This window comes from Mytilus galloprovincialis, chromosome 7 (genome assembly GCF_965363235.1).
Source record: "Mytilus galloprovincialis chromosome 7, xbMytGall1.hap1.1, whole genome shotgun sequence".
In the NCBI taxonomy this organism is placed as follows: domain Eukaryota; kingdom Metazoa; phylum Mollusca; class Bivalvia; order Mytilida; family Mytilidae; genus Mytilus; species Mytilus galloprovincialis.
In genome coordinates this window covers 81,024,716-81,146,611 of record NC_134844.1, presented here as the reverse complement: position 1 = coordinate 81,146,611, position 121,896 = coordinate 81,024,716, and the positions used below count along the sequence as shown (strand labels likewise).

Below are 121,896 nucleotides of genomic sequence, written 5' to 3'. Positions count from 1 at the left end.
TAATCTTCTAAAGGGTAGACAAAAATCATTGTATATATCTCAATGAGGTAGATATGATGTAAAAGTAAAACATTATGCAACATAACTGTTGTTTTTATAAACTTGATATAATGCAAATAAACAAGCACCAAATCACAGAACATATCACCAGCACAGAACATTCTCTTGCAGCAGATGTTTACTCATCATGTTATAATTTATTAAGCTTTAGAAATGAGAGACAAAACATTTCAATAAATGCTTTAACATGCATTTAATATTGCAACATAATAATGATTCATGAAAATACATGTGACATGGAATTTGATAAATAACACCATCTTTGAAAAATCTAAATTTAACACAATAAACTATCATACAGCAATATCAAAATATCATTATGTTTTATATTAAAAATACTATTAGTAACATAGTGTGCTAGTGACCTAATACGGTATATATGGGGTCAGTAAATTCCATATGGAGTGAGAGTGAAGTTTGAATCCCCATATGGAATTTACTGAACCCATATATACCGGATTAGGTCACTAGCACACTATGTAACAAATTTATCTTACAGACTATCTTAAGGTGTAAAATTTAGACTAGTGACCTGTCAAAATGAGCAAGTCTTCAATACAGTTAGCATTAACATGATTAAGAAACTACTTCCTTTGATCCTACAAAAACAGATGCCAACAATGACAACTTGTTAGATTTAAATGTGTTTTATGAATTTATTTCACTTTATCATCACTTTCTTCGTCTGTTGAAACCCTTAAGATTTTTTCTCAGTACTGTTTTGTTTTTCTAAAGGGACATAATACCACTACTAACCGTGTATGAAATAAGCCCCGCCTCCCAACTAACCTAATATTAAATATACACGGTTTCCACGAGGACACTTTTCACCAATCATATTCCTAGAAATGTATAGGAGGTAAGATAATATACTTTAAACCCACTGCCCTATGAATCTTAAGGTGATATTCTTGTCAAAAGAGGCTAAAAAATTTTTTAATCAAAATATAAAACTAAAGGAATTTTTAATCATATATAAGTAGTGAAGGAAAATACTAATTTCATTCAGTAAAATATGCAACAATTATTGGATATAAATCTTAATAAAATGAAAGCATCAACATAAAAGTTGTCTTGCAAAACAATAATTATACCATAAATAAGTAGCTTCACTTATTAACCTGATAAGTCAAGAATATAATAATATAAACTTTGAATCAAAAGTGGGACAAGTGGGTCATACAGAAAAGTCAAATATATTTCAATAACCACTATGATAATTTCCAATTTGAAGTATATATCATGTGCACTTTAAAAGTAATCAGAAATCTATTTTACCAATGGTGAAAATTATTGTACTTTTTGGAATTCTTAATCCTCATTGTTTTTTTCTAGCTAATTCTATAATAAAATGAGTTTATCAAAACAAAAAAAGAAAAGATATCAACATATGTTCATTACCAAAACAAACAAAAAATACACCTCAGTAAATTGTTTTTACTATTAAAGAACAAAAACATGAATAACTAAATTAGAATTAAAATACTCAGCATTTCAATCATTCAAAACAAACAACTTAATAAGATCATGAAGATGTCTTCTCCAGTAGAAAAGTGGTAATATAAGCACTAGTTGCTTGTTTCTAAATACAGTCTGTTTTATGTGTACCACATTTTACAATATGTATTTCTAAAAATAATAACTACTGTTTATGTACTTTTTTCGGGAGTACTTTTTTTCACAATCTTGGTATTGTTGATGAATTCGTGTGTATTTCATTTCACCGTATTTCCAAAGATACCTGAACCTAAATAGCTGCTTTGTAATTCTTAAAATTTTCATTAATTGGATCTTCATTTGTTTAACAATCTTTAAATAAAATAGACAAAGATTATTCAATCTTTACATCAACCTTCTGTTTTGATAGATGTTTAATAAGTCTTTATATACTTCAATAGTAGTCAGGCTATTATTTTTCACCTTTTGTTTTTTTATTCCAAATTTAATTTCTATAATGTTAACTGGCGTTGTTCGAACAGTTTCACAAAGTCAATTGAGGTTATCTAAGGACAACATGGTAAACACCCATGAATACTTGTTAACTCCAGTAATATCGATTAAATGGTTGTTACATTCATCAATATCTGGATTCAATTCACATATATTCTTTTTTTTTTTTAAATAAATCTACCGTTAAAATTTCTGGAAAATAAGTACATTTGCAGTACTTGTTATACAAATGGTCTACCCCTTGAAGGATGCTTTTCTATTGTTTTGAGTTTTAACACCAATAGGAGATTTTAACATGGATGTGTGATTATTCTACTATAAAAATAATACTAATGAATATGTAATACATTGATATGGTGTCTGTCTATATGCACTTTATATGTTTCTATACAGGTAATTAGTATTCCATATAATTGCACATTGTCTTTATCAGAACACATTTAAACATTCACCACTACTCTGCAAACTGGACATGTAGCATTTACCTAAAAAAAAAAAGCAAAATTTAAATGTTTTTAATAAATCTATTGTTCACAACAGATGTATATATCTATATTTTTTTCCACAAATAAAAACAAGAGAGCCATGCTAAAATGTTCACCATGCTTTTATTATGATTGGATTATTTTTGAACCAGATGCTCCGCAGGGCGCAGCTTTATACGACCGCAGAGGTTGAACCCTGAAGGGTTGGGGCAAGTATGGACACAACATTCAAGCTGGATTCAGCTCTAAATTTGGATTGTGATTAAATAGTTGACACAGCATAGGTTTTGGACACAGAATGAATGTGGTCTAATGAACTTAAAATAATTTTTTTGTCTTTGAGCAATAACTATGCTGTTGAATATTAATCCTCTCAAAAAAATGTTTGAAGAAATTTTCTTTTTATTTATGAAATCTGAAATGAGAAAAATTTAACCCCCCCCCCCTCCCCCACCATTTTTTTTTCACATCCCCGTTTCCCTTTTTTCAAAACTGATCTCAATTCAAATTTCTAATGGAGTTTGCAACAATAACTACTCATTTAAATACATCATAAAATATTAAAATGTAACAAAGTTATCACTGAATGGTAAAGATTGTTTTAATTTATCAGTTGGTAGTAAAAGTGAATATACATTGTGTATTGTATAAAACAATGATTTAAGTTGATTCAACTATTATTCTGGACAAAGAAAGATAACTCCAATCAAATGAAAATTTCTTGCTGTTGCACAATATTGTGCAATTAGATATTTCTTGCTATTGCGCAATACTGTGCAATTTAAAATTTCTTGTTATTGCACAATACTGTGCAATTGAAGATTTCTTGCTATTGCTGAATACTGTGCAATTGAAAATTTCTTGCTATTGCACAATACTTAATATAATAATTTTGGATCCTGATTTGAACAACTTGAAAACTGGGCCCATAATCAAAAATCTAAGTACATGATTAAATTCAGCATATCAAAAAAGACAAAGCATTCAATTTTTATTAAAATCAAACTTAGTTTAATTTTGGACCCTTTGGTATTTAATGTAGACCAATTTGAAAACGGGACTAAAAATTAAGTATCTACATACACAGTTAGATTTGGCATATCAAAGAACCCCAATTACTCAATTTTTGATCAAATCAAACAAAGTTTAATTTTGGACCCCGATTTGGACCAACTTGAAAACTGGGCCAAAAATCAAAAATCTAAGTACATTTTTAGATTCAGCATATCAAAGAACCCCAAGGATTCAATTTTTGTTAAAATCAAACTAAGTTTAATTTTGGACCCTTTGGACCTTAATGTAGACCAATTGGAAAACAGGACCAAAAATTAAAAATCTACATACACAGTTAGATCCGGCATATCAAAGAACCCCAATTATTCAATTTTTTATGAAATCAAACAAAGTTCAATTTTGAACCCAATTTTTTATTCGTAAAAACCTGTTGGGACCAAAACTCCCAAAATCAAACCCAACCTTCCTTTTATGGTCATAAACCTTGTGTTTAAATTTCATTGATTTCTATTTACTTAAACTAAAGTTATTGTGCGAAAACCAAGAATAATGCTTATTTGAGCCCTTTTTTGGCCCCTAATTCCTAAACTGTGAACTAAAACTCCCAAAATCAATCCCAACCTTCCTTTTGCGGTCATAAACCTTGTGTCAAAATTTCATAGATTTCTATTTACTTAAACTAAAGTTATAGTGCGAAAACCAAGAAAATGCTTATTTGGGCCCTTTTTGGCCCCTAATTCCCAACCTTCCTTTTGTGGTTATAAACCTTGTTAAATAGATTTCTATTCACTTTTACTAAAGTTAGAGTGCGAAAACTAAAAGTATTCGGACGACGACGACGACGCAAGACGACGCAGGACAACAACGACGACGCCAACGTGATAGCAATATACGACGAAAAATTAAAATTTTTGCGGTCGTATAAAAACTGTAAACTTAAGTTTTAATTACAAGTATAACATACACTTATGATTACCAATGATCCATAAAAATGTGGTTTAAGATCAGATGAACAAGGGTTTCAGGAAATGGTCATATTTGCCAGACAAGTCCAAAACTGAAAGCTATTTCTCGTAAACGACAGATTTGGATTTCTGACAAAAGTCATATCATTGAGATAGCCATTTTTAAAGACATTTTGCAAATATGTCTTTGTTTTCTTATCCCTTTTCTGTAATAAAACTCCCACTCCAGTACATACCTGTCAACCTGTGACGATGAAAATGCAGGTCATGACCTGCATTGAAGAATCAAATCTCAGGTCATAACGCGTACAAACTTTTTCGAGCTGAATTTCAGTATTTATGGTACATTTTCTTATAAGGTATATCAAAGATACCAAAACATCAATGCATATTCACTTTGTTAAGTCATTTTAAATCTTATTAAATATTATTTCATTGCACTTTTAAAGATTTTTATAAATTTGTGTAACTCAGTCTTATGTGCTTTACTTTTTGAGAAAAATACTACAATCATCAAACACTAGAATTTAATGTAATTCTTAAATGTTTGAGACTATTGACTATGTAACCTTATACCTAAATATTATTCATTTAACAAGGAAATTAGACTATGATAAAATATAGTAATACAGTTAAAGGAAGTATAAATGTAAAAAATAATTTTCAACTTTTTAAAAAAAATTGTATAAAGGTATAAAAATAATGAAAAGTTATTTTTCAATATGTATTTGAATTTTATATTTTTATGATTTAATCTTTTTCACCCATAAAACGTAAATATAAGGAATAATTTTGAATGGTGACAAATAAGGGGAAGTAACTCTAGTTCAATTTGTAAACCAATGATGCAATTTATTTACGACCTAAAGCTAAGGTAATTGGTGTTAATCAACAGTGTGTTTGACACCAAAGCTGTCAAGTGATGCCATGCACATAATGGGTCACTTAATTTGACAGTTTACATAGCTAGATGAACTTCCTCTTCATGGAAGAATTACGAATTTGCCGGTATTTCAAAAGAATATTACTTATGAAATCAATCTCATTGCTAAGAAATACGGGTGAAATCGGGTCATTTTCGGAATTCCCGGGTTATTTCAATGACCCGGCGGGTGTTCCGGGTGATCCCTCAGAATTGTGAAAATCTTGGGTCACACCCGCAGAATACGGGTCAGTTGACAGGTATGCAGTATAGTATGATAATCCTGAAGGCCCTCCTAATAGCTATATTAATGCCTCCAGGAAATATTTGCTAAGATTGTTTATCAATTTTAACTGCAGTTTAAATTCACTCCTGACTGATCACAATCTCAGAACATTTTTAATATTATAAAGAAATTCAAATTAAATGACATCTTTCTTCATTATTTAAATAATTTTCAGAAGGCAATCCTGACATGATATAGTGGACCTGTTTTGTTCATCATAACATTTGAGATACAGACTTCACAAGGAAAACTTCACCTTGGTGCTATAAGTAATAGTCCATTATATTTGGTGTATGGAATGATTGTAAGGTGTACATGTCTGTCTGTAGTGTCTTAGAAATAGACACAACCATAAAAACTAAACATTTTCAATGACCATTAAATATGTCAGAAAAGACCTTTGGGTCGGACAAGTACACCTTACAATCATTCCATACCCCAAATATAGTTTACCTATTGGTACAGTATACAATGTAGCATCTGAGATACAGACTTGACAACGAAAACTTAACATTGATCACTAAGCTATGATATGAGGTCAAGGCCATGTCTGATTTTGGTCTAGGTTTTCATGTCTTCTTCATCCTTATTTTTTCAGTGGTGGAGACTAGTACTGAGATTTATATCCAGTTTGGTATTCGTTTGTATGACAAAAAGATTTTTGTAAAATTTAATGACACATAAAATATATCAAGTGACATTTACAGCTGGTTTTGAGCCAATGAAATAAACTTACACCAATCCATTTATCTATAAACTTACACCAATCCATTTATCTATAAACTTACACCAATCCATTTATCTATAAACTTACACCAATCCATTTATCTATAAACTTACACCAATCCATTTATCTATAAACTTACACCAATCCATTTATCTATAAACTTACACCAATCCATTTATCTATAAACTTACACCAATCCATTTATCTATGCATGGAGTATGGAAATAAACTTACACCAATTTATTTATCTATGCATGGAGTATGGAAATAAACTTACACCAATCCATTTATCTATACATGGAGTATGGAATTCATGAAAGCAAGGCAGGATTCTAAGCTGATCCTTGTCCTCAAATTCACACATACAGACAAGACATTCCTTTACTTCCTCTCCAGGACACACCTGGTACTTCCTCTCAGGTAGTTTGGTTACTTGCTGTTTAGTCAAACCTCGTTGTTTTACATCACCCAACATTTCCGCCAGATTCAGCAACTCCTGCATAAACATAAACAATTACCTTTTAAAAAGAATAAAAATCTCAATCATTGGAATTTTGACTACATAGGTACAAATAATCATAACAGCCTAGAATAAACCAGCATTGATGACCAGTCAAGGATATAACTCTATAATGTTATTAGAGAAAAATAACATACATTTGATATTGTGGACTAAAAAATCAAAGAACTGTGATAACATTACATATTTCGAAGGGACAATATATTTAATTAGTTTTTTTTTAAAATGTATACAAGTTCTATTGAAATTATCATTGTCTTTATGTATACTTAACTATAGAAAGATATAGAAGTTCATAGTTTGCCAATCATGCATAGTACACCTATGTTATTACAGAAACAAGAATGTGTCCATTGTACAGGGATACCCCACTTCAATCTCTCATAACTTTTAAATCATTTTAAATAGGGGATGTGTTTTTAAAATTACTGTACAAGAAGACAATATTTTTCTCATAACTTTAATAGAGGGGATGAGAAGTCAACCAAATATCTTTTTTTACTTTATACTTTTTAAATGTGGAACAAACAAAACAAATGATAATTGTAACCTCGTAGTCCTGTCCTTCAGATGCAGAAACATTGAATGCTGGGAAGAAACGGCGTCCTCGTCTGTTCTGACCCCTGACCTGAAAAGTATAAACGAAATGCACAAACTTACTTATATTCTATGACATATATAGCTATCAATTGACATCATCAAAAATACATTTCTGCTAAATCTACAATTCTGCTCTAAAAAAAATAAAAAGCAAAAATTCTAATACATTTTCAACAGACAGATCAGGATTACAACTCAGATTGGTGTTTGCATTGCTGTTACAGCTGAAAATATGTTCAACCTACAAACTTTGTTGATTTCAATTCATTTTAAAAAGTGGTCCTCAATTAACCACATGACAACTAGGATCATGTTAGTTAGGGGAGGGTCAGATGCTTGTTTAACAAAACCACATTATGCATGTAAGGAGCATGTAATCCAGTGGATGTCAGTTGTTGCTGTATATCATATATTTGGTATTCATTTATTGTTTTATCCGGCTGTTAATTTTCTCATTTAAATACTTTGTCATTTCAAGGCCTTTATAAATAAAAGCTTGCTGTGTGGTTTTGGGTTGATCATGTTGATGTTCATTGTTGAATAGTTATCAAAGGTACCAGGATTATTGAAGACTGTGCAGTGTCAATAGTTGATAATTCCTACATCATTTGTCAGTTGGAAAGTTGGCAAACATAATACACCTTCTTTTTTTATATATATAAACAGACATGTGCACTGTGCTTAAACGGCTGTGGGTAACTTAAGTTACCCACAGCCCAAGATGGAGCCGCCTTGCGTCGGTTAGATACTTTTCTTCTATAGAATAACAATACCACGAATGCATCAATTAAACAATTGAATTTAAAAGTTGTATTAATCGTTTAGGGAAACCCCTAAACTGGAAAGGTGATTAAATTCTACAAAATAAACGATCACAGCACAATTTAAAAAAACACTTAGGCTGTCCGTAACTTCAAAACAACTTGTCCGTAACTTTTTTCATCATACCAATAGAGATGTCCGTAACTTTCAAAGAATCGACATACGCGGATGTAATGTTGAAACTGATGATAGAGATTGCATCGAATACATATTCACAAAACGAAGTAGATGTCTAGTATGATATAATTCATTGTATTGATGGAAGACAAAATTGGGGAAAATATGAAAAAAATCACGATAAATCCGCAAAACTCGGGTCTCATTTTGTATAACGTCGGGGTACCCGAATCGCCTAGTTCGGAGGGTTGTTTTCGATCATAGCAGATAAACTGTTGAAACATCATTATTCGTTTTTATTTTTGAACAAGTAGACAACACAAGTATTTTTTACACATACATGTAGCATGTATACACTTACTGATTTTCTGCCAGCAACGACAAGGGTAACGTGAATCCGGGATTTTGGAGAGGAACCCAAATTGCCCAGGCATGCAGTGGATAGACTATACGAGACTTAAGTGCGCAAACTTTTTCCGTCATTTTGAAAAAGCCAAAACACTTTTCTCTCATCCCCACAAAAACAAATCCCATCAGCATTGACAGTAAAATAAAAGGGGTGTCAATCTGGACACACTGGGACGTTGCGCACGGTGATATTGCGGCACCCTGGCCAAGATTTACAGTAAATGGGAAAACTTTAAAAAAGGACATTTTGTATAAATGAATAAACCTAGTTTTACAGCTAGCTGCATATTTCATTTGTATGCAAGTTGCATTAAATCTCATTAAACTGAATAAAACTTAAAGACACAATAGGTAAAAGTCAGTGACAATAAAAGGAAAAGAGCAGTCAACATAGTGTAACAATTCGACATAGTATATAAAAATATAAATAACTACGTAGGACAACAGGGTAATTTAATAGTCTAACAACCCCTGATAACATACGAAGAGAGAAAAAAAACATACTAGGAAACATATTCAAAAAATCATAACACTATAACTAACTGGTGGGATGTATAAATACCGAGCCTCGTCAAAGAGTATTCATCAAAATACACATAGAAAGAAACAGAGTTGAAGGTAAACCGCAAACATATAATTAAACTCAAAACATTAAAGAGTATGGAAAAGCCTTGGTCTGACAAGCGAAAAACGTCGATAAGACGCACATCAGTAAATAAAAGTTCAAACCATAACCAGGATGGAGTACCACAAACCCCACATAAAACTTCTGTGGTGTAAGTATGATGCGTTCATAAAATCACATTTGGTGGTGAATGAGTAGTATAAACGGCCGCGAAGGTTACAAATATGATGTTAATTGTCTTCTAATTGTTGAAATTATAATTCTTAAAATTTTAAATCAAAAGTTACCCACATCTAAAAATAAAGTTACGGACAGTCTGCTTAGTTTCGATCAAAAAGTTACGGACATCTTATGCATTTTTTAAAGTTGACCTTGCGCTTTAGTGAACTCTATATTAACAAATTTATGGTATTTGTTAGTCATTTCTTTATTCAATAATCCTATAAATATTTACATTCTGCATGAAAAACGTCGCAAAAGGTACATTTTGTATGAATTAAATATCAACGAGTTTAGAGTCCGCCATCTTGGGCTGTGGGTAACTTAAGTTACCCACAGCCGTTTAAGCACAGTGATGTGCATCACTATACACACATAAAGTAAGACCTCCCACTCATATAAGAAGGTATATACAGGTAAACTTACAGGAGATGTACCGTAGTCATCAAGAATAGACATCAAGTGTGCTTCCATTCTACCTGCAAACATAAAAACATTTAATATAGAATTAATATACCATACCTATATGTGTGACAACAGAAAACATTTACAAAGAAAAGTTATTATGCAATTTTATAGACTGTATGATTACTATGATGACACCTGCATCTTTATTTGTATCAAAGTATACAGGAAAACATTTTGCAAAGGTGGAAATCAAAAGACTTCAATCCTACCTTAACCTTAATAGTGATTTATTGTCAACTTTTAAGTGTCTTACTAATTGAGTCATAAACAAGAATGTGTCCATAGTACACGAATGCCTCATCCACACTATCATTTTCTATGTTCAGTGGACCGTGAAAATGGGGTAAAATCTCTAATTTGGCATTAAAAACTAGAAAGATCATGTCATAGGGAACATGTGTACTAAGTTTCAAGTTGACTGGACTTCAACTTCATCAAAAACTGCCTTAACCAAAAACTTTAACCTGAAGCAGGACGAATGACCGGACGGACAGACCAGAAAACATAATGCCCATAAATGGGTCATAAAAATAAGTTTGGTAAGATTATATGCATGATAAGTGAACAATTTTATGTAAAGCAAGCTTTATGTGACTTTCTCCAAAGTGTTTTTTTAGACAATCCTTGGAACACAGGTTTTCTTTTTGGCTGTGTTGAAGACCATGGGCTGTTTGTTTTCTTTTTGGTTGGGATGCATTATATATTAACACTAATCTTATATGTGCAACACAAAAACGTTGCGAATTTTTTTCAAGAGAAAATTGGTATTTTCCGCTGCAGTTCTCTATTATGGTAGAAAAGTGTTATTTCCATTCATAGATAAAAAAAACCCCAAAAAAAAACGATTTTGTTGATGAATCAAACTGTCGTCAGATCCATACAGAATACTCTCAATTCAGGGGTGTTCATTACACTACTGTGAATTCATTATCATCAAATGGATTCCAATTTTTGTGAAATTCATGGGTACAGATAAAACACAAATTCAATGTTTTAACGAATTACAAATTTTCTTTAGACTTGTATGCACATTTTGGCAAACCATGAAATTATATAACCCAGGAAAAAGCAAGTTTTCCTCAATCCACAATAAATAATTAGCAACATTAAGCTGAACCAATGCAACTTAACCACCTATGGAAAGGGAAACATATATACTTAGAGCTTCAAGACTGTTAGAGTTTCTTTGTCGTCTGCTTCCTCTCTGTCTGGTCCTTGTTCGAGGTGGAGTTGTACTTCTGGTAGCTCGTATCATTTGCTAAATATGTAAAAATAAATCAATTTTGAAAATAAAGATTCCTCTTCAAGTGCCAGTTAATTATCCTTCTCAACTCTAGAATTTTAAATTTCAACACAAAACTTCAACATGATAATAAATGAGCAACAAATTACAGCAACAGATAGTTCAGGTTTATATTGTACAAAACAGCAACAGATAGTTCAGATTTATATTGTACAAAACAGCAACAGATAGTTCAGATTTATATTGTACAAGACAGCATAAATTACTTTTTTCAAACTTTGCCAGGCTTGAATCAAAACCAGCCATCAATGAGAAAAGTAAGTAAATGTTTTACAACATAAATGGAAAAAATATTGATATGAATAAGGGATAGCTGTATTTTGAGTTTTGATGTTATTGCAGTAACATGAAGCTATTCATATCCTGGTCCTTTAATCTTCTATTGACTGATGTCTAAATGCAAGAACCTTTTCACATCTCTTTATCTAATCATTGATAATGTTGTAGGACTTCTGTTGCTACTTTTAAGTCAAAGGCTTATGTGTAATTTTATCAAGCATTAATGATATTAAAAATATAAATTAACTTAAATTCTCTCTTCAAGTAAAAAGGATTGTATACAATTTATATATATTTTTAATTTTTTTTAAACATGACACTAGTCATGTGACATGGGGCCCTTATAACTTGCTGTTTGGTGTTAGCTATGCTATCTTACCTCTATATTTGGTGAAACCTCATCAGGAAGATTAATAAAAGTCTCAATATCTGTAACAATAAAAACAAAAAGTCAAAGATATAAAAAATGTTCAATGTTTACGGATTGATTTTTAGTACGGGTATGTGAAACTCTTTTTTCCAGTGGTTGATTTAAAAATGTTCGATGTTTACGGATTGATTTTTAGTACCGGTATGTGAAACTCTTTTTTCCAGTGGTTGATTTTAAAATGTAGTCTGTCACAGGTTTTGCAAAAATAAAAACAAGGCAAAAAATAATGTATAAGAAATTTTGATAAACTTTATAAAGCACACAAATTACACCCATAAGACAGTCAAATGCATAATAACCATTACATGTAACGATTATATAATCATGACATTTACATAAACAAACAATAAAATAAATACAAGAAGAATGTGTCAGACAGGAATGGCTAAAACTTTGAAATTTAAAAAAGTTAAAAAAGTTTCATAACACTAGAATTGTACATTACTCACTGCCTAATTTAGTTTTGATTTTTTGCATTGAATATGAGTTTCAAAAAATATCCATGAAGCAAACTGAAATTTAAGTGTGGAAACTAGATGGAACTGACAAACAGTATTTCTATGTCCCCCTGCAACAAGTTGTGTGTGGGACAATAATTCAATAGGAAATATTCAAAATCAATTATTGATTTTAAATGTCTGGAATGGGGAACAAATGAGTAAAGCATTAAATCATTTGATTCTTGCCAGATAATGAGTAAGATACAGATTCCACCACTAAAACAAGCCAGTTAATATTTTAGTATTTAAAGCGCTCAGCTTGCTAAGCTTAAAAGGAGCGGGTACAAAAATTTCAGTCATATTTTGAACATTTTTTTTTCATTACCAATTTTAATTATTACACAGTTAGTTGTTACTCCATGATATGGAACAATAATCAACCAAAAAAATCAATTCATTTTGGCCACAGATGACTTTTAAAATGTTATATCATTGAAAAAGCTCTAAATTATCTCCCTTTGGTGCAAAAATGGCATTTTTTTTTAACTTGTTGGTGACCTATATTTTTTATAATTTTTTGAAATAAGCTGTACTTATATAGACTAAACAAAGTCTGTAAAATCTAAGCGATTTCTGTAATTTAGTTCTTTTTTTATTTTGATATAACCTCTATTTCTCTTATTACAATGTGTATTAGTTCAACAGAAGTATCTTAATAAAAATGCATGCTTCTTTCGATGGCTGATTTTGAGCTTAAAGGAACGGTGACCACATTTTCTTATTTTATTTTTCTATTAAGTATATGATGAAGTTCATTTATACAAAAAAATCCTATATTAAAAAAAAGGGATTTATACCCTCGAGCCCCCTTAAAATGTTAAAATCTAACTGGTGAGATTGGAGAAATATCGTGATACATGAATAATAGTGATAGAATCTGTTTCTCTTATGATATTTTTTTAGCTTTTGTTTCAAAATGAGAAAGAACTAAGCTGTGTTCATACCTTCCAGTCCATACAGCCTTGTTCTATTTTGATGTGTTCTGTTATCAGACTCATCATCTGTTGTAGGTGTTGTACCACTGCTAGTACTAGTGATGGTAGGGACAGCTTGGGGACCACTCTCAAGGTTTTGTAATGACATGGCAAACTCCATGTCCATTTCTTCCTGAAATAAATACATTGATGTTGTAAAATAAATCTGTGTTCTGTCTGCCCAAAATAGTCCAAAACCTTTAAACCAGCCCTTCTACCCTTCAAAGCTAAAAAATATTCTCACTATGCCTTTTTTTAAATAAAACTTCAAATTGTATGTATTTTAGTGCTTCCTATAAATTGAAACCTACTTGGGTCATCACTCTAAATAACTGACACTGACATACTTAATTTGTTTATTACAATTTTAAACTTGATCTCACAGCTCGACTATTTAAAATTGTTTCAATTTTCAGTATAGAACGTCTGTGTACCAATTCATTTGGCCATTGAACACAAAACGATTTTCAGCAGAGTTATTAGAAATATACCTTTGTAGTAACAGTTTGAAATGTTATCAGAGTTGAAGATGACATGATTTATCAAGTTATGTCAGATTGCAATCAATATGAGCATGCATGGATATAATATTAGTTGGAATATGTATTATTTGCATGAACCTGTGTTCCTTTGTGTATCATTTTTTCAGAAATAATTTTAACTTGTATTTATTGTATGCTAGGTACATAGTCTTAACTTGTATTTATGTATGCTATGTGCATAGTCTTTAACTTGTATTTATGTATGCATAACCTTAACTTTAACTTGTATTTATGTATGCATAACCTTAACTTGTATTTATGTATGCTATATGCATAGTCTTAACTTGTATTTACTGTATGCTTTGTGCACAATCTTAATTTGTATTTATATTGTTTGTACATGTTCATTTATACATGGTCTAAACTTTTCAAATTCTGTTTATTGTTGATCAAGTCATGTCAGTGCTTGGTCTTAAATTGTATTTTATGTACATTCAGTGCTTGATCTAAAGTTGTATTAATGGTGTGTGCAGTGCTAGTTCTTAACTTGTATTTTTAATGTGTTCATTGTCTATCACTATCAGCCTGACAGTCATTTAAAGTACCTGCAAACGTCTTGCAAAATCTTCGTCATTTTGGTGCTGTTGGACTCGCTGCACTGCATCATTTGTCCTTGGTGTCAACAGACGTGATGCCAACATGAAATCAGAACCATGGCTTGATACACTATCCCGACTTAAATTCCTTGTTCTGGACAATCTCCCTTTAAGATTAATAGATGGATAGATGCATAATACAAATAAACTCAAACAACTTGAAAGTTGTCTTTAAAGTGAGTTATAATTATGATATATAATATTTCAATCAGAGAGAACATTTACACTACAAATAAAGAGAAGCTTACACTGTTGTTTGGTGTCAACTGCTGTGTACTATATTAAATTGTCTTATCCTTTCCATGTTAAGATTAATGTTCTTTTTTAATTTATGGACTGTTCTATCATCAAATTTTGCAAGATATGTACCGGTACAAAAAATATACCTTATTTAAAACCTTAACCATTCACTTACAGGTATATGTATATGCATAAAATTCTATTTACTGTAATATATACATGATATACAACATTGTACTTTGTTTGTGTTTTTGTCATTCTTCAAAGGTCTTAAATTTTTACTTGAAGATGAAACATTGTGAAAAAAAAGCAAACCCCAAAATTTTATGCATTCTGGGACAATTAAATACATTGTCTAAAACATTGCAAAAGTTTTGATTGCTTACAAACCTTTGTGACTTCTGGCCCATCTTGATCTATTCATTGGAGATAATAATCTATGATCTCTTGATGGAGGGGAATTACTAGCAGACGGTTGGACTTGGTCAGACATTAGTTCTGCAGGTGATGGATCAAAGTCATCCATTATCCTTTCTGGGCGAAATCTTCTGTCTGCATGTCTCCCTCTACGTATGGAAATTGGCACAGGCAATCTTGGACTGGAAAAAGTTGGATGGAAACCATTTGTGAAATTTGATTGTGCTAATGGAGAAAAATGATCTTCTGTATGGAAAATGACATTGTCAATATCTCGTGGAGGAGTTTCGTGGCTTTCAGCACTTGATATAGATATAGCTGACATATTCTGTTCATTTGAGGTAGAAGTTTGTACAATTTGGCCAATTCTTGATGTTTGCCGGTGCATTTTATCATTTCCTGTACCTGAGACTTTTGAGTTTTGTGAATCAGAAGTTTGTGTGCTTCTTTTCACACCATTTTTACTTTCAAGTCTAGGTGAGCAGAAATATTTCTCCTTTAAATCTCTTTTTGGAACAAAATGTTTAAGGCCTTTTGAATCAAGCTCTTTTTTTTCATACATGAGAATTCTTTCACAACAATTTTTGTTATTAATTTTTTCTACTGTCATAACTGTATCCTTGCAATTCTTTTTCTTATCAGACAAATTTCGACTAATAAGTTCACGTAAAGGAACTGTGTCTGAATTATCTAAATTGGTGTCTGAATCCGAGTCTGATGGCCAGCCACAATGACTTAACTGGAATTTCCGCTGAGGTATTTTTTGTTTGTTATATGATGAAGGCAGTTCTGGTGACAAACTATCAGAACTATCAAGTAATCTGTCAATTCGTTCTTTCTCCTGTCTGTCCATTTTAAGTCTAGAAAATTTGTGATTAATACGATCGGAATTCTCCCCGTTTTTTGTAAACATTGAACCATTTTTTTGTCTATCTGGGGTAAATTCAAGAGAATTGTTTTGATCTTTGTGTAAATGAGCAGCACTGTCAGCATCCAGAGCAAGCCTTTTCTTTCTAGGTTCGCAGAAACTCTCATTTCTCTTTTGAATTACAGTTTCATTTCTTTTTTTCAACAGTGCAGACAGATGATCTTCACTTTCTTTCACAAGAACCTCAAAATCAGAATTTATATCTTTCTGCTTTTTCCTCTTCTGAGTTGGTGACATACTAGTTACAGAGCCAGTAGGATTATCAATATTGCTCTCAATGTAATCAGTCCACAAATCCTGAAAATATTTATCAGTTTCCATTGTGTGTTTCTTCTTTGTTCCTTCATTTTCATATTGACTTAAAATGCAGGAGTCCATTTTTTTTCTTGAAGCTGCTATAGCACTTCCTTCATGCTTTGTTTCATTAGTACGATCTGATTGAAAATATCGACCTATATTTTCTGTTGGTTCTAGAGATTTCCTAGCTTTCTTTGTAACACATTCAGGTTGAGATTTTCCGTGCTCAAAAAGTCTGTCTCTTTTACCAGAGAATCTTGAAAATACTGGACTATAAATGGAAATATAAATCATAATATATTTCAAAATAATGCATAATGGGGATCACAAAACAAGTATAAAAATTTCTCTTAAATTTACTAGCATCCATGAAGACCCTTTATATCAACCATTGTGTCAACCAGTATCATAACCTATGAACCCAACCAATGGTTATTGACATTTAAACATGTTTAACCGTGAACAGGGCCTTCCATTGAAATTGAAGTAGAGGCTCAATTAAAATTATAGGTGGCTATAACATGCATTCAGCAAAGCCAGATGCCCACCAAGCTGTAAGCATGGTGCCTTACGGCAGGGGGTCTGGAAGCTCTGGCATAAATAGAGCAAAATCTTGCATTCTCGCAATCTCCTGGCACCTAATTTAATCTTTCAAATGACCATTTTTTTATGTATGAAATTAAAGAAAGAAAAAAAAAACTCAAAAGAATTTTTTTTTATGTTAGTTTTTTATTTTCATTACCTTATGCTTAAAATTCATTTACTTTTAAAGGAGTTTTATTTAACAAATTTGTAAGGGTTCCACGGAACCCAGTGTCTCGCCAACTTTTGCTGTAAATTGCAGGATCAACAAAAATGAGGAAAAAAATCGATAAAAATGTTTCGCTTGATACCATGTTTGGATTGTAGGAAGCTTCTGTCCAAGTTTGGTAAAAAATCCTGGATGGTTTATGAATCTAATAAATGTTTTAAAAACTTTTAACTGCAGACTGGATGTAATGTTAACTGAAAGAAAAACTAAGTCCATTGATAAGTAAAATACAGATACACAGGTACAAAATATTAACAAAATTTTATTCTAGATACTAGCTTTTGATCATAAACAAGCTTCTGTCTTAGTTTGGTACAAATAAAAAATAGTATAAGAAAGTTATCAAAATTTTAAAAAATTTAACCACAGAGTAAATGCGTTGTTTCCTGGCAGAAAAAAAGTCCATTTAAAGTAAAATATGGAAAAAATGGATTTGTCATTTTACGAAATTTACTTCTGGATACTATCTTATGATCATAAACAAGCTTCTGTCCAAGTTTTGTACAAAACAAGGATAGTTTAAGAAAGTTATTAAAATTTAAAAAACTACAACCACAGAGTGATTTAATGTTTCCCCGCAGAAAAACTAAGTGCATTTATAAGTAAAATACGGAAAAAATAGAATTTTATTTTCACAAAATTTACTTCTGGATACTATCTTATGATCATAAACAAGCTTCTGTCCAAGTTTGGTAGAAATCCAGTATGGTTTAAGAAAGTTAATAAAATTTCAAAAACTTTAACCACAGAGTGAATATTTGTGGACGCCGCCGCCGACGACACCGACGACGACGGAATGTAGGATGGCTTAGTCTCGCTTTTTCGACTAAAGTCTAAGGCTGGACAATAATCATCCGGTTTGTTAGAAATCTTGATCGATTTATTTTGCATAAAACTTCAAAAGATACTGTTTTCCAGATTCTGAACAATATGATCTACTACACTTTCTTTAATTTGACTAATATTATTCCATAACATAAGTTTGTCATCCTATCTGATTGTCTTCCCGTTTTAAAAGCCAAAAAAAGCCAACGAGTTAATGACCATCAGAACGTCTCTATTGCTATCGTTCAATGACCACCGGAACTTCTCTTTTGTTATCTTTGAAAAGAAACGATGCATTCTGACTTTAAATAGACAACCAATCAGTGACCTGAATTCATGTGAACTATATTTAGCTCAAGGTAAACACTGACTTTTCATCCTTGTTTATCATGACCACGACTTTGCGACAATATACGTCTCTTGGCTGCCTGTAAATATTTGAAAAAGATATTTTTTTTTCTTTTTGAATTTATATTTTTGTCAGTGAAGTAGCCGGCACTTGAAGCCACCATAAGCGGCGGATTTCCGCCGGCTACCGGCTTCAATGGAAAGCCCTGGTTTAATTGAATTTACATGATGTAAGAATGAATCATTTACATGTACAATCATTTTGTTGTGAAAAAAAAAAATTAAGTATCTGAAGCCTTGTTTCTGTTTTCATGTATATTTATATTGACGTTATGTTTCTCTTTATATGTATATTTACCGTCAATATAAAAAATCTTTCTAAATTTAGATTAATGACGTCATGACTTCACACATAACAACCAAAGAGGAAGCGCCACAGTAGACAAAAAGAAAAGTTTACAAGGAATTTTATGTTAATTGCAGACGCTACAAAGTATACAAGAAAGCTATGAAGTTGTTCAAAAATATTGATATCTTCCATAACATGTTCAAATTCTGGCAAAATACAATTTAAAAATACACATATTTAAAAGAAACATTCAATGACATTTTCCTAATACGTTATTTTCATATGTAATATATCAATGATGGACTTTCACTCAGTTAATATATATATATATGCCAAAATATGGACCTGTTCAGATTATATTGACCAAGGACGAAGTTGATAATTGATAACTATTTGTTGATTGGCAGAGGTAGGAGTGTAATGAAATGTCAGGGTGAGTGGTATGTCATTTTCTCCTATTATATGTTGTAGGTTAGCATTAACTATATTATAGATCTAATTCCTGAGCTGCCAACATGACAAACAGGGAAAAAGATAAGGTACCATCATTACCATCATTAGACATTTAGAGAAGAGAAAAAAAATTAAATCCACAATGTTCATGATGTTAGTTAAACTACATACATGTATCACATGTATCAGAAACTCTTGGAAAATCATGGCCAGGTTAAAATTCTCACAAAGTGATAAGAAGTTGTGCATGTTATTGCACAAATAATACCCCCTTGGGAATTCCCCCTCACACCACCAACTCCCTAGAGTAATATTCAACCAAATTTATGGATGAACCAATCAATGGACAAGAATACTATTGGTTACCAACCACTCCTTGAATGTAGAATATAATACAATGTTGTTCTGACATACCTTGGAGTGTCTGGTATTATGATAGCACCATTGTTATGTTGTGTTTCAGCAGCCCTATTACATTCTGGTTTTGTGACAGTAAAGGTCCTGTTAAATTTCTTTGCTTGGAACCTCTGTACTACATCTTGTTTTTCTTGGTCTTCCATTCTGTAAATACATGTAAACGTTACTATTTGCGACATATAAATTTATTAATTTTACTCTTTGCAAGTACATGTATTTGAATAACAAAAATAAGCAGTAATATTTTTTCACACTATACAACATGTACAATATCAAAAACTTTATTGGAACTGATGTTTTGAATGTGATTACATTATACAAATAACACATAGCTGAGAAGGTGGTAGAGCATATAGTTTCCCCGAGAAAACATTGTCAACCAATCTGCTCTATCACCCTCTCAGCTACATGTATGTGTTATTTAATTTATTATACTGAATGTCCTATCATTATTATATCTTTTACAGACAATGACAGATTAATCTTATTATTAAAGTATTTTCTATGACGTCACGTATAACACCGTTACTGGTATTAGTAAAAACAACAAAAGGTGTTTATTTTTATTGTGACAATCAAATAATAAAATCTGAGCCAAAAAGTAGATCTTAAGCAATGTGTTTAATTACTTGAAATAATGATGTAAATTCATTTCATTTCATTTGATTTGTTTTATTGTAATATAATAAGAATATACAATGGATATGGTTTAGGCTGGGGATCTGACTGTTTAAGTTCTCAAACATGAGGGGTTGGGTGGGGTGACACCATGGACTCAACCTTAATTTAATTAATTTGATTTGTTTTATGGTCCTGTGATCATTTCTGAAAACCATGTGTGTCTGTCACTTACTGTTTTTAAGTTATAAAATTATTGTTATTGAAAATTTTTTAAAAAATCCCATAGGGTTCTATAGTAAATTCCTCCCTTCTGTTGGCCCCTCACAATACACCTAAATGACTAAATAGACCCCAAGAAGAAAAATAATATGGGGGCGTAGTCCCCAATAACAGTAGAAAATTCAATAAAAAAAATAAATTCAGGAAAATTTCCAAAATTTTTCATTGTACTAATGAACTCAAAATCATTCAATTTTTTTTATGTCATGTTTTGAAATCCCGCATCTGCGCAGAAATCTACAATGTACTTCCTTTTACTGGTCTCGTTTGTATGAAACTTTGAGTAAAATATATATTTTTCAGTATAGTATCAAATAGGAAGGAACGCAATACCAATTTCATTTTTAATAATTCCTTGATATGAAAAAATGCTACCTGATGATAGCGTTTCTTTTGTTTACATTGAACATGACGTCATAAATTAAATAACGTCACAAGTAAAATCCCTAACAACAGAATCAAAATCGAAAACGTTACAGTATTTCCGTTTCTTTTTTTTAACAAATATAATAGTTACAAAAAGAATCATTCATACAGACTTTGTTCCCATTCATAGGTTATGCCTGCCTCATATTAAGAACTGAGCAAAAACTTTGTTTAGGAGTCTTAATAGCAATTAGTATAATTACGAATTTTGTTATAGTCTGATTTCTAATGCCGAATATGTAAAAGGCCGAGTTTATTATAGTCCAAGTTTGTTGTGGGCCGAGATGAGATGAGATATCATGATACTCCGATACTCTCGGGCTTTTACCTATTGCATAAACATTTGTAAAAATCGTAGTAAGCAACGAAAAATGTTCATTAATGAAAATTTTAAACACGGTTCTATTTTTGTCTTCAACTGGAGGAAGGAAGGAAACCTTTGAAACCAGGATTATAGTACTCCTGTTTGGACAAAATGTTGGAGGCACACATATATGGATCCGACACGTCTGGAGAATACCGATAAAATCATAACGTAGAAACTGCTGTCTCGTGTGTGTAGAATAGATTTTACTTTCCGCGTAGCGCAGATCCGCGAAGTAGTGTTTGTTCGTCATTTTCAAATGAAGTTGAATTATTTGATTTATCGATGAAAATTCAGTACATAATTTTTAATTCAAGCTGTATGCTATTAAAATAGAAGAGCTCAAAATTTCAAAAGCATCTTACTATTTTTGTTTTCAAACACCAGTACTAAATTATCTAGAAGTAGGACACACTTCCTGAAGTAAGATAGCCTGTCTCTTTTCCGGTTAGACAGTTAGAGTCCGATGCCTTAAGAAAGTTTATTGCTATATAGCAAACTTTCTAAAAAAAACAATTTAATTGCTTGGGAAAAGAGAACAGATTAATTACTGTTCAAGTAGTGGACATGCTTTGAAAGAATGCCTGTATTACCCAAATCAGTCAAAGGAGTAAATTTATCTGCTCACAATATTTTTTTGTCATTTTGGTCATGAATGAACTTGAAGATGATCGATTCAAATAATGGGACGAAAACGTCTGGATGACTTCGACTATTAACCTGACAATTACTTCCGGTTTACTAAACCCGTACGCAGTTAAGGATATAAAGTACTAAATGGTGGCCCCATTGCCGGCAATGCTATTTTTAGCAATTATCTCCTTAAAAGGCGCTTTTAATAAACTAATTATGGAAAAACTGCTGTTGTCTAATTGAAGCTCGATATCTATTTGCGATTTTACCGCACTCAAATATATATGGTCCCATGGCTTTTCTTGGTGAATTTTGGGGTTTTTCACGATACCTGACGATTTCGCAGAAAAATTTCCCTAATTTTGAGCAACACAAAAAAAATATTTCCGGCCCTTCATACTATACATTTAAGGACAAATTTGTGCTTGCATGAAACTTCATTCATAATGCTTTCCAGAAGAAAAATATATAAAAGATATAACAACCAATCACAGAGAGCCATCTATTTTTATCTCTATTGTTCCCTTCATAAAATGGCTGCGCCCATGTAATTTTATTTGGTACATTGTAACCTTAAAGCTGTAACATACAAATTTTCCCTTCCAACCTTTAAAACTCACATCAAAATATATCCCTTCAATACATGTAAAAAAAAAATGCCTTTTCTGTATTTATCAAAACTCAAATGTTATTGCGTGTGTCCGTAAACCAGGACACTTTTGACTGTATCAACTGTCAACAGACAACAGGTCAACAGTGACGAAGAGAGACATTGAAATTGATGAACAATTAACATTTTAAAAGATTTAAATATGTTAAATTCTAATGCACGTTCTAATAATGGTTCTCTCCTTTCTGTGTTGCATTAATCGAGAGTTATTTGAATCCGAGCGCCTTCAATGATTGACATTCAAGATACGCCTCTTCGACCTTCTTCCTGGATACAAGTCAACAAACTTTATAATTGCCTCTTTCATTGTAGATAAAGCGTGTATCCTGCTATGGTGATATGAATTTGAATGGGTAAATCCAACATAGCAACTTGAAAAGGGTCCTTCCTGTCACCCCTGGGAAATTAAGCCTGAGCTTTGATAATTAGGTAAGTAATCCTATCATGAACTGACAACATATTATCTAACAGATAATCACTGAAGATTAATTAAGAAAGTAATAGCCTGTTTTGCTCTATTTGATTGTATCCATTCAAATGAACTTCTATAATTAATGGGGTCATTGATGATTTAAATGGCAGCTCACCTAAACGATAAAGATCTGCATGTTTTCAAGGTGTTTCAGACCTGAATGATGATGTCAGAAGTTTTTCGATAGAGTGTCTAATTGTACAAAGATGACCAATGGACATGTCTGAATTCACATGGCATATTTCAATGCATTTTGAAGGACTTAAATATGAAACAGAATAAAATCAAACAGGAAGCAAAACATCACCTTCTGTACCACCACTGGCACCATATCGCAGACAATCATAATTGATTGAAATTCAGAGTTGCTAAATTCACATTGTATATCATGTATTATCAGATGTTGAAGATTGATTTATTTTGAAGTGAACTGTAATTTTTTTATTTTTATGTTTTTTTGTTTTGTTTACATGCATGAAATCGTTGACTACTATTCAGATATATATATATATATATATATGCTTGTTCCAATAATGATCAGTTCAGGGGCGTATCCAGCCATTTTGAGATAGGGGGAGGGTGTCCCAACCCAGGACAAATGGGGGTTCCAACCACATGTCCCCTTTCAAATGCATTGATCGTCCAAAAAAAGGGGGATTACAACCCCCCCCCCTGGAACCCCCCCTCCTTGATCCGACACTGCAGTTTTAACTGTTTAGATATATATTTCTGTATCTTTTAATATATACTAATTAACAGTATAACAACATACATGTAGTTGAATTAATTGAAGTTATTAACATTGCTCAATACACATGAAACAGTAGAAAAAGTACTATTTAGTTTATATATAGTAGTACCTATATATATGTTGATGATGAGTATTCAGCAAAATTTTCTGATTATTGGGAATTCACTTTGAAATTATATATAAACATGATAGGCGTTTACATAATTTATTTATTGTGTACATGTATCGTTACTCGTAACGATCCAGCACCCTCGTGGGGAAAATCGTTGACTACTATTCAGATATATATGCTTGTTCCAATAATGATTGAATACTAATAAAAGACTTAATTTTTCTATGTTGTGATGTTACACTATTGTTTCAGATAAGGGAAAAGCTTAAGGTTTGGTACCATTTAAAAGTTTAATCTCGCTGCAATTGTTTGCCTCTGTCCTAAATCAGGAATCTCATGTTTAGTAGCTATAGTTGTCTTTTTTTGATGTAGTCCATTTCCATTCTCAATTTTATTCATAAATGTTTCTCGTTTCTCAAAAAAAAATTATAGATTAGACGTATGGTTTTCCTGTTTGAATGGTTTTACACTACAAAAATGTAGTAATTTTTTGGAAACCTTTATTATTTATAGCTTGCTGTTCGATGTGAGCCAAGACTCTGTTGTGAAGACTGTACCTTACTCTTTAAAGGTTTACTTTTATAAATTGTGACTAAATGGATTGAGAGTTGTCTTATTGACACCACACCTTCCTATATGTGGGGTGCTTGAACAATAAATGGGAAAATCTTTTACCAACACAATCTATTGTACAATTAATTGATACTCCTACCCGTATCACATCAACATCAAGTACTATCATTGATCATGTGTATACTAACCACCCTGAAAATATAGTTGAAACAAATGTCCATAAAAATAGCCCTTAGAGATCACTATCCAGTATGTATTAGGAGAAAAATAAACCAAAAAGATGTTCCAAGCTTACAGCATAAACAAATTAGGTATCGATTTTTCAAAAACTTTAATGAAAACGAGTTTTTGGAGGATTTAAATAAGACAAATTTTGCTCAAATTAAACAAATAAGTGATATTCAATCTGCCACTGACATGTGGTATAAACTATTTCTGTCAGTTATTAACAGGCACGCTCCTGTCAAAGTAAAAAGAATTAAACATATACGCCAACCAGATTGGCTTACAGATGAGATAAAAGACGCTCAAAAGAAAAGAAGCTATTATCAAAGCAAGAGGGATTGGGGAAAATTCCGTTATTGGCGCAACAAATGTACTAAATTAATAGAAAAATCTAAACAGTCCTTTTTCAAGCAAGCAATAGAAAATAACAAAAAACCTAAAGAAATTTGGGCTTTACTCAAAGATTTAAAACCCAAAATGAAATTCCATCTACCATGAATTTTGACAATAAAGAGTATGATAATGTGCAAGATATAGTAAATCATTTCAACACTCACTTTACAACAATAGGTGATAAATATGTTACAAATAGCACGCAATATCAAACAAATAAATTAAATGATTATGTTCAAGATAAAATACCCGCTGGTGTTAGATTTACGATTCCGTTTATTAAACTAGACGAAACTAAGAAATTACTTTCTAAACTAGAAACATCAAAAGCAACTGGACTTGATGAAGTTGGTCCTTTTTTAATTAAACTGTCATTGAAAGCTTTAGCCCCAAGTATAACGTATTTAATAAACTTAAGTATACTAGAGGGTGTTTTCCCAGAAAATCTTAAATTAGCTAAAGTAACTCCAATATTTAAAAATGGTCATAAACATATGCCAGAAAACTACAGACCTATATATATTAATACTTCCTACATTATCAAAAATATTTGAAAAACATGTCGCAAAACATTTTTATCTATATCTGTCAAAATATAAAGTATTACATGAGGCACAATCTGGATTTCGATCTAACCACTCATGTCAGACAGCCCTTACCAAATTAATTGACACCTGGCTCAAATGTATTGATAACGGTAATGTTGTAGGAACAGTCTTTCTAGATTTAAAAAAGGCATTTGATCTCGTTAATCACACCATTCTCTGCCATAAATTACATTTATACAAAGTCTCTTATCATTCAATAAAATGGTTCGAGTCGTACCTGTCTAATAGAAAACAAAAAGTGTGCTCTGGTAATACAGCCTCAGAATCTAAATGTATCAAATATGGGGTTCCCCAAGGGTCCATTTTAGGTCCTCTTTTGTTTGTCTTATTCATAAATGACATGACTTTAGAAGCCACTCATACAGCCGTTGATATGTATGCTGATGATACAACACTTCATACATATCGAACAAATAAGGAAGAGATAGAAAGGAACCTAAATTACGATGCCAACACCATAAATAATTGGTGTCTGAACAATAGGATATATAAATCCCTTAAAAACTACTTCTATGTTGATTGGAACAAATAAGAAACGGACTTTGCTAGGAAATGATATGAATATATGTATACAAGATAGCCCAATCACACCTGTTGAAATACAGAAACTTTTGGGTGTATATATTGACAAAAATTTGGACTGGAAATTTCAAATTGACTATATATGTAAAAACTTAAGTTCTCGTATCGCACTGCTATCTAGAATTAAGAAATTTTTGGATATAAGTAGTAGAAAGCTGTTTTATAATGCTTATATTCTGCCCATATTTGATTTTTGTTGCTCAATATGGGGAAATTACTATGAGGATGGATATAAAAAAAAATCTTAAAATGCAGAAAAGAGCTGCAAGGATTACTTGATGCACCAATACTAACACTCAGTATAAATTCATTTAAAGAGCTAAAGTGGTTGAATTTCAAATCTCGAATTTCATATCATAAACTTATTCTTGTTCATAAAATTCTAAACGATAAAGCACCTGATTACTTAAAGGAACTCTGTTGTCCAATTGTTAACCTACATAGTAGAAATCTAAGGTCATCTGCAAATAATAATTTAGCTGTTGTACGACCGAACACAAATTCAATGAAGAAATCTTTTGCATATAGCTCATCTATACTTTGGAATAAACTACCAAATGAAATAAAATGTTGTGAAAACCTGGACACTTTTAAACAAAAATGTGTTGATTTCTTGTCTATAAATGATTTATAACAACTTACTCAAATATTCTAATGATTTGTATGTTATGTATATATATATACATGTATATCAATGAATTTATTTTTCTCTTGTTCTACAGACAGTTTATAGTTAGTATGAATAGTGCATTTACATAATATGTTAGAAACTGTAAGCTTTGTAATATTTGTACTGTTTGTTCTTTGTGAGGGCCTCAAGGTAGATTAGCGAAAGCTAATTGAGTCACCCTCTTTAAATAAAGTCATTACTTACTTACTTACTTACTTACTTACTTATATCTAATTAAGCCAGATTTTGACTACAAAATAAGTTTGGGGGTATAACAATTAGCTTGGCCTGACTGTCTTTGTACCTTGTATGATTCACTTCAACTTCTGTTTAACCAGAATTGACTTTTTCATTGCAACTCCTCTATCTGAAGTCCTACATTTTTTATCCTGTTACCATGAATCTTAACTAAGTTCATTGTTAGATCCATAAAATACACATGTTCATGTGGATTATTGGTAGATTATTGTTCTGTTATATTAAGACTTGTTTTCAGTTATACCACTTGGCTAGGAATTTTTGAAGAACCAATCATTGTTTCTTCTCTAACATGGTTTACAGCATCTTCATGAAACTTTGTACATTTTTAGCTCACCTGGCCCATCACTTGGCGTCCGTCGTCTGTCGTCGTCCTGCGTCTGTCGTCGTTAACTTTTACAAAAATCTTCTCCTCTGAAACTACTGGGCCAAATTTTACCAAACTTGGCCACAATCATCATTGGGGTATCTAGTTTAAAAATGTGTCCGGTGACCCGGCCAACCAACCAAGATTGCCGCCATGGCTTAAAATAGAACATAGGGGTAAAATGCAGTTTTTGGCTTATAACTCAAAAACCAAAGCATTTAGAGCAAATCTGACATGGGGGTAAATTTGTTTATCAGGTCAAGATCTATCTGCCCTGATATTTTCAGATGAATCGGACAACCCGTTTTTGGGTTGCTGCCCCCTGAATTGGTAATTTTAAGGAAATTTTGCTGTTGTTGGTTATTATCTTGAATATTGCTGTTTAAATAATGTTCAGCAAAGTAAGATTTACAAATAAGTCAACATGACTGAAATGGTCAGTTGACCCCTTTACAGTTTAGGAGTTATTGCCCTTTATAGTCAATTTTTAACCATTTTTCGTAAATCTTAGTAATCTTTTACAAAAATCTTCTCCTCTGAAACTACTGGGCCAAATTAAACCAAACTTGGCCACAATCATCATTGGGGTATCTAGTTTAAAAAATATGTGGCGTAACCCGGCCAACCAACCAAGATGGCCACCACGGCTAAAAATAGAACATAGGGGTAAAATTCAGTTTTTGGCTTATAACTCAAAAACCAAAGCATTTAAAGTAAATCTAACATGGAGTAAAATTGTTTATCAGGTCAAGATCTATCTGCCCTGAAATTTTCAGATGAATTGGACAACCCGTTGTTGGGTTGCTGCCCCTGAATTGGTAATTTTAAGGAAATTTTGCTGTTTTTGGTTATTATCTTGAATATTATTATAGATAGAGATAAACTGTAAAAAGCAATAAATAAGTAAGATCTACAAAAAAAATAAGTCAACATGACTGAAATGGTCAGTTGACCCCTTTAGGAGTTATTGCCCTTTATAGTCAATTTTTAACTATTTTTCGTAAATCTCAAAAATCTTCTCCTCTGAAACTACTGGGCCAAGTTCATTATAGATAGAGATAATTGTAAGCAGCAAGAATGTTCAGTAAAGTAAGATGTACAAACACATCACCATCACCAAAACACAATTTTGTCATGAATCCATCTGCGTCCTTTGTTTAATACATGTACATAGACCAAGGTGAGCGACACAGGCTCTTTAGAGCCTCTAGTTAGATACTAATATGTAGATGTGCATTATGGTAGGATTTTCTAGTTCATTCAGTTTTTGTTAGTTTAATGCCCCTTTTAAATTACAAATTTTTAATATCATCTCAATATGAAACTAACTACAATACATTGTTATATCCTAATATCATGAATATTATACACATATGCTTAGGATTCTCCGGTTCATTCAGTTTTTGTAAGATATATGTTTCTTTGAATTTTGATTTTTCAGTTATCTCTCTTGATCTTTTCACATATATAAAGCTTTTCTGTACATTTCATGTATTACTGATCATTTGTAATGGCAGTAAAAATAATTTATCGGTAAGTTAATTACTGAGAAACAATCAATTTTTCCTCTTTTCATAATATCAGTAATTGTCATTTTATACAGACTGCTAAGTTTGATTTTCCTTAATGTACTTATAAACTACTGAACACACTTTTTTATGCCCCACCTACGATAGTAGAGGGGCATTATGTTTTCTGGTCTGTGGCTCCGTCCGTTTGTTTGTCTGTCTGTTCATCCTTCCGTTAGTCAGTTCGTTCCGCTACAGTTTAAAGTTTTTGGTCAAGGTAGTTTTTTGATGAAGTTGAAGTGCAATCAACTTGAAACTTAATACACATGTTCCCCATGATATGATCTTTCTAATTTTTATGCCAAATTAAAGTTTTGACCCCAATTTCATGGTCCACTGAACATAGAAAATGATAGTGCGAAGTTCAGGTTAAACTTTTTGGTCAAGGTAGTTTTTGATGAAGTTGAAGTCACATCAACTTGAAATTAGTACACATGTTCCCTATGATATGATCTTTCTAATTTTAATTCCAAATTAAAGTTTTGACTCCAATTTCACGGTCCACTGAACAAGGAAAATGATAGTGCGAGTGGGGCATCTGTGTACTATGGACACATTCTTGTTGTGGTGAATTTTCACTCTGATTGTGATAAAGATGGGTGATTCACTGTTGATACCACAGGTGCTGTTTTACATTTACTATGTTAACTACACCTTTTTTTTGTCCATATTGCTATTTTTGGTCTTGTATTTACATGGCGCATAACTCCTTTGTTTTGAGCTATTCTTGAACACTTATAATAAATAATGAACTATATCTTAAAGTTTTTAGGGATCCACATTTTTGTGAATGCGAAAAAGCTCCTAAAGTATGGGTAAAAACTAAATGAACAAAGTTATATGACAGTTTTGAATAATAAGCATTTTATACACCCATTTACGGGAGGTATCATAAAATTATAGCCTTTGTATGAGGTTGATACAAGGATATATTGACCTTAATGAAGTATATTGACTGAGGACGAAGTCATATCATGCGCTCATGTCCCAGCCGTTTATTCCTTGATGGCCATGGTATTCTATGAAAATTTGAAAATAAAGTTTTTGTAAAATCTGTAAACATTACCAAAAACACTGGACAAGTATATTTTCATAAATTTTGCAATTTCAAAGAACATCATTATTGTAAAAGTTGGTTAAACCTAAAAACTGATCTAAACACTACTCAGGTTGTAATTTGTAAGTCATCATTATGAACCAAAAAGTAGATCTTAATATATTTGTAGGCATAACGAAAAATAAGGGACTAATTTCTGAATGTCAAAAGAACAGAACTAATTTCAGTCAGGGTGTATTAACAAGACATACCTGTAACCATCAGTTTTGTGTTTTGGGTCCTCAATGCTTTTCAACTTTGAACTTCATTTGGCCTTTAATTGTTTTTGATTCAAGCATCGAACCCAAGATGAGTATTTTGTTGAAGAAACTTATCTGGCATACACTATTTTAATACTGGTATTAATGACAAGTTTATTTAATCCAAACTGGAATAAATAACAATCGTTATTATATTTAAACATAATTTCCTTTTAGCATGTTTAGCAAATACATTTTGTAACAATCAATCATTAATTAAGAAATTACAGGGATTGTGTTTACAACATGACATCACTACTATTAATTGTTCATGTAATGTAAATGTTTATATGCATACCTAAATTTAAAAGTTATAACTTGGATTTTTATGCCCCACCTACGATAGTAGAGGGGCATTATGTTTTCTGGTCTGTCCGTTCGTCCGTCCGTTTGTCCGTCCGTCCGTCCGTTCGTTCGTCCGTCCGTCTGTCCAGCTTCAGGTTAAAGTTTTTGGTCAAGGTAGTTTTTGATGAAGTTGAAGTCCAATCGACTTCAAACTTTGTACACATGTTCCCTATGAAATGATCTTTTAAATTTTAATGCCAAATTAGAGTTTTTACCCCAATTTCACGGTCCATTGAACATAGAAAATGATAGTGCGAGTGGGGCATTCGTGTACTGGGGACACATTCTTGTTTGATAATGTTTGGATCTGCATTTTGGATAACCAGAAGTTAGTGACCAGTTATTTTGACCAATTATACTGTGGCTTAATGTAGTCTTTAATTACTTTTATGCTGACAGTCTTTTTTATGACTAGTTTGGTCTCAGCAAGTCATTTAAAGGCCATCAGATATATAGGAGCAATCATGTTAGTTTAGCCTTTATTTGAGATAGATTTAGAAGCTATTGGAGCTTAATTGAAACCTAGGTGGCCAAATGGAGGGAAGAAGTTCAACAACCTCAACTACAAATGCAAAATATATATATGAACATGGTGTTAAAGTGTTCAACTCTGAAAAGTAATAAGAAATCTTGATTTTATCCTTTATTTTCCTCTGCAAAGGATAGAATTTTAGTTAATCTAACTGAATTGAACAAGAGCTGAAATCAGAATACCTGTATATTATATAGTTTATAATCAGGAGTGGACTAGGTTTGTATATTGATGTGTTATGTTAGAAAGTTCCCTTCAGTCATGTGTCTATTGTCCTTGACCTCATTTTCATTGTTCAGCATGTTCAGTGACTACTTGAATGTTAATTTCTTTATGGATCAGTGAACAATGTTAAGTTGTTGTGGTCTGAAGTCAATATATCAGATACTATAAACAATGTCTACTATAATTGGTGTATGGTATGACTGTAAGGTGTACATGTCCAACTGACAGGTGTCATCTGACCTTGACCTCATTTTCATGGTTCAGTGGTCAATGTTAAGTTTTTATACGACTGCAAAAATTTTAATTTTTCGTCGTATATTGCTATCACGTTGGCGTCGTCGTCGTCCTGCGTCATCGTCTTGTTGAGTTTTGGTCTTTTTTTTTTACTAATACGTACTGTATGCAATAGGTCAACTATATTTGGTGTATGTAAATATCTTATGATGTACATGTTAGTCTGGCATGTTTTATTTGACCTTGACCTCATTTATATGGTTCAACATGAACGTTATTTTTAAGTCTGTTTCTAAATTCTTAGAAACTATAAGCAATAGGTCAACTATATTTGGTGTATTGATGATTGTAAGGTGCACATATATTTATAGTTTGGTTAATCTGACCTAGACCTAATTTTCTTGGATCATATTCAGTTTATGTGATACTTGTAGTTAAGCTTTATATTTAGGACTATCAAAATAAAATCAATGGTTAGTAAGGAAGGTGAGACATTTCAGTGTGTGCACTCTTGTTTCAATCTAGACTGCTGTAAATGTAAGACCTTGTATATTGATGTACCATTTTGTAGGTTTTAAACCCTGGATTACCATTATGCTAAATAGATATATAAATATGTAGCATTTCAAGGCTGACCTCAAGATCTCAGTTTATAGAAATTAAAATTATACATATTAAATTTTCTTACAACTTGTCCAAACAATTTACGGTAATATTGAATTGATCATTTGATCTACATACACATAATAAAGCAACCATTTAAACAGAGATTTTCTGAAATCAATAGACTAGCGTAACAGTATATTATATATCCTGTATATTTGATTTGACAAACATTTAAATCACATATCCATTTTTACTAAGAATTTAATAGCCTTCTTGCTATGTATTTTTCCTTCAGTGTTTCAAAGTTTTTTAAAAAGATTTTTAACTAGAGATGATCTGTTAGACTTCGTGCCGATATGAATAATCTTGAATTTAAAATATCATCTGTGTGTCACAATACAATCTTTACAGTTGGTGAATAAATGATAATAAGATTTTTAATGATCCCAGATCAGAGCTGTTATTTTAAATGGTGGGATAGATACCCAAGTAGTTGACATTTGTTTACCATATGAAGTACCGTTACTACCATGCATTAATTGGCTGTTTTTAAAAGACTTCTTGACTTTAATCCTTTATCAGAAAGTGGATTTAATAGAATGTGGAGAATAAATGGAGAATTAATGTCTTACAATTTGATTTTGTGATTTAATGGAGTCACTGTCACAGTATGTAAGTCGTTGATGGATATAATTAGAAGAATCATTTCAGTATTTATAAACTAATTTAAAAATCTTCTTAAAGATTTTAAGCTTGAAAAAGTAATTAAATATCTGTTTAAGTTCAAACTTTTTTATGAAGTTTTCATTACATTGTTTCCAGATAAAGATATCAAATTAAAAATGACATGACTTTTCGGATTTTTAGATTCTAGATTTTTAGAATGGTTTAATGTGTGCAAATTGAAGTTGTTTAACCCCACCATATTGTATGCCTGAATCAAAAATTGAAGTTGTTTAACCCCACCATATTGTATGTCTGAATCAAGTCATATGAATAAAATAGTGTTAAGTTATATTTTTTGCTTTTCCCTCCGTACATTTATAACTATGGATGTAATTGCTTTTTTGACACCATGTCTTCAATGTATATATATTAATTACAATGTATATATAACACTGTGCCCCTTCTGTTTTTATGCAGTGACTTTTTTTCATTGATCAAAATTCTTGTTTTTTTTATATCATGTATATAGTGTTTTTATAAGTAACTTATAAATGATAGATGAATAGTATATTAAAAAAAATTATAAAAGATATATATTATGAAATGAAAGTTTTAAATGAGAGAATTTCAGAAAAAAAATATAGTGTTACATATTTCTTCACATTACATTGAAAATATTCTATCTTATACATTAATTGTTACAAATTTTTTTAAACTTTTTTTTTTCAAAAACCTCAGGCATAGAATGTGTAGGAGTAACTGTTTATAAGATTGGTTCTTACACTACTGCATGCCAGGTTGGTTAATGTTTGCAATCAAAAGTAAAATTTTCTGTCCATTATCCAAGAATTATTACTCAAAGAAGTGTCATTTTGTAAAATAATTGAGGGTCTTTAAGAGTCTGAGAGATCATTGTGTAATCTCAACCTCAGAGCCTCTAGTTACTAGCTAATACTTAATATCCATATCACAATAAAGTAGCATATCTTACAATCATTTAATATAGCATGTTCTGTTAATGGTCAAAAGTGGTCTATTTCAATAGAGCTTAATTAACACAAACATACCACTGTTAATGATATAAGAAACATTTCATGGACTTAAAAGTTTTAATTAATATATTGTTTTAAAATTTGTATAAAATACCTCTTTATTTTTCAAATTTGAATGTTATTTCATCTGAGGTTGAACAATTTAACTCTTTTGTGTTTTTGTAAATTGGATTTAAATCCAAATTCCATTGAAATTGATCTCATTATATATGTAACATTGTGTAATTTCATTTTATAGCTGATATAATAATCAGATTATAATGTTTTTATTTTTTCATTATTTACAATATTCATTTTGTTGTAAGTGATTGAAAATTTACCAGGTGAATAATGTTACCTGTGTCCATAAAGAATTTAGCAAGACCTTACTTGCATATATCACTAATTTTATAGAGAAGTCGTGGGACAAGCTCTATGATGTGCATGCTGTGAATTACATGTTCTTGTCATATTGTACCACATATTTTCAGGGATCAAAAACTTATTGGAAATTAGAGAAAGTGCAGTAAAATAAATTACATGGATTTGTTAGTTTCCAATAATGGGAACACACGTACTGCTTATAGAGAAAGGTGTATAATTGATAATCATCTCAGGCTATATATTATAATAGGATTGTAAATTGTAAAGTGGAATTTTGAAGATACCTGCATTAGAATTGATTAAATTGAAGAATTGTCACACAGCTGCATGTTAGGAATTGATTAAGTTTGTAAATTGGATACTTTTTGACAATCTTCTCTTTGGAGTTTTGAGACTCAGATTATTTATAAAGTGACAGCTATTGTTTAATCGAAGGATCAATTTAAAATATAAAAAGTATGTAAATTGAACAAAGAACTTTGAAGTATATTTTAAAGGGTAAAATGATTTGTTGACACACTACTTATTTGAAAAAAAGTTTAATTAAAGTTTAAAATGAGAAAATCTATGAAATGGTTGATAATGAAACATTATTTGAACTCATCATGCTTTTATGGATAGTTGGCTGTTAGCATGGTAATGCTTCCGTTTTTGTGAGTTAATTAAAGTGTTTTGAATTATTGAATATAAGAAATAGATAAAGGTTTTTCTTTGGAAGATATTTATATGTTTTAATTGCCAACAATACACTCAGTCACCAAAAGAACTCTTCAAGTAGATATTGGATTTAAAACAATATTGTCTCTAATGTAGAATTCAGTTGGGAGTACATCTAATGAAGTCAATTGTGTACACGTTTCTATGACAACACATGTCTTTAACAAATAGTTAGCATTGTAGAAATCATGTTGGAGAAAAAAAACTCTCCCTCAAAAAAATCTGTCAGGTAAGAATTTTAATTAAGTTCTATTGACATTTATTTTCATATAAAGATTGATATACTTTACAATGAAAATATATATGTATACCTGTACTTGATCTTTAATGTTAAAGTTTATGAGTGTAATTAAATAGCCCCAAAATCTAATTAACTTTTATTAAAATTCTGAAAATGCTCTAGACAACCAACTGTGTCACCACTAACAGTGGACAAATACATTTAGACTTACTAAGTATGGAGTGGGTTTTTTTTTAATTTCCTAGTGAGCAAATAAAACGATCATTTTTATCTTAGTGGTCATTTAAATTTAACTGATGTTGAAATTTTATTTGTGATACCTGGCACATTGCACCCCTGTTTTATTGAGCTTAGAACATTGCTATGTTAATTTTTAAACAAAAGAAGGGTGTCATATTTGAATTTTAGTTAGCCAATTTGACATGTTATAAACTTACTACAGGGAAAGACTGTTTTGAATTATGGAAAATGCTGTACTTGGAAGTCCAAAATTTGATTCTAAATAAAGAATCTTTTGAAAAAGACCAAAAATCGAATATAAAAAGTCACAATCTCTTCATAGCACTTTAACATACTTAAGCTTCAAACAGCTAGTGTTGATATGTATCCACTTATTTTAAGTAGCTTCCTTTTTCATATGCATATGTCCATAAACTTAATGAATGTGTGCTTCAAAAGGATCTCAACAGTCATTAAATTTTATATGATAACTACAACTAAAATTTCATAACAAATTATAAGCTTAAGTGAATATATGCTTAGGGCCTGGCTGAGTACCAGTAGTTAATATTTCTGAACTTAATTGTTTTTTAAGTAATAAGAGTCAGCACTACCATTTTATTTCTTGCAAAATAGCAAGAAGTTTATCATTCTTAAAATTATGGTTTAAAATAGTACCTCTACAGTTTAAGTGCATTCAAAATGTAAAAGAAAATATTGGGTAAACATCTAGAGCAATCAACCAAACAACAAAAAACACCGAAAATGTTTCATGCAGTATTCAACAATAGACATCTGTGTATTTTTATTTAAATCTAAAACGAGCTGAGTGTGTACAAACTGTGTAAAAAACTAACAGAAATAATCTACGATCTTCATCAACTCCATAATCTGCCAATTTTTCAAATTCTTCATGGGGGATTTTAAGTGCAAGAGGACTTAATGCTCCTTTTATATTGTAACAAGTTTTTTAAATACTGCTACTTTGTTTGAATGAGTATGCATGTGCTTAAATAATCTTAACTCATTTGAATACCTGTTTTGAGGTATTGAGTTTATATAATTTCAAAATGCATGTGAACACCTCTCTTTGGGGAAAGCGCCCATTATATTGTGTAAGTTGGCAAGTCTGTAACCCCAAAATCTTTAAATAACTAAAAAAAATCAAGATATGAATCTGATGTTATGGCAAGGTTCTTGAATGTATTTTAGTTTCACTTCATTCTACAGAAAAGCAATGACTGTAATGTTTTATTTCTCTTATGCCTTATATTTGTTACTGATTATGCTTATTATATGATTGAGACTTTTTTACAAGATATTAATTATTTAAATTAATTTCTCAATAAAACTGAAGAATTTCACACTGCAGATATATACCATGTTAACTTGGGAAATCAAATAATCTCCAATGTAGGAAAACGCAACACAGTGTGCTAACAAATCAAATTGACTATATGTATAGTATAATGATTAAGGGATAATTTGGTTTTTATTATTACTTTTAGTCTTTTTTGCAATTTAAAGGAGTTATGCAATGTTTTAATCAATTAATTTTTAATCTCTATAGATGAAATGTAGATGTTCATATGACGGGAAGGTAAATATAGAAAAGTCCTAGTTGTTTTATATATATGATTGTTGCTTGTTACATATTAACACAACCAATACTTAATGCTTTGTATGTGGTTTTCACTTTGTTTGTGTGGATACTTGAAATCTGGGTTTTTTTTCCACTGACAGGGAAATTGAATGGTAATGTGGTCTTTGTGAAGTCACATACAATACAGAATGTTTAACATATCCAAGCACATTAATTTATGGTGAAAGTGGTCATACATGTCATACTTGTTTTTATGCAAAGCTGTAAACACCCATTACTGGTTGATTTTAATTTTAACCATTGTAAATTGGATTTCAGTGTATTTAATTGATGTCATAACAAATTTTTAATGAGTCTTGTTTGCTCAATCTTAGATTTTTTATACGACCGCAAAATTTGAAAAATTTTTCGTCGTATATTGCTATCACGTTGGCGTCGTCGTCTGCATCGTCGTCGTCGTCCGAATACTTTTAGTTTTCGCACTCTAACTTTAGTAAAAGTGAATGGAAATCTATGAAATTTTAACACAAGGTTTATGACCACAAAAGGAAGGTTGGTATTGATTTTGGGAGTTTTGGTCCCAACATTTTAGGAATTAGGGGCCAAAAAGGGCCCAAATAAGCATTTTCTTGGTTTTCGCACTATAACTTTAGTTTAAGTTAATAGAAATCTATGAAATTTTGACACAAGGTTTATGACCACAAAAGAACGGTTGGGATTGATTTTGGGAGTTTTGGTTTCAACAGTTTAGGAATTAGGGGCCAAAAAAGGGTCCAAATAAGCATTATTCTTGGTTTTCGCACAATAACTTTAGTTTAAGTAAATAGAAATCTATGAAATTTAAACACAAGGTTTATGACCATAAAAGGAAGGTTGGTATTGATTTTGGGAGTTTTGGTCCCAACAGAATAAGGGGCCCAAAGGGTCCAAAATTAAACTTTGTTTGATTTCATCAAAATTGAATAATTGGGGTTCTTTGATATGCCGAATCTAACTGTCAAGACTGTGTATGTAGATTCTTAACTTTTGGTCCCGTTTTCAAATTGGTCTACATTAAGGTCCAAAGGGTCCAAAATTAAACTTAGTTTGATTTTGACAAAAAATGAATCAGTTAGGTTCTTTGATATGCTGAATCTAAAAATGTACTTAGATTCTTGATTAATGGCCCAGTTTTCAAGTTGGTCCAAATCGGGGTCCAAAATTAAACTTTGTTTGATTTCATCAAAAATTGAATAAATGGGGTTCTTTGATATACCAAATCTAACTGTGTATGTAGATTCTTCATTTTTGGTCCTGTTTTCAAATTGGTCTACACTAAAGTCCAAAGGGTCCAAAAATAAACTTAGTCTGATTTTAACAAAAATTGAAATCTTGGGGTTCTTTGATATGCTGAATCCAAAAATGTACTTATATTTTTTATTATGGGCCCAGTTTTCAAGTTGGTCCAAATCAGGATCTAAAATTATTATATTAAGTATTGTGCAATAGCAAGTCTTTTCAATTGCACAGTATTGCGCAATGGCAAGAAATATCTAATTGCACAATATTGTGAAATAGCAATTTTTTTTTAATTAGAGTTATCTTTCTTTGTCCAGAATAGTAAGCAAGAAATATCTAATTGCAAAATATTGTGCAATAGCAAGATTTTTTTTTAATTGGAGTTATCTTTCTTTGTCCAGAATCAACTTAAATCTTTGTTATATACAATATACAATGTATATTCACTTTTTACTACCAACTGATAAATTAAAATAATCTTTACCATTCAGTGATATTAACAAGCAGTTTTTTTACATCTTAATATTTTATGATGTATTTAAATGAGTAGTTATTGTTGCAAACTCCATTAGAAATTTTAATTGAGATAAATTTTGGAATAAGGGAAAGGGGGATGTGATTAAAAAAATTGGGTTCAATTTTTCTCATTTGAAATTTCATAAATAAAAAAGAAAATTTCTTCAAACATTTTTTTGAGAGGATTAATATTCAACAGCCTAGTGAATTGCTCTAAGAGAAAACAAAAATTTTAAGTTCATTAGAACACATTCATTCTGTGTCAGAAACCTATGCTGTGTCAACTATTTAATCACAATCCAAATTTAGAGCTGAATCCAGCTTGAATGTTGTGTCCATACTTGCCCCAACCGTTCAGGGTTCAACCTCTGCGGTCGTATAAAGCTACGCCCTGCGGAGCATCTGGTTATTGCTTGTTGTGTCAACTGTTGGTTGTCTCTTTGTTTTTACTGTGTTGCTAACGGAGAAAGCATGTTGACTAACCAATCAACTCAGTCAGTCTGTCTGAGGTAGAAAACGTAATTGTTTCAATTTGTTTTTTTACTTCTATGAAAGGGAATTGTTTTATATTTGGTCTGTAGCTTCATAATGTTGAATTGAAGTGTGTAAGCAATTTTTCCATCTTCCATGAAGCCACTTCTTGTTTGCCAATAGTTTAAGATTAAAAAAGTTGTAGGAGGGTAGTAATGCCCTTAACTGTTAGTTGTCAAACAGTCATTTTCAGCTTCTGTTAACATCAAAATCAAATTGGTGAAGATTTACTGTGACTTTTATATGGCATGATATGTGAAAGATGTTAAACAAATCATATTTATCTGGGAAAGTGTAGATAAAATTGAATGAAAGCAAAACAGACTTTGAATACATTTATTTTTCATACTTGGCTGACATATTTGACTGCCAGCAATGCACATTTATATATACTGCAACATTAGAATAAAAAAAACAACAGTATTCTGTCTTCACAATATAAAAAAAATGTGGTATGATTGCCAATGAGACATACTCTCAAAAAGAGACCAAAATGACACAGTAATTAATAACTATAGGTCACCTTACGACCTTCAACAATGAGCAAAGCCCATACTTTGTTTGATGTGACAATCATTAAAAAATAATGAGTAATATAATCAATTTTTCTACTTTCAGGTTTAATGATAGTTACCAGGAAGGTTTTGATGCACACAATATAAACACTGCACATTTGGGTGACGGGGATCCAGAGATTGAACGACTAGTTTTACATTCAACACCTGATAGTTCACTGCACGATATACAGCTTAACTTACCAGGATTTGATAAAGAAGATACAAATAAGGAGGACCAATTACTGACAGCTGATAAAGAATTATCTGACTCTGAGAGATCCTTAGTTGGAAGTGAATCAGAATATAAACATGTTAATAGTTTAAGAACAACACCATCGCCACCACCAATTGAAAATCAAACTAAACTTGTTGGAAAATCATTTGTCACATCAACTCATTATCTAAAGGATCAATTCCCTGGTCCTAGAGGTGCTTATAACCAAAATACCTATTTTGTCAAAACTAGTGGCAATCCTAATCAAAATATAAATAATCGCTATCGCACAAGTGCATTTTCTGGCACCAAAAAGTCATTGACTCCTTTTGAAAAGAAGTTCTCACATTTGGTTTCACCAAGAAACAACATACCCCAGCCAAAGGCATACAGTGCAAATAGTATACGCAAATTGGATAAAACTGGTTCTAGGACTAAGACCATGAGTAATTTCAATTACGGAGGAGATATGTACACACTGTCTTCAACATCTTTGTCAAGAGCTCAGGAAAAGGAAGAGCTACAAAGATTGAATGACAGATTTACTCAGTATATTTCAAAAGTTAGGCAACTTGGGCAACAAAGTGGACAATTAGATTCATCTTCGTTTCTGAAGTCTGCTAGAATTCTAGAAGAAGAAGTATCCCATCTTAAGAATTTATATGAAAGGGAACTAGAAAGTTTGAGGTAAGTAATTTCTCACATTGCATCTTGAAGCAATCTCATTTCCATATGTTTAAAAAGTGATAAACTCGGTGATCAGACTGGAAATGAGGTAATTAGTAACAAGGTCAGATAAAATAGAATTAACTAAAATACTGAATTCCAATGTTAATTCGAAAAGGGGAAGTCCACAAAAAAAAATCAACTAGATTATGTCAACCAACAGAAAACAACTGTCATGTTCTTGACTTTGTACAGGCATTTTCTAAAGAACAGGTGAATTAAAACAGCTAGCTCAACCTGCCACTTGTATGCTAGTTGTTCATAATTCCATTATAATGAATGAGCAACCTAAACAAAAGTTATTGGTAAATGTGACAATTATTGGGACCTAGCAGCTGTGTAAACATACATTGTACATCACAGACATACAAACACAACAGAATTGAACATGTCAACAAACATACACATAAATCTGACAAAAATGTCCAAAAAAGGACCTGCGGTTGATAATTAATAAAATGACAGCATCAAGAATCTATATCTCTATTGTTTTATAACAGACTTGGAAAACAAGTACATGTCTTAACTGATTTTCTTCATCTTGACATCTTGACTAAGTCCAAAAGAATGAACGAGCTAGCAGCAAAGTCAAAGACTTTAAATTGATTAAACAACAGGGCATGTGTGTCAATCAACATCAACCTAACAACACAAAAACACATAAAGGTTATGATTAAGTACTCACTCACTCAGTGTCTTCAACAAACTTTCTATACTATATGCCAATCTTTAAATCATCCTGTAAATCTATTTACAAGTTGTGAATGAAAAAAGGTCTACCAAAGATCTATCAACACCATAGAGAAAGTATGATAAAATATCAGATTATTATTTGATGATTTTCATTTCAAATGTATTACCAACCCTAGATCATTATATAAGCCAAAGAGGTGAATGTTAGTTAGACAAGTATTGTTTTCATTGAATCCTTTTTCAGATACCAGTTGGAAGATGTTTCAAAAGAAAAGATTATTTTACAACAGCACTGTGGTAAACATCAACAATCTGCCCAAGATCTGGAAGATAGGTAAATATCGGTAGAAAATCAAGAGAGGGGATTTAAAAAAAAACAACGTTTAAACGTAGCTTCGTTTCGTGTGTATTTTAGTCTAGACGTCATCTAATTAACTATCAATTTGACCTCTTAAGTCATCCAATGACCATATAAGCGACGAAAACATAAATATAGTCTTAGTGAGATATAAATAGATTAAGCAAACTCTTGCTGTTGGATTTTTCTGGGTCTATTTAATTTCATATTAAAGATGAAAAATAAATGCTTATCATCGTTTTTTTATGTATAAGAATGATTTTTTTCTGGATGGAATCAGTCAATCAAATAATTTACCTTTGTTTCACTTTCAATGTTGACATTCTTTTCCTTTAAATAACTTTACATATACAATTCATGTGTGATTCATCTGAAGCTTAGGGGTTAAATTGAAGTTCACATGAGTACAGATTCAATGAGGTCGAATTATTCACTTGCAAGTGAATAATTCATAATCAATGTTTTTTTGCTTATTTTGGCAAAATTGAACCATACTGACTTCTAAAAGCGAATTAGTATTTCACTATTTGCATTTCATTAATGATTGAGCAAAAAACATGATATATTAGATTTTTTATATATCTCGTAGCCAGTGCCCCTTTAATTTGTAGCCAATTTATACTTTCTCTGATAATTTTTTCCTTTTTAAAAATTAACATGTTGTTCCTTAAATCTCAGTTATTTATTTGTCAAAATTTAACAATACATTTCATCCCATCTAATGGACGTATTGTATTTTATGAAACTAAATCCTTGAAATAAACATTGATGTTTTTTTTCAATTTCTACAAACTGATAGTAATTAGCTTTTTCCTTTATTTTCAGATTATTAGTAGAAACAGATAGAAACAGAAAACTTGTAGACCAAATAAATAACTGCCAACAAAAAATAAATAATTTGGAACTGGAATTAATGCATGTGAGAACAGCACCCCGATCAATAGATGATGTACCACGCATGCAGAGAGATTTAGATAATTTAACAAGAGAAAACGAAAGTTTTAAAAGAAGGTATGCAAACTGTATTTGTATGGTTTATGTATCAAGCACAAGAATGTGTAAAAGTATTATTTTATAAACTCTTATTTAAATTACAACATGTTGAAGTTGTATGATGATGCACCAGGCAAAAACCTTACTGTTTTAAAACTTATTGTGTATTTTCTTATTACAGTGACTTGACTGTTAGTATTGCAACTCATTCAAAATTTTTACCAAATTGTAATTTGTTTTATTGAACCAAATTGTTCAACTGGTCAGAATATTGAACAAATTGTTCAGTCAAAATTTGAAAGTGCAAGGTGATAAAATAAAACATACTCACAATCCTATAAGACTTTAACTCCACTTTAATGATGTTGATACAAAATTAGTCTCAACAGTTTGTATAGGTATATTACAGTCATTACCATGCTTAAGGTGAACTTGTTATTTTGAATTGCTGTAAAAATGTCCAAACTAAGCTTTTACATAGTTTTTCTTTCTAAAAATTCTATATTCATAGGAACCAGATATCATTTCAAATAAAACATCATATATTCAGTAAAATATGTGTGAAATAACAATATGCTATTGATAAGTTTCCATGGGGAGATAACCTAAAATATTTTTTTTTTTGAATAATACTTTTTGAAAGAAAAAAATATTATCTCCCCATGGAAACTTCCTACAAACGTATTGCAATTTTACACATATTTTACAGAATATGAAATGTTTTAATTCACAAAATGTCTGATTCTTATAAATATAGAATACTTTTAGTAAGAAAAACTATATGAAAGCTTACTTTGGACATTTTTATAGCAATTCAAAATAATAAGTCAGTTTCTTCAGCATGGAAATGACTATAATTTACCTAATCAAACTGAAAGACCTGTGGTGGATCTAGAAATTTTCCTTAGTGGGGGCCCATTGACTGTCTAAGAGGGGGCCCGCTCCAGTCACACGTCAGTGATTCCCTATATCAGCAACCAAATTTTTTCCCAAAAAGAGTGGGGCCCAGGCCCCCCTAAATATGCCTCTGTAGACTGATTTTGTCACAACATCATTAAAGTTGAGTTAACATCTTATAGGATTGTATATATTGTAACAAACCTAGGGTTGCTATAATTCTGTTTAATAACTCATTCAGGAGGAGTGGAATCATCATTTAACTCAGCGGCAGTATGAAGAAACAGATTTGTAATACATAACAATAGTATTTATTTCAGTCGTATTTTGACTTCTTCTTTCAATATAATAAACATCAAAATGATACACATTTATCTTTCAGCAAATAAAACAATAAATCGGGTGGTCAATATAAAAGGTAGTTGACGGTTCAAGAGATTGATTCAGAAATGACATGTCTGTCTACAGGCTCCTATTTATGTGTTTTGGCACTTACTATGACGTTAGAGTAAACATCTAATCGTCCAATCAAAAGCAACGTTTCTTACGTCTTTTGGCTTGAAACGTTCAAGAAGACAATCCGATTTCGTTATTTCTAAATAAATACTCATTATTGAGTTGTCCTCATTTTGTCCTTCTTGTCCGAATTTTATTTAAAAGCGAATAAAACCAAAAGGACATTTCTACATAATGCTATATTTAAACGGACAGTAAATTCCTTTCTCGGTACGGCGTATGAACTTGGGTGTAATTTACATAACCTTACGCATTAGATATAATGCTTAAATAAGATCAATGAAAACCCTGTTCTATCATAAATAAAGACAATGTTAATGAAAAGGGAGGCACAAACATAATAAATACGCAATTTATCTGCATTGATAAAGTGTTAACTTAAACAAATAATAATATGAGATCGCAAAGTGAAAGTACAGAACGGTGTCATGGCAGATGTAAACAAGTTGAATCTCACGACGATATTTGTCAAAATAAACCACTATATGACGGGATAATCAAAGTATTACATAGGTAAACATTACCAAGATATACATATAAAACTGGCCCTTATCACTTGCAAAGTACAAATAGTTTAAATCATGAGTATGAAAGTCAATGCATTTATCAGTGTTTGTGCACACCCGAGAAGTTGACCACCCGGCAATATTCAAATAAATATATGTCATATACAATAAATAATACGCTAAATAATAACAATAATAAGTCCAGATTTGTCACAATTTCCCCCACCCAAGTCTTAAAATACTCCTGTATTTTCTGGAGGTAACAGTATACCAGTACTTTTATTCTTTACTCAGACTCTGGATTCTTTAATCTTTAATGGAATATATTCACACTGTTTAATTATATCATCCACACTTCTGTGTCTTCAGAGAATTCATCTTTCTGTCATCTGTAGATAATTTTCACTATTACACTCATAGCAATTTCTGATAAGACATCGGACACATTTTTCATTTTAAACTGAAACCATAGAGAAACACTAGAGCCATTCACGAATTTCTTCCACTTATCTACCAAAAACACAGTATCACTTTAACATCAAATAATAATTTCTGTTGACGCTGCAACTATAATTATTAACTACCTTGGAAATATCACAATATTCCACCAAATTTTCTAGAAAACCCCCTCTTTTCAACCAACTCTGGGGTGATCAGTCCCTATAGGCAAATCTGGGCTACGTTTCTAGAAATATCACATAACAACTGGATGCATTCACAACACTGCACCAATACTTCTTCATATACACTATATCTCAACACATGAATAATCTTATTCATAAAAAAAAATAAAAATAACGAGTGATACACATTTAAACACATAAGCACAATAAATTTTGAATGGCGTCTTGTCCTCTTCTTTGGTTTTAACTTCACTTCTTGCTAGATTATGAGACACTTTCTTTTATCACTTTAAACCATTTTGTGATATCGTTTCCATTATATTCTGCGAGTCTATCTATGTGAAATACTTTTCCTGCTTTCTTTGTCACATCAATATTCCGTAATTTACTGGTACTGCACGAATTTAAATAAGGAATCTTGTTCTAAAGTTTTATCAAGGTAATATCACAAATAATCACATTATTTTCCTAAAACATGTTTTGCCAAAGTTCTCTTATGTTTGTCCATAAACGGAACTATGCATATAAAATCCATTTTCTGTTATTTTTCTTGACCCCCTATTTGATTTATTCTGCTATTTATAATTTGAGTCTGAATTTCATTTCCAACATCTTAAAAATCATTTAATTAACATAAAATACGACTTCTGTAACCGTCAACTCCCGACCTATTGAATAAACGGACGGTTGTCTCCCTGAACCGTTTCCATAGTTGTATTTGGTCTGAAATTTCTAAAATTCTGTGAATTCGGGGGTTTATTCTCCCTAAATTCATGACCATTATACATAGAACATTGTCTATAAAAATGATCAGGCGAGTCACAAATGAAGCAGGTCCTTTGATTCTGTGTATTGCTCCCGTTTTGGTAATTTCTGTGGCCAAATCTAAAGTTGGATCGGTTGTTCGTATTCCGAATCTGATTTTCTAACTTATCCATTCTACTTAAAAGCATTTGAATGGTTCTGTCATTATTTGGCTGTTGGGAAATTAATCTGACATTTGGGTCATCATTATTTTGCCATTCCATATCTAATTTATTTTCACTATAATTTTCATAAGAAACAGACCGGACACTAGTTTTCTTTTGACTTGACTCCCCTAAAAGAGCCTCATATCTTTCAATTATATCTACAGCGTCAGCGACCGTTTTACATTCTCGATCTACACAACGACATTTCATTTCTATAGGAATCGACTTATATAACTGATTGAGCGCCAACACTTCTTGTGCCAATGAATCTAAATTACAATAAGCCTTTTGTACCATCTGACGGAGGTCATCACCAAGAGCAGCAACTGTTTCACCGGAATTTCTTGTTCTCATTTCAAAACGCGATAACCATCTGTTTTGTTGACGGGCACTTCCGAATCTTTCTTCTAAGCGTCGGACAAGAATACTATAAGGTCGGCGTTCATGTGTAGGAAGACTCATATAAAAAGTTCGTGCAGGGCCCTTTAAACTTGCAGCAAGTGTCAATACTCGATCTTCCGTACTCCATCTGCCGAGTTCTGCACAATCTTGAAAATGCGAAAAATATTCTTCCCAACCATCTGATCCACTATAAGCATCTGGACGAATTGTAGCAGGATGTCCAGCAATCGGCAACTGTTCACGGCAAAATCGTGGTGTATTTCCCCATTTTCGTTCATGAACGCTATTATTTTCAAAATACGAAACACCTTGTTCACCTTCAAAATTCCGTTCCGTCTCTACTGTATTTCTCTGTCTAGCTATGTCGTCTCGTACGTTGTTATTAAATTCACTGTCAATATCACCTTGTCCCTGTTTTGTTGTATTTAATGCAGAGTCTTCATTGTTTTTCTCGACCGTTTCACGTTTATCCATATTAAACTCGATTTCTGAATCAGATTCGTCAGACATTGAAAATTATTACTAGTTCACTATAAATATCGTTGAAAAATTAAGATTTCTATTCAAACTTAACAATCACAGGCGAGGTATTCGATCACTGGATGACAATTATTTTTTGTCATCCCACTTCTGACACCAAACTGTAACAAACCTAGGGTTGCTATAATTCTGTTTAATAACTCATTCAGGAGGAGTGGAATCATCATTTAACTCAGCGGCAGTATGAAGAAACAGATTTGTAATACATAACAATAGTATTTATTTCAGTCGTATTTTGACTTCTTCTTTCAATATAATAAACATCAAAATGATACACATTTATCTTTCAGCAAATAAAACAATAAATCGGGTGGTCAATATAAAAGGTAGTTGACGGTTCAAGAGATTGATTCAGAAATGACATGTCTGTCTACAGGCTCCTATTTATGTGTTTTGGCACTTACTATGACGTTAGAGTAAACATCTAATCGTCCAATCAAAAGCAACGTTTCTTACGTCTTTTGGCTTGAAACGTTCAAGAAGACAATCCGATTTCGTTATTTCTAAATAAATACTCATTATTGAGTTGTCCTCATTTTGTCCTTCTTGTCCGAATTTTATTTAAAAGCGAATAAAACCAAAAGGACATTTCTACATAATGCTATATTTAAACGGACAGTAAATTCCTTTCTCGGTACGGCGTATGAACTTGGGTGTAATTTACATAACCTTACGCATTAGATATAATGCTTAAATAAGATCAATGAAAACCCTGTTCTATCATAAATAAAGACAATGTTAATGAAAAGGGAGGCACAAACATAATAAATACGCAATTTATCTGCATTGATAAAGTGTTAACTTAAACAAATAATAATATGAGATCGCAAAGTGAAAGTACAGAACGGTGTCATGGCAGATGTAAACAAGTTGAATCTCACGACGATATTTGTCAAAATAAACCACTATATGACGGGATAATCAAAGTATTACATAGGTAAACATTACCAAGATATACATATAAAACTGGCCCTTATCACTTGCAAAGTACAAATAGTTTAAATCATGAGTATGAAAGTCAATGCATTTATCAGTGTTTGTGCACACCCGAGAAGTTGACCACCCGGCAATATTCAAATAAATATATGTCATATACAATAAATAATACGCTAAATAATAACAATAATAAGTCCAGATTTGTCACAATATGTTTTATTGTATCACCTTGCACTTTCATGACTTGTCTGTGGTTTTCTACAGAAGTTAGTTCAAAATTTCTAACCAGTTGAACAATTTGATTTTAAAAAACAAATTGCAATTTGGTCAGAATTTTGAATAAGTTGCAATTGGTGGAGAGCAACACTAACAGTGAAGTCACTGTAAAGTCATAGACAATAAAATTCAATTGTACAAAATTGTCAGGAAAAAACTCTGTACAGGGTTACTTGTCTAATCCGACACACTGGGGGACCAGAAAAAAATGTTGGATTAAGCAGGGTGTCAGAATTCTTAGATTTTTCCTGAAAGGATAGGCATATTATAGGACCATGAAAATATGTTGGTTAAAGTACCGGTAGGATGTTGGAATAGTCAGATGTTAGATTAGGCAGGTTACACTGTACAAGTTTATAGTTTCATTAACTATTTACTGTGCATTTGTATTTAACTATTTACCATGTTTCCTGGAAGCAAACATTTACCTGAAAAAAAGATTATTTACTGGAAGCAACCCAATAAAAAAATTATTTACTGGAAGCAACCCAATAAAAAGACTAATTACTGGAAGCAAACCAATAAAAAGATTATTTACTGGCAGTAAGGATTTTCTTGTACTTTCTGTATCATAAACGGACAATATCAAGTTTATTGTCCTCATAGCCAGTAAACAAGAGTATCATATTACATGAATTGACAGCATTCTCTGTATTTTTAATTCAAATTTTTACTTTTCAGATGGGAAAAGGAACAGTTACTTAGACAAGAACTAGAAGAAAAACTACATGCATGCTTTAAAAAATCAGAGTTTGATCACCAAGTGCAGAATGAACAACAATCGGAGCTCCGACAAAGATTGGAATCTGCCACTTCCACTATCTTTGGATTGGAGAATAGAGTTCGTGAACTTAGTAAAACTGACTCCAACATTCCTGACCTTATAAAACAAGTAAGAGAGGCTGCAGAGGAAGAATTACAAAAGTACCAGGCTGAATCAGAACAACAGTATACTAAAAATGTAAGGGTTTTGTCTTGACCAATTTAAGTACTGGTAGAATAAATACAAGTCAGTATGGAATTATAAAAATGTATTTATGTGTAAACTTTAACATTTTTGTTTCTGCTTTATAATGTTGATATTTAAATTATTCTTGTTTCATTAAAATTGACTCCAAACTATTTTATGGCATACCATGAATTGTGAGTTAAAAGTTATCAAAGGTACCAGGATTATAATTTAGAACCCCAGACGCGCATTCATCTACATAAGACTCATCAGTGACGCTCATATCAAAATATTTATAAAGCCAAACTTGTCATCACAATACATGGCTTATGATATTTTGATTATATTTTTACATGAATGTTTTGGCTTGACCTTTTTACATCTCTTGCTGTTATATAATTATTGTTCTTTGAGGGGTGGTAGGAGGGTGTGTTATCACAAATAAAACAATCTTCCCAGTCCCTTAAAAGTTGATTATTAATTCCTGTGCCCAGATTAGTGCAAGTCCTAACTTCCCTTAAAAAAAAGGGCCCAGTCTCAAATTCACTGCAAAAATAAAGGCCCAATCAGGACATCCCTTTTTCTTTCTGCCATCTTCTTTGAAAATTCATTATAAAAAAAAGAGTGACTACTTTTAAATAACAAATATTTACATTGTTATTTATCCTTCTAATGGTTGAACTATGTAACTAAGTTAGTTTGAATCTAGAACTTACAGGGAATTTATTTTAAAAAGCATATTCATTTGAACATTTGCTGTAAAGAGTCATTTTCAAATTAATATTTTGTTTTAAAAACATCAGAAATTTAATAACAGCTTAGAATAACTATATTTTTGTTATATGCTGACAAATTACTTTTTATTTACCAATGACCTCTTCCTTCATGACATTATCAGGCAAGGTCACATTTGTCATGATGTTAAAATAGATTATTCAATGGAATGCAAGCAAATTTGATGTGATAAGAAATTTGAATATTGAGCAATGAAGATGTTGATTATAATATACCAATCAATTGGTGTGGAGAAAGTATTACTCTGCATACTTAAACATACCATAGATTAATTGTGCCACTTTCATATTTAGTATCAGAAATCCCGACTTATGCGAATGGTAAGTAAGAGTTCTGTATACAGCTTTCTCTTCACGATTATCTTCCCATTAATACCAGACTTAATACCAGTTTGACAGGACAGATGCATGCTAATTTATCAATCCCATACAAAATCCAAGGGAATTAATTCAATATGTTATTGCTTTTTTCCATTTCTGTCTATCTCTTATGTAAGTGTAATTGTAACAACTAACTAATTCCAAGTTTGATACTGTCTAAGTTTTAAGAACATAATAACTTAATATAAAACACTTAGCACAAGATGAGTTCTCTTGCATTGGATGTCTTCACTTGTGCATTTTTACAAAAGATGGAATAAAGTTTAAATGACACGGGTTTACCTGTATGTAGGATGTATACAAATGTTTTCACCATTGGTTTTATAATGCATTTAAACATGTTGAATGTATTACCAATATAACTACTGCATTTTTTGCTACATTGAAGACCAATTGGTGGCCTTCAGCAGTTGTCTGCTCTATGGTTGGGGTTGTTGTCACTTTGACACATTCCACATTTCCATTCTCAATTTTATTTTAAAGTAAAATTAGATCATAGACTAACCATGACTAAGGGCTCTTTCTCAAAAATTGACTTCAGGCAGAAGTCTTTTTCTATCATGTCTATGGAGGTTTGAAAAGTAAAGGGCTTTTACATTGAAGTTTATGGAAAAAAATACAAAAAAAATCATCTTGTTGACTAGTACTGCTGTACCAAACTTGTTGTTGTTGTAGAGATGATAAGTTCTATATAATACAATTTTCATGATTTGTATTGTTTTCTTTGACCAACAGATATCTGCCTTGAAGGTTCAGATGGAAAATGATGCTAGTACAATAGAAAGACTGGACAAGGAGAAATCTCAAGTGTTGGGAAGTATTGGTGACTTAAAGGCTAGGATTACAAATTTGGAAGGGGAGGTAAGAAATTAATCCTAGATGTATAAAACAAGAAAAACAAAACACTATAAAAAATACTACAAGCTGAAACTATTTTTTTCATTTAAAAGGCAAATGATTGAATGAAAGAAACAAGGAATAAAATTTACTTAAAAATTTATTAAAATAAATTTTCCTGCTGGTAAACATCTTCAAATATTAGATGCAAATTACAGTATGAAGCTTATTGAACATTATTTAAAAGTGATGTGGCAAGAAAAGGTTCATGGTGTTTTGAATGACTGAAATTTACACACAAAAATTAAAAAATTTCTTTATGGGATTGATCTGAAACTTATTTCTTGATATTGTTGGATGAATTCCTTAAATAGAAAAGGGTTCTTTTTGTACTAAAATTGTACAACAAGAAGCATTGAGAAAAAAGTGTGGGTTTTTATACGACCGCAAAAATTTTAATTTTTTGGTCGTATATTGCTATCACGTTGGCGTCGGCGGCGTCGTCGTCGTCCGAATACTTTTAGTTTTCGCACTCTAACTTTAGTAAAAGTGAATAGAAATCAATGAAATTTTAACACAAGGTTTATGACCACAAAAGGAAGGTTGGGATTGATTTTGGGAATTTTGGTCCCAACATTTTAGGAATAAGGGGCCAAAAAGGGCCAAAATAAGCATTTTCTTGGTTTTCGCACTATAACTTTAGTTTAAGTGAATAGAAATCTATGAAATTTTGACACAAGGTTTATGACCACAAAAGGAAGGTTGGGATTGATTTTTGGAGTTGAGGTCACAACAGTTTAGGAATTAAGGGCCAAAAAAGGGCCCAAATAAGCATTATTCTTGGTTTTCGCACAATAACTTTAGTATAAGTAAATAGAAATCAATGAAATTTTAACACAAGGTTTATGACCACAAAAGGAAGGTTGGGATTGATTTTTGGAGTTGAGGTCACAACAGTTTATGAATTAAGGGACAAAAAGGGGCCCAAATAAGCATTATTTTTGGTTTTTGCACCATAACTTTAGTATAAGTAAATAGAAATCTATGAAATTTAAACACAAGGTTTATGACCATAAAAGGAAGGTTGGGTTTGATTTTGGGAGTTTTGGTCCTAACAGTTTAGGAATAAGGGGCCCAAAGGGTCCAAAATTGAACATTGTGTGATTTCATCAAAAATTGAATAAGTGGGGTTCTTTGATATGCCGAATCTAACTATGTATGTAGATTCTTAATTTTTGGTCCGGTTTTCAAATTGGTCTACATTAAGGTCCAAAGGGTCCAAAATTAAACTTAGTTTGATTTTAACAAAAATTGAATCCTTGGGGTTCTTTGATATGCTGAATTTAAAAATGTACTTAGATTTTTAATTATTGGCCTAGTTTTCAAATTGGTCCAAATGGGGGTCCAAAATTAAACTTTGTTTGATTTCATCAAAAATTGAATAAATGGGTTCTTTGATATGCCAAATCTAACTGTGTATGTAGATTCTTAATTTTTGGTCCAGTTTTCAAATTGGTCTACATTAAGGTCCAAAGGGTCCAAAATTAAACTAAGTTTTATTTTAACAAAAATTAAATTCTTTGGCTTATTTGATATGCTTTATCTAAATATGTACTTTGATTTTTGATTATGGGCCTAGTTTTCAAGTTGGTCCAAATCAGGATTCCATATCAAGTATTGTGCAATAGCAAGAAATTTTCAATTGCACAGTATTGCACAATAGCAAGAAATATCTAATTGCACAATATTGTGCAATAGCAATTAATTTTCAATTGGAGTTATCTTTCTTTGTATAGAATAGAAGTTGATAATATATGTTGGAAATTTGCCAGACATGACTATGATGTCATTTTCTATTTTTATTTGCCAATAACTTTATGTAAATAACTTCATTGGAAATTTGCCAATATAAAATGTTGCTGATGAAGCTTTTTTTCCTTATCTTATCTAAAATGATTTTAGATAATGTATGTTGGACATTTGCCAGACATGACTATGATGTCATTTTCTATTTTTATTTGCCAATAACTTTATGTAAATAACTTCATTGGAAATTTGCCAATATAAAATGTTGCTGATGAAGTTTTTTTTATTGTTTTATACAATAAACAATGTATATTCACTTTTACTACCAACCAATCTTTACCATTCAGTGATAACAAGCACTTTATTTTACATTTTAATATTTTATGATGTATTTAAAAGAGTAGTTATTGTTGCAAACTCCATTAGAAATTTGAATTGATATCAGTTTTGGAAAAAGGGAAACGGGGATGTGAAAAAAAGGGGGGGGGGGTTTAAATTTTTCTCATTTCAGATTTCATAAATAAAAAGAAAATTTCTTCAAACATTTTTTTGAGAGGATTAATATTCAACAGCATAGTGAAGTTCTCAAAGGCAAAAAAAATATTTTAAGTTCATTAGACCACATTCATTCTGTGTCGGAAACCTATGCTGTGTCAACTATTTAATTTTAGATTTAAAAAGTTTAAAGAAGAAATCTTTAATTGATTTGTAAAATCTTGACATTTGTTTTGTGTAAAAAAAACCCATGTAATGTCAAAAATTTGATCACAATCCAAATTCAGAGCTGTATCACGCTTGAATGTTTTGTCTATACTTGCCCCAACTGTTCAGGGTTCGACCTCTGCGGTCGTATAAAGCTGCGCCCTGCGGAGCACCTGGTTTAACCTTTTTTCACACTTTATTTGTTCCAAGAATTACATCCATAGGGGACATAGGACCATATTTTCTAAACTCCAACAACCGCTGACTTTTCTTATAATCCTCACATAATTCTAAGGAAAATTCCTCCTCTGCACCCCTTCAATTTATTTTATGATCATTTTCCAACTGCAAATTATTTTCCAGAAATGAATCACTTTTTAGCTTGTCAAAAAATGTACTAAAGTTATCTCCCTTTGTATGTTGTCCCAGTAAGTCTTACATACAAAAATAATGTAATTAAAACAAACAAGTATAAAAAAGAAAATTATATTATCTTATTGATATGTAGTTATCTATAATTCTGTGAAGTTCAGGCAAAGGCTGTTGATACTGTCAGGTAAAGGTGAACTGCTTACTTAAACTCTTGTTTTGGCTTCTTTCATTTATAAAACTGAATACATTGAAAGTGATTTTAACCATAAAAAAGACTATGCAAAACTTGTATTTATTATTTAATGCAGGAAAGTATCGATTAATTATCTTAGAAAACAAACTAAATAAAATATGACATAACGAATGCAGGAAATTAAAACTATATTTTAATCTTTTTCTTTGAAGATAAGAATGATTGATCATCAGCGCCAGTCATTAGAGGAAACACTCAACTCCGAGAGAGCTAGGTCAGCTGACCAGTTACATAGTATGGAGAGGAGATTCCGTGAGGTACAGGAGGTGTTATTTGTTAAGATGCAGGAGGCTAATATATCCAGGGATACCAATATCCCTCTGAAGGCTGAGATAGAGGCACTGAAAGCTTTGTTACAGGAGGAGGAAAGAAGGTATTTATAAAAGTACCTCAACTTCAGTGGTAAATCTTACCAATGCTCGATTGTTAAAAATGACTGACCTGAAATATTTTTTAATTTTCATATGAATTGATCATCTTTCACTTTCAAAGCCTTTTTATACGACCGCAAAATTTGAAAAATTTTTCGTCGTATATTGCTATCACGTTGGCGTCGGCGTCTTCGTCGTCGTCGTCGTCGTCGTCGTCGTCCGAATACTTTTAGTTTTCGCACTCTAACTTTAGTAAAAGTGAATAGAAATCTATGAAATTTTAACATAAGGTTTATGACCACAAAAGGAAGGTTGGGATTGATTTTGGGAGTTTTGGTCCCAACATTTTAGGAATAAGGGGCCAAAAAGGGCCCAAATAAGCATTTTCTTGGTTTTCGCACTATAACTTTAGTTTAAGTTAATAGAAATCTATGAAATTTTGACACAAGGTTTATGACCACAAAAGAAAGGTTGGGATTGATTTTGGGAGTTTTGGTTCCAACAGTTTAGGAATTAGGGGCAAAAAAAGGGCCCAAATAAGCATTATTCTTGGTTTTCGCACAATAACTTTAGTTTAAGTAAATAGAAATCTATGAAATTTAAACACAAGGTTTATGACCATAAAAGGAAGGTTGGTATTGATTTTGGGAGTTTTGGTCCCAACAGTTTAGGAATAAAGGGCCCAAAGGGTCCAAATTAAACTTTGTTTGATTTCATCAAAAATTGAATAATTGGGGTTCTTTGGTATGCCAAATCTAACTGTGTATGCAGATTCTTAATTTTTGGTCCCGTTTTCAAATTGGTCTACATTAAGGTCCAAAGGGTCCAAAATTAAACTTAGTTTGATTTTAACAAAAATTGAATCCTGGGGGTTGTTTGATATGCTGAATTTAGAAATGTACTTAGATTTTTAATTATTGGCCTAGTTTTCAAGTTGGTCCAAATGGGGGTCCAAAATTAAACTTTGTTCATCAAAAATTGAATAAATGGGTTCTTTGATATGCCAAATCTAACTGTGTATGTAGATTCTTAATTTTTGGTCCAGTTTTCAAATGGTCTACATTAAGGTCCAAAGGGTCCAAAATTAAACTAAGTTTGATTTTAACAAAAATTAAATTCTTGGGCTTATTTGATATGCTTTATCTAAATATGTACTTTGATTTTTGATTATGGGCCTAGTTTTCAAGTTGGTCCAAATCAGGATTCCATATCAAGTATTGTGCAATAGCAAGAAATTTTCAATTGCACAGTATTGCACAATAGCAAGAAATATCTAATTGCACAATATTGTGCAATAGCAATTAATTTTCAATTGGAGTTATCTTTCTTTGTATAGAATAGAAGTTGATAATATATGTTGGAAATTTGCCAGACATGACTATGATGTCATTTTCTATTTTTATTTGCCAATAACTTTATGTAAATAACTTCATTGGAAATTTGCCAATATAAAATGTTGCTGATGAAGCTTTTTTTCCTTATCTTATCTAAAATGATTTTAGATAATGTATGTTGGACATTTGCCAGACATGACTATGATGTCATTTTCAATTTTTATTTGCCAATAACTTTATGTAAATAACTTCATTGGAAATTTGCCAATATAAAATGTTGCTGATGAAGTTTTTTTTATTGTTTTATACAATAAACAATGTATATTCACTTTTACTACCAACCAATCTTTACCATTCAGTGATAACAAGCACTCTATTTTACATTTTAATATTTTATGATGTATTTAAAAGAGTAGTTATTGTTGCAAACTCCATTAGAAATTTGAATTGATATCAGTTTTGGAAAAAGGGAAACAGGGATGTGAAAAAAAGGGGGGGGGGTTAAATTTTTCTCATTTCAGATTTCATAAATAAAAAGAAAATTTCTTCAAACATTTTTTTGAGAGGATTAATATTCAACAGCATAGTGAATGTCTCAAAGGCAAAAAAAATACTTTAAGTTCATTAGACCACATTCATTCTGTGTCAGAAACCTATGCTGTGTCAACTATTTAATTTTAGATTTAAAAAGTTGAAGAAGAAATCTTTAATTGATTTGTAAAATCTTGACATTTGTTTTGTGTAAAAAAAAACATGTAATGTCAAAAATTTGATCACAATCCAAATTCAGAGCTGTATCACGCTTGAATGTTTTGTCCATACTTGCCCCAACTGTTCAGGGTTCGACCTCTGCGGTCGTATAAAGCTGCGCCCTGCGGAGCACCCAGAGATGCAAACAGTTTTTTTTTCCTGTCAGACATTGGGGCCTACAGGGTATGAAGTTTTGCCAGACCCATCACATTTCTGCCAGACCTATATTTTCACTCAAAATAATCTATGTAAAAACTTTGTAATATGTCTATAAATAACAATGAAATGTAACTGTTTCCTGTTAAGGGGTTTCCCGAATTTTTCCGCTAAAAAGCACATGGTTTTCAACAATTGTAAACAAAGCATTCAATTTGTAATCATGGATTACAGCTTTAATTAATTGAATTTGGATATGGATATTCAACTTAAGGTACAGTCAGGCAATGTTTTTACTTTTTTCTGGATTAAAACTAATTTGAAAGAAAAGTTTAAAAAATAAAATATATTGTGAATATTCAGTGACCCATAGATTTTTTTAACTCTGCTACGGAGGTTAAAGTTACGTCATTTTTCAAACCAATGGTGTGTATTCTCTGTTACAACTAAATAACTGCGTTTGATATAAATATTTCAATAAATTAACGATGTCAAACATACGATTTCAAAACTGAAATTTATACTGCAAAAGGTTTTATTTTTATTTTTTAAGGAAGGATATATTTGGAAGGTGTCAGGCTATAATAGTTATCATTAAAACAGTTTGAACTCCCGATTTCTATTATGTAATCGAAGCCTTGAATGTTGTTCTATCTAATCATGCAACGTGGTTGTAAATTCACAATTTTATAAACAAAATACTCTGCCAGGACCGACAGGGAATTAAGTTTTGGCTGACCCAAGCAGACTAAAATATTGCCGGCCATCAGGTCCTGCACAGCAACGAGTTTTGCTGGACCTGCATAAATTCTGCCCCTTAGGTCTGACAGGTCCGACGATTAGTTGCATCTCTGAGCACCTGGTTGTATTGTCATTTAGGGTGACTAAGTTGTCAATTACCGCACTTGGAATTTGGCAGCAGGTATATTATTGTCTGTTTTTACTTGAAGCTGATTTATTTCTTTGAAAATAAGGAGATATGGTTTACTGTTGACTTAGATACCGGTACTTGCATCTTTAGACATAATACAAAAAAATATCACAGAAAATATTTTGAAGCTACAGTGTAGGCCATTAGTTTTCATGTTTAAATTGTTTAACATTTGTCATTTCCCGTCCTAAGTAGCTTTGCCCATGTATTCCACTATAGTTGGTATTCCAAGATTATTAATGAATTTACAGTATTAAGGTGGCTCGGGCCTATTCGAAGTTTCTATCAGAAGTGCCATATTTTTTGTTATTTTATTCTTTACAGAGAGTGAATAAAATTGGTCGAAAAAAAAATAGGGGGTCACGGACCATTTAAGCTCAAAATTTTACTTTTAAACAGGTATGTAAAAGAGACCATTTTTCAATGAAATGATAGGAAAAATAGAGATGTTGACATATTTTTATTGGAATATCAAAAAAACGTTCTATGACACTTGGTCCAAAACTAAGGTTACTTTATTATAAAAAGCTTCAATATAGCTTCAAAGAATGAGCAAATAGAAAAACATAGGTCACCGATAAGGGGAAAAAAATATTTTGCCTTAAAACCCAAATTTTGGCGGGAAAATGGTGAAAATGGGTGAAATGGCATTTTGAGCTTTTAACAGGTACACATAATAACGAAAAATATTCTTTTAGTGACATAACTACAATGATTTAACATTTCTAATCAATCAAAATATTTAAAAAAATAATATCGAATTTACGACAAATACTTTTCCTGTGCATTATAGTTCATGCGTGAAATTATGCGCAATCGAATAGTCCCGATCCACCTTAAATGATTTTGCCACTCACTTCACAGACACATACATTACGAGTACATAGTGGTCAGGTTGTAGCTGTTGCTTGTGCAAAAAAAAAGTAAAATTCAAAACAGAAAGTCCCTAATCAAATGGCAAAATCAAAGGATAAAACACATCAAACACAAAATTCTTTTCTTCATGACCTGTAGGTTGACTGCTCCTGTAGATGTCAGTAGTAATACATTGAAGCAGACGGCCACCTCCAGTAGTGTAACTCACAACTATGCAAGCTCTCCACCACCTCAGCAAACTTCTCAAGTGTTTACCACCTACCAACCACCTATGTCCTCATCTTATCAGTCGTATCCACCGCCACCACCAGCTCAATCCACTGCATATCCACAGCAGACTTATCAGACAGAGACGTATCCACCTCAGACCTCTGGTTACCAGGTAGAGACAGTACATGCTACAGAGCCTCTCTACAGTAGTGTACAGAATGAGTATGATGCCAGTGCAGATTTTCCTATCAGTGGCACAAGATATAATTATGAGACAACACCTAGTGTAAACAAGTTACAGATTGAACCGTCACCACCTGTAACCCCTCGTCCAGTTGGACCTGTGGTCAGGGTCAAATCAGCTCCGAGTAAGTTGTTTTTAGAAACAATCAGTAAGTTAATTTCCAATTGTTTCAAACCTTCTACTGTCCAAGCGTTTTATATATCTTTATTTTCAGATGTTGATCAGTCAGATCAGCCTTGTTAATTCCAGGTTGCTAAACCTTTATTTTTTTTATTTAAAGAGAGCTTTTTATTATATTTGGTTCTGGTTTTTTTTCAAATCACAATGGCACAATGTTTCTGTTAGTAATAGTATAATTTTTAAAGTTATTTGATACATTTCAAGAGAATATTTTCTGAATTTGATCTGTTATTTGGCAAAATTTTATCTCCATAATCCATATGACATTTTGTAGGAAGGTTACTCCAGAGGTTTGTAGTATTGTATTCATAGCTTAGTTTGTTTTTTTGTTCAGTGAAGTAGATATCCTTTAAAATATAGTGTAAATTGAAATTATAAGAAGACTAACCTAACAGAACCCTCTTTATATGTTTAATGTTACATATTACAGGTTCAGGCAGAAGTGGACAAAGTCTTGGACAAGGGAAGGACTATTTCGATGAGATGTTTCGAGACTTAACAAGCCAAACCATCAACACATATTCCCGACCAAAAAGTAGCCCCACAGACCGTTACCCTGCGGCAGCTTCTCATGACTACACTACTGCTACTTCTAGGTAAGACATTTGTTTATAAAAGACTGGGTGTAGGTAACACTGTTTTATCTTAGTACAATGGTATCTTAGTTATATGTCAAATTTGTTGTTTTATCCCGGACTAAAGTAGTAAGTATAGGGAAGCTACTCTAGAGACTCTATGTTATTCAATTTTAAGACTATAGATGAAAGATTCTCATGGCACAATACAAGTCCAATTAGTTTCAATAAATATTTATTGTATGGATTGATACAAGATTTCAGCAAAGATAAGTTTTGTGCTAACTTCATTTTCTATAAGATTTGGAGTTACATCTTTTATCTACATTGGTGTGAGAAAAAAATTAATAAAATATCTGCTTATTGAAAAGCTTTTTTAAAAATGACTCAAATTAATTCTTTCTGATTTACTATCTTAATAATATTTCTTGCTCAAAAGAACAAAAAAAAACAATAAGTTAAGGCAAGCTCTCCTGATCTTTTGGTACAAGAGAATTAAAATATAGCCAATTATATATGACCCTGTTTTTAACTATAAGTATAAACCGTTCTAGTATAACAACAATCATACAAGTGGATGGTTAAGCTAGCTCTAAAACCAGGTTTAATCCACCATTTCCTTTGTGAAATGTTATACTATGTACATATAAAAATGGTTTAAGTGCTGGAATTGCCTGTTAAGGAAACATTGCTGATTACCCATATGTTTATCAGATAAACGGAGGTTCAACATATATTTACTTATAGAAGTTTGGGAGTAGATTGAAGTGGGGAAAAAATGTTTCTAAATTGGATTATTCCGTTAGAAAACATTTCAGGGGTTTTTTTGGGTTTTTTTTAAATTAACTTACTTATAGTAGTGATTCAGTTTTTAGGTCACCTGGCCAGAAGGGCCAAGTGAGCTTTTCTCATCACTTGGCGTCTGTCGTCCGTTGTCGTCCTGCGTCCGTCGTCAACTTTTACAAAAATCTTCTCCTCTGAAACTACTGGGCCAAATTTAACCAAACTTGGCCACAATCATCATTAGGGTATCTAGTTTGGTAAAATGTGTCCGTTGACCTGGCCAACCAAACAAGATGGCCACCATGGCTAAAAATAGAACATAGGGGTAAAATGCAGTTTTTGGCTTCTATCTGTGAAACCAAAGCATTTAGAGCAAATCTGACATGGGATGAAATTGTTCATCAAGTCAAGATCTATCTGCTTTTAAAATTTCAGACTAATCAGGCATCCCGTTGTTGGGTTGCTGCCCCAGAATTGGTAATTTTCAGAAAATTTTGCAGCTTTTGGTAATTATCTTGAATATTATTATACGACCGCAAAAAGTAAAAAAATTTTGGTCGTATATTGGTATCACGTTGGCGTCATCGTCTGGGTCATCGTCGTCTTCGTCGTCGACTGCGTCATCGGCGTCGTCGTCATCCGAATACTTTTAGTTTTCGCACTCTAACTTTAGTTAAAGTGAATAGAAATCTATGAAATTTTAACACAAGGTTTATGACCACAAAAGGAAGGTTGGGATTGATTTTGGGAGTTTTGGTCCCAATATTTTAGGAATTAGGGGCCAAAAAGGGCCCAAATAAGCATTTTCTTAGTTTTCGCACTATATCTTTAGTTAAAGGAAATCGAAATCAAATTTTGGCACAAGGTTTATGACCACAAAAGGAAGGTTTGGATTGATTTTGGGAGTTTTTGTTCCAACAGTTTAAGAATTAGGGGCCAAAAAGGGGCCCAAATAAGCATTATTTTTGGTTTTCGCACGATAACTTTAGTATATGTGTTAGACTCAGATCAACGACTGGCCTCTAATCGACGTCCATTCCTCAAATCGACGACCGTTTCTCAATATGAAGTCCAAATCTGACGTTACATTCTCAAATCGACGTCCAATATTTTGATACTCTAATCGACGTCCATTGTGACGGCAAATACGTCCGATTGTTGTAGTTTTCTTTAATCAATGTCCAATATCAATAATTAATAAAATACTGGACATAATTGCTTACACTTATCCATGTACATGTTTGTATGATTTAAACATTTATACATAATTTCTATTAAATTGTTTTCAACCTGAAATAGGTATCGCGCATATTAAAGTTTATCTTGATAAAAAGTTAATCGAATCGATCTACATAGTAGTGTGTCATTCCTATTCATGTTAATAAATGACATCATTGAAAGTGTATGTCAAGGAGAAAAGAACCTAACGACAAAGAAAACCAAACGAGATCTAGAGGGTATTATCAAATCTTCAACAATAGACAAAATAAAAAAGTACAGCCAAATGTGTTTTTTTTTAATATTATAATTCGGACTCTGTAAGATATTTTTCAACAAATTTCTGAGTTTTACACTTGGAGTGAATCATATACGCAAGAAATTGACACTATGTTTTATGTTACACAATGTTCTCATATTCGCAAGACATTGGCGTTAAGTTTTATTGTGTGCTGTTACACATTTGTTCAAGCTTAAATTTTGTGTTCTGTATCCAAAACGGACGTTGATTAGAGAAACTAAACATTGGACGTCAATTAGAGAAGCCAAAAAATGGACGTCGATTGTGAATGTTATTTTGTTGTGACGTCATATTTGGACGTCGATTTGAGGAACGGACGTCGATTAGAGACCGGACGTTGATTTGAGTCTTACATATGTAAATAGAAATCTATGAAATTTTGACACAAGGTTTATGACCACAAAAGGAAGGTTGGGATTGATTTTGGGAGTTGAGGTCCCAACAGTTTAGGAATTAGGGGCCAAAAAGGGGCCCAAATAAGCATTATTCTTGGTTTTCGCACCATAACTTTAGTATAAGTATATTGAAATCTATGAAATTTAAACACAAGCTTTATTACCATAAAAGGAAGGTCAAGTTTGATTTTAGGAGTTTTGGTCCCAACAGTTTAGGAATAAGGGGCCAAAATTGAACTTTGTTGGATTTCATCAAAAATTGAATAATTGGGGTTCTTTGATATGCTGAATCTAACTTTGTATGTAGATTCTTAATTTTTGGTCCCGTTTTCAAATTGGTCTACATATTAAGGTCCAAAGGGTCCAAAATTAAACTTAGTTTGATTATAACAAAATTTGAATCCTTGGGGTTCTTTCATATGCTGAATCTAAAAATGTACTTAGATTTTTAATTATTGGCCCAGTTTTCAAGTTGGTCCAAATCGGGGTCCAAAATTAAACTTTGTTTGATTTCATCAAAAATTGATTGGGGTTCTTTGATATGCCAAATCTAACTATGTATATAGATTCTTAATTTTTGGTCCTGTTTTCAAATTGGTCTACATTAAAGTTCAAAGGGTCCAAATTTAAACTTTGATTTAAACAAAAATTGAATTCTTGGGCTTTTTTGATATGCTGAATCTAAACATGTACTTAGATTTTTGATTATGGGCCCAGTTTTCAAGTTCAAATCAGTATCCAAAATTATTATATTAAGTATTGTGGAATAGCAAGAAATTTTCAATTGCACAGTATTCATCAATAGCAAGAAATCTTCAATTGCACAGTATTGTGCAATAGCAAGAAATTTTTAATTCCACAGTATTGCACAATAGCAAGAAATATATAATTGCACAATATTGTGCAATAGCAAGAAATTTTCAATTGGAGTTATCTTTCTTTGTCCAGAATAGTAGTTGAATCAACTTAAATCATTGTTTTATACAATATACAATGTATATTCACTTTTACTACCAACTGATAAATTAAAACAATCTTTACCATTCAGTGATAACAAGCACTTTATTTTACATTTTAATATTTTATGATGTATTTAAATGAGTAGTTATTGTTGCAAACTCCTTTAGAAATTTGAATTGAGATCAGTTTTGGAAAAAGGGAAAGGGGGATGTGAAAAAAAAATGGGGAGCGGGGGTAAATTTTTCTCATTTCAGATTTCATAAATAAAAAGAAAATGTCTTCAAACATTTTTTTGAGAGGATTAATATTCAACAGCATAGTGAATTGCTCAAAGGCAAAAAAAATATTTTAAATCTCATTAGACCACATTCATTCTGTGTCAAAAACCTATGCAGTGTCAACTATTTAATCACAATCCAAATTTAGAGCTGAATCCAGCTTGAATGTTGTGTCCATACTTGCCCCAACAGTTCAGGGTTCAACCTCTGCGGTCGTATTAAGCTGCACCCTGCGGAGCATCTGGTTAAAGATACAGATAAACTGTAAACAGCAATAATATACAGCAAAGTAAGGCCTACAAATAAGTCAACATGATCAAAATGGTCAGTTGACCCTGTAAGGAGTTATTGCCCTTTATAGTCAATTTTAAACATTTTTCATAAATTTCGTAAATTTTGTAAATTTTTATTCGTTTATGATATGCCCATAGACCGAGGTGAGCGATACAGGCTCTTTAGAGCCTCTAGTTTTAATTTATTTTTGGTTTTAAGAATACATTTATCAAAAATCAAGAAAGTTTTCTGTTTATTATTTTAGGCACTGGTAGGTAATTTCTTATTAGAATCACTGATGCTATACTTTTCTTCACTAATGCTTTGTCTCACATATTCAGAAAGTTTCAATATTTTCTCTGTCTAACAGTTTCAAAAATTAAGACAAATTTCTTATGCATATACATTAAAGGGGTGTAATTGTTTATCAGCAAAATTTTACAAAATATTTGATCAAAGAATTATGTATTGGTATATATATAGATTGGTGTTAGTTTTTGTTTCCTATTACCAGATGGGATAAAGAACCTTAGCCTACATGTAGTTATTTCTCTTATTCAGTTTAATCATAACTTTCACCTTGAATTGGAAAAAAAACAGTTGTTTCTCACAGATGTCAAACATTTCAAATTAAAAGACTTATGCCCCAAAGTTTTGTTATTTTGGTAAAATATTGATAGGTTATGACATTTTTTATTTTTGTTGGTTCTGAAATGATCATCATTTGATAATCAAAATATTTCTCCTGAACAATCTTGTACAAGCTAGTTTAAAAATAATTTTCTATACAAAGTTCATAGTGGAAAAAATCACTGATGAATAACTATATAACAAAATATGATGTGTATATATTTTATGATTTCGTTTGAAATTCTATAAAATCAAATCAGGTATCCATGTCGCAGTAAATCTATTTGGATTAAAAAAGATTGGAAGTTCTGGTAAGAGTTATCCCCAATTTTACAACACAGTTCAAGTTGTATGTTGACATTTGCATTCTTTCATTTATGTTAAAATTGAAATATGTTATCTTGTAGTAAAATTTACATATTCTGTTGACAGCATTGTATTTTATTCAATATCACTCTTTGTATTCTATCTTTATTGAAGCAATCACGTCAGTCTTTGAATCTTATATATCACTGCTACAATTCTTTCTTAAAACATTTCACCATTAGGGTACCTTTAAATCTTTAAGAAACGAATATCTTGAAACATGATTGATTATAAAATTAGGCCATAACCCTGATGCTATTTACTTCAGCAAAGGCTGTAGATCACATCTCAATTTATAAACAAAACTATCATTCAGATTGATATATTTTAAACATTTGATCATTTCACACGAAAACAATTATGTGTTATGTATCAAAATTTGAATAGTAATTATGAATATGATATTTCTTCGCAAATAAATCATTCTAATGTGTTTCTGTGTTTTTTAAGCTACGAGATGTATTATCAGTAAGAATTTTATATCCTTTTCTTCAGATGTTGTCAACTTTATAGAAATATTTCTGAATATACATATCTCTTTTGAATAATCTGCAAATGTCTCCAGCAACTTTAAATTATCCCCCTTGTATTTGCTTAAACCCTTTCCTTTTTTTTAGTTATAGAGTCCTTGCACATTTCTAAAGCATTTGATTGAAGTCTTATCATCTATTATCAACCTTTGAATGTTGGGGATATATTTAACCTCATGGCATTTTTTTTTATCTGTGTGGCCTCCACCCATCCACATTTTAAAGACAGAATTTGTCCTGACAAACACATATAGTTTGTTTTTTTATCTTTTCAATTTTACAAGTAAACCACTTCAGTAGCCCCTCCTGTTTATTTATGTATTGTATGCCTGACAATGAATCATAGAAGTAAACCACTTCAATAGCCCCTCCTGTTTATCTATGTATTGTATGCCTGACATGCCTGAATCATAGAAGTAAACCACTTCAGTAGCCCCTCCTGTTTATTTATGTATTGTATGCCTGACAATGAATCATAGAAGTAAACCACTTCAGTGGCCCCTCCTGTTTATTTATGTATTGTATGCCTGACAATGAATCATAGAAGTAAACTACTTCAGTAGCCCTCCTGTTTATTTATGTATTGTATGCCTGACAATGAATCATAGAAGTAAACCACTTCAGTAGCCCTCCTGTTTATTTATGTATTGTATGCCTGACATGCCTGAATCATAGAAGTAAACCACTTCAGTAGCCCCTCCTGTTTATCTATGTATTGTATACCTGACAATGAATCATAGAAGTAAACCACTTCAGTAGCCCCTGCTGTTTATTTATGTATTGTATGCCTGACAATGAATCATAGAAGTAAACCACTTCAGTAGCCCCTCCTGTTTATTTATGTATTGTATGCCTGACATGCCTGAATCATAGAAGTAAACCACTTCAGTAGCCCCTACTGTTTATCTATGTATTGTATGCTTGACAATTAATCATAGAAGTGAACCACTTCAGTAGCCCCTACTGTTTATCTATGTATTGTATGCCTGACAATGAATCATAGAAGTAAACTACTTCAGTAGCCCTCCTGTTTATTTATGTATTGTATGCCTGACAATGAATCATAGAAGTAAACCACTTCAGTAGCCCTCCTGTTTATTTATGTATTGTATGCCTGACATGCCTGAATCATAGAAGTAAACCACTTCAGTAGCCCCTCCTGTTTATCTATGTATTGTATACCTGACAATGAATCATAGAAGTAAACCACTTCAGTAGCCCCTCCTGTTTATTTATGTATTGTATGCCTGACAATGAATCATAGAAGTAAACCACTTCAGTGGCCCCTACTGTTTATCTATGTATTGTATGCCTGACATGCCTGAATCATAGAAGTAAACCACTTCAGTAGCCCCTCCTGTTTATTTATGTATTGTATGCCTGACAATGAATCATAGAAGTAAACCACTTCAGTAGCCCCTCCTGTTTATCTATGTATTGTATGCCTGACAATGAATCATAGAAGTAAACCACTTCAGTAGCCCCTACTGTTTATCTATGTATTGTATGCCTGACAATGAATCATAGAAGTAAACCACTTCAGTAGCCCCTCCTGTTTATCTATGTATTGTATGCCTGACATGCCTGAATCATAGAAGTAAACCACCTCAGTAGCCCTCCTGTTTATTTATGTATTGTATTCCTGACAATGAATCATAGAAGTAAACCACTTCAGTAGCCCCTCCTGTTTATTTATGTATTGTATGCCTGACAATGAATCATAGAAGTAAACCACTTCAATAGCCCCTCCTGTTTATCTATGTATTGTATGCCTGACATGCCTGAATCATAGAAGTAAACCACTTCAGTAGTCCCTCCTGTTTATTTATGTATTGTATGCCTGACAATGAATCATAGAAGTAAACCACTTCAGTGGCCCCTTCTGTTTATTTATGTATTGTATGCCTGACAATGAATCATAGAAGTAAACCACTTCAGTAGCCCCTCCTGTTTATTTATGTATTGTATGCCTGACAATGAATCATAGAAGTAAACCACTTCAGTAGCCCCTACTGTTTATCTATGTATTGTATGCCTGACAATGAACCATAGAAGTAAACCACTTCAGTAGCCCCTCCTGTTTATTTATGTATTGTATGCCTGACAATGAATCATAGAAGTAAACCACTTCAGTAGCCCCTCCTGTTTATCTATGTATTGTATGCCTGACAATGAATCATAGAAGTAAACCACTTCAGTAGCCCCTCCTGTTTATCTATGTATTGTATGCCTGACAATGAATCATAGAAGTAAACCACTTCAGTAGCCCCTCCTGTTTATTTATGTATTGTATGCCTGACAATGAATCATAGAAGTAAACCACTTCAGTAGCCCCTCCTGTTTATCTATGTATTGTATGCCTGACAATGAATCATAGAAGTAAACCACTTCAGTAGCCCCTCCTGTTTATCTATGTATTGTATACCTGACAATGAATCATAGAAGTAAACCACTTCAGTAGCCCCTCCTGTTTATCTATGTATTGTATGCCTGACAATCAATCATAGAAGTAAACCACTTCAGTAGCCCCTCCTGTTTATTTATGTATTGTATGCCTGACAATGAATCATAGAAGTAAACCACTTCAGTAGCCCCTCCTGTTTATTTATGTATTGTATGCCTGACAATGAATGATAGAAGTAAACCACTTCAGTAGCCCCTCCTGTTTATCTATGTATTGTATGCCTGAAAATGAATCATAGAAGTAAACCACTTCAGTAGCCCCTCCTGTTTATCTATGTATTGTATACCTGACAATGAATCATAGAAGTAAACCACTTCAGTAGCCCCTCCTGTTTATCTATGTATTGTATGCCTGACAATGAATCATAGAAGTAAACCACTTCAGTAGCCCCTCCTGTTTATTTATGTATTGTATGCCTGACAATGAATCATAGAAGTAAACCACTTCAGTAGCCCCTCCTGTTTATTTATGTATTGTATGCCTGACAATGAATCATAGAAGTAAACCACTTCAGTAGCCCCTGCTGTTTATCTATGTATTGTATGCCTGACAATCAATCATAGAAGTAAACCACTTCAGTAGCCCCTGCTGTTTATCTATGTATTGTATGCCTGACAATGAATCATAGAAGTAAACCACTTCAGTAGCCCCTCCTGTTTATCTATGTATTGTATGCCTGACAATGAATCATAGAAGTAAACCACTTCAGTAGCCCCTCCTGTTTATCTATGTATTGTATGCCTGACAATGAATCATAGAAGTAAACCACTTCAGTAGCCCCTCCTGTTTATCTATGTATTGTATGCCTGACAATCAATCATAGAAGTAAACCACTTCAGTAGCCCCTCCTGTTTATTTATGTATTGTATGCCTGACATGCCTGAATCATAGAAGTAAACCACTTCAGTAGCCCCTCCTGTTTATCTATGTATTGTATGCCTGACAATGAATCATAGAAGTAAACCACTTCAGTAGCCCCTCCTGTATATTTATGTATTGTATGCCTGCCAATCAATCATAGAAGTAAACCACTTCAGTAGCCCTCCTGTTTATCTATGTATTGTATGCCTGACATGCCTGAATCATAGAAGTAAACCACTTCAGTAGCCCCTCCTGTTTATCTATGTATTGTATGCCTGACAATGAATCATAGAAGTAAACCACTTCAGTAGCCCCTCCTGTTTATTTATGTATTGTATGCCTGACAATGAATCATAGAAGTAAACCACTTCAGTAGCCCCTCCTGTTTATTTATGTATTGTATGCCTGACATGCCTGAATCATAGAAGTAAACCACTTCAGTAGCCCCTCGTGTTTATCTATGTATTGTATGCCTGACAATGAATCATAGAAGTAAACCACTTCAGTAGCCCCTCCTGTTTATCTATGTATTGTATGCCTGACAATGAATCATAGAAGTAAACCACTTCAGTAGCCCTCCTGTTTATCTATGTATTGTATGCCTGACAATGAATCATAGAAGTAAACCACTTCAGTAGCCCCTCCTGTTTATCTATGTATTGTATGCCTGACAATGAATCATAGAAGTAAACCACTTCAGTAGCCCCTCCTGTTTATTTATGTATTGTATGCCTGACAATGAATCATAGAAGTAAACCACTTCAGTAGCCCCTCCTGTTTATCTATGTATTGTATGCCTGACATGCCTGCATGTTTTTAGTACAATTGTTTACTGTTGTTTAGTTATTATCAGTATTTTGTTTTACGAAGTTATCTGCATGTATAATTTAGGACAGAAAAAGTATGAAAAGAATGCACAACCCTTTTAAACCTGCTTGTAATCAATATATCATGAATATAACCCCATTGCTAGATGAATACATTCTTTACATCAAAGACCAAAATCTAACAAAAGAAATACATGTACATTGTTTATCAATAATATAATAATAATTTAATCAGTCTTTATTTAACAATGCTAATGAACAATTTCTGAACCGCACAAAGTTTTTTTTACTTTCATTTATTAGAAATTATTTCAAATTTTCCATATACTAGCTGTTTATGAAATTGAACTTGTGCAGAAATCTTATGATTTTAGCTATGAAAATATGATGCCCTTACCCAGTTAGTAGTCCAACTACTGCATTGACTCCAATCTTAATTAAGAAATATTGTCAGTTTGCCTTCTAAAGGCTGATCACTCCTGGTTCCTACAAAGATAAAAATTGATCACACAGAAAAAGCCAATAGTGTTTTAAGTGGCATTAAACACTTATCTATCAATAAATGAACATGATAAAAAATAAAGCCATTGCTTCATGTAAGTTAGGAATTGATGGAGATAAAGAATTTATTGAAAATTGCAGTGTTTAGATCAATGATTATGATTATTCTAATTGCCCCCCCTTTTTTTTTCCTTAGTTTTTAAGCTTTTAAACCTTAATTTTAAAATTGCAAATTAAATAGAGAATGGAAATGGGGAAGGTGTCAAAGAGTAAAATACAGCCTTAAAGGCAACTAATGGGTCTTCAACACAGTGAGAAAATCATTCAACCTGAGGCACTGACTTCATCTGGCCCATAGACAAAAATGTGTACTAGTTTCAAACATGGACGTTAAAGTGAACTCCTAAAACTTGCCTTTTCTTTAACTTATTTAATGGTTTTACATACCTATATTTTCTCAAAAGTTTTTGAGATTTAAAGGTAATCATTAAAGTGAAACTTTGTTATACCTGATTAACTTGGTATTACCTGATTGATTTGAAATATTTATGTTTGATTATTGATAGCTCATGCATATTTAACTTATAAGTGATTAAACAATTCTATCATTGGAATTACTTTTTGTTTAATTAAGGATTTACACATACCTTAAATTATTCATGGGATTTTTTTTTTTTATCTCTACTGCAAAGACAATTATTTAATTTAAGATTTCCTGCTTCAGAATCTAATTTAAGTTAAAAAGTAAGCTTACAGTACACAATTAAGAAGGGAAAGGGGGGGGGGGCAATACTTTATTTCAGTGGTTTACCTTGTAAATATATAGTGGATATAGAGGGAGCTTTAGAGGTTTCTTATTTTATTGCCTTTTTTATGATTTTCATATGTATGAAATGTATGAAGAAGAGAAATGATATTTAGAAAGTAATAAAACAAATGCATTTTATTGAATGAGATTTTCTTGGGTTTTTTTTTGTAAAATATACATATAGTACAACAATAACATTTTTCTGAAAGTAGAAGTTGTGACAATGAAATAGACTATTATTTATTATCATGTCAGATCCTTAACTAATCCTGTTTTTGAAGAAATTGATTTTCTATCTGAACTTGCTGAAATATGAAATATTTGCCATGAAATATTTGCCATCGTACACTAGAAACAAACAACATGGACAATAATTAGAAAAGCCATTTCATGTATACAGAATGTAATAACACATTGCAATAAGATAATCCTTTGTACTAAGTGATTAAATATGTAAGATCCATAAGTACATTGTTCAATCAGTATCGCCAAATTCAGTTTGACAATATATTACAACTTTTAAAATCCTATTTGATTGATTTGAATTAAATAAAATTTAAATCTTTAAGCAAGGTGAATTTTATTAGTTGTAGAATGGGTTTTAACTAGTTAAGACAAATAAAAGGAAAAACTGATAAAAACCTGTAGAATTTGACTGGATTATTGTAAAGGGTTTAATGAATTAAATTTCAGATCAGTCTGAATATATGCCTTTGACATTGTAATCAATAGGGTGAAGTTTACATAGTAACCGTGGTGTGGGCCATGGGTCGGAATAATACAATACATTAAATTACTGATTCAATCTTTGTATTGTCAAACTATTGTTTTGATATTTGAGGAATTTTATTTAATAGAAACTGATTTTGTGTTTATCTTCATAAGATTAATAATGAATAATTCTCTTGCTAGTGCTGTTGGGGATGTCAAAATTCTTGATGTGAACCAAGAAGGAAAATATGTTCGACTTGTCAACGAAGGCGGCAAGGTAAGATATTGTTTGTCAATTTAAATTTGTTCAAAGACTTGGTGGGTGTTAATGACACTATATATATATTCTATAGTATATGCTCACTTATGTTTTGACAATCTTGAGAATCGGTTTTGTTAAATGGACAATTTTGACATGGGTTCAATTTAGTCTGTTGATCATTTATTATTGAGGTATTTGCTGAGTTTTAAGAAAATATAACAACGTCATGATCTGTTTTTCTAGTATCAAAATCGATTTTGATTAAAGGAAAATGCAAACATTAACTAAATATAAAATTTCCAAACCCATTTTAGACATGTTAAATATTGTATACCAGTATAAGGTAATTTGAGTACTTTAGTGAATTTGAAAGTTTAATGCAATTCATAAAAAAAATAGTGACAATTTGCCAACTATCCATGAATAATTGATATTGCATAATTGCTATGCATTTCTACATATTTCCAAAACAATTTTTTCTTTTCAAAATTATATTTCAGTTGTGTGCTTATGAATATTTCGTATTACAAATTATTTAATTTGCCTTTATCTAATCTGGATACAAGACCCTATTACTCGGATAATAAGTATCTATTAAAGAGCTTTATATGAATAATTTATATTCAAAAATATTGAAAGCTTTTTATGAAAAGCCAAACATTAACTATTTTTGTTATCTACAAGTTGAACATGAATGATAAATTAGTAGGGTCTTAGTATTAAATCTATATTAACAAGAAAGGTATTAGGGACGACATCAAAAGTTCAATGAAGGATAAAAAACTTAATTCACATAGTTTTTTCACTGACCCCCCCACCCCCCTCTTAACTTAATTTGGGAAAAATCGATTGACCCATATAGATATATGTAAAAATCAATGTCGGATAACCAAATCTTGCAGCAGTTCAACCCCCCTACCCCCAAACTATTTGAATTAAGTTTTTTATCTTACATTGATCTTTTGATGTCGTCCCTTACAAAAGGTTTGTTTGTGTCTTCCAATTTATATCACATATAAATATACTACCATATATAATGTATGTTAATCATCCATATAGCAGTGTTTAATACAAACAGAGTAATGGTAATTCACATCTACCCTCTAAATTACTAAGAGAAAAACATAGGTATATTTTTTTATTACTTTTGTAGATGGGCTCCATAAAACATTGATAATTTACACTAATTTATAATATACATATATTGTAAGTATAATTGTGATTTAAAATATTTTATCCTAAGTATAAATTGTTCCGAGTTGAGCACAGAGATGTCATACAAGTTAGGAATGATTGGGTCGTTATTTGTAGGTGAAAACATTCAATATTTACTTTGTTCTCCAAATTCTTGTATTTGATATGAATGTATACATGTTTCATTATATTTTAAAATCAGACTATTTACTCTGCTAGTAAGCACTTAGGTTTGAAAAATGTCATAGTAAACACTTTGGTTTTTAAAAATGGCTGACTGTAATGTACATTTTTTAAAATGACTGGTTTATTTCAAAAGAAGCCCAATTAAAACTCAGATCTTAGATTATTAACTGGCCCTGGCACCTGTCTGACTGAGTAATAATTTTAAATTTTGTATAAAGAAATTTAAATAAAATTGATTGTATAATTCTTTTGACTGGCAGTGATATTATTCATGTTCTAGCAGAAAATGAAAAATATTTTATCACAATCAAATGTATTTGTGATAGTTTACAAAAATACATTTATTCGATTATTTCAATTTTTCATGAGATAATGCTCTAAAGTGGTGCACTCTGCCCTTTAATCCAAGCTAGAACACTGACTTATCGGTATAGTTTTTTTTCTAGCTGGTGGCAAATAGACATAAACAAAATCAAAGAAAATTTATAAAAAATGCCTGTATTATTTAGTCTTATGTATAATATTGTTAAAACAATACAGATTTGAATATTCTAGAATTATAACAATGTATTGATTAATTCTTATTAACAGTGTTTTTTTTTTATTTATCTTAAAGGAAGTAGAGTTTGGAGGGTACATGATACAACAGAATGTTGGAGGTCATCCTGTTGCAGTTTACCGATTCCCTCCTAGGACGAAATTCACTGGAAACAACACAATCACAGTGTGGTCGGGAAATAATGACCCAATGCTGCATCAGCCCCCGACAGATTATGTTTGGAAAGAGCAAGAGAAATGGGGGACAGGACCAGAATGTACAACAATCTTATGTAAACCTAATGGACAGGTCAGTAGTTAGTTCAGATTTTAAGCATTGTTATGTATGTAATGTTAATGTATTTTTATTTGGTTTTACTTCTATAAAGCTAAATTAAAGGCCCTTAACTTTTGCTTGCTTGAATATATTTAAATATTAGCAATGACACGAGATGTTTTTTAAGCAACACAAAAGAATTTTCAAATGAAGTTGGTGCCAGTTCTATACTGAGTGCCAATGAAAACGCAACACTTGGTTTTTCAAGAATAAAATTTATACTAGAAATGATAATCTTTCAAAATAAATTGTTCTTGAAAATTAACAATTTTAACAATAGATCGATATCAAACAAAAACTGTTTCCTTGTCATCTTTCGTGCGCAATAGGTAAACGAAACATCCAATGTCGAATCATCAACTCACAGTCCTAACACAAAATGTTACAGCCCCGTGGTGCAGTGCAATCTCCACAGTGCCGTGGAGTTGATCATCCCGGACTTTTAATGTGATCCCGAGGAATTTTATTCCACTTGTCCCGCAAAGCAAACTCAAGCTGACTTTATGATATTGGTGGTGGTTTTCATCGTCTAAACAATTTTAAATCTGATGCAAAATTTGCTCGATTGGACCAAAATCCGGCGAAAAGCAAGACTTTTGGCCAAGGCGTGTGCCAAATGTCTATGTAACCACCACTAATGTTTTTTGGTACATAATGAATGTTTTTTTGGTCTACAGAATTCGATGTTTACGCCAGACGGCCGTTTAGATGTCACTAAGGAAAGACTGTGGTGCTCTTTAACAATTTCCGCGCAAATGGTGCCTTACCGAAATTTCTCCAAAGGTTCTACCGTGACCACCATTGAACTCTCGTGACCTTTGAACAGCCATCAGAGTCGATATCGGATATGTTAAAGACCAAATGTATCGGTCTTGCTGACCGTTTCTTGCTTTTTGTATCCCGGGATGTGGCTTATCATTAAATGATTCATTTTGGTTGAATTTGTGGATGATTTGGGTTATTGTAGAGGCTACAACGTCAGTCTTCTCGTAATTGTATACAGTGAAAGGCTTCATTGGGTCATGCCCAAAACTGCATGTCGCTGGTTGTCAGAAAGTCCTGGCATTTACTCAGATGTTTATTGCAGTTTGTTAAGAATAAGGGCGGGAAAATTCATGACATTAGCCAAGCTTTAAATGACAAAATCGTGAAAATGGTGGGTATGTTGAAAAGCGGTGAACTCGGTTTATGTCCGTTCAAAAGAACCCATGCTTCGCATTTGTTCCAAAAATCACTCAACCGTAAAATTGTCGACAATTGTCTTAAAAGTCATTTTCAACTAACTATTCAAAGTTCTAATATAAATAAAATAAAAATTATAAGATTTTTTTGAAAAACAAAAGTGTTGCGTTTTCATTGGCACTCAGTATATATCAGTGTGTTATGTGAATACAACTAAACACAATTACAGTCTGTTATGTGAATACAATTAAACACAATTACAGTCTATTATGTGAATACAACTAAACACAATTACAGTCTATTATGTGAATACAATTAAACACAATTACAGTGTGTTATGTGAATACAACTAAACACAATTACAGTCTGTTATGTGAATACAACTAAACACAATTACAGTCTGTTATGTGAATACAACTAAACACAATTACAGTCTGTTTTGGCTGATTTAAATCAACAGTATACTGTGACAGTTCTTTGTTTTATATGGAATCTTAATTACAGTATTTTATGTACTTGTTTGGTGTATTGTACAAGGAATTATGCAATAGAAGAATTAAGATAATATGATATACATAGAGAATGACATCTTGCCAGAAAATTTCAAGCAAAGAGCTGATACAGATAATCTTTTTAATTTTTAACGACCTTGACTGGCTATACAGTCCTGACACGGTCGGTTAGTCAATGGTAAATGATGATGGAAGTTATTAATGACCTTGACTGGCTTTACAGTCCTGACACGGTTGGTTAGTCAATGGTAAATGTTGATTGAAGTTTTTAACGACCTTGACTGGCTATACAGTCCTGACACAGTTGGTTAGTCAATGGTAAATGATAATTGAAGTTTTTAACGACCTTGACTGGCTATTCTGTCCTGACACGGTCGGTTACTCAATGGTAAATGTTGATTGCTGTGTTTGTCTGTCGTCTTATTTTAATAAATGAATGTAATCTAAGATTATAATATTTGCTTTTTACACAGGCTATAGCATGGACTACTGCAGCACACAGATTTACTAAGAATGCATTTGAAGATTCTAAAGCTCCATCAGAAGCAGATCAAATTCTTGGTAAGTATAATCAAAGGGAGGTAATTGCAATGAGAGAAATCAACCAAACTACGCTATTAAATTGAATTTAAAAAAAGACATCATCTTATTTGTATGCATTAAAATTTACATTAAGAGAAGTAAGAGTAGATTGAGGTTAGTGTTTAAACAGATTTGATAACTTCTGTGAATATTTACAGTTATAATAATCAAAACAGATTTTAAGTTTAACTTATAATGCTAGGTGGAAGATAGGTTTCTAATGTTGATAAATTTAAGACTAAGGTACACAAATATTTTGTAGATATAAATGATGAATTTGATCAAGTTAACCAAATTGATGATGAAGGTTTGACAGAAATGACAGTTAACATCAATGAACAAAAACCAGAGGCAGTTTATCTAAGGAGGTATAAAATTACAAAATATTTCTTTTGGTTTTCAATTTAATTATTTAAGGAATGACTAATATTTTTTCTGTCAATGAAAAACAAACAAAAACAATGTGGTGCACACTAAATAACCCTCATTACATATTTGAGGTTATTTCGAATGAACAGAAATAAAATCCATTTTGAAGGAGTAAATCATGAAAAAAGTTGATGACCGCACGGTCACATGACAAATTATATCTAGGAACTGATTGACAAAAAAAAATTTCAACCAATCAGAAAATGTGTTATATCCAAAAATTAAATGATGTATAAATAATTGTGGGCTCAACCATTGAACTTTGGAATACTGGTGTAGGCATTATTATCAGTATGGCATTTATGTAGAATATGACAATAAAAGACATACCTCTTTTCATGACAGTCAAACTTTATACAACGGTCACCTGATTTTGTTGACAGTGAAACTTGATACAAAGGTCACCTGATTTTTTTGTACGATTAATCTTGATACAAAGGTCACCTGATTTTTTTGTACGATTAATCTTGATACAAAGGTCACCTGATTTTGTGTACAGTCAAACTTGGTACAAAGGTCACCTGATTTTGTGTACAGTCAAACTTGGTACAGAGGTCATCTGATTTTGTGTACAGTCAAACTTGGAACAAAGGTCACCTGAGTTTGTGTAGTCAAACTTTATACAAAGGTCATCTGATTTTGTGTACAGGTAAACTTGGTACAAAGGTCAATTGTTTTTTTGTACATTCAAACTGGTACAAAGGTCACCTGAGTTTGTGTACGGTAAAACTTTATACAAAGGTCATCTGATTTTGTGTACAGTCAAACTTGGTACAAAGGTCACCTGATTTTGTGTACAGGTAAACTTGGTACAAATGTCAATTGATTTTTTGTACATTCAAACTTGGTACAAAGGTCACCTGAGTTTGTGTACAGTCAAATTTCATACAAAGGTCATCTGATTTTGTGTACAGTCAAACTTGATACAAAGGTCATCTGATATTGTTTACATTCAAACTTTATACAAAGGTCATCTGATATTGTGTAGTCAAACTTTATACAAAGTTCATCTGATTTTGTGTACAGTCAAACTTGGAACAAAGGTCACCTGAGTTTGTGTAGTCAAACTTTATACAAAGGTCATCTGATTTTGTGTACAGGTAAACTTGGTACTAAGGTCAATTGTTTTTTTGTACATTCAAACTGGTACAAAGGTCACCTGAGTTTGTGTACAGTAAAACTTTATACAAAGGTCATCTGATTTTGTGTACAGTCAAACTTGGTACAAAGGTCACCTGATTTTGTGTACAGGTAAACTTGGTACAAATGTCAATTGATTTTTTGTACATTCAAACTTGGTACAAAGGTCACCTGAGTTTGTGTACAGTCAAACTTGATACAAAGGTCATCTGATATTGTTTACATTCAAACTTTATACAAAGGTCATCTGATTTTGTGTACAGTCAAACTTGGTACAAAGGTCACCTGATTTTGTGTACAGTCAAAATTGGTACAAAAGTTATCTGATATTGTGTAGTCAAACTTTATACAAAGGTCATCTGATTTTGTGTACAGTCAAACTTGGTACAAAGGTCACCTGATTTTGTGTACAGTCAAAATTGGTACAAAAGTTATCTGATATTGTGTAGTCAAACTTGGTACAAAGGTCATCTGATATTGTTTACATTCAAACTTTATACAAAGGTCATCTGATATTGTTTACATTCAAACTTTATACAAAGGTCATCTGATTTTGTGTACAGTCAAACTTTATACAAAGGTCATCTGATTTTGTGTACAGTCAAACTTGGTACAAAGGTCACCTGATTTTGTGTACAGTCAAAATTGGTACAAAAGTTATCTGATATTGTGTAGTCAAACTTTATACAAAGGTCATCTGATTTTGTGTACAGTCGAACTTGGTACAAAGGTCACCTGATTTTGTGTACAGTCAAAATTGGTACAAAAGTTATCTGATATTGTGTAGTCAAACTTGGTACAAAGGTCATCTGATTTTGTATACCGGTACAGTCATACTTGATACAAAGGTCATCTGATTTTGTGTACATTCAAACTTAGTACAAAGGTCATCTGATTTTGTATACAGTCATACTTGATACAAAGGTCGAATTTTGTGTACATTCAAACTCGGTACAAAGGTCACCTGAGTGTGAATCGTTTTATCTCAGTTCTTAGTTTTATTTGAATTTCCTATTGTGAAGCCTTGACTTGCAAATTTTTTACTGTATTTTATAGGCAGAAACAGCAACCACCAACCCTGTCACCACAAAAACATCCACATGGAGGTAATCCTATAAAGGAGGTCCATCCTCACACAAGTCAACCACGTCCCCTTACATATGGAAATGACAATAGCAGTGTGAACAGACAGTCTAGGTCACAAACAACTAGACCTGACCCTATTCCAGGTAATGTACAGCTGTGTTAACAGTCAGTCTAGGTCACAAACAACTAGACATGACCCTATTCCAGGTAATGTACAGCTGTGTTAACAGACAGTCTAGGTCACAAACAACTAGACCTGACCCTATTCCAGGTAATGTACAACTGTGTTAACAGGCAGTCTAGGTCACAAACAACTAGACCTGACCCTATTCCAGGTAATGTACAGCTGTGTTAACAGACAGTCTAGGTCACAAACAACTAGACCTGACCCTATTCCATGTAATGTACAGCTGTGTTAACAAGACCAGACCCTATTCCAGGTAATGTACAGCTGTGTTAACAGACAGTCTAGGTCACAAACAACTAGACCAGACCCTATTCCAGGTAATGTACAGCTGTGTTAACAGACAGTCTAGCTCACAAACAACTAGACCTGACCCAATTCCAGGTAATGTACAGCTGTGTTAATAGACAGTCTAGGTAGGTCACAAACAACTAGACCTGATCCTATTCCAGGTAATGTACAAGTGTGTTAACAGACAGTCTAGGTCACAAACAACTAGACCTGACCCTATTCCCGGTAATAAACAGCTATGTTTAGCAGTTTAGGTCACAAACTTCAAAACTAAAAAAAAAATCTTTTAAGCAAGCAGATATAAAAAAAAGATGTGGTATCATTGCCAATAGGACAACCTTTTCACAATAGACCATTAATGACACAGAAACTAACAGATATAGGTCACTGTATGGCCTTCAACAATGAGCATAGCCCATACCACATAGCCAGTTATAAAAAGACTAAGAAATGACTAATGTAAAGCAATTCAAACAAGAAAACTAACTGCCTCATTTATGTTGATAAACAAATATGTTACACATCAACAAACGACAACCACTGAATTACAATCTCCTGAATTGGGACTGTCACATACATACAGATTGAGACGGGGTTAGACATGCAGGATCTGTTTGTCATTTAAGTTACCTTGCAAACCAGCATAGTGTGTCATTAAAATTACCTTGTGAGCCAGCATAGTATGTCATTTAAGTTACCTTGTAAGCCAGCATAGTATATCATTTAAATTACCTTGCAAACCAGCATAGTATGTTATTTAAGTTACCTTGCAAGCCAGCATAGTATGTTAGTTAAGTTACCTTGCAAGCCAGCATAGTATGTCATTTAAGTTACCTTGCAAGCCAGCAAAGTATGTCATTTAAGTTACCTTGCAAGCCAGCATAGTATGTTATTTAAGTTACCTTGCAAACCAGCATAATATGTCATTTAAACTACCTTGCAAGCCAGCATAATATGTTATTTAAGTTACCTTGCAAGCCAGCAAAGTATGTCTTTTAAGTTTCAAGCCAGAATAGTATGTCATTTAAGTTACCTTGCAAGCCAACATAGTAAGTCATTTACGTTACCTTGTGAGCCAGCATAGTATGTAATTTAAATTACCTTCTAAGCCAGCATAGAATGTCATTTAAATTACCTTGTGAGTCAGCATAGTATGTTATTTATATTACCTTTTGAGAAAGCATAGTATGTCATTTTTAAAAGTTACCTTGTGAGAAAACCTTATATAAGTATTCATTTAAATTTGTAAGTTTTAAAATACAAATGTATTAACAAATGGCTTTGGTGAATAAAATTAAAAAAAAAAACTGTTATCATATTTCTTATTTTATTTCAGGTGCACCCTATGCAGGTGCTTCAGCACAAAGAATGGGAAGTGCTTCACTTAGAAAATATAGTCCTACACATAATATACGAGGGAATGGTACTATTACAAATAAAAGTGTAAGTCTTGCATGCTGCTTAAACATTTACAAGATGATCATAGTAACCTGAAAATTAAAACAATATTTAACATGTTAAACTAACATGAAACACAACATTTGGATTTTGTTTTTATCTGTAAATTTATTTGCAATGGCTTGTATAATTAGATTTTGTTTTAAAGGGAGGTAATTTCAGCATGAAAGTTAATTCAGTGCTTCAGTAGACTATAGTGCTCTTTAGAAATTCTAAAAGACAAATACTAAGCATGATAAGTCTATTCCAGATTTTGAATGCAAATACTTTTTTCATAATCGTCATAAACGCTAGATTCAATTTCATTAATATTTTGAAACAAGAAGATTGAAAACATCAATTTTGATTTTTACAAAAACTCAGTATTAAACTATCTGATGTAAAAAAAAATTCTCATAACTATCGGAATATTTTTCTTCAAATATCTGATAACAGAGGAGATTAAAAACTTTTTAAGTAGATTAAGCATAATGTGTTCTCTTTTCTATCTTTCTATTTATAACTGACTATATTATTTTATGATCAGTGAACTACTGCATGGACATTTCATTCTTTTGCACTGCCTGGTTTCCACTTATTCTTTATCATGAAAAGATTTCAACAAATTAATTTAATATATCTAGCAGTTAAGAAAAAATTCAATATATAAATAATTCCTCCTGCATAAAAAAACACTTCATTTAACCTGAGAAGAATTGTTTTGCATGTCAGACATTATTTGTACATTTTTAAGCTTTAAAAAGAAAATTTTAAGGCTGATTCTTGACAAATTTAGTTGGAACAAATTTTATGTTCAAAATAAGATAACATGTACACTTCTTGCTGTTGTTGTATAGCATAAAACAGTCCTTAGTGATACATGTGAAACCCTTCTATTAAAAACATTTTTTTTAAAATCAAAATAAAAGAATACAAAATTTTGCATAGAAATTAAATGCTTTTAACGATATCTATCAATAAAACAATAATAAAGACAACAACACCCATCAATTTCTGCACAGTAAAAGTTCATTCTGGTCAAAATGTTTCGCCAACAAGCTAAAATGAGAAGTCCTGAATTTTATTATTATTTTATTTTACTTATCTAATGAAAGACAACTGTGAATACCTTTTGGTATCCACCCACTATAACCAAACTGCACGATTATCATTGCAGGTGTTGGTTTCCCTTGTTTAAATTCAATATCTATCAATCAGGGGTCCAATTTTTTTGTGACCTGGCCAGCCGGACCAGTGGACTGAAAAGTCTACTGGTCTTGCTCCAAATCTACTGGTCCTTAAAGTTTGAATAATTTTCCCTGCCTTTGATTCCTCGGGTGCTTTTCTTTCCTTTATTCCTGTAGATAGTTTTGTACTGTTCTGATTGTTCATGAGCAAGTACCAAGAAACAAATTGAGAGTTCTGGAATTCTCCACCAAAATATATAGTTATTTTCTAATATTATCATTCATCGGACAACTACTGTAGCTGACAAATCTCATTGGTCTAAAGCAAATTCTACTGGATTCAGACCCCTGGATCAGCACTAATTTTCGTCCCCTGCTATCAATTAACAATATATCTGGATAATGTAACTGAATTTTCTCTGGATATGGATGTATTAGGTTCCCTCAACAAACTTCTACTTATAATCTGTATCAACTTCAAAATCATAAAAGGTTGATTTGTTGTAACCTTTCTTAATCACTTATCTTCAAGATGCACATTATTATTTTCTACTGTATGTGTGTGTGTCTGTTTGTTTGTGGATTGATAACAAATTTATTTTGTGTAATTTCTATTTTCATAATACATTAATCACTTGCAAATTTCATTAATAGGCACCCTGAAATATGAAACATAAAAACATCAAATTTCCTATAATGTAACTTTTCTAGATAACCATAAACATTGGCTCCCAGGAAAGTGCAAAATCATAGCTTACATCCACTTCATTTAGACTGGTTGATAGCTGACTCATTGGCAATAATACCACATTCCTTATTGTTATATGCAAATCTAATTTTGTTGCTCACTTGTCAAGACCAGTGCCAAGATCTTTATTGATTTGAAATGAATATTGCTCAGCTCAAACTGATCAACTTCTACAACTTTACCTTATATTCATCACAATACATTCTCATGTTATGTGGGTTTTTTTTGTAAGATTAAAAAAAAATCCTTCCAAACATCCTTTGTTCTACACCTACCAGAAATTCAATAAGATGTCAGATAGTCTCATCTTATATCTATTAATCCCAGCACATAATTTATATAGGTGACTGTAGCACATATGAAAAGTTGCATACTGCACAAATTTTGGATAATTATATTCACTAGATATAGACATGTTGATGGAAATGAAAATTCTAGCAATTTAGTCATTTTGAAGTGATTTTTAATAGTGTTTGAGTGTTTCATATTTATTAATTTTTGTTTAAGAAACATATAATGGTTATATTGTTCAATGTACCTTGAGAGGATATTGTTAAGTATGAATTTTTAGGTCTTATGAAGATGTGACAGTAAGAAAAGACTCAGATACAACTTTTTGTTGATTATCAGTAATCAGAAAACAATAAAAACCCTGACTTGGCACATGCACAAGAACGTGACTTTGTCAAATATTCTTTTTTGAAAGACTCCGTGATTTTAAAGTCATTCATTTATCAACAACAACAAAATAAGAAAGCAAAATGTGAAAAACTTCTAAATATAACGTATTATTTTTATTTTGGATATTTCAGAAATCTAGCTTCCTGAATTATCTCCTTACCACACCAGAACACTGATTAAATGTAAAGGTTTTCACTGTTTGGTTGTATGTAATCCTTTATTCCAATCGGTGTTGGTCAGTTTTAGATACCTATTCAAAGGGGGATAACTCATAGAAATTCATGTGACTAAATGGAGATCTTTCTTTAAAATTATGAAAATATTTTTGAGAAGTTCAGGTAGAATTACTGAACATGAATTATTGTGTTTTTGGATGATTTAGGAATATTTTGGTCTTTTCTCAATTTGATAATTATTTGATCAGCAAGCATTCAATAAATACACAAATAATACTTTGCTCCTTAGTTTCACAGAATAATGTTTATTATTAGTATTTTGTGTTTGCTAGATAACTCTGGTGTTGGAATAGAGGTTTATATAGATGTTTATTTTTCAAATAATGTGTGGAGCTTATACATTATAATTCTGTTGTTTTAATTATTTATTGTTTGAGTTTATTAAATCTTGTATTTAGAATGAAACTGAGATTTCAAGAAATGAACGTTAAAATTTTAATTATTGAAGAATACAACTATTAAAAAAAGTCATGTTCCCACATTATTTTGAAAATATCAGTAATTATTACAAATTGGTTTCTTATTGATACATAGTTGAACTTTAACTACATTTTTTTTTTAATTTCTGGAAATCTCATTTTCATTGTAGTACAAGGGATGTGTTTCTTTTCACTAATGTCCATGCACATGGTATTTTTATATGTTTAAATGTTAATCAGTTTTGACACAACTCTATTTTTAGGCTGGCTCAATACGTATTGGACAACCATCGCCTTTTCATTCTCCTCTGCAACAAGAGTTTGCCCAAGCTTATGACAACCGATTGACTTCTCTCGTGCGTTTCAGTTCATAATTTAGGTGTGTTTTACACAGCAACACTGATTCATTTTTTCTTTTCCTAATAACAGATTAGAGATCATCTCAAAAGTGGAATTATTTGTAAAATAATCAACTCTCATGAATAGGTATTTTTTACTGCAATCTATACATTACCATGAACTTTTTTTAACCATGGTCTCATATTGTAAAATTGTATCAGAATTTAAAGATGAATATGGAATGTCATTCTTAATAACAGACAAAACACAGAATTAAAATGCCTTTTAACTTTGTTTTATTTAATGGGTGCAGTTTTTTTCAAAGTTAAACCAAGATGTACTTACATGTTCCTTTATACTAATATTTATCAGATTCTAATGAAAACCTAGTAGTAACTAGATTTTTATGTAAGTTATTTTTATAGAGAAATACTTTTATTTATAAGTCGACTTTTGAGATGATGTCTTACCAATGCTATTTGCTAATTCTGAAGATGGGCCTAAGTAAGTTTTATTTTGTGTACCTGTATAAATAATGGTCCAAAAGGTAATTGATCATTTATTTAAATAAACAACATCAGGGATTTCCTGATAAGATTTTTATTTTAGGGTTTATTTTCTATTTCAGATTTTGATGATTCATTAAAATAAAATGAAATATATTTGTAACTGTGTAAAAATTGATAAAACATATTTTGGAGATTCTTTCTGAGTCTTCCAAAATTTCTGTATTTGATTAAGAATAATGAAGAAAAGTTGTTACAGATATATTTTTCAGAAGAACATCCTTGAAAAAAGTCCTAAATTTTATTCATGCAAACAATTACTTTAAACTATTTTGGTTGGTTTGTGTTAAGTTTTTGTTGTGTGTTTAAATTTCTTATTATGTGACCATTGTACTAATGTTTCATCGTTTGGTGATATTCATGTGTTTTTTATGAAAGACTGTTACAGTTTGAAGTGACATTTTCACAATGATAAAACTGAGTTTAAAGATTTTTAGGATAAATCAAGTCTTCATTAACTGAGCAAATACAAATACAGATATGAATTTCTCTCAAAGTTTTGTACATCTGTAATATCAAGTATAGCAGACATCATTCAACACTAAAACTAGCGCAGTATTAACAATAGCAAAGTTCTCCAGTAATTCTAATAATTGTGGTTAGACTCTAAGAATTTCAAGAAATATTTTGTAAAAAATTGTGACACTTGTTATCAAAATTATCTGATCAATAAGATTTACAAAATAATGGCCACTCGTTGATAGAGATAAGTTATACATAAGATATACCAAAATTAACCAAAATTCATATAATGCATTTGTAATAAAAAAAAAAAAACTGACTATTCTTTTGTTAAGATACACATAAAATACATTTCTGATTTTCAGAATACTTTTATGTTCAAATTACCACTGGTATCCACCAAAAAATAAGCAAAGTCCCTCAAATTGCTGTTTAGAGAGTTGCATGTGATATATATATATATATATATCTTGTTGTGACATATTTCTATCTTTGTTTATCTGCTACATTGTATTGTAATTTTACTTTTTTGCTTAAGCCTGCATATAAGACTTAAAAATCGTTCAGGTTCCAATAATAAATATGGATGATACCATTGACATTACACTGTGTGCAGATTTTCCAGCCAAATTATAGCATATAAATCAATGCTAATGTGTGCAGGTCTAACATATTAAAATACATTAACCAACCAATATAACTGTTAAAATGCATCTGTAATTTAATATTATTGTTTTCATACATCACAAATAGATGATGGTTAAAGCAGTTTCTATACCCCAATTTGTTTTTATAGTAACATGTGTTCTTACTAAGAGTTTTATAAGCTATATGAACAAAATGGGTAAATTGAAATTTCTAGTTGTTTAATTATTGGTTCTACCAAAGTTCCATGTCATCAGTTAAAAGTAATATGTTTGAGATTGTCATTTCACTGAAGGTTGTTACAATGTTAAAACATAATTGATATATTTACCAATGAGACTACCATCTACAGGAGACAAAATATTGGGCCTTTAACAATGAGCAACATCCAATACCTGGATTCTTAAAAGACATAACAAACTGAAACAGATTCAAAATATAAAACAAATGGCCTGTTTGATTATTAAACAAATATGGCACACTGCAACCGTGGACAACCAATGAATTACAGGCTCCTGACTTGGGATATGTTTCATAGTTTGACAAGTTTTCTTTTCTTCTATAAAAAAAAATTAATTCTCTCATAGTAAAATCTAATATTGATGTTTCTGAATTGTAGAATACAATATACACTATAGAATACACCTATATTGATACAACAATTGTTTGGGTCTTGTTTTTTCTACAAATTTTTTTTGAACATTATCATATAAATACAATATATTGAGATCTTCAAAAAAACAAAACAAGGTTCATTAAAAGAACTGTTCCCTAAAAAGAAAGATATATTTCTTTACTTAATTCTTTTAAATTATATAAGGTATGTTATTATTTGAGTTATGTCTAGAACTTGATGTATGTTTCTAATGTTAAGTTTTTATTTAATTTCAGCAGGAAGATGAACAGAATGAAAGAACTTCAACACCACCGAATCCTTTCATGACTCCACATAACAAGTTCAACAATGGACTTCAACAACTCGCGTCTCAACACAATGTAGACTTCTTGCCACCTATGCCAAGACCACCATTATTTTCAACATGGTAGGACTGGACTGAGGAGAAGATGCTTTAGTGCGCTAGGATATAAGTTTATTGCAGTATACTGTTGACTATTAATCTCATTCCATGGTTATTACCTTATTAATTTCACCTGATTGAGTAAGGCTTAAACAGCAACATAATTTAGAGAGGATTTATTATAGAAATGTAAAACTGATTTCTTCACATGTCTAACTGATATTACCATATGAATGTATTACAATACTGAACATGCACTTGTAATTAGTAATATACATTTACATACATGAGTATTATGTAGACCATATTATAATTTACCCCTTAACAATTTTGGAAAGTCTGTGGTTTAATTATGAAGCCCTTTAAGATATACCTTATCAGGTAATTATCAAATAATTATTAAAGGAAGAATGCTGCTAAAGAATTCAGGGATTACTTTTATGTATATGATACACTGGGTGGCTAAATCAATGAAATTAAAATAATGCATTTATATGTTTATGAGAAATTTTCCTATGCCAAAGATTTTTTTAAGGCAAAACAGAAGCTTAAATGCTTACTTTTAATAGCTTTCAGGAATTAATCCTTTTTGTGTCTTTAAATGTGATGATTCTGGAAAAAATGAGTAAACGATTTGGAATAGGCATTTGTTTTAAACATTTAACTGTAGACATGTGTGTAGTGCAGACAGTGATTTTACATTGAACAAAACTTTTTACAGTATATATAATCATTCCAGGATATAACTGGTCTATATATTTATGCTTAAACTTATATTTTAAGATAAACTATTTTAATATTATTTTTAACACAGAGGTAAAACATATCCCTTCTAATATAATTTAAAAGTTTTTCTTTTGTAAAGAAATATTCGTTTATTTACAGGGTTCATACAGGGTATATTTTGTAAACACATTTCTGTTTGTTTTCTGATTCAATCAGAATATTTCTTTGGTGGTATGGGAAGGGAAAGTCTTTTTTTTCACCTTGGCTAAATCTTGGCTGATTATCAACCTTTAATATATTTATTTTAATGAATGAAATGAAAGATTGTTGTAATGTTGTCCTAATAAAAAACCTTTACAACAGTTAACATTAAATACATGTTTGACTTGCTAAGCCTATTCTAAATGTGCCAAATGTAGAACTGTTATTTTTATATGGTCTTGTACTTAATAGAAGAAAACCTGCTGATTTCTGCATTTAATTGTTTACTTTTATGTAGTTAATTGTTTATATAACATAGTATATTAATTTGTCATCACTATAGAATGTTTCATTGCTTTTCTATGGAGACATTTTCAGATACAAAATCCCTAGGAAATGTATATTATTGTGAATTACTGATAAACCTCTACATGTAGTTTTGTTTTGATTGTGTATGGAGTTGTTGTCTCTCTCCTGTCCCCCGAACAACCATGATAAACAAAAACATGAATTGATAAGGAAAGTGTCTACTGTCTGTACAGAAAGTTTATCTTATGTGAGAAATAAATGTTAGAAAGTCAATGTATTTTAATTGTTTTAAAGAAATAGTGTGTAGGTATTATTAACAGGATTGTAAAATGTGTCATTGTATAATAATATGATAGCCATTATACTTTTCATTGTACATGATTGATTTGTTAACATAATACATGTAGAATCAAATTTCTGTGATTAATGTAAGACTGTGATATACACATAATTTGTTAGAACTGTTTGTAGTTTAGTGCTCATGAAACAGAATATATTTAAACCAATGTATTATTCATATTGTATTTAATCTGTAAAGAATTTATGCATAAATATCATTTATAAAGTGCAACTTTAGTATTTATGATATATTATTTAATTGAATACACACAATATATTTGTTCCAAGAATAAATCATTTTTTTGTGTTTGCCTTGTTTATATTTTGTAAGTGATTTTATCAATTACATTTCATATGCAGACATAAAAACTTTTTCTGCTCAGTCTTTTGTCTTTTTGTCTTTATGTTTATAATGTCCTAAGAATCATTAAACACAGGGTCATGCATGATCTATGTAATCAAATCTTTTTTAAGTTTGAAGTTATACGTTAATTAATTTTTTTTAAATTATGGGAACTGTGAAGAAAATTTCCTGTAAATTGGGTATCATTGCATTATGCTTGGTGATATTCTTGATTTTATGTAAGGAGAAAGTGGGACATATAAGGAATCTTATGCATTTTAAATTATAAAAAGACCTGACCAAAATGTTCCATCACGTTCCAGACTTATATAACTTATCACTTTATTGGTAATGGTTGCCTCATTTTTGTAAACAATTGACTTCTTTGATTTCTAAACCAGACAACTTTGAAAGTGTTGACATAAACATTGAGGTCTGTACTCTGTGTTATAAGAATGGGGATTTTCACTTCATGTTACCTCTTCCTCTGCCTATGTATGATACCTTCTGGAAATTTAGGGAGAACACATTCCAGTGTTGTTTATGAATGTAAGTGAGCATTGCATGCTCCTCGGAGCTTACAGTTTTAAATTTTAATTTGCAGATATTTATATTTGCAGACTATACTCTATTGTTTAAGAAACATTATATCTATGCCTGACATTTGTGTTTTTTCTTTTTCTTCTTTTTGAATAAAGCTAAATAATTTCATGCTTAAGAAGGTAGTGTTAATTAGTATTTTGCTTTTATATTTTTTTTAATTTGAAAAGTATTTTCTTATGATGAACACTTACAGTGTTGACGTATTATATGTTAGATCAAAATATTTCAAATAGAACTTGCTGAAAATTATTTAATTACTATTTTTCATATATAATAAATACAATGATTTGGTCAGTTTGTTTTTGTTTTATATTTGAAAAAGTTTGCATGTGTGAGTATAAGTAAATAAATATTGTGAAATTTTGGCAATGGTTTCAAATATTGTGACTTTATATGTTTTGCAGAATGAAAAGCACATTTAAAATTTTGATACTCAATTTGCATTGGTCAAAACATCAGAAGGATGATTTTCACCATCCCACACAATTGTCTGGTATTCTGATACCCAGACCAGAGTTTAAACCCAAGTTGGCCTAAGTTGTTCCTTACTTTTTGTCCTGGAGATCAATCTACTGATATCTCTTCCATTTGTCTGTTCCCACCAAGTGTCCCTGTGTTTCTCTCTTATAGTACTTTGGCTTCTTCCAACAAACTTCCTGTTGACCAAGCACTCCCTGTGTGTTGGGGTGGGGATTGTCCTTGAAAATATTGTTGTAAATACAATGATGGTGATACATCTTTATTTACCTCGAAAGGGAGTGTACATGGATTCCACTGTACCCTCACAGCTCTCAAGAGATGCTCCAATAACCGAGGAAATTAAGAGTATTAAAAATTTTAAAAAACATCAATTAGAAAAAATGCATTTTAAAGAATTTTTTTCTGCCAATATATAGAAGGCAAACGCATACAATGGTCCTCATCTGAACAACATTTACAAACTTGGGATTCATTCATTTCCATGGATACAGATAGATGGTATAATATTAGTAATGCCTATGCCTAATAGATTGACAAACTGAAGAGTCATCATACTGACCTAGACTTTAATTTCTGAGTTTGTTCCCATGTCAATATAATTCTTTCAGAGTTACCAGTAATAACCATGTTTTAATGTAACACAGAGGCAATTCATATATAAGATGAACTGCTGAAAACTAAAAATCTTAGAATGTCATTGCCAAATACTCAATTTCACACAATGCAGACATCTCTACTTTATACAAAGTTAAACTATAAAGTTGCTCTTGCAAAGTTGACACTTAAGTTATTAAGGATGTGCTAATAGATGAGATTTTGGAATTTGTGTCAGGACTCCTTGGGAGTTTTTTCGATCTATGAGTTTGACTGTCTCTCTGGTATTTTTCATCCCTCTTTTAGTGCATGAAGCACAATCAATAATAACTTTTATATTAATAAATGATATATTGTATGATATATATCATGTATATATCTGTATACAAATTTTCCTTTTGGTAATTATTTTAAGTTGTAAAATTAATTGAATAACTCAAATAGTTTTCAGAGGCAGATCTATAAATTAAAAAAAATATTCCCACAAATTTTTATTGATTATAAAAAGATAATCACTGAAGTATGTATGGAGTGGGTTGACTATTTGTTTTGGCTCGTGTATAAAAAAAAATGTGTTCTAGTCTGATGATTTTATTCAGAGTTATGGTCCTTTGACTTCGAAAATTCATTAAAATAATCAGTTTTCCAACCTTATTTTTGTCATTCTTGAAGATTTTAATTTGATAATTAGTACATGTATATAGTTTCATCATGACAAGTTACGACAGATCAATTTTGATTTTTTTCCAGTCTGATTATTTTGTGGAGCTTTTGGGCACAGAAAATTCACTCAAATACCGGTAATCAGTTTTCAACAGCTTCTTTAGTCATGCATGAAGCTATTGACTTGATATTTTTATGTAGTTTATTGTCGAGCCTGTGACTTATGTTGCAGAAAGCTCGACTTAAGGATAGAATCTGGAGGCTACGTGGCAGCGCTAGCTAACTTCTTAAAAGCTTTATATTTTAAAAGGTGGAAGACCTGGATGCTTCAAACTTTGTATGCCTCATTTTATAAAGTTTCCATCTGTCACATTTCTATTGAACTTGACCTCATTTTCATGGTTCAGTGACTACTTGAAAAGAAAGTTAAGATTTTTTGTAATGTTAAATTCTTTCTTATTATGAGTAATAGGTTAACTGTATTTGGTATCTGGATACCTTGCAAGGTCCTCATGTATGTCAGACAGTTTTCACTTGAACTTGACCTCATTTCATGGATGCCAACAGTGAACAAGGTTAAGTTTTGGTGATCAAGTCCATATCTCAGATACTATAAGCAATTGGTCTAGTATATTCGGTGTATGGAAGGACTGAAAGGTGAACATGTCCAACTGGCAAGGTGTTTTCTGACCTTGACTTCATTTTCATGGTTCAGTGGTTATAGTTAAGTTTTGTGTTTTGGTCTGTTTTTCTAATACTGTAGCAATAGGTCTACTAAATTTGGTGTATGGAATGATTGTAAGGTGTACATTTCTAGCTGGCAGGTGTCATCTAACCTTAACCTCATTTTCATGGTTCAGTGGTCAAAGTTAAGTTTTTGAGTTTTGGTCTTTTTTCCTTATACTATATGCAATAGGTCAACTATATTTGGTGTATGGAAATATTTTATGATCTATATGTCAGTCGTGCAGGTTTTATTTGACCTTGACCTAATTTTCAAGGTTCATTACTCAGTGTTAAGTTTTTGTGTTTTGGTCTTTTTTTTCCTTAAATTATATTATAAGCAATAGGCAGAGCACCAGATAAGCTGCACACAATAGAACTAATAAAAAACCCAATGCAATTGCCCATCGCAGAGTTCAAAAACTCATTCTAAGGAAACCCCAATTTTATGCCAAAACCATGAGTTCATGCTTTTATTTGCTATCGTTTGCGTTATTCAACCTTATCTACTACATAGTTAGAAATACAAAACTGGCCGAACAGTTAAAACCGCTCATCAGTATATAAACAAAATAAAACAGCTATCACAATGACATACATATTTAAGATGGATTAACTAATAACATCTTGGTTTGATATACATGCCTAGATATTCAATACCCTGTTGATGAAAAAACCCAATACATTAAGGAGCTTGGTGGTGAAAAAAACAAATTTGATATTTGCTTGAAGGGTGAATTGGAATTGATAATACAATTTAAAAACTTTATCACTCAATTACATAAAAAATGTTGGGTACAAAACCCAATTTTGTGAATTCTTATGTGGAGCTCTGAATAGGTCAACTATATTTGTTGTATGGAAGAATTGTTAGCTGGACATCTGACCTTGACCTAATTTTTATGGTTCATTGCTCAATGTTTCTTGGTTAATGTTTAGTTTATGTGACAGTTGTAATAAAGCTTTATATTTATAACTATCAACATAAAATCAATAATTAGTTTAGAAGGCGAGACATTTCAGCGTATATGCACTCTTGTTTTTTCTTATACAGTACTATATGAAATAGGTCAACTATATTTGGTTTATAGAAATATTTTATGATCTATATGTCAGTTGAGCAGGTTTTATTTTACCTTGACCTCATTTTGAAGGCTCATTGCTCATGCAGTGTTAAGTTTTTGTGTTTTGGTCTGTTTTTCTTAAACTATAAGCAATTGAAGATTATTTGGCTCCACCCCCTTAGTCATGGTCTATTGTCTTCGAAAATATTGCTAAGTTAACATGTATTAGCTTGCGATTGGGTCATTTCAAGAGGGATCGACCATTTAGGGTAGGTATTCAGTTGTTAAGCATTAGCACATCTCATTACCATGGTTAATATGTTGTCCTGCCTCCCTCAGTCATGGTCTATCCTCTTAGAAACTTTTGCTTAGTATACATGTATTAGTTTGTGATTAGATCAGTTTAAGATAAACAGCTAATGTTAAGTCAATGATATTTGGTATGCAAATTTTTATGGCCCCGCAACGAAGTTGTCGGTGCCATATAGTTTTACCCTTGTCCGAAATTCCGAAATCCGTAATTCCGATATTCCGTAATTCCGTCATTCTGTCATTCCGCAACAAACCATTATACGGAGTTTTTTTCTAAACGCCTTCAGATATTGGGCTGATTTTTGGTATGTGAGTTAACCATGATCAAGTTTAAGTTTCGTTCCGCTCCACTAATTTTTGCCGAAATTACAGACTTTGGACTTTGAGAAATTGTTGAAAATCACAGTTATACAGACTATTTTTCTTAACGCCTTCAGATATTAGGCTGATTTTTAATATGTGGGTTAACCATGATGAGTTACAGATAAAGTTTAAGTTTTGTTCCGCTTCGCTAATTTTTGCTGATACTACAGGCTTTGGACTTTGATAAATTATTGAAAATCATAGTTATACAGATTTTTTATTCTATACCCCTCCAGATTTTGAAGTGAGACTACCATTATGTTTGTGTCCACACGTGTTATTGAAATTGCAGATTTTTCAACTTTTGGGGACGGGGCCATTCGTGACACATCTAGTTAATGTTATGTTTTTTTATTTTGTTGTTTGTTTAAACTTGTATTAACACAAACATTGTAAATGTTTAATGACAATAGAATAAAATTATAATTATAAAATACTATACACTTATCAGCATCCAAGTTCTTAGAACAAGTACAACACGAACGTGACAGAGAGCACCTTTTGTTTTAAAAGTAGCATTGATTGCAGTATTGATTATACACTATTTGATTATAGATAAAACAAAATAAAAAACAATATAATTTAAAAAAAAAAAAAACAACAATAAAAAAAATAAAAAAAATAAGACAAATTAATATACATATCACAATAGGTTATTCAGCTTTTTGATAAAAGATGCCACCTGTCTATATATATTGACATTACAGTAAGATAACATTACAGATAATTTCTGTTTACTTGGATGCTTCGTATAATAACTAGGGATATGTTGTTCTCTAAAAGTAACCAGTTAAGGAGACTTGCATATAAAAAGATAGTGAAATTCGTCTCCTACACTTTCTTTACATATGTGACATTTTCTGTCCTCCGCCGGAATATTGTGCCAACGCCCAGTTTCAATAGGAATTTTTATATTAGACGTTCTTAATTTTGTCATCCAGATTCTTGCATTTTCCGGTATTTTTATTAAATAATTTTCAAATCCAAAACAGTTTTTATAACTAGAATAAAATACAACTCGGGAAGATAATTGGACATCTTGATGCCATTTTTGTATATATTGGTCTTGTAAAACCTGTTTTATCAGATGTTTGTAGTCAGCACTATCTTGATTGACAAACACATATCCTAGTCCTGTATCATTAAATATTGATTCTATAAAGTTCAGCCATTTGAATGATTGACCACTATTTTGCATTAAACTTGATAATAATCTATACATATTACTACTTAATTTGTCACCATGCATTATCCTTCTCCAAAATGATGTCATTCTTATTTTGACTTTTATTTCTAATGGAAATCTGCCTAATTCTCCATATACCATATAGTTAGGCGTTGAAGATCTTACTCTTAGAATACGTTTACAAACATTTAAGTGAATTTGTTCTAAAATTTTCAGGTTTTCGTATCCCCAAATCTCACACCCATATAAAAGAATAGGCTCTACCATGGCATCAAACATTTTAAGCTGTAAATCCAATGGGATGGCTTGATTTCTAGTACTTTTGTACAAGCTGTATAATGCTTTTTGTGCTTGATTAACCAATTTTTTCTTCGCCTCATTGAAAGTACCATTACATTTAAATATGAGCCCAAGATATGAGTAGGTATCGACTAATTCTATATTTTTGCCTTGTAATTTAAATTCAAATTTCCTTCGCACTTTGCCTTTACTAAATACCATACTTTTTGTTTTTGTAACATTAACTTCAAGTTTCCATAATTCACAGTAGTTCTGAAAAATATTTAGTGCATTTTGCATACTTTCTGCTGAATCCGCAAGAATGACGGTATCATCAGCGTACAGTATGGCAAACAGTTTCATAATTGAATTTAACTCATTTTGACATTTTTCTTTAACTATCTCAAGGGGACATCCACCTAAATCAATAAAGAATTTTTCTAAGTCATTTAAAAAAATAGAAAAGAGAAAGGGAGATAGATTTTCCCCCTGTCTTACACCAGTTAGACAGGGAAAATATTCTGACTGTTGGTTGTTGTATTTTACACATGATTTAATATTGTTATACATATTAAAAATAACAGTAAATATTTTCCCTTTTATACCACTGTTTTGTAGTTTTTTCCACAGACCACTTCTCCATACAGTGTCGAATGCCTTTCGAAAATCAACAAACGTACAAAATAGTTTTTTTCCAAAAGATTGATAGAGTGATATTAAGGCATGCAATACGAATAAATTATCGGTTGTAGAGTGACCTTTTCGAAATCCAGCTTGGTTGTATGAAATTAAGGAAATTTCATTTGCAAAAAAGGTTAACCTAGAATTAATTATTGATGTAAAGACTTTTCCTAAACAGCTTATTAATGTTATTGCTCTGAAGTTATCAGGATCCATGGTATCTCCTTTGTTTTTAAAAACTGGTCGTATTATACCAATAGTCCAGTGCTCTGGGATTATTCCGGTTTCTAAAACAATGTTAAATATTTTACAGTAAATATGTACCAATGCTGGAGTTGAATGTTTTATATACTCATTTAAAATATTATCTAATCCTGGTGATTTGTTATTCTTTAAATTTTTTATTGCATCAGTTATTTCAGCTTCCGTAATCTCATCGTTCAAAATTGAATCATACAAAGCATCATCACAAATAGAGTTAAAATCAATATCAATAGCATCATCAGCTGCATCGGGTTCATATTGATTCAATTTTTTAAAATATTCGTAAAATGTGTCAATAGGAATTGGAGGGTTCTGTTTAGTTTGACCGGCATATTTTTTAAGAGTCCTCCAAAAGGCTTTTATGTCAGATTTCGAGTGGGATCTAAGCTCAGCGGCACATTTTTCTTGATACTTACCAAAATTTTGATTTAGTGTTTTCTTATAATCTTTAGCAGATACTCCACTAAGAGGTGCTTGCAAGTTGTTTGATCTCTGCAGATTTTTTATGCTTATATGTATTTTTAACCCGATGAAATGCATTTCTTTTTTCTCTGCACTCGTTATTAAACCAAGGTTTTGTATTTAATTTAGGTGACCTTTTAGACCTATTATTTTTGTTATCACTAAAAGCGTCAGTGGCGCTATTTACTAAGAATTTACAAAGGTTATCAATAAAACTATTTATCTGATCGACATTAACCTGTGTGTTTTCATTCATTTTATTCAACATGATGTTAAGTTCATTCAATGAGTTATTGGGATCATCATTTATTTCTTGAATAAATTCATTTGTTTTATCTGACCTCCAACGAACATGTTGGTCTACCTTTTGATTAAAAGTTAAGTTTTTCTGATGATTATCGTTATCTATTTTCATTGTAAAATGGACTCTATTATGAACATCAGAAAACATTGGGTTAAAATCAATTATTTCAAAATCTGTAGTTATATTAAAACTATTAGGTGAAAGTAACAGATAGTCTACCATGCTAGCATCCTTACATGTTGTATGGCCAATACCATTGTCTGAAAAAAGACGACCATTTGCTATAAATAGGTTACATCTTTTACAAAAATCCAATAATTTTGTTCCATATTTGTTTACACGTCCTGTATCTTTATTAAATCTTTGTAAAATATTATTTTCTTTTAGTATAGAATAACTCGAAGTATTATCATTAATGATATCTTCTTCAATTTGTAGTATTTCTTGTAAATTTATATCATCATCAACATAATCCTTCAAAGAAGAAGTTCTAGCATTGAAATCCCCTACAATCACAATATTTTTGATACCTTGAGAAAATATTAACAATTCTTCTTCAATTTCAATGAATGATTCATCAGATGAATATTTTGAGAACTCAGGTGGAACATAAGTACAACCAAATAGAGTATGTTGATCAAGGGAGGATATTTGGTTTGAAATTGATTCCATTGAACAAAACAGAATCCGACTTTAAAAACCGTAAATATTGTTTGAGATTTTTTTTGAAAATAATAAGGATACCTCCTGATTTGTTTTTAAATTTCCTTCTGTTTTTTGCAAAGTAATCATACTCTCTGGGTAATTCCAGCACATCAAGGTTATCCAATTTAGTTTTTGAAAACACTTGGATATCATACTTTGTAATAAGCGTGTGAAAATCAGGGTTCAGTAATTTTGATTTTATACCACACACATTAAGATGAGTTATTTTAAGTTTATCAATTCGCTCAGTATTGTTATCTAAAGCGTTGCCAATGTCCTATCTTGATTTTTCGGCAGTATCCGATTCAGTACGGGTTCTTTTTGATCGTGGTGGTATGGGTGGACTGTTTGCTGCTTCTCTATGTTGTGGCGTACTAGGAGTTCGTTGATTGATAATTTCTCTGTCATTATTTGCTGGATTGATATTGATGTTTTCGGGATTGAACAACTGACCATTTATATATAGTTTGTCGCGAACAAGCCTCGCTTGTTTCCCTAAACTTTTTTCCTTTTTAAATATCGGATACAGTTTTCGGCGCCTTATCTCTATCTCCGGAGGTAATTGCTCGTTGATACCGAAGTTTGTAATTTTAAGACGATAGGCTTGTTTCAGCACATGTTCCAATTCCTTTCTATAAACGAATCTTGCAACAATTGGGCGTGCTCCGTTTCTACCATATTTACCGAATCTGTGAACATTTCCTAATGTAACCATGTATTCGATTCCTAATTGTCTATTAATGAAATTTTGTAACTTTGCCTCACAGTCCTCGGATGGATGATACGTTAGACCGTTAAATACCAAATTGTTTTTCATGCTACGGCATTTCAAGTCTAGGACGGTTTCCTGCAGTTCCTTGATGATTGATTTTTCCTGCATTGTGGTTTCCTCAATCTTTTCAATATCATTTCTATTTAGTTCACATTTTTCCAGTGTTTTTTCAACGACTTGACCCATGCCTTCAAAGCTGTTTTCCATTTCTTTGTTATGTTGCTGTAAATCGGCAATATTATTTTCAACTTGATCCATACGTTGGACAACCGATGATAACTGTTGTTTAACATCTTCAATTTTTTCGACCTCTGTTTCGATTTTTGCTATTCTGCTGTTCATTGATAGCAAAGTATTTAAAATCTTATTCAGTACCTCCAAAGTTTTTGGTTCTATGTTTGCCTCCAACGTGTTTTACTAGTTTCTTCTAATAAGAGTTTTGTATCATTTGGATCCATTTTCAATCGTTTTTGGTAACGTTGTTACGACGCCATCTTGTAGTTAGTGCAGCACTGAATCATGAGACAATAATTCATATTTGTTTGTTATTACAAAGAGTGGATTTATCTGACTAGCATTTGTATAACATTTATCATTTGAAGACTTACAAGACAAAGAATCAGATGTTACAAACAAATGTGTGAGCATTTAAAGACATGAATATCTTCCTGTGATTTGAAGGGAATTTGTTTTAGATACTAACTGTGCATGAATTGAAGGTTGTTCTTAATACGTTTTATAGTTACACGATTGTAACCTTTAATCAATTAAAGAAGAAAACAGAAATGTTAGATAAGTTTGGTTTTTTTTCATGCCACTTATTACATGATTCTTAAATACTGATTCTTGATTGATATGCTTAGAGACATACCACACAAATAGACCTTTAGAAAATGTACATATGTATCCTTCCATTATCTTTATTTCATAGATTCTATAAGATGTTTTTGTATGACACATTGTATATGTGTTTATAGATTGATTTACTGGAGTTAATGCCACACTTGTTTCATTTATAAGCAACACAAAATACAACAGTTATCCTCTCAGTCAATGAAGATACTGGAGATGTGATATGATTGCCAATGAGACATTACTAACTCAATTAGACCATATATCAAAGATAATGAATCAATAATAAATTATCATGGATTTAAATACATAATAAAAGTCACCACATTGAATACCATTAATACTGTAAGTTATGATAGTTTACTGTTAAAAACTGTTTTGACATCTTCATTTATTTCTGGTTGAGCTGTATTGTTCAGTTTCTGTCACACTGTGTTGCCCCTATGACCACAACTTTTCCCATACTTTCAAAAAACTTGAAGAATGAAATTGATAATGGAAATGGGGAATGTGTCAAAGAGACAACAACCCAACCAAAGAGCAGAAAACAAGAGAAAGGCCACCTAATGGGTCTTCAATACATCGAGAAAATCAGACACCCAGAGGCGTGCTTCAGCTGGCCCCTAAACAAAAATATGTACTAATTCAGTGATAATGGACTGGTTAGTAGAACTTGACAATTATAACACCAAGAAAAAAACTTATAATTTTTTATACCGATATTATTGAATTGCAGTAGGTTCTTCAGTTGTTATAATTAGAGTTATTTTCGGTGACTGACATGAAAAACAAAACATTATGTATAAGTAAGCGTTGGATTCTTGTGTATACGTATGGGAAGTTAAGTCGCTATCTGTGTTTAGGGTTCACAGATACTATACCTCCCATTTAGGTATAGTAACGTCCCTACCATATGTTCCACAAAACATCCACAAACTGAGGCAGCTCAGTTTGACCGAAGTTTTCAGCACACCATATGTACCTAGTAACCGTTATTACTGGTACTAACTGAGAGTGAGATGGCTCAATTTGACCGATTTAGGTCACTCGGTATCTACCAAGTATGCCCTATTACTGGTACTAACTGAGAGCAAGGAATTGTATATACAATTCCTTGCTGAGAGTGAGGAGGCTCAACTTGACCGATTTAGGTCACTCCGTAACTACCGTATGTACCAAGTAACTGCTATTACTGGTTTAAATTTGGATGTTCAACTGTTTCTGTAAAGTTTTTAGATTTGGATGTTAAACTGTTTTTGTAAAGTTTTTAAATTCAGATGTTTAACTGTTTTTGTAAAGCTTTCAAATGGGGATGTTGAACATGTAGAACTGTTTTTGTAAACTTTTTAAATGGGGATGTTAAACTGTTTTTGGAAAAAAATTTAATTTGGATGTTTAACTATTTTTGTAAAGTTTTTTAATTGGGGATGTTTACGTATAGTTTTTAAATGGGAATGTTTACGAAAAGTTTTTAAATGGGATGTTTAGGTAAAGTTTTTTAATTGGGATTTTTACGTAAAGTTTTTAAATGGGAATGTTCACGTAAAGTTTTTAAATGAGAATGTTCACGTAAAGTTTTTAAATGGGAATGTTTAGATTTTTTTAGATGGTGACGTTCCCTTGTCACCATCTTACGGTGTTTATATATCTCAACTTGTACGATTCGCTCGTGTATGTAACAATGTTTTAGATTTTAACGAGAGAAATTTATGTATTACTGAAAAATTATTACACCAGGGTTTTCGATATCACAAACTAGTCAAAACATTTACTAAATTTTATCATCGGTATAAGGACATCATTCGTAAATATAGCTCAACATGCAGACTTCTTATACGTTCAGGTATTTCACATCCATTTTTTATGGAAATATTCTTTATAAAGCACAAAAATGTCGGTATTCAGCTCAAAAACTAACAAAACCTTTGAATAGACTTATTAAGAAGGGACATAGTTACGATACTGTTGTCAGGTCATTAAAGATTGCATATTTTGGCGTTAATATTGATTCACTTATAGGGTCTTTGCATCAGAACTAAACACATTTATTCATAAACCAGTTGTTGGCATGACACGGGTTATGTTCTTCTCATATATGTTATGATGGTATGATACTAAACCCCTAACGGGAAGGATTGTGCCTGATGTTCATATGATGAAATCATAATCTTTCAGTATAGTCCGGCGGCTTTGTAAAAAATTGTGCACATCCTGTTACAAGCATGAAATTTGGCATAGACCTTCCTCAACTATTACTCTTTTATTTCAGATAGGGAGGCATTTGAAAAAAATGTCTCACTTCCGGTAAAATCCAAAATGGCGGACGTTATACTTAAATCAGCCTAATATCGAAGGCTAGCGTGTAAAAATGTCCTATTATCATGCTACTACCATAATATTTGGTACAGACCTTTGTGTTTTACTACTTTTGGATAAATTAAATAGATTAGATGTCTTCAGAAACCCCACTTCCGGTTAAAATCCAATATGGCGGACATTGTACTTAAATAAGCTTATTTTTTAGGGAGGGTAATTGAAATGTGTTTTAACGTATTGCTACTATAATTACATTGTGTATGAACCTTTCTTTGGTGCTTCTGATGGAGACAATGTATAAGACATATGTCTTAAAAACCCTTACTTCCGGAAGTATCCAAAATGGCGGACAGAGAAATATCAATTTTTTATTCAAATTTTCATTTTCTTCAAAATGTAAAGAAAATGATTTTATTTTGTGCTGGTCATTAAACTTTTGGCTTTAAGTTATCCCCAAAACCACTTATTCTAGCATGTTGTAAATGCTAAGATATAAAGTTGACACTTCCGGTAAAAATATGACGTAAATTTTAAAGATGAGTCCTCAATCTATTTCTTCGATGTAGAGTTTTGGATAGATTGATTTAAACAAAATAAAATCACTATAGTACTAAAAAATATTTAAAACTACTTCTATTTGGTCAAGAATACATGCTTATTCACAATCACCACCACATGCACACAAGGCAGTGCACGGGAGACCCGATTTCACACATTAAAAATAACCGCGGCATCCTTTCTTACATCCATAATGTACAAGCTTCTGAAAAAATGATGAGGTCTCAGAAAGAGTTTTTTTAAAGGGACCCTCTTTGTCCCTTCGCAATCCATTAGTGACAAGACTAGGTAGCATAAGAGTCAATCCAAAGCTCGTCTCACTAAACACCTGCATTAGTATATTACACGTTTTACATGCTTGAAAAGACTAGAACAAGTCGTGGGAATAGCCTCACTTACAATGAGATTTCCCTTTTGTGCAAAAATTGACTTTCTTGGTTCGTTAATCATGTGAGATCTGATAAGTTTGTACAGTACAACCCCGGTGATTTAGGCTGATCAATCATCATTCTTTATGTTAAAGTCACATCTTCAAATACCATTAATGTCTCCCACGCAGTCTTTTTTTCCTTTTCAAGCAAAGAGAGAACAGTATCACAACCCGTCATAAGGTATTGGTCAGAAATAAAAGTGTGTGATCACTCATTGCCTAGTGCATTTAAAAGGCCATTGATAGATATTAATCCAAAGATTTTTGCCTCCCCAAATACAATGGGCCATTCCAGTTTATATTTGATAAAAGAGGATGGATGGTCCTTTCTGAGGGGTGTAAAATTTATACATCTTAGGGGTGAAATTTTGGGGTTTTTCATCTGACACGTACACTTATACGCAACAATTTCTGAGGGTCCTGCAGCAGTATATGATTAAAAATAATTACATCTTAGGGGTTACAAAAAATACCAATGTCCGATCTTATGGGTGCTTTGGAATGTAGACAGTTTCGTATCATGCATTATCTGGTATTGTATTTAAAATTCTGATGGGTACAATCCTTGCAGTAAAAAATTCTGATAGGTCATTTTTTCCCATGAAAGCCCATCCACCCAATGTGAACAGAAACTCTACATCTGATAGGTCTTAATTTATAGATCTGATAGGTAGCTTTTCGTGATGTTTTTTCTGATAGGTATGAAAAAAAATCTCCCCATCCATCCCCACCTGTCAGAAATAAACTGGAATGGCCCAATCAATAGTTCGTCTGCCCCTTTGTTACGGAATAGCGAAATACTGGTAGTTTTAAAGCTGCTAAAAGAAGCAAGGGCAACATTTAGGGGAAAGGGAATACACAGACGAACCCAGGATTAAAAACATCCTCAAAGATGGGAAAGTTTTCTGAGAGATGACGACAGTAAGAAAGAACTTTTAAGTTTTCATTCACAGGAGCTTGCTCAATACAATTTTGAGTACAAGGTAGTTGAAGCAATAAATGCTCAGGATGTTTAGTGTTATCCACCACTTCATGATGTTTCAAGTTTAGCACCATGTTTACACGAAGAGACTGACACTAGAATCAAGATAGATGTGTCTGATGCAATGAAACATAGCCTTAACTGAGTCATGACTCAAACAGTCGATACTGATGTCATTGCTGTTTCGCTATTCCGTGACATAGTGCAGACAAACTTTGGTTTGCATTTAGAAGGGGAAAAGTATAAGATATATATCAATCAATGACCTTTCAAATGCACTAGGCATTAAAAGATAACACGTTCGCTGGAAAAGGAACTGCGTTGGTGACATTAATGGAGTTTGAAGATGTGACTATAGCATTTAGAATGATGATTGACCAGCCAACATCACCATATGGATTTTATGTTTAATGTCATTGAAAACGATACGTGGTTTTGTTGGAAGATAAAAAAAAAAAGAAACAGATTAGGTTAACAAGGCAAGAAAATATGTGTTTTTGTAGAATTTATTAAGATGTGAGAAACAATACCACAGTCTTTGTAAATGTTGGAAATCAGCTCTCCGATTGTGAATTGCGGCCTACTGAGTATGCTGATTGGGTATTATGTCCTTACCTGAATAAAATACCTTGAAACTGAAATACGAGTGGATGAAGTCTTGGATGCGTATGGTAGTTATAGCAACAAATGGTCAGGATATTCTATCTTATCCACCACGTAATGTATTTCAAGTTCAGCACCAAGTTCACATTTAGAGGCAGACACTAAAATCATGGTGCATGTGTCTGATGCAGTGAAACACGCACTTAAACGAGTCATGATTCGAACAGTCGTTATGATGATGTTGTCAATACTGTTTCGCTATTCCGTGACATAGGGGTAGACGTTGTGTTTGGGAGGGCAAAAGACTTTGGATTAATATCTATCAATGGCCTTTCAAATGCACTAGGCAATGAGTGATCTGGGTGATCTGAAACACTTATTGTTATCCATGTCTTTACCTGTTGTGATATGGTTCTCTCTTTGCTTGAAAGGGGGAAAAAGACTATGTGGGAGACATTGATTGCATTTGAAGATGTGACTTTAACAAAAAGAATGATGATTAATCAGACTAAATCACCGGGGTTTTACTGTAAGATAGCACAAACTTAGCAGATGGGTATAACATGGTTAGCGAAGCAAGAAAATAACTATTTGCGCAACAGGGACGGCTTTTCGAGGCTATTCCCTCAACTTGGTCTAGTCTTTTCCAGCATGTAAATAATGCAATATACTTAGGCAGGTGTTTAGGGAGACGAGCTTGGGATTGGCTCTTATGCTACCCACTCCAGGCGGGGACAAAGAGGATAACTTTTGAAAAACTCTTTTTGAGGCCTCATCATTTTGTCAAAAGCTTATACATTGTGGATGTAAGAAAGGATTCCGCTGTCATTTTTAATGTGGAAAATCGGGTATCTCGTGCACAGCGATGTGTGCATGTCATGGTGACTGTGAATAAACATGTATTCTTGGCCAAATAGTAATAATTTTAAATAATTTTTAGTACTATAGTGATTTTATTTTGTTTTAATCAATCTATCCAAAACTCTAAATCGAAGAAATAGATTGAGGACTCATCTTTGAAATTTACGTCATATTTTTAACCGGAAGTGTCAACTTTATATCTAAATATTTACAACATGCTAGAATAAGTGGTTTTGAGGATAACTTTAATCCAAAAGTTTAATGACCAGCACAAAATAAAATCATTTCTTTACATATTGAAAAAAATGAAAATTTGAATAAAAAATTGATATTTCTCTGTCCGCCATTTTGGATATACCCGGAAGAAAGGGTTTTTAAGACATATGTCTTATGCATTGTATCCATCAGAAACACCAAAGAAAGGTTCATACACAATGTAATGATAGTAGCAATACGTTAAAACACATTTCAGTTACCCTCCCTAAAAAATAAGCTTATTTAAGTACAATGTCAGCCATATTTGATTTTAACCGAATGTGAGGTTTCTGAAGACATCTAATCTATTTAATTTATCCAAAAGTAGTAAAAAACAAAGGTCTGTACCAAATATTATGATAGTAGCCTGATAATAACACATTTTTACACGCTAGCCTTCGATATTGGGCTAATTTAAGTATGACGTCCGCCATTTTGGATTTTACCGGAAGTGAGACATTTTTTTCAAATGCCTCTCTATCTGAAATAAAAGAGTAATAGTTGAGGAAGGTCTATGCCAAATTTCATGCTTGTAACAGGATGTGCACAATTCGTCTGAAATATGCTTGTAGCCGCCGGACTATAAGTTTAATTGAAGTCTGTTGTTATTTATGTATTATTGTCATTTTGTTTATTTTCTTTGGTTACATCTTCTGACATCAGACTCGGGCTTCTCTTGAACTGAATTTTAATGTGCGTATTGTTATGCGTTTACTTTTCTACATTGGCTAGAGGTATAGATGGAGGGTTGAGATCTCACAAACATGTTTAACCCCGCCGCATTTTTGCGCCTGTCCCAAGTTAGGAGCCTCTGGCCTTTTTTAGTCTTGTAATATTTTAATTTTAGTTTCTTGTGTACAATTTGGAAATTAGTATGGCTTTTATAATCACTGAACCAGTATATATTTGTTTAGGGGCCAGTTGAAGGACGCCTCCGGGTGCGGGAATTTCTAGCTACATTGAAGACCTGTTGGTGACCTTCTGCTGTTGTTTTTTTTCTATGGTCGGGTTGTTGTCTCTTTGGCACATTCCCCATTTCCATTCTCAATTTTACGTAAAGTTTTTAAATGGGAATGTTTACGTAAAGTTTTTAAATGGGAATGTTTACATAAAGTTTTTAAATGGGAATGTTTACATAAAGTTTTTAAATGGGAATGTTTTACTGTTTTTGTAAAAGTTTTATAAGGGGATGATTTACTGTTTATTGTTAAGTTTTTAAATGGGGATGTTTAATTGTTTTTGTAAAGTTTTTAAATGATGTTTTTGTAAAGTTTTTAAATGGGAATGTTTAATTGTTTTGGAAAAGTTTTTATATGGGGGTGTTTTTACTATTTTTGTAAAGTTATTAAATTGGGATGTTAACTGGTTTTATAAAGTTTTTAAATTGGGATGATTTACTGTTTTTGTAAAGTTTATAAATTGGGATGTTTAACTGTTTTTGTAAAATATTTTAAAGAGGATGTTTAACTGCTTTTGTAAAAGTTTTAAAAGGGGGTGTTTTACTGTTGTAATTTTTTTTAATTTGGATATTTAATTGTTTTTGTAAAGTTTTTAAATGGGGAAGTTTAAACATTTTTGGTAAAGTTCTTAATTGGGGATGTTTTACCAGTTTTTTTAAGTTTTAAAAAGAGGACATAACTGTTTAATGTTCAGTTTTTAAATGGGGATGTTTAATTTTTTTTGAAAGTTTTTAAATGGGGATGTTTTTACTGTTTTTGTAAAGTTTTTGAATGGAGATATTTAACTGTTTTTGTAAAGTTTTTGAATTGGGACATTTAACCGTTTTGTAAAGTTTTAAAATTGGGATGTTTAACTGGTTTTATAAAAATTTTAAATTGGGATGACTTACTGTTTTTGTAATGTTTTTAAATTGGGATGTTTAACTGTTTTTGTAAAAAAAAATAAAAGAGAAGGTTTAACTGTTTTTGTAAAAGTTTTAAAAGAGAATGTTTAACGTCTTGAATTGTTTTTGGAAAAGTTTTAAAAGGGGATGTTTTAATGTTTATTGTAAAGTTTTAAATGGGGATATATAACTGTTTTTGTAAAGTTTTTAAATGGGGATGTTTAATTTTTTTTGTAAAGTTTTTAAATGATGTTTTTGTAAAGTTATTAAATGGGGATGTTTGATTGTTTTTGTAAAGTTTTGAAATGGGGATGTTTAATTGGTTTTGTAACGTTTTTAAATGATGTTTTTGTAAAGTTGTTAAATGGGGATGTTTAATTTTTTGTGAAAGTTTTTAAATGGGAATGTTTAATTGTTTTGGATTTTTTAAAAAATGGGCATGTTTAATTGTTTTTGTGAAAGTTTAAAAAAAAATGTGATGTTTAACTGTTTTTGTAAAGTTTTTAAATGGGATGATTTACTGTCTCTTAATGTTTGTAAATTACAAAATTGTAAATCGGATATTTTACTTTCATCAACATTTTAGTTGCCATTTTTTTTTTTTTTTTTTTAAATTACAACTTGGCTGGACACCTCATTTACCTTTGTCTACATGCACCTTTAAGTCCAGATAGGCCACAGCTCAGCTGGCTAGCACAAGCAAACAGGTTAGTTTATAACATTTGACCTTTTTAGCACTTTCTTTCACCTTTATATATATATATTTTATTGTGAAACTACCCCTTTACAACGGGGGCAAGCGCCAGCGGGGTACTGACACCTGCGTCATCAAACATGCACATCATAGTATTTACAAACAACATTATATGATTGTAGTAAAAATGATATAAGATACTTGCAAATGTCTTTATAAGTCTTATAAATACATTAACGCTAAAATATCATAATAAATTGGTTATTTCGTAAAAGTACATTACAGTGACAATTTCATATGCATAAATACTTAAAAATCTTTCATCCATCAAAGATTAAAAAAATCAAACTTAAAACTAAAAACGTTCACACACAGTTCAAGATATTATACATTGGAAATCTTATCAATTTGAAAAGAACGTTCATTCATTACGTCTACAAGGTATTTTTTAACGATCTTATCTAAACTATTACCTAAGTCTGGGGAATACAAGTAGCCCAGATCACCTATCATGAACTGTATTTGTGATAGGGGTGGCAACTCTGAAAAACAGATATCCATTTTTAAATTCTCGAAACATGCTTGTATGTTAGTACTTGTTCTTTTTCTGATAGCCGAGAAAAAAGGACAATCTAACATAACTTGAAAGACGTTTAGAATTTGGTCTATTTTTGTCGAGCTTGCGACAAAAAAGCAAGACAAAGCAATCCTACTTTCTGTCATTGTTGTCGTCGTAAAAGGTGGCGGCATCCACAAATATTTACTCTGTGGTTAGTCTTTGAAATTTTAATAACTCTCTTAAAATATCCTGCTTTTCTACCAAACTTGGACAAAAGATTGTTTATGATAATAATAAGATTGTATCCAGAAATAAATTTTTATTACCTTGACCTCATGGTACTTTGGTCAATATTCTTTTTTTTTCTTTTTTTTTTGTCGTTTTTTCAAATATAATAAGCAATAGGTCAATTATAATTTGTGTTTTGAAATATTGGAAGATGTATATGTCTGCCTGACAGCATTGAGTTGTATACCGATGATACTGATAAAAAATTGATTTTACTTCTTTAGGTTGCTCTTCATAATCCTAAAGCGAGTATCAGGATGTACTTCCACAAAAAAGGTAACCTGTAGATAAAATATATTCTCCAAGGTCAAAAATGGTTAAATTAATACAATTCTATTGGATTATTGTTGGTACAATACTAAATTACAATCACCACAAGGTATAATACTTATAACTTAAATCTTCTACTGTATTCTTAATATGGTCCTAAAAAAAAGTACTGTCAGTATAGGGATATAAACTTGCTAAAATTGGAGAATTCACTTCTGCTATAGCCATACGAGTTAACCCTACCTTTTTAACAAAAGCTTTCTATAGGCAGATCCTTTTTTTTATAGACGGATCCAATGGAACTGAAATTCTAACCATTGTTGAGGAAAATCGGCCAAACTACGTTCTGAAATTTGTTTGTAGAACCGTAGCTAATTTGCTTCTCCCATTCACTACTTTGGCTTATTTGCCATTGAATGACACTGACGATTTTGGGATCAGCCTTTCTCTTAACTAGAAGATTGTCTAGGGTCCTTTATATGGAAGGCATTAGACTGAAAGTGTGAGATATAACCATCCTCATATCATCAGTATCTTTGACATCAACCTTCAAAGACTGTCCTCTCGACTAGAAGATTGTCTAGATTCCTTTATAAGAAGGCATTAGACTGATAGTGTGAGATATAACCATCCTCACACCATAATTGTCTTAGACATCAATCTTCACTGATTGGGATGCTTTACACCCTTGCACTTTGATTTTCTGTCATGTGATGAAGCTGTCTCTTGACTAGAAGATTGTCAAGGATCCTCCATATTGAAGGCACGAGACTGATAGAATGACATAATACCATATGCATTACTCTATACTGCTTTACCACTTTTGTTTTCTGCCATGCTAAGCAGAAGATTTGGGTTCAGCTGTCCTCTTGACCAGAAGATTTTCAAGGATCCTTTATATGGAAGGCCTTAGAATGATAGTGTGACATATAACCATCCTCACACCATCAGTATCCTTGACATCAACCTCTACAGGCTGGGATGCTTTACTCCCTTCCACTTCACCACTTTGGTTTTCTTTCTGCCATGTGATGAAGCTGAAGATTTGGGTTCAGCTGTCATCATGATTAGAAGATTGTCTAGGATCCTCCATATGGAAGGCATGAGACTGATAGTGTGAGATATAACCATCCTCGCACCATCAATGTCTAAGACACCAATCTTCACAGACTGAGATGCTTTACTCTCTTGCACTTCATCACTTTGGTTTTCTGCCATGTGACGAAGCTGAAGAATTGGGTTCAGCAGTCCTCTTGACTTGAAGATTGTCTAGGATCCTCCATATGGAAGGCATTAGACTGATAGTGTGAGATATAACCATCCTCATATCATCAGTATCTTTGACATCAACCTTCAAAGACTGTCCTCTTGACTAGAAGATTGTCTAGGATCCTTTATAAGAAGGCATTAGACTGATAGTGTGAGATATAACCATCCTCACACCATCAGTATCCTTGACATCAACCTTCAAAGACTGTCCTCTTGACTAGAAGATTGTCTAGGATTCTTTATAAGAAGGCATTAGACTGATAGTGTGAGATATAACCATCCTCACACCATCAATGTCTTAGACATCAATCTTCACTGACTGGGATGCTTTACACCCTTGCACCTTGGTTTTCTGTCATGTGATGATGCTGTCTCTTGACTAGAAGATTGTCAAGGATCCTCCATATGGAAGGCCTTAGAATGATAGGGTGAGATATAACTATCCTCACACCATCAGTATGTTTGACATCAATCTTCACAATCTATCCATCACCACTATGATTTTCTTCAATGGGTTGAAGCAGAAGATCTAAGGTCAGCTATCCTCTAGACGAGAATATTTTTTAGGAATTTTCTTTGGGAAGGTATACGACTGATAGTAGGAGATATTATATACCTTCTTCCCATTCACAATTTTGGTTCAGCTGAGCCAATTTGGCCTAGAAATTCAATTTCATTGGATATGTCTAACAGAATTAATCTATCAAGAAAATTTTTGTTAAGAGAGTAGCTTGACTATTTCATATAGGTTTTAGCAGAAGTGAATCCTCCAATTTAAGCTGGTTTTTATCCCACTGTTTTCTGAATCCTGTATCCTAAATGATAAGGATGTTCTGGTAACTAACAGACAACCCTGGCCGTTTTTGGCACAACTTTTTTTATCTTTTGTCCTCGATGCTGTTCGACTTTGTGCTTGTTTCGGCTTTCAAACTTTTGTATCTGGGCATCACTAGTAGATCTTGTGTGGATAAAATGCACTTCTGGTGTATTAAAATGTTCAACTTTTTGCCTTTTGTTGGCTGTTGTTCGTGTGTTTCTTTGTCAATTGTATTTTCCAATTTATTTATATTGTAGTTCTGTAGTGTTGAGTTGTCATCTTAATGTTATATTTCACATGGCTATAAAAGGGGAGGTTTGGCATGCCACAAAACCAGGTTCAACCCGCCATTTTTTTCTTTAAAAATGTCCTGTACCAAGTCAGGAATATGGCCATTGTTATATTATAGTTCGTTTCTGTATGTGTTACATTTTAACGTTGCGTCGTTTGTTTTCTCTTATTTTTGAGTGTAAATTCACATTGCGATAAGACGTGTCACGGTACTTGTCTATCCCAAATTCATGTATTTGGTTTTGATGTTATATTTGTTATTCTCGTGGGATTTTGTCTGTTGCTTGGTCCGTTTCTGTGTGTGTTACATTGTAGTGTTGTGTCGTTGTTCTCTCTTATATTTAATGCGTTTCCCTCAGTTTTAGTTTGTTACCCCGATTTTGTTTTGGTTTTATGAGTTTGAACATCTGTATACTACTGTTGCCTTTATTTCTGGTTTGACATTTTTGAGTTTTTTCTAACCATTTTTTAGAAATAAAATTGTATATCATGAAAAGTAATCGGAGATAGTATTTACCTTCAAAGGGAAGTTTTAATTCAATGGAAGATAAATGAAAGAGCATATAGGAAAAATAAATTGAGGTTGAAATTAAAATTTAAAAAAAATGTTAGATAACTAAATTTTAGGCTGCTGATTTAATAGATTTGTAAAATACATATTTGTGTTCATTTTAATTCTTTTGTATGTTATTTCAGTGACAATGTTTTCATGGATGTGGAGTAAGACTTGGTATAATACTGCATATATATAAGTAGGTATGTAATTCTTCTAGTGAAACACATTTTATTTTCAGCATAAATAATTTAAAGGAAGTGTTCTAGTTTTTAAAGTTGTTAGAGGTGAGAAACTTTTTTTCTTCATATTTTTACATTTTTATGACTTTGAAGTTTTTAAAGATTTGAAGTAGATAGTTATCAAAGATACCAGGATTATAATTTAGTATGCCAGCCGTGCGTTTTGTCTACACAAGACTCATCAGTGACGCTCAAGTTAAAAAGGCAAACAAGTATAAAATTGAAGAGCATTGAGTATCCAAATTACAAAAAGTTTTGCCATGCGGCTAAGGTAATCTATTCCTGGGATAAGAAAATCCTTAGTTTTTTTAAAAAATCAGTTTTGTAAACAGGAAATTTATGAAAATGACAAATACAATTGATATGCTCAATGTCAAGTAGATGTCATGATTTTTGTGTTTTTGGGATGTTGTCACATTATGTTCCCTTCATTTTCTATCACCCAATTGTTATATATGACCTATATACTGGGGATTTCTTATTGTTCTTCATGAATGAATGTTTGTTTGTGGGAATAGGTGAACAACAAATATAAATGATAAAGAGAGAGCAAATTTTCTATAGGCTTGTATGCAGACTTTGGCAAAACACTGAATCAAATTCCTACAAAATTATGCACACGTATAAAATTGCAGTTTTTATCCAACGCAATACAATTGTTCCTTAATCCGTGGGAATCGTTACCCACAAAAATACATGTGTTCCTGAATAATGGAAATTGTAACCCACAAAAACATAATTCTCCATCAATCGATGAGAATTGTTACCAACAAAAATACAAATGTTCCTCAATCCATTGAAATTGATCCCCACAAAAATTAAAGGAATCCGCAATAATATACCTTCAATATTTGAACACTGATTTTTTTTTTACAATTTCAAATGACTTATCAATTTACATTTTAGGCCAGCATTTATTATAATTTGTCAGTATGGATTGATGTTTTAAATAGCCATTGGAGCTGACTTTTAAGGTAAGAAAGAGTATTGTTATAGTATCTCCTTGTGAATGCACAACCTGGGACCATTTGATAGACAGCTCTCATACTTGTTAAGATAGTCTCCATGGTGTGAGGTTGATCACCATTTTGATTAAACCATTTTTACATGAATTTAACCATAATTGTCTATTGTACCACAATTACACATTGTGAAACAATTGAGTTCCTCACTTATACAGAGCAGAGGACGTTTCACCACTGCATAGCAATCTTGTTTTTATTTCAGTATTATTTTTTGACTATACTTAAAGTAAATGTTTTAAAGATTACAATTGATTACATATATGTTATGTGTTGTGTTGTTGGGATGTTGTCAAATTGATGTGTTCCTCCTTTTACCGTGAAATATTATAAATCACCTATTTCTATAAAATGTACATAAATATACCAACAGAGGTATTATAAACAATTTTGATTGACCAAGACATTTCATATTCCAGGGTACAGCATTACAGCTTGTCCATAAGGATTCATGTTGGAAATGGCCATTGTGATTGACTTTTAAGGTAAGAAAAAGCAGTTACAAAGATTTATAATAACATTAGATGTATGTTTCATTATAAAACATTATTCTGATTGGTGTGTCCCCTGCAGTCTCACATTATTCCTTAAGCAACTTCATTACACAATCAAATTTATCATTCATGATGACACAGGTCCCACAATGAAGTGCACAGGTAAATTAATTAAAAACTTGATAAAAATCGTGTTTTCATGATCCTTGCTAAAAAATGTAATTATAAGTATTGAATGCTTTTGTAACTTCATAGGGTTATAAAAGCATTGACCGTGTGCACATTTTTAGAATGAAGCGCAGAAACAAAATGTACTTCGGTAACGCTTTTACACCCCAATGAAGTTACAAAAAGAAGCATTCAATTCTTAAATAACAGTTTGTATTTAAAGGTCATGTACATGATCAGGGTTTTTATAATCTTCTTACAAACTTATGTTTTTTGAAAGGATGTGTCAAGATTTAGGAAGGCATAACAGATTATTTAAGGAAGTGTCTCTTTCTTTTGTTATCCAAAGTTTGTTTATTTGGTTAAAGTTTTTTCTTGGTTATAAAAACCTGATGTTCAATATGTATAATATGGATCACTTTAAGAGTATTTGATTAAAACTCAATCTTTTTTTGTAATTCCCAATTTAAATATCTGAAATAAAGACATTAGTATAATACCGCTGTTCAAAAGTCAGAACTTGACGGAGAGAAAACGAATATGGGTTACAAAAAAAGCATATCAGCAGAACAACAGAAGGATGAAGTGCAACAAAATCAAACATACATAGAATCTGACTATTTGATATCAACTGCCATATTCCTGACTAGGTACAGGACATTTTAAGAAATAATTATGGGTGGAACCTGGTGTTATGGCTAACTTATCCTCCCGCTTATGTAATATGCCAGAAAACTTGAAAGTGTCTGAATTCTTTTTCAGCCTATCATTACCATCATTACTGTGGCTGCATAAAAGAATTCCAATAAATTTTGTCTTATCTTAATGTTGACATACAGTTAGCCTACCGTGCATGTTGTCATTCAAAGATCACAGCTTTCAATAAAGTTCACCACATTGAGCTAGCACTTGATAACAACTGTTGTGCTATTCTTGTAATGTTATATACTTATGTGCTGCATTTGGAGTTATTGACCAGCTGATTCTGATTGAACATCTTGAATACTCCTACAGAATATCTGTTATGCCATTTTATTGACAAGATTTTACTGAAACAACTGAACATAACTAATCACAAGACTCTCTATGAGGATTACCACAAGGCTCTCTATTAAGATTACCACAAGGCTCTCTATTAGGATTTCCACAAGGCTCTCTATTAGGATTACCACAAGACTCTCTATTAGGATTACCACAAGACTCTCTTAGGATTACCACAAGGCTCTCTATTAGTATTACCACAAGGCTCTCTATTAAGATTACCACAAGGCTCTCTATTAGGATTACCACAAGGCTCTCTATTAGGATTACCACAAGACTCTCTCTTAGGATTACCACAAGGCTCTCTATGAGGATTACCACAAGACTCTCTATGAGGATTACCACAAGGCTCTCTATTAGGATTACCACAAGGCTCTCTATGAGGATTACCACAAGGCACTCTATGAGGATTACCACAAGGCTCTCTATTAGGATTACCACAAGGCTCTCTATTAGGATTACCACAAGGCTCTCTATTAGGATTACCGTAAGGCTCTCTATTAGGATTATCACAAGACTCTCTATTAGGATTACCACAAGGCTCTCTATTAGGATTACCACGAGGCTCTCTATTAGGATTATCACAAGACTCTCTATTAGGATTACCACAAGGCCCTCTATTAGGATTACCACAAGGCTCTCTATTAGGATTACCACAAGACTCTCTCTTAGGATTACCACAAGGCTCTCTATGAGGATTACCACAAGACTCTCTATGAGGATTACCACAAGGCTCTCTATTAGGATTACCACAAGGCTCTCTATGAGGATTACCACACGGCTCTCTATAAGGATTACCACAAGGCTCTCTATTAGGATTACCACAAGGCTCTCTATTAGGATTATCACAAGACTCTCTATTAGGATTACCACAAGGCTCTCTATTAGGATTACCACAAGACTCTCTATTAGGATAACCACAAGGCTCTCTATTAGGATTACCACAAGACTCTCTATTAGTATGACCACAAGACTCTCTCTTAGGATTACCACAACGCTCTCTATGAGGATTACCACAAGACTCTCTATTAGGATTACCACAAGGCTCTCTATTAGGATTATCACAAGGCTCTCTATGAGGATTACCACAAGGCTCTCTATAAGGATTACCACAAGGCTCTCTATTAGGATTACCACAAGGCTCTCTATTAGGATTTCCACAAGACTCTCTATTAGGATTACCATAAGGCTCTCTTTAAGGATTATCACAAGGCTCTCTATGAGGATTACCACAAGGCTCTCTCTATTAGGATTATCAAAAGGCTCTCTATTAGGATTATCACAAGGCTCTCTATTAGGATTACCACAAGGCTCTCTATAAGGATTACCACAAGCCTCTCTATTAGGATTAATACCACAAGGCTCTCTATAAGGATTACCACAAGGCTCTTTATTAGGATTATCACAAGGCTCTCTATGAGGATTACCACAAGGCTCTCTATTAGGATTACCACAAGGCTCTCTATAAGAATTACCACAAGGCTCTCTATTAGGATTACCACAAGGCTCTCTTTTAGGATTACCACAAGGCTCTCTATAAGGATTACCACAAGGCTCTCTATTAGGATTATCACAAGGCTCTCTATTAGTATTACCACAAGACTCTCTATTAGGATTACCACAAGGCTCTCTATTTGGTATTACAACAGATACAATGCAGAGAAGTCCAGACAACCAATATAGAAACCAAAACTATCGAAACAGACCATATCAAAACACAGCAGATAATGTAGGGTACAAACATAGCTTTTACAATAGAAACACAAAGGATTATAATACACAAAATAGAAATATGAGTTATAACAAGCAAAATTGGCAAAATGACAACAATTGGCAAAACCAAAATATGAATCAAAATTGGCAGAATCAGTACCAAAATGTAAACCGTCAACAATACAGCGACAGTACAGACAGCTTACTTCCAATGATAGAATTAATGCTGCAAGAAATGAAAAATGTTAGGAAATAAGTGTATTTTATTTTTCATGTTTATCCAGAATTAAGATAAATCTTGTGTTCACTGTTGATTAATGCAGCTTATAATATGTTAACAGAAATTAGAAATCATACTGTATAAAATATATATACTTGACTGTTTAAAATTAGTTTTTATAAATAATCTTTTGTTTAATAGAAGTATACCATAAAAAGAATGTGGTGGTTGATAGATTATTATAAGCTAGAATATAACTTTTGCAATACTGTAAAACAGTAAAATCTTGACATATATAGTCATGATAGCAAGATATAGTGATATGTTATCACAGTATAACTTCTCAAAAAAAAACCACCAAAAAACCAAGAAATAATGATTGTTAAAGATTCATTGTCCTCTATATACATTTTACTTTGATAATAATAAGAATATACATGTACATGTATAATAAATACTATAGTAAAACTTTATTGTCAAGAAACTTTCTTTATATTTATCTTAAAGTTTTCTTCCATGTAACATGTAAAGTGGTACTAATTTTGTATTATATAAGTTATATTGTACATCATTGTGTATTATATTCATGCATCCAGAAATCCCTTTTCTAATATGTAATAACAACCAGTAAAGATAATGCTTTATACACAATTAGAAATAGAGATTTTTATTTTTTATCTTTTTATTTCTGAAATACAATAAAAAACTTGAAGGAAAAGAAATAAAAAGGGTTGTTCTGTAACACAATATTATCTCTCTCAAAGATCTGGAGTAAAGAAAATTTAGATAGAGTTATCCCTCTTTTTATGGTACTTAGCTTAAATAAGTTAAAGGCCTTTTTATTTATAATGCATACTTTCAAACAGATGTATGATACTACTATATGTTTATAAATGTAAACTTACACATTATTATAATAATGTTATAGATATGTCACTATGCTTTAAAGCTGGTTTTCAGCCATATATTTCATATTGTATTTATAATGAATCAGAACTCATTAATTAAGCAACTAACTATATCTGCATGGAATATACATGGTCTTGGTGACAAATCAAATGATGATTTTTTTCTTAACAGTATAAAAAGTGACATAAATATCTTATTAGAAACCTGGAAAGGGGAATGTAAAGAATATAATATCCCTTGCTTTAATACCTTTTCTAAAATAAGAAGAAAGAAGAAGAAAGCAAAAGGACATAGTGGTGGGATACTAGTATACTATAAAAAAAAATATACTTCAAAGGGATTTCCCATATTCAAGAAGGTACTAATTCACAAAACAGGCTATGGCTTAAATTAGACAAAAATTTCTTTGGCCTTACATATGACTTATACTTGTGTGCTGTTTATATCCCCCCTGTAAATTCCACTCATTATGAAAACGACTATACTCAGCTAGAAAAGGAAATAAGTACATATTCAAACAAAGGACAAATTGATTTTAACTCCCGCACTAGCAGTCACCCAGATTTTATAGAAAATGATGACCCAGATCTATTTAATATACATTCTCAAAATATATTACCTCAAAATTATGATGTGGATCAATTTTTAAAAAGAAATAACCAAGATAAAATACTAAATGCACAGGGTAACAATCTTTTAGAATTATGCTTTTCATCAAGATTACGTATACTTAACGGCAGATACATTGGTGATTCTTTGGGATATTTTACATGTTTCACGCCCAATGGCTTGAGTACAGTAGATTATGCTATTGTAAGTAAGAGTCTCCTGACCTCAGTAATATACTTTAAAACTAATGAAATCAACTACCTTTCAGATCATGCACAAATTGAAATATTTCTTAAATGTAATATAAGTGAAAAACAGTCTCTGTTTCCAGAAGACAAATGGAAAACAATAAAATCTTATAAGTGGAACGATAACTCCAAAAATATATTAATTCAAACCCTATCTTCTGAAAATTTTATAAATGAAATTATAAACTTTGAATCAAAGAAATATAGTGAAAATCAAAATGGGATAGATCAGGCAGCTAGTGAGCTTGATTTAATTTTATGCAACTTAACAGAAAAAACTTGTACACTAAGACATGTAAGAGGTATACCAAACTTTAAAAGAAACAAAAAAAAAAAGAAACAAAAATGGTCAGATAATGAAGTATATGAATATAAAAAGTCAATAAATGCAGTTGGAAAAGAATTAAGACAAAATCCCTTTAACTGTTCACTGAAACATATTAAATATATTTGTTTACTCAAATCATTTAGAAAGTTAACAAAACAGAAAAAAATAGAATATAAAAAGAAAATCTTTGATAAACTTTCAGATTCGATGAATAAAAATCCTCAGGAATACTGGAAAATACTAAAATCACTAGAAAACAAAAATATAGATGGAGATGATGATTTAAAAGAAATGTTAAAGGACAGTGAAAGCACAATTAAACATTTCCAAAATCAAGGAAAGTTTTCAAAAATAAATAATGATTTTCAAACCAAAATTGAGCAAAAGCTGAAAAATATTGAAGATACCATTTCTTTTAATTCGGAGACAGACAGACCTATTACTTGCTCTGAAATTAAATGTATTTTAAAAAACTTAAAAAATGGAAAAGCAAGCGGTCCAGATAGTGTGTTGAACGAGGTAATTAAATTTAGTAGTCCAGTAACTACCAAAGCATATGCTAAACTATTTAATCTTATGTTAAAAACAGGACACTATCCAACTTCATGGAATTCTGCATACATAACTTCTATAATACTAAAATTACGAGGTCCAATTTGTCAGCCGTCATCACGTAAAAACGACGAATCACAGAATTCAACTTTATATATAACTAATATAGTACAAAGGTGTAGATTAAAAATTACACCACTCCAGGCCCTTTTGTTTTCCACGTAATTAATATTGCCAATAATTAAGAAGTTCCGGGTCGAGTCCGCTACCGATACCAATAGTATATTCACCTGTTACCTATTACCTTATCTGTACGTTCCGCATCTGACAGGCGCACCACCAAACGTTGTTTTCATGATTAATATGCTATATACACGGGTCATAACCACAGGGTTGACACTACTAAATTGTCAAATTGTTACCTATTGTAGTATTTTAATTAGTAAGACTTTCTAAGATAACAATACGAATACTAAAAATCTGGACTAAAAATAAGGCGTATAGGTACAGTTTTCCATTTGTTAGTCGGCATGACGTAAAACAGCGAAGCAAAGAATTCAACTTTATTTATAACTTATATAGGACAATGCTGTTGATTAAAAAATACTCCATTCCAGGACCTTTTGTTTTACAAATAATTAATATTATTGTTTCAGTTCGACGGGTTCAAACAGAAAGACTTGAAAGCAGAGAAAAACTGTGTATCTTATAATCGGCATGACTTTATCAGATGACAATACTAATACTAAAATAAGGCTTGCGCATAGTTATATACTTTAATTCAGTCACGGACCCGTGATATCACGGGTGTGTTCTAGTATATATAGATATGTGTGTGTTCAACTCAGTTATTTTATTGTTGTTGTTACTTTTGTTTATGTCACAAGTATAATGTTACTTATATAACAAATAAAGATTATTATCTATTAGGATTACCACAAGACTCTCTATTAGGATTACCACAAGGCTCTCTATTAGGATTTCCACAAGGCTCTCTATTAGGATTACAACAAGACTCTCTATAATGATTACCACAAGGCTCTCTATAAGGATTACCACAAGGCTCTCTCTTAGGATTACCACAAGG

At 31.8% G+C, this 121,896-nt stretch overlaps 2 protein-coding genes across 15 annotated transcripts; one reads left to right on the top strand and one right to left on the bottom strand.

The window, feature by feature from the left end:
• Nucleotides 1-234: 234 nt before the first annotated feature.
• Nucleotides 235-22,278, bottom strand: LOC143083783 (uncharacterized). 2 transcript variants are annotated; one of them, XM_076260122.1, is made up of 11 exons: nt 22,181-22,278; nt 19,895-20,041; nt 15,443-16,965; nt 14,762-14,919; nt 13,645-13,807; nt 12,150-12,199; nt 11,347-11,446; nt 10,147-10,199; nt 7,480-7,557; nt 6,687-6,905; nt 235-2,495 (listed from the first exon to the last, which is right to left on the bottom strand). In XM_076260122.1, exons 2-11 carry the CDS (start codon nt 20,038-20,040, stop codon nt 2,451-2,453), a joined length of 2,535 nt encoding a protein of 844 aa, XP_076116237.1. In that variant the 5' UTR covers nt 20,041; nt 22,181-22,278; the 3' UTR covers nt 235-2,450. The 2 variants fall into 2 exon arrangements, with proteins under 2 accessions (XP_076116237.1, XP_076116238.1); XM_076260123.1 differs by having other exon boundaries at nt 15,443-15,651; nt 22,181-22,277.
• An 897-nt stretch (nt 22,279-23,175) lies between these two features.
• Nucleotides 23,176-91,264, top strand: LOC143083782 (lamin-B2.L-like). 13 transcript variants are annotated; one of them, XM_076260112.1, is made up of 19 exons: nt 23,176-23,319; nt 37,596-37,625; nt 40,572-41,411; nt 42,388-42,477; nt 43,327-43,512; nt 49,843-50,122; nt 51,199-51,225; nt 52,021-52,146; nt 55,408-55,628; nt 59,812-60,251; nt 60,738-60,903; nt 65,981-66,031; nt 72,990-73,065; nt 75,047-75,277; nt 77,472-77,559; nt 77,843-77,948; nt 80,206-80,378; nt 82,047-82,153; nt 88,322-91,264. In XM_076260112.1, exons 2-19 carry the CDS (start codon nt 37,615-37,617, stop codon nt 88,475-88,477), a joined length of 3,375 nt encoding a protein of 1,124 aa, XP_076116227.1. In that variant the 5' UTR covers nt 23,176-23,319; nt 37,596-37,614; the 3' UTR covers nt 88,478-91,264. The 13 variants fall into 13 exon arrangements, with proteins under 13 accessions (XP_076116227.1, XP_076116228.1, XP_076116225.1 ...); XM_076260119.1 differs by lacking the exons at nt 23,176-23,319; nt 37,596-37,625 and adding exons at nt 35,629-35,794; nt 84,895-84,945 and having other exon boundaries at nt 88,322-88,460; XM_076260120.1 differs by lacking the exons at nt 23,176-23,319; nt 37,596-37,625 and adding exons at nt 35,629-35,794; nt 84,895-84,945 and having other exon boundaries at nt 88,325-88,443.
• Nucleotides 91,265-121,896: the final 30,632 nt, after the last annotated feature.

Excerpts from the sequence above, each read along its gene's own strand:
- LOC143083782 (XM_076260108.1), top strand. The coding sequence starts at position 35,754 with ATGTTGGAGAAAAAAAACTCTCCCTCAAAAAAATCTGTCAG. Across the intron at positions 43,513-49,842 it reads AACGAAAGTTTTAAAAGAAG|ATGGGAAAAGGAACAGTTAC; the intron begins GTATGCAAACTG and ends TTTACTTTTCAG. Across the intron at positions 50,123-51,198 it reads AACAACAGTATACTAAAAAT|TATCAGAAATCCCGACTTAT; the intron begins GTAAGGGTTTTG and ends TTTCATATTTAG.
- LOC143083783 (XM_076260122.1), bottom strand. The coding sequence starts at position 20,040 with ATGGAAGACCAAGAAAAACAAGATGTAGTACAGAGGTTCCAAGCAAAG. Across the intron at positions 7,558-10,146 it reads ATGACTACGGTACATCTCCT|GTCAGGGGTCAGAACAGACG; the intron begins GTAAGTTTACCT and ends TATACTTTTCAG. Across the intron at positions 2,496-6,686 it reads GTATAGATAAATGGATTGGT|GTAAATGCTACATGTCCAGT; the intron begins GTAAGTTTATTT and ends TTTTTTTTTTAG.